The sequence below is a fragment of the Somniosus microcephalus genome, chromosome 16 (genome assembly GCF_052327205.1).
Source record: "Somniosus microcephalus isolate GS21.2 chromosome 16, FLI_Smic_1.0, whole genome shotgun sequence".
Taxonomy (NCBI): Eukaryota; Metazoa; Chordata; class Chondrichthyes; order Squaliformes; family Somniosidae; genus Somniosus; species Somniosus microcephalus.
Window position 1 is genome coordinate 59,748,867 of NC_141002.1, and position 144,179 is coordinate 59,893,045.

Consider the following 144,179-nt stretch of genomic DNA (forward strand, 5'->3'; position numbering starts at 1 on the left):
GCAGAGTATTAGGCGCAGGCAAGTAGCGCAGGGGTTCCCTGTGGCCATCCCCCTCTCAAACAGATATACCACTTATCAGGGGAAGGCAGCAGCAGCCAACTTCCTGGCACCATGGGTGGTTCAGCTGTACAGGACGGGAGGAAAAAGACTGGGAGAGCTATAGTGATAGGGGATTCTATTGTAAGGGGAATAAATAGGTGTTTCTGCGGCCGCAAATGAGACTCCAGGATGGTATGTTGCCTCCCTGGTGCAAGTGTCAAGGATGTTGCGGGGCAGCTGCAGGGCATTCTGGAGGGGGAGGGTGAACAACCAGTTGTCGTGGTGCATATAGGTACCAACAATATAGGTAAAAAATGGGATAAGATCCTAAAAGCTGAATATAGGGAGTTAGGAGGTAAATTAAAAAGTAGGACCTCAAAGGTAGTAATCTCAGGATTGCTACCAGTGCCACGTGCTAGTCAGAGTAGAGATAGAAGGACATTTCAGGTGAATACTTAGCTAGAGGAATGGTGCAAGAGGGAGGGATTCAAATTCCTGGGACATTGGAACTAGTTCGGGGGGAGGTGGGACCAGTACAAACTGGATGGTTTGCATCTGGGCGGGACCGGGACCGATGTCCTAGGGGGAGTGTTTGCTAGTGCTGTTGGGGAGGGTTTAAACTAAAATGAAAGGGGGTTGGGAACCTGCGCAGCGAAACAGAGGAACGGGAAGAAAGGATAGAAACAAAAGACAGGAAGGAGAAAAGCAAAAGTGGAAGGCAGAGAAATCAAGGGTGTAAATCAATGGCCACAGTAAATAATAATTCTAAAAGGTCTAAGAGCGTTAAAAAACAAGCCTGAAGGCTTTGTGTCTTAATGCGAGGAGCATTCGTAATAAGGTGGATGAATTAGCTGCGCAAATAGATGTAAACGGATATGATATAATTGGAACTACGGAAACATGGCTCCAGGGTGACCAAGGCTAGGAATTCAACATCCAGGGGTATTCTATTTCAGAAAGAACAGGCAAAAAGGAAAAGGAGGTGGGGTAGCATTGCTGGTTAAAGAGGAGATTAACACAATAGTAAGGAAGGATATTAGCTCTGATGATGTGGAATCTGTATGGGTAGAGCTGGGGAGTTGTATACAGACCTCCAAACAGTAATACTGAGGTTGGGGATGGCATTAAACTGGAAATTAGAGATGCATGCAATAAGGGCACAGCAGTTATCATGGGTGACTTTAATCTACATATAGATTGGGCTAACCAAATTAGTAACAATACTGTGGAGGAGGAATTCCTAGAGTGTATAATGGATGGTTTCCTGGACCAATATGTCGAGGAACTAACTAGAGATCAGGCCATCTTAGACTGGGTATTATGTAATGAGAAAGGATTAATTAGCAATGTTGTTGTGCAAGGCCCCTTGGGGAAGAGCGATCATAAAATGATAGAATTCTTCATTAAGATGGAGAGTGAAGTAGTTGACTCAGAGACTAGGATCCTGAATTTAAATAAAGGAAACTACAAAGGTATGAGGTGCAAGGTGGCTAGGATGGATTGGGGAACGTTACTTAAAGGGTTGACGGTGGATAGGCAATGGCAAACATTTAAAGATCGCATGGATGAACTACAGAATTTGTTCATCCCAGTTTGGCATAAAAATAAAACAAAAAAGGTGACTCAACCATGGCTAACAAGGGAAATTAGGGATAGCATAAGATCCAAGGAGAGGACATATAAATTGGCCCGAAAAAGCAGCAAACCTGAGGATTGGGAGCAGTTTAGGATTTAGCAAAGGAGGACAAAGGGATTAATTAAGAGGAGGAAAATAGAATATGAGAGTAAGCTTGTGGAGAACATAAAAACTGACTGTAAAAGCTTCTATAGATATGTGAAGAGAAAATGATTGGTGAAGTCAAGTGTAGGTCCCTTGCAGTCAGAATCAGGGGAATTTATAATGGGGAACAAAGAAATGGCAGACCAATTAAATACATACTTTGGTTCTGTCTTCACAAAGGAGGACACAAATAACCTCCCAGAGATGTCGGGGAAAATAGGGTCTAATAAGAGGGAGGAATTGAATGAAATCAGTATTTGTAGGGAAATGGTGTTAGGGAAATTGATGGGATTGAAGGCCGATAAATCCCCAGGGCCTGATAATCTACATCCTAGGGTACTTAAGGAAGTGGCCCTAGAAATAGTAGATGCATTGCTGGTCATCTTCCAAAATTCTATAGACTCTGGAATAGTTCCGATGGATTGGAGGGTAGCTAATGTAACCCCACTATTCAAAAAAGTTGGTATAGAGAAAACGAGGAATTATAGACCGGTAAGCCTGACATCGGTAGTGGGGAAAATGCTAGAGTCCATTATAAAAGATGTAATAGCAGAGCACTTGGAAAACAATGACAGGATCGGACAAAGTCAACATGGATTTACAAAAGGTAAATCATGCTTGACTAATCTACTGGAATTTTTTGAGGATGTAACTGGTAGAATAGATAAGGGAGAACCAGTGGATGTGGTGTATTTGGACTTTCAGAAGGCTTTTGATAAGGTCTCACATAAGAGATTGGCCTACAAAGTTAAAGCACATGGGATTGGGGGTAAGGTACTGACTTGGATAGAGAACTGGTTGGCAGACAGGAAGCAAAGAGTTGGAATAAACGGGTCTTTTTCCGAGTGGCAGGCAGTGACTACTGGGGTACCGCAGGGATCGGTGCTAGGACCCCAGCTATTCACAATATATATTAATGATCGAGACAAGGGAACTAGTTTTAATATCTCCAATTTTGCAGAGGACACAAAGCTGGGTGGGCGTGTGTGCTGTGAGGAGGATGCAGAGAAACTCCAATATGATTTGGACAGGTTGGGTGATTGGGCAGATTCATGGTAGATGCAGTATAATGTGGATAAATGCGAGGTTATCCACTTTGGTGGCAAAAACATGAAGTCAGTTTATCAGAACGGCAATAGATTGGGAGAAGGGGAAGTGCAACGAGACCTGGGTGTCCTTGTGCACCAGTCGCTGAAGGTAAGCATGCAGGTGCAGCAGGCGGTTAAGAAAGCAAATGGTATGTTGGCCTTCGTAGCGAGAGGATTTGAGTACAGGAGCAAGGATGTCTTGCTGCAGTTGTACAGGGCCTTGGTGAGACCACACCTTGAGTATTGTGTGCAGTTTTGGTCGCCTTATCTGAGGAAGGATTTTCTTGCCATGGAGGGAGTGCAGCGAAGATTCACCAGGCTGATACCTGGGATGGCAGGAATGACGTATGAAGAGAGATTGTGTCGATTAGGCTTATATTCGCTAGAGTTTAGAAGAATGAGAGGGGATCTCATTGAAACTTATAAAATTCTAACAGGACTAGACAGACTAGATGCAGGAAGGATGTTCCGAATGGCGGGGGAGTCCAGAACCAGGGGTCACAGTCTAAGGATAAGGGGTAAGCCATTTAGGACTGAGATGAGGAGGATTTTCTTCACCCAGAGAGTTGTGAACCTGTGGAATTCTCTACCACAGAAGGCAGTTGAGGCCAACTTATTAAATATATTCAAAAAGGAGTTAGATATATTTCTTAAGGCTAAAGGGATCAAGGGATATGGGGAGAAAGCAGGATTTGGATGATCAGCCACGATCTCATTAAATGGCGGAACAGGCTCGAGGGGCCACGTGGCCTACTCCTGCTCCTATCTTCTATGTTTCTATGTTTACTGTCAAATATTAATAAATGGCTAGCTGCTGGACCTCCTTACATCAATCAACTGCAGATGGTTGTAACTGCGAGTCATTGCTTCTGGGTCAGCCTACTCTTTCTAACATAATGGCCTCATATTTACCTCGGCGGGTCTGTGATGGGCGGCATCGGTGGTGGGTCCCAACACCACTGCTGTCTCCAACCCGGCCTCTCAAATCAAATCATTCAAATCAAATCAAATCAAATCAACTTTTATTGTCATTGTTAGTGCACAAGTGCAGTACAACGAAATGTAGGCTTACGGCTCCCGAGAGTGTACAATTTGGATTAGGACACTTAAACATTTCAACATACATTTGTACATATATATTAGCATAAATATGACCATAATAAAGTGCATCGGCAGATGTGCAGGCTTTAGTGCTTATTTGTGGAGTTCAGTAGGATGACAGCCCTGGGAAAGAAGCTGTTCCTAAATCTGGTCGTACGGGTGCGAATGCATCTGTAGCGTCTTCCAGATGGTAGGAGGGCGAACAGACTGTGGCTGGGGTGGGTAGGGTCTTTGATGATGGACCGTGCCCTCCGTAGGCAGCGTTTCTGATATATATGTTCTATGGTCGGTAGCCGGGTGCCGGTAATGCGTTGGGCAGTTTTGACTACCCGCTGCAGGGCTTTCCGGTCATGGGAGCTACAGCTGCCGTACCATACCGTGATACAGTTTGTCAGGATGCTCTCTATAGTGCAGCGGTAGAAGTTAGAGAGGATCGGGGGTGACAGATTACATGAATTTCCCCTGATTGGGCTTGTTAAGCCTGCCCAGCGCGTTTCCCGGCCAATTAGACGAAGCGGGTCTGGTGACATCATTTGATGACGCGTCATCAGCCGATTTCCTTAAAGGGACCATGGCCAGATTTATTTTGACATTTGTGCTGTCAGTGTTCTACAGCATTGAGGTGCTGCAAACACTGACAAGCACTGCACAGAGGTGCAGGGCTGCACCCAGGCTCTCCCATGACTCCCTCCATATGTTTATGGAGGGAGTCACAGCGCACAGGGAGGTCCTTTTCCCTTCCGATGGGTGGAAGAGACCTCCCCAAGAGATCAACACAGCCTGGTTGCACATTGCAGAGGAAGGTACAAGCAGGGATGTGGTCAGGAGGACCTGGGTGCAGTGCTGCAAATGTTTCAATGATCTCAATAGATCATGAAATGTTAGTACAAAGCCACACTCAACCTCATCCTGCTGTGCCTCTCATTACATCCCCATCACTCTGCCTTCCCTACCCTACTCCTGCACATCCTTACCTTGCACCTCCACCCATCTCTCTCTATCTACATTATCACATCCCCATCTCACTAGCCACCCCTCACACTCACCCTCATCCTAGTGCAATCATACCAACTAACAACACACAAGGGTAGGCACTTAGGTGTTTTATGCAATGTCCAACATTGAAACCTTTATTTTCAACACTTTGTCTTCTTTGACAGATTTGTGTGCACCTTTTGAAGTGGCTTAGTGAGTTGCAGTGAATGGTGAGACATAACAGTACCTCCCGCAATGCTGATGAGTGTGAAAGGAATGGCTTGAGCATTGCAGGGATGCTTTATGGTGTTGGTGTGGGGTGGTGCCAACCTGGCAGATCATGTGGCAGCCAGGGTGTACAATGTCAAGTGAAGTAAATCTTGCCATGGTGAGGCCATCCCTGGCCTCCCGGGCAGCAATGTGGTCGGGTTCTGATGCCGTGTGTCCTGTGCAGCATCAGTTGATTGTGGAGAAGGTTGGTGTTATTGGTGCTGCTAGTGTTGGGCTGATCATGGTGACATTCTGAGCGCCAAGCTGAGAGAGTATAAAGGGCACCCATGCTGATGGAATAGATGGCAGGTGAAGCAAAGATGACAGAAGCGATCTGTCAATGGTGAGAGAGGTAATGAGGTCAGACTGGATGGAGACTTGTATAAAGACTTGCAGCATTCTGAATCTGTAGTGGAAATGCAGTGAGTAAAAGTTTGTGGCTGAGGGAAGATATCTCTGTAAGGTGGGAGCTTTTATTGTACATTTGAAGCTGTCAGCTCAACAGCTGATTCAATGGCCACTGACCTCCCACCTCAGCTTCACAGACGATGTCTAGGCACAGCGGGAAACCGGTGGGCGACCTGTCAAATCCAAAAAGCTGTGAAAAAACCATGGATAAGTGGCTGTAAACAAGCTACTAATGATTTTAATTGCCTCCCCCACCACTGCCTGTTGGGTCTGCTCAGCTCAGCACTGGCAGATCCGACATCGGGAAAGTCCATTGTGCGCATTTTGACAGCAGGTTCCCAACCCCCTGTCAATCATTTAAAATTTCACAGCTGACCCGCCACCCATCCCATCCGCTGAGCGCCGGCAAAATTCCGGCCAATGTGAGGGCTTTCAGAGTTGACTACAACAACTTGCATTTACATAGCTCCTTTAATGTTGTAAAATGTCTTAAGGAGCTTCACAGAGATGTCATTAAAAAGAAAGAATACTGAGCCATAGAAGGAAATATTAGAAGGGGTGACCAAAGGTTTGGTCAAAGAGGTAGGTTTTAAGGAAGAAATGAAAAGAGGGCATGAGGTGGAAAGTAGAAGGGGCCTAGGAAGAGAAATGCAGAATATGGGGCATAAGCAGCTGAAGGCACAACTGCCAATGTGGGGAGAACAGAGTGGAGGATGCCTGAATCAGAGGAACATAGGGGGAAAATTTTGGTAGGTTAGTGCCTCCCGTTGGCGCCTGCAGAGGGTGGTAGTGCCAGAGCGAGGCAAATCCAGCACCGCACGGCAAATCCGCCCCCCCCCTACATTGCGCCGCCAGTACGAGGTACCACCAGGGATTTCAACACCAGGCAGATTGTGACATCGGTGAGTGTGCAACGCTCACTAGGCATCCGATGTGCAAAATTCATTGTCGACATTTACCTTTGCACCGCGACCAGACAGCGACAGGGAGAGCAGGTGCACAACTAATGGAAGCCGGCTCCAGCAACCTTATTTAAAGGCATCAGCATTAATCACTCGCAACTGTCAGGGCTGGTTAGTTTCAGTGGCTTCTTGTCAGTTTCAGACAGTGGAGTAGTTTGTATGAGTAATTTCAAGCTTCTTTTTTATCAACAGTCTTCTGGCAAGTGCAAAGTGGCTACAATTATCATTCAAAGATTTAAACTGCTACACTTGGCAACATTAATGGGAGCTGTACTGGCATGCCACCTCGCCCTCCAGGATCTACAGCGGAGGGAGTGTAGGCAGCGAGAAATATGTGAACATGTGTGCAGAGGGATGAAGAGGGACATCAGGGCTCTCACCAGGAGGCCTTACCCTCCAAGGGTATTTTGACAGCACTTCTCCTGCCTTCAATTACGCAAGGAGCAGTGTATTAGACAGTTCCGCATTACCAAGGTGGTTGTCACAGAGCTCTGCTGCCTCCTCCAAACAGACCTCCAGCCTCAAAGCAGTATGACTTAAACCCAGATCCCTTTTGCTCACCACATGCCCATCATATCATCCCTGTGTCATGCCATATCACTGCGTCGTCCTGGGCACAAAGGTGAAATGAGAGAGACCATAAAATATTGCAAACTCCATGAATAATTTTATGCATAAACATATCACAATCATTCTAATAACTAATGACCTTTGTGCTTGCCATAGTTGAATAGCTGTCATTGTGTGCAAGGTGTCAGATGTGGATGTGAGTGTAGATAGGTAGAGATTGTTGGTGTGTGAGTGCTGGGGGTTTAGTGCTTTTGGGCAGTGTGTGAGGCTTGTGGTACAGATGGTGGTATGAAGCATTTGTTGAAGCATTCAATCACCCTGACCACCCGAATGAGGTGGATCTTCTGTAAGCACACCTGCTTCAGTCCTCCGGCTCCTTCTCCTCATTGTGCTTCTTCTTGCTGAGGCAGCTGCACAGCTAGCAATGCTGAGAATGAGGTGCTGCAGCATCAATGAACCTCCCCTTTAAGTACTGGGAAAAGCCTGTGGCAATGAGGAGTTGAGATTAGGCTGCACCCAATATTGGTTCACCCTTTGAGTGTAACACCACTGAGCTAGGCCTTTAAGACTTGGTTTAGCGCCCCAATCATTTCTTTGAGCAGTAAGAATGGCTTTTGCAGGCAGTCTAAAGCATTAGCGCCTGGCGCTAATTCTCAAACTTTTCTAAAGATACCGCCCATTCCTGGGCTATAATGAATTTCTAGCCCCTAGAGTTCAAAGGGTGGGTTATGGGGCTCGAGGAGGTTACAGAGAAAGGGTGAGGCAAGTCATGAAAAGATTTAAGCACAGGGATGAGAATTTTACATATTAGCTATTGGGTGACTGGGATCCAATGTAGCTCAGCGATGACAGGGGTGATGGGTGAATGGGACTTGGTATGGGATAGGATACAGGCTGCAGAGTCTTGGATGAGCTTACAAAGGGTGGATGATGGGAGGCGAGCTAGGAGAGCATTGGAATAGTCAAGTCTGGAGATGATGGCAGGCAATGCTACGGAGGTAGAGGTAGATGGTCTTTGTGGCGGAGAGGATACGGGGTCAGAAACTCAGCTCAGGGCTGAATGCGGAGGTGGGGAACAGCTTGGTTCAGCCTGAGTCGTGGAGGGGAACAGTATTGATGGGGAGGCACAGAGTTTTTCACTCTTACCAATGCTTAGCCGGAGTAAATTGCAAACCATTCAAGAATGGGAGTCAGGAAACAGTCTGACAACACAGAGGTAGTGGAGGGGTCAACAGAGGTGGTGGAAAGGTAGAGCTGAGTGTCATCAGCCTAAGTTTGGAAGCTGTCCACACGTTTGCTGATAACGTCACTGTAGTGTATGTGCCTTTAAGGGGAGAACTACTTTTTATAGCTCCTGTATACGGTAGTACCGGCAGTGACCACACCTGTATATAACCCTGAGTAGGGATCTGTACTTTTTAGTTTTAGAGCAACCCTCATCCAGTAAACACCTGTTGATTGTTCCTCTGCAGTCTCTGTCGATTATTTTGAAGGACACACTACCTAAAGATTCACGGATTCAACATTGGCGACGAGGTGATTCCAACCTACCTGCAACTCTGCAGAAGAAGGCCGATTCCATCAGTGCAGGCGTCAACCATCCTGAGAGGACTTGAGCAGGCAGAGGAGGCTGTGGAGAGCTGGGTTTGGTTCTCCAGCCGCGACGATCCAGCGCAGCGGGCTGGCAGCAGGTACAGCGCAGACCCTTCCCGGACAGCGGCGGCGGGAACCGACCGTCGGCACAGAAAAAGGCCGAGCAGCGTCGACGGGTAAGAGAGAGGGTGAAGTGCGCAGGGTGCAGCCGGGGTTGAAGACCAAGCGGCGTCAATGAGAGAAGCGCGCAGGAAAACGCGCAGAGCGTGGCCGGTGTTCAAGGGCTGAGCAGCGTCCGCGGGGGAGAAAAGAAAGCGCGGGAGACGCCATTTGGGCCGCAGCGGAGAAGAAGGGGAAGCGGGGGAGATGCCATTTTGAGCCAGCGGAGAAGAAGGGAGAGCGCGGATGACGCCATTTTTAGCCAGTCTAACCACACCCAGGGATGCAGAAGAGTGGCAGGGTCACAGCGTTCGACAATGAAGTCGAAGATTGGACGACATATGTAGAACGCATAGAAGTGTACTGCAAAGCGAATGAAGTGCCAAATGCCAGGAAAGCACTGGTATTGTTGAATTCCATGGGTGCAAAAACGTACGGCTTACTGCGAAACCTAGTCACCCCAGAGAATCCAGTGGAAAAGGATTTTGAAAGCATAGTGACACTGCTACAGGACCACTTAAATCCCACACTGCTGCTGATAGCAGAAAGATTTAAGTTAACGGAACTGCGCAAGCTATCGAAACACTGCCAGTTTGGAACAGGACCAGCAGATACTTTAAGGGACAAGTTTGTGTGTGGGCTTCAAAGTGAAGGAACCCAGAAACGGCTTCTATCAGAAAAGGATCTTACGCTGGACAAGGCTTTCAACATGGCAGTATCACACAAAGCAGCCGCATGGGGCGCTGCAGAGATACAACGGAGACCGCAAGAATATGGTACAAATGAAATGTCATATGGAGCAGTGAAGTGTTATCGCTGCGGCAGAACAACACACGACCATAAGGATTGTTGGTTCAAGGACAAAGTGTGCAGACAGTGTGGAAAAGTAGGGCATATAATAAGAGTCTGCAGGTCGGGAAAGAAAACCAGCAGCAAGAAACCTCCACAGGGGAAGTACAAAAAGGTACATAAGGTGACGGAGAGTAGTTCAGACGAACAGAAAAGTGATACAGACTCCGGAAGCAAGGAGCTGGGTTGCCTGAAACTACATAATGTAACCAAAATGGAGGATCACCAAACTATCTGGGTCATGCTCAAGATAGACGGAGTCCAAGTGAAAATGGAATTGGACACAGGATCAGCCCTAACAGTCATAAACCAAAGGGACTACAAGCGGCTATTCTCACAAATACCCTTGAAAGATACAGAGATTATCTTGAAGACGTACACGGGGCAAAAAGTCTACCCCAAAGGAAAAATAAGGGTGAACGTGATATACAACAGCAAGGAAACACCAAAGATGGACCTATATGTATTGCCAGATGGAGGCCCACCACTACTAGGATGTGAATGGATCCAGAAGATACAGTTAGATTGGCATGCCATACAAGCACTGACCGTAGATGCCAAAAAGGATGACGATGTCACACCTGGACGACTGTCAAAAATGCTAACAGACGCACAAGAAGTGTTCCAGGAGGGACTCGGAATACTAAAAGGCAGAACAGCGACGATCAAAATAGAGGAAAATGCAAGCCCAAAGTTTTTTTAAGGCCAGACCGGTGCCTTATGCGATCCGCCCAGCCGTCGAAGCAGAGCTGGAAGGTTTTGAATGTTCTGGAGTACTGTCCAAAGTGGACTGGAGCGAGTGGGCTACACCCATCGTTCCTGTAATGAAGAGGTCATTGAGTAATACGCCTGGGAAACCAAAGAAGATTCGCATCTGTGGGGGCATTAAGGTGACAGTGAACCCAGTCCTTCACACGGTACAATATCCGCTTCCAAGGATTGAAGATATTTTCGCTTCGCTATCTGGAGGAAAACGCTTCACTAAGATTGATCTGGCCCCGGCGTACCTGCAAATGGAGGTAGAAGAAGCCTCGAAACAGTACCTCACGATCAACACTCACAAAGGTCTCTACCAATACAATCGGCTGGTGTTCGGGGTAGCATCAGCTCCGGCTATTTGGCAAAGGGCAATGGATCAAGTCCTGCAAGGGATTCCAGGGACCCAGTGTTATTTGGACGACATCCTGGTCATGGGCGAAAATGAGAGTGATCACCTCGCCAACCTGGAGCAGGTGCTCACTAGATTGAAGGAATATGGGCTCCGAGCTAATCGCCACAAATGCGAGTTTTTCCAGAAGCAGATCTCGTATTGTGGCCACGTTATTGATGAAGAGGGGTTACATAAGTCCCCTGAAAAGATTGAGGCAGTAGTCAAGGCTCCAGCACCGGAAAATGTGTCACAACTGAGGTCGTTCCTCGGGCTGGTGAACTACTACCATAAGTTCTTGCCGAATTTGTCTACGTTACTACACCCACTGAACACCCTACTGCAAACGGGGGTACCTTGGAAGTGGAATGACGAATGTAAACGAGCTTTCCAGAAGTGCAAAGAATTGATCACATCAACAGAGGTGTTGGCTCATTTCAACCCAGCACTATCAATTCGGTTGGCGTGTGATGCATCACCCTATGGTATTGGAGCGGTGCTGTCGCACAAATTCCCGGACAGCTTGGAGAGGCCAGTAGCCTTTGCGTCTCGGTCACTAACCTCAGCTGAGCGTAACTACGCCCAGATTGACAGGGAGGCCCTCAGCCTAGTGTGGGGAGTGAAAAGGTTCAACCACTATCTGCACGGGCAGAAGTTCACCTTGCTGACTGACCACCAACCACTTGTCTCCATCTTTAATCCAAAGAAGGGCGTTCCGGTGATGACTGCGTAACGGCTACAAAGATGGTCCCTTTTTCTAGGGGCGAACCAATATGAAATAGAGTATAAGGGCCCGAAACAGCATGGAAACGCTGATGGGCTATCACGCCTGCCACTGCCTACTGCGGAGGAAGCACCAGCAGTGGACCCTGTCGAAATATTTTATTCGACTATAATTGAACGCTTGCCAGTAACTAACGCGGATATAGAGAAGGAGACCCGAAATGACCCGACACTGTCTCGGGTATATGATTTGACGGTGAAGGGATGGCCAACACATGGCGACTCACTGTTGCCAGCATTCTCATCCAGAAGAGAACAGCTGTCAGTATGCCAGGGGACCTTGATGTGTGGATCCCGAGTGGTAATTTCACCCAAGTTAAGGGAGAGAGTGCTCAATGAGCTTCACGAAGGCCATCTGGGAGGGGTGAAAATGAAAAGCCTTGCTAGGGCTTATGTGTGGTGGCCGGGGATCGATCAGCAAATCGAGGACCTGACAAAGAGCTGCTCAGGATGCCAGAAGGTCCAAAATGCACCACCACATGCCCCTCTACACCCATGGGAGTGGCCCTCCTCTCCATGGCAACGGGTGCATATTGATTTTGCTGGTCCATTCATGGACTCAATGTTCTTAATAGCCGTGGATGCGCACTCGAAATGGCCTGAGGTGATCAAAATGTCCTCCACCACCACGGAGAAAACGATTGCAGTCCTACGGACCATATTTGCCAGGAACGGCTTGCCAGAGCAGATTTGCTCTGATAACGGACCACAGTTTGTGTCCGAAGAGTTTCGGAAATTTATGAAAAGGAATGGGGTAAGGCATTACACATCCGCCCCGTATCATCCAGTCACAAATGGATTGGCTGAGAGGTTCGTACAAACCTTTAAAAAGGCAGTAAGGGCCATGTGCGATGACGACATTCCACTGCAGCATAAGGTGGACAATTTCCTGTTAGCCTACAGAAATGTGACACATGCAGTTACCAACCAGACCCCAGCCATGATGTTCTTTAACCGAAGGTTGAGATCTCGTCTGGATTTGCTCAGACCAAATGTACGAAGAAATGTTGAAAATAAGCAATTCCAGCACATCAATGAGAAGCCGACAAGGAGCTTTAATGTAGGGCAACCAGTCTTGGCCCGCGACTACCGAACAGAGAAATGGCAACCAGGAACGATATGCACACTGTTGAGTCTGTGTTTACAAGTGCAGTTATAATGAATAACAGGACACAGACAACAGAAGTAAGTAAACAGGTCTTTAGTGATTGAGGGTCAGGGCGGAACTGAGGTACACTTCGCTCCGCAGGGTTTATATACCGGTGTGGTCACCACCGGTACTACAATATACAGGAGCCGTTAAAAAGTAGTCCATCACCTTAAGGTATCCTCTTAAGGTAGTACAGGTTACATACACTACAATTCCTCCCCTTTTAGCTTAACAGTGGACACCCCCAATTAATACACTACATGGATAACATATATACAATTTACACACAAGAACTGTTCAAAGATTCAGTCTCTGAGGAGGCCTCCTGATCCGGCCCGGATAACGCCTTTCAGGGATCTCTGGTTCCTGTTGCTGGGGTGACTCATCCACTTGATCTCCTATGGATTCAACATCATCCAATACGTTCGAGTCTGAGGTAGATGCTACAGGCTCAATAAGTTCTTCAACTGGTGTCTCTGCCGTAGACATGGGGTCGACCCTTGTTCTCGATTCCACAAGTTGGTCAGCATGACGTCGTATTACGTTCTCTCCAATGTCTACCGTGTACATCAAGGGTCCCTGTCGTGCACAAATTGTCCCAGGTTGCCATTTATCATCCCTATAGTCCCTGGCCAACACTGGTTGTCCTATTTCAAAACTACGAGTGGCCTTTTTATTTACATGCTGGAATTGCTTGTGTTTAACTTCCCGTCGCACACTGGGTTTTAACAAATCCAACCGGGACCGCAACCTTCTGTTTTCGAACATTATGGCAGGGCTTTGATTTGTCACTGCATGCGTGGCATTTCGATACGCCATTAGGAAATTGTCCACCTTGTGTTGTAGTGGAATATGATCTTCACTCATGGCCTTTATCGCCTTTTTGAATGTTTGTACAAATCTCTCGGCCAACCCATTTGTAGCCGGATGATATGGGGCAGATGTATAGTGTTTCACCCCATTCTTTTTCATGAATTTCTGGAATTCTTCTGACACGAACTGTGGTCCGTTGTCTGAACATATTTGCTCCGGCAATCCATTCCTTGCAAATATGGTTCTTAGAACTGCAATCATCTTCTCAGAGGTAGTGGTCGACATCTTAATCACTTCTGGCCATTTAGAATGTGCATCTACTGCTATCAAAAACATGGAATCCATGAATGGACCTGCAAAGTCGATATGCACACGTTGCCATGGGGCTGAAGGCCATTCCCACGGATGCAGCGGTGCAATTGGAGGTGCGTTCTGAACTTTTTGGCACCCTGAGCAGCTTTTAGTCAGATCCTCTATTTGTTTGTCGATACCTGGCCACCACACATAAGCCCAAGCAATGCTTTTCATCTTGACTCCCCCCAGATGGCCTTCGTGCAATTCTTTTAGAACTCTCTCCCTTAATTTAGGAGGAATAATCACCCTTGTTCCATACATCAATGTTCCTTGACATACGGACAGCTGTTCTCGTCTGGCTGAGAATGCTGGTAACAGTGGTTCGCCATGTGCTGGCCATCCCTTCACTGTCAAGTCGTAGACCCGAGACAGTGTCGGGTCATTTCGGGTCTCTCTCTCAATACCTGCATTGGTGACTGGTAAGCATTCGATGATGGTCGAGTGAAATATCTCGACAGGGTCAACTGCCAGTGCCTCTTCCGCTGTAGGTAGTGGCAGGCGCGACAGCCCATCAGCATTACCATGTTGCTTTATACCTTTGAACTCAATATCATATTGATGTGCCCCTAGGAAAAGGGACCATCTCTGAAGCCTCTGCGCCGTCATTACCGAAACACCCTTCTTAGGGTTGAAAATGGAAACCAACGGCTGGTGATCTATCAGCAGCGTAAACATTTGGCCTTGCAGGTAATGGTTAAATTTCTTAACTCCCCACACGAGGCTGAGAGCCTCCCTATCTATCTGAGCATAGTTGCGCTCAGCGGAGGTCAATGATCTGGATGCGAAAGCGACTGGCCTTTCCAAGCCATCTGGAAACTTATGTGAGAGCACTGCCCCGATACCATATGGAGAAGCATCACAAGCTAAGCAAATAGGCAGCGTTGGGTTAAAGTGTGCCAACACTTCCTTAGAGGTGATCAGTGCCTTGCTCTTTTGAAAAGCCCGCTTACAATCATCGCTCCACTTCCATGGTATTCCCGTTTGCAAAAGAGTGTTTAGCGGGTGTAACACCGTGGATAAATTTGGAAGAAACTTGTGGTAATAGTTAACCAACCCGAGGAATGACCTCAACTGGGATACATTTTCCGGTGCTGGAGCTTTGACAACAGCTTCGATCTTGTCAGGTGACTTATGGAGCCCCTCCTGGTCAATGACGTGGCCGCAGTACGAGATTCGCTTTTGAAAGAACTCGCATTTCTGGCGATTAGCTCTTCGCCCATATTTTTTCAATCTGATGAGCACCTGCTCCAAATTCGCGAGGTGATCATTATCATTATCTCCTGTAATCAGGATGTCATCCAGGTAGCGTTGTGTGCCTGGGATTCCCTGCAATACCTGCTCCATGGCCCTTTGCCAAATCGCTGGAGCCGATGCCACTCCAAAAACCAGCCTATTATACCGATATAAGCCCTTATGTGTGTTGATCGTGAGATACTGTCGTGACGCTTCATCAACTTCCATCTGTAGGTACGCCTGCGCCAGGTCTATCTTGGTGAAGTGCTTTCCGCCAGAGAGCGAAGCGAAGATATCTTCAATCCGCGGAAGCGGATATTGCACCGTGTGAAGAACTGGATTAACAGTGATCTTGAAATCGCCACAGATGCGAACCTTCTCAGGTTCCCCCGGCTTGTTGCTCAATGAACGCTTCATGAGAGGAACAATGGGTGTAGCCCATTCGCTCCAGTCCACCTTGGACAGTACCCCTGAACATTCTAGCCCTTCCAGCTCTGCTTCCACAGCAGGTCGTATCGCATAAGGCACCGGTCTGGCTTTGAAAAATTTTGGGTTTGCATGTTCTTCAACCTTGATGGTTGCCGTAATTCCTTTCAGTGTTCCAATTCCCTGTTGGAACACCTCCTTAGCATCATCTAAGATTTTGGACAGTCGTTTAGGTTTGACGTCGTCCTCCTTACAGGCATCCACAGTCAGTGCTTGTATGGAATGCCAGTCCAAATTTATTCTCCGGATCCATTCCCGTCCCAGTAGTGGCGGACCTCCATCAGGTAACACGTATAAGTCCATTTTCTGACTTTCTTTACCATCGTAGACCACATTTAATTTTATCTTTCCTTTGGGGTATACTATTTGCCCCGTGTATGTTTTCAATACAATCTCCGTATCCCTCAGGGGAATGTGCGAGAATAACCTTTTGTAATCTTGCTTATTCATGACCGTTAATGCCGACCCTGTGTCCAATTCCATCTTCACTTGGACTCCTGCTATCCGGAGCATGACCCAGATAGTTTGGTGCTCTGCTGTGTTACCCACATTATGTATTTTCAGACAACCCAGTTCCTTACTGCTGGAGTCTGAATCCGTCTTGTGTTCATCCGAACTGTTCTCTGTCACCTTGTGTACTTTTTTGTACCTCTCCTGCGGTGACATTTTGCTGCTGGTCTTCTTTCCTGACCGGCATACTCTCACTATGTGACCAAGTTTGCCACATTGCCTGCATTCTTTGTCTTTGAACCAGCACTGGTTCTGGTCATGCGTTGTCCTTCCGCAACGATAGCACTTTACTGCGCCCAATGCCATTTCATTGGTGCTGAATTCCAGTGGCCTTTGCTGTATCTCTGCAGCGCCCCGTGCTGCTGCCTCGTGGGATGCTGCAATGCTGAAAGCTTTGTCCAGCATAAGATCCTTTTCCTCTAGCAGTCGCTTCTGGGTTCCTTCCCTTAGGAGCCCACACATAAACTTATCTCTCAGTGCGTCTGCTAGTCCTGTTCCGAACTGGCAGTACTTTGATAACTTGTGCAGTTCTGTTAGGAATTCAGCGTTGCTTTCTTCTTTAAGTTGAATTCTTTTGTAGAATTTAAATCGTTCCGCTATCAGCAGCGGTGTGGGGTTTAAATGCTCTTGCAGGATAGTAACAATATCCGCGAAACTCTTCCCTACCGGTTTGTCTGGGGTTACCAGGTTCCTTAATAACCCGTACGTCTTCGCACCCATCGAGTTTAATAGGGTTAGTGCTTTCTTATCATCCGGTACATCATTCGTTCCACAGTAAACTTCGATGCGTTCCACATAAGTGGCCCAATCTTCCACATCGTTGTCGAAGGCAGTGATGTTACCCGTTTTCGGCATCCTTGCTGAGTTTTTTTTTTGTTTTGTTAAAGATGGTGGCTTTTCCCGCACTTGGCGGCTTTTCCCACGCTTGTCTTCTTCCCCCGCCGACTCAAGATGGCGATTCCCACGCTGTTGCTGTCCATGCCTCCCAGCGGTCCTTCCTGCCTTATTTTCCCATGTATACGCTTCCTTGCGCTGCTGCTCTTGTTGCCCCGCCGCTCCCGCGGTCCTTGTGGCAATAAAGTGCTTTTCTGGCTGCTGCGCGTCTCTGCCCCGATTGCAGTCCGGCCCCTGACACCGGCTGCGGTCGTGTTCTCCACCCTTTTTCTTCGTTTTCCCTCCCCTTCTCCCACTGACAACTCGGCCGACTTCCCCCCGCCGTGCCGCTCGATCGGGCTTACCCGCCGCTGTCATAGAAGGAATGATCACTGCCTGTTGCTGATGTTGGACTTCGTGGCCAGAAAACCAACCCGGGTTCCCGATGGCCTCCCGTGCGATGCAGTGCTCAGCAGGATGTTGAGGGCGGATGCCCTTTTCCGACGCCCGTTTCTGAGGACGAAGCTTCCTTGGAATGGGCCCCAGAATTAGTACTGGGGGAGGTGATGCAAAACTGCCGCTAGGTACGATCAGACTCGTCGCCACTGTTGAGTCTGTGTTTACAAATGAAGTTATAATGAATAACAGGACACAGACAACAGAAGTAAGTAAACAGGTCTTTAATGATTGAGGGTCAGGGCGGAACTGAGGTACACTTTGCTCCGCAGGGTTTATATACCGGTGTGGTCACCACCGGTACTACAATGTACAGGAGCCATTAAAAAGTAGTCCATCACCTTAAGGTATCCTCTTTTAAGGTAGTACAGGTTACATACACTACACACACGGCAGGGGCCACTAATGTACACAGTGAATGTTGGGGAGAACATTGTGAGACGCCATGTCGACCAGATCCTAGCATCACAGGAACGAGTCAACCCCATGTCTCGCGTACCTGTTAATGAACCCGACATACAGGTAGCATCTACCCCAGAAACAGTGGTATCGGAACGGATAAACCAACCGACGACAGGGGGCCAGAATCGCCTCCGCACCAAGAGCAAGACACTCAGGAAAGGCGCTATCCAGAAAGGATCAGGAAGCCGCCCCAAAGACTGAATTTATAAATGAACTATTTTCAGTTAATGTTGCATGTTAAAAGTGTTAATTGTTAAATGAATGTTATGGTACTGTTACACTATAATTCCTCCCCTTTTAGATTATGTGCCTTTAAGGGGAGAACTACCTTTTACAGCTCCTGTATACTGTAGTACCAGCAGTGACCACACCTGTATATAACCCTGAGTAGGGATCTGTACTTTTTAGTTTTAGAGCAACCCTCATCCAATAAACACCTGTTGATTGTTCCTCTGCAGTCTCTGTCGATTATTTGAAGGACACACTACCTAAAGATTCACGGATTCAACAGTCACCAATGGGCAGCATATAGATGAGAAAGAGGAGGCGGCCAAAGACAGAATCTTGGGCGACACCAAAGGTAATGGGGGCAGGAAGAGATGCCATTGCTGGAGATGCTCTGGTTACGATTGGATAGGTAAGAGTGGAACCAATGAAGGGCAGTCCCACTGAGATGGACAACGAAGGAGAGGTGTTGGATGACAATAGTGTCGTTAACTATGTCAAAGGCTGCAGAGAGGTTGAAGAGAATAAGGAGGGATAATGCACCATGGTCACAGTCACAGAGGATGTCATTTGTGACTTTATTTAGGGCTGTTTCGGTGCTGCGGCAGGGGGACACCACTATTTACATCTCTCCAATCTGAAAAACATCCATGAACCACGGTTCTCTGTAAATGAGAGGATAGCTAATATCGTTAGATGTAATCTTCATAATCCATTTGAAGAAGGATGAAAAAATTCACCTATGTCCTGAAATAGCTGCTAGCTTATGTATTGGTATAATTAGTGACAAATTAATTGGCATAAAAGTGGCTACACTTCAACAGTACCTCTCAGTAGCTGTAAACGCTTTGGGACATCCTGAGGTCATGAAAGGTTCTATATAAATGCAAGTCTTTCATTTTTCTTTCCAATACTTAATCTCAAATCAGATTTAGAGATTAAAATTTAAAAGCTATCAAGTTAACATTAGAGAAAGCCACCAAAAAAGCCAAATATTTCTGCACAGGCTAAGGAAGCTGGAGGGATGTTAACACCTAATTCTTGTTGCACATCTCCTGAAAGGTGCCCCTGGCAGCATTGCATGGCATGGAGAGGAGTAAAGATGGGAGAGTGGAATTTTTTTAATCAACACTACATTGGTTTCAGGCAATGATGACTTTGAGGTCACTAAATCAATGTTAAATAAGCAGTTTCATATATCTTGCACTCACAATGTAAAATCTTGATTTAAAATGATTTCTTAATATATCTCCCACCTTCCCCAGATTAATATCCAGTAAAGCTTGTCTTTAAGATAAATAAAACTTAGCCTCTGAATCATTGATCTGCAATAGCTTATTATCTACCTATAATAAATAATTTCTTGAGAACATTTCCAGTCTTAAAGAACAGAAAATCAATAAGATTTGGCATTAAATTTTAATGTGCTTAAACTGTTCAAAATATAGAAAATAATGAAATATCAGTGGCCACATCGCATCTCACGCATATCCAAGCAGCCATTCTGTACTTTGACTTTCTAATGATGATTTTATTCTATAAGAAATACATTTGACACTAGATCTAACACACCGAGAACACTTTAAGCATGTGTTTTGACCAGCAGATTCTGAATAAAACATTGCCTGCACTTGTGTGGTTCTCTTTTAAAGTACACGTGCCTGATTTTTAAAACATTTGCAATTATACAAGGCCACTTGCAGAATTTGTCTTTCCTGCAAACAGGTCTTTGAAGGCTCTTGCAACTTTGTAAACCTTTTTTTTCCAGAACAGTAGGTGATTCCTGATCCAATAGAGCTTTGCAGATTTTTCCAGAGGGCTACGACAAATTGGTTCCAAAATCTAACCTCACACGAAGTGATCAAAAACAGAATCAAATTTGAACTTTACTCAGCATTTTTTGACATGAACCAGATTTTTCAACTTTTCTCCGTGTTTTCAGCAGAATGGCTACCTGGATAAGCATAAGATGTGATGCGTCTACTGATATTTCATTATTTCTTACATTAAAATGTAATGCCAAATCTTACTGATTGGAAACGGTCTCAAGAAATTAGTTTGCATCCTATGAAGTTCCTGTCTATGTGTTTTTGAGGGGAAGGAAGGATTCTGCAATCTGTCCTTGATGCAGTTGTGACACATACATCCCTTGTAACAAACTAAAATCTTCAATGAGGCTACATAGGAACAGGTGTAGGCCATTCAGCACCTCGAGCCTGTTCCACCATTCAATTAGATCATGGCTGACCTGTATCTTAACTTCATCTACCCGCCTTGGTTCTGTATCCCTTAATAACTTGTTGCCTAACAAAAATCTATCAATCTCAGTTTTGAAACTTTCAATTGGCCTAGCCTCAACAGCTTTTTTGTGGAGAGAGTTCCAGATTTCCACTACCCTTTGTGTGAATAATTGCTTTCTGACATCACCCCTGAACAGCCTAGCTCTAATTTTAAGTTTATGCCTCCTTGTTCTGGATTCCCCAACCAGGTTAGATTTAGTGTAAAATGCAGCTCCTGTATATGGCTTTCTGGTCATTTTAGAAAATGGATACTTTACTGAATATCAGTAAAACTCTTTGCTCCGAAACAGGTGCTTGCTGTACACTAAATGCATGGGCTATGATTAGTCTCAGATCTGAGAAAACCATGTAATTTGATTAGATTTTTAAAAATCAGTTATGTGAGAATTGTGCTACTTGCCTTGATTTGTTTTGTGAGGGGATGAAATCTACTGGACCTTTGTCTTAACCGGTCTGAATGACTGATTAAGGAAATGACTGAATTAGGCCCATTTGTCAGCAGCTAAAGATTTCTAGCATTAAATTACATTCTACTGTTTTCTTTCTGAAGTTCCCAAAAAGAAATTGCACCAACTGCACATTGTTACTATAACATAGGCTGATCCCAACAGATGGGCAGCCATCTGTGTAGATGTCTCTGGTGCTACCTGCAGCTTGTTGAACAAATGCCATTTTTTAATTCGAAGACAGAAGTTTTTAGTAAAAAGGTATTGTGCACCAAATTACTCTAAGAGGAACCTGAGGAATTCCTCAGATTGAATTTATACACCCCAGTTTTAGTAATTGGGTAGGTCATCACAATGTTTTATTTATTGATGCATGGTATAACCAAATAATATCATAAAAGATGGAATAGAAATCGATATAGCCCTGGCAATGCATCTTAACTTATCGCAGAGTCCTATGGAGGATAAACATAATGGGCAGGAACTTACTGGAAACTATGCCATTGCAATGGAGTATCTACATCGTAGGGCCACTTGCCAGCGCAAAAGCCCTCCTTCTTCTTAGGCAGTCCCTCGGAACCGAGGATGACATGCTTCCACATTAAAAATGAGTTCTCAGGTGACTGATTAGTCCAATGAGGGACCTACAGTTTCTGTCACAGGTGGGGCAGACGGTGGTTGAAGGGGTGGGTGGGTGGGGTGCTTGGGTTGACGTGCGCTCCTTGCGTTGCCTGCGCTTGGCTTCCGCTTGCTCCCGGCGAAGAGACTCAAGGTGTTCGGCACCTTCCCGGATGCTTCTCCTCCACTTTGTGCGGACTTGGGCCAGGGATTCCCAGGTGTCGGTGGGGATGTTATACTTTTTCAAGGAGGCTTTGAGGGTGTCCTTGAAGCGTTTCCTCTGCCCACCTGGGGCTCTCTTGCCGTGCCTGAGCTCCAAGTAGAGCGCTTGTTTTGGGAGTCTCATATCGGGCATGCAGACAATGTGACCCACCCATCGGAGCTGACCGAGCGTGGTCAAAGCTTCGATGCTGGGGATGTTGGCCTGAGCGAGAACACTGACGTTGGTGCGCCTATCCTGCCAATGGATTTACAGGAACTTGCGGAAGCAGCATTGGTGGTACCTCTCCAGTGCTTTGAGGTGCCTGCTGTACATGGTCCATCTCTCTGAGGTATACAGCAGGGCGGGTATCACTGCTGCTCTGTAGACCATGAGCTTAGTGCCGGGTTTGAGGTCCTGGTCTTCAAGCACTCTCTTCCTCAGGCGACCAAAGGCTGCACTGGCACACTGAAGGCAGTGTTGGACTTCGTTGTCGACGTCTGCCCTTGTTGACAGTAGGCTCCCAAGGTATGGAAAATGGTCCACGTTGTCCAAGGCCTTGTCGTGGGTTTTGATAATCGGGGGGCAGTACTGTGTGGCAGGGGCAGGTTGGTAGAGGACCTTAGTCTTACGGATGTTTAGTGTAAGGCCCATGCTCTCGTACGCTTCGGTGAAGGTGTTGACGATGGTTTGGAGTTCGACATCCGAGTGTGCGCAGATGCAAGGAAATGATGGCATACAATAGCAAAATACTGCGGATGCTGGAAATCCGAAATAACAACAGAAAACTCTGGAAAAACTCAGCAGGCCAGGCAGCATCCATGGAGAGAGAAACAGAGTTAACGTTTCAGGTCGAAGACCTTATGTCAGGACTGGAAAAAAGCAGGAAATGGAAAGGATGGTATAAATGAGATTTGCCAGTTTTCATGCTATGGCACAATTACTGGGTCTTTTGCTCCGCTCTGGCAAAACGCACGTCGAAATCATGAAATGTTCATTAACGTAGCTCCGCCCCCATCAGGCACGCAGCAATCTTCAAGGTACTGCGCAAGCTGCTCACAAGCTTTCAAATACCACGTGTGCGCAGCCGCGCAAACATTTTTAAGGTAGCACGCATTGGAAAAACTGGCCGTGCACAACAACGAAATTTTTAGGGAACATTGCCCCCCATTCAAGACAGTGATGATTGTATAGTTCCTGGATATATGCTTGTTTTCTCAGCGCATACAATCACTCATCCATGGCGCAATTGGGCTCTTGGTCTGACGTGATTTATGGCTCTCACTTGATTCTTAGTCTGGAAGGACCATTAAGGCTTTGCAGCCCCACATCTGCAGTCTGGAATTCATCTTGCAGATTTCTTTCCTGGTCCTCTGTTATTGAGTTCTTCAGTTTTGCTATCCAGTGTCCTCCGAGTGTCTGGTGACAAAAGGGGAAAAATTCGGTTGATTTGTGCCTCCCGTTAGCGCTCCAGGGCACAAAGCAACTAGCGCCTGGGCACGGTGCCACCAACACCTCCCGCGAAATTCAGCGGGAGGTTAGCGGCGGCAGTAACCGTTAGTGCCCTGCAGCGCAGCACCTCCGGCGATGACATCATCACCATGCGCAGCATCCCGCTCATGCCCCAGCTGCGATCTTCGGTAGCGCCCCCTGTCCGACAGGGTCAGGGAGGCCTAACTGCGGCCGGGGTGGCTCAAATTAAAGGGGAGGCGCCGGGCGGCCATTTTTGTTCCTGGCTGCCTGCCAGCCCTGCCCCCATTGCTGTCCCCGGCCTGTGCAGCCCCGCCACTAGGTGTCGGTGACGCTCCGTGAGCCCGGCACCTCTCTTGAGTGCCGGGCTCTTTTGCCAGCACTCCGATCCCTGGTGGCCCAGCTGGGCCCCGGGTCATGCTGCGCTAGGCCCCTCCCCTTTAATAAGGGGAGGAAGGCCTGCAGTACCGCGGCACATAGCGCCGTGATATTCACTCGCAGCGCCCCTAGAGGGAGGCGGGGCACTTCCAGTAGCGCCCCACCTTCCTCTGGGGGCACTACCAGTGAATTTCGGGCACGGGGTTAGTGCCCCGGCAAAGTTAGTGCCCCAAAGGGGGCACGACCCAATTTTTCCCCCAAAGTTTTCAGGACCCTGACCCCTCTCAATGAATTCAAAAAGACAAAGGAGTTGCATTGGCCCTTCCACTGGGTATTCCCTTATTCTGCATTATTATAGACAAAAAGGAGGAGCAGAGACAGAAGGTGAGGCACCATGGCCGAGGACCACACCAAACCCGCTACTACCCCTAGCCCAGAAAGTGTACAGGGAACGACTGTCATACCAGGAGGTGTCGGAGGAGCTGTGCATGTGCAGACTGCACTTCACTGGAGAAGTAATTGGCCACCTTTGTGCAATGCTGCAGGAAGAACCAAAGCCGCATTTTGCGTCCCACAGGGCCTTATCAGTCGAAATGAAGCAAACCACAGCCCTCAATTTCTATGGCTCCGGTTCCTTCCAGTCATCCACAGGAGATCAAGCAAGGAAGCGGATGCATCCTGTGGGCGCTGAAGCTCACAGGATGCAAAGTCATGGAAGGTGTCATCGACAGTGCTATCAAGCAGCACTTACTCACCAATAACCTGCTCACCGATGTTCAGTTTGGGTTCCGCCAAGACCACTCGGCTCCAGACCTCATTACAGCCTTGGTACAAACATGGAAAAAAGAGCTGAGTTCCAGAGGTGAGGTGAGCGTGACTGCTCTTGACATCAAGACAGCATTTGATCGAGTGTGGCATCAAGGAGCCCTAGTAAAACTGAAGTCAATGGGAATCGGGGTGAAAACTCTCCATTGGCTGGAGTCATACCTAGCACAGGTGAAGATGGTTGTAGCTGTTGGAGGACAATCATCTCAGCCCCAGGACATCACTGCAGGAGTTCCTCAGGCAGTGTCCTAGGCCCAGCCATCTTCAGCTGCTTCATCAATGACTTTCCCTCCAACATAAGGTCAGAAATGGGGATGTTCGCTGATGACTGCACAGTGTTCAGTTCCATTCGCAACTCCTCAGATAATGAAGCAGTCCATGCTCGCATGCAGCAAGACCTGGATCACGTTCAGGCTTGGGCTGATAAGTGGCAAGTAACATTCGCGCCACACGAGTGCCAGGCAACGACTAATTCCAACAAGCGAGAGTCCAATCACCGCCCCTTCACATTCAACGGCACTACCATCACCGAATCCCCCACCATCAAGATCCTGGGGGTCACCATTGACCAGAAACTTAACTGGACCAGCCACATAAATACTGTGGCTACAAGAGCAAGTCAGAGGCTGGGTGATTCTGCAGCGAGTGTCTCACCACCTGACTCCCCAAAGACTTTCCACCATTTACAAGGCACAAGTAAGGAGTGTGATGGAATACTCTCCACTTGCCTGGATGAGTGCAGCTCCAATAACACTCAAGAAGCTCAACACCATCCGGGACAAAGCAACCCGCTTGATTGGCACCCCACCCACCACCTTAAACATTCATTCCCTCCACCACCGGCGCACCGTGGCTGCAGTGTGTACCATCTACAAGATGCACTGCAGCAACTCGCCAAGGTTTTTTTGACAGCACCTCCCAAACCCACGACCTCTACCACCCAGAAGGACATGGGCAGCAGGCGAATGGGAACACCATCACCTGCAAGTTCCCCTCCAAGTTACACACCATCCTGACTTGGAAATATTGCCGTTCCTTCATAGTCGCTGGGTCAAAATCCTGGAACTCCCTCCCTAACAGCACTATGGGTGTACCTACACCACATGGACTGCAGCAGCTCAAGAAGGCGGTTCACCACCCCCTTCTCAAGGGCAATTAGTAATGGGCAATAAATGCTGGCCTTGCCAGCGATGACCACATCCCAGGAACGAATAAAAAAAAAAGCCGTGGCTTATGATACGGTTCTACGTCACCAACAAAGCAATTCAATTCAATTCAATTCAATTCAATTCAATTTTTATTTGTCATATATGCAGCAGACGTGTGTACTGCACAATGAAATGTTGATTTTTATGAGTCCTCCCAACATTGGAATAAATATGGCATAACAATGATAAAAATACTAATAGAAATACAGTAATAATAAATAAAACAACAGTAATAAATAATAATAAATTATTCGTTCATGAGTCTTATGGCCTGGGGGTAGAAGCTGTTTTGAAACCTGCTGGTACGAGACCATATGCTTCGGTATCTCTTACCGGACGGGAGCAGGGCGAAGAGGTTGTGGCTGGGGTGGCTTGCGTCTTTAATGATTCTCAGGGCCTTCCCCCAGCACCTCTCGGGGTAGATATCCTGCACAGCAGGTAGTTTAATTCCTATAGTGTGTTGTGCAGCTTTCACCACCATCTGTAGAGCCTTGCGGTCTGTGGCGGTGCAGTTGCCATACCAGGTAGTGATGCAGCCGGACAGGATACTCTCGATGGTGCACCGATGCAGCACAGCAAAGCTAGAACCGTGCACACATGGTGATGCTGCAGATGGGGAGCGGACCACTGGGATGCTGAAAGCTCGCTTCAGTGCGAAACATTGACTTGGCATGCAGAGTGCAGGCGTCAGGGTGCCAGCTTGCTTGGGGGTTCTGCAACTCGATTGCTTTCTGAGGGAACTTTGCAGATATACAAATGTGTCCGTGAGCCTGCTGTGAGCAACAGGAATTGAAACACATTTGCAATTTTGCAACAGCAAGATTGCCGTGCAAACTGGCGTAAATTATGGCGCAAATTGGCGATCGCACTATTCCAAGAAGTCTCCAGCATATGTATAATTTTAAAATAAAAACTTTAGAGCAAGTCATTAAAAAAAAAATTCACTTAAAACTTTAAGTAGAACAGTTACTAGTACAATGTATAGTTACTTTGTTCAACATCTTAGTACCTTGAATGAGGAAGAAAGAAAATAATTTATTTTCTAATATCAAGAACAAACACCCATTACAATCAATCTTGTGATGGGCCTATTGACTCATACTGGTTTTAATAGTGCAGTATATGATTACCTGACAAAAACATATCCTAAAAGAAAATCATGGTCTAATATTTTATGCATTATCAATTTATGATGGGGTAAAATTGATGAATACAGATCACAATAATGGCAGTTTGCATCAAATGTGTAATGAGTTCTCCCATTGTATGATTATCTGCTCTATATCTCTGATAATACGGTGCGGTCTGCACAGAGCGGGATTAAACGGATTGGACTTGAACAGAGTGTTTTATTTGGGAATTTGGAAAGAGTAGGGATTCGGAGAAGAGGGGGAAGGAGTTGCTGCTTTTTGCCTACACTACTTGAGTGCTTTGTGTTATAGGTAAATATTTAATTTCAGTATCCATAACTTAATCTAGATCAAGTAAGTAGTCAAGAAATTACAGTGTAAACTAAGTTACCTAAATACAAATTTAATGAAATAAAACAAGGTCATATTGGGATGGCAGTGCAGGTGGTGTGCCACAACTGCAGCATGTGGGAGTTTGTGGAGAGCACTGTGATCCCGGACAACCACGTTTGCAGTAAGTGCCTGCATCTTGAGGAACTTCAGCTCAGGGTTTTTGAACTGGAGTCTGAGGTGCAGACATTGCGGGGCATCAGGGATGGGGAGAGTTACCTGGACACTTTGATCCAGGAGGCAGTCACACCCCTTAGGTTAGGTAGTGGTACAGGTCTGGTTAGTGGTCAGGGACAGGAGGGTGTTACTGCAACTCAGGCAGGTAAGGGGACCCCAGGTGCAGTGCTGGAGGAGTCTCAGGCTTTGCCCTTGTCCAACAGGTATGAGGTTCGTACTGCCTGTGTGGATGAGGGAAAATCCTGCAGGATGGATGAGCAAGACTGACCATGGCACCATGGTGCAGAAGGCCATTCAAGTGGGGGGGCGGGGGGATGAAAGGGAATGTAGTTGTGGTAGGAGACAGTATAGTCAGGGGGATAGATACTGTTCTCTGCAGCCGCGACCGAGAGTTCCGAAGGTTGTGTTGCCTGCCCAGCGTCAGGGTTAAAGACATCTCCTCGCGGCTGGAGAAGAACTTGGAGTGGGAAGGGGAGGATCCAGTTGTCGTGGTCCACATAGGAACCAACGACATAGGTAGAATGAGGTTCTGCTGAGGGAGTTTGAGGAGCTAGGATCCAAATTAAAAAGCAGAACCTCAACGGTAATAATCTCTGGATTGTTACCTGAGTCACGCGCAAATTGGCAAAGGGACAAACAGATTAGAGGTTTAAATGCAAGGCTCAAAGAGTGGTGTGGGAGGAAGGGGTTTTGGTTCATGGGGCAATGGCACCAGCACTGGGGAAAGATGGAGCTGTTCCGTTGAGACGGGCTATACTTAAACCAGCTGGGACCAGTGTCTTGGCGAACGGAATAACTAGGGCAGTAGACAGGGCTTTAAACTAATTAAGCGGGGGTGGGAGGATTCAGGAAAGAGTAAATTTAAAAGCAGTGAGAGAAATTTCAAGGCTCTAGAGCAGAGTAGAGTTTTGGGTAAAAATAAGCAGAGTGGGTCAGGAAAGGACAGAAAGAGTAACACAGGTAATAAGGCATCAGTGACTAAGGTGACATCAAGGAAAAAAAGAAATAAGTCAGAACTAAAGGCACTATATCTGAATGTGCGAAGGGAATCAAGGGATATGGGGATAGTTCAGGAAACTGGAGATGAGGTAGAAGATCAGCCATGATCTTATTGAATGGCGGAGCAGGCACAAAGGGCCAAATGACCTAATCCTGCTCCTATTTCTTATGTTCTTATGTAATACAGATGTCTGCTTCGCCAGACTGATCTGCAGTATGTGAAGACGGTTAGCAAATGTGCATTAAAGATCATCATGTGCCTGCAAGGGAAGCAGTGGCTAATCTGTCTAAACAGATGTAGTCTCTAACCCATCATTTCTTCACATACTCAAAGGCCTGGAATTTGAAGTTGTAGGGACGGCGACACTGTGAGCGTTCGCCGTCATTACAACTGTGAATCTGACAGTAACTTCTGCAGTGCACACATGCACGGTTAAACGTGGAAATCCAGAGGTTGCTGTCAGTCATTCCCTGCTCCTCCACAGGGCGCACTGTTGAACTCCCCACAGCTGGACATCAATGAAATCACTGAACTGACGAGAACTTAAGCTTTTACGCTGGAATATCGCTTGTAAAAACCCCATAAAAAGTTAAGCCTTGTTGAATGAGGTGTAACAGGGTTTTAGATGGTATACTGAGTCATAATTACTGCTGACTAACTGTTCTGGCCTTGAAAAACGAATTTTATATTTGTGGAATGTCAAATTTTTCCATTATGATAAAAACGCCATGGTATAATTTTATAATTTTTTTTTAAAGTTTGTTTCTGATATTTCAGCTTCTACCTTAATCCCATGTGTATGACCCAATGTTTATTTCACTTGCTGTAAAATGATTAAAAAGTGACGGATAAAACCTGCTTTTTACTTCCTGGTTTGCTGTCTGTGAGAGTTCTTCAATGTGGTTGGCTGCTTAGTCAGCTTGATGACATCACTGTTGCTGGATGCTGGAGCTTCCGTAGACTTGGCATCAGATTCAAATTAGCGTCGGGAGAGGTGAAATTGACACCACAGAGAACTTTGTGGGAAACTTTCTTCGAGGTCAGCGGCGAGCGCCATTACCTCGCTGCTGATGGCACAATCTGGGCCAATGCACTGTTTCAAGGTTAAAGCATCATCAATTTCAGGTATTTTGAATCCCTTATAATCTGAGTAGGATTTCTCAATTCAGATGGTTAATTTCAAATCATCAATCTTAGAATCAGTTTAAGAAAGACTTGAGTTTTTTTTTAAAGAGTTGAGCACTTTTATTTAATCCATGCCTGTAGTGCCTCTGGTTTGGTACACTATTCTTAGTAACAATTTCAGGGATCTTCCAAGAATGGTATGGATATATATAATTTATTCATTTATATAAATTAATTATATGAATTAACTTATTTATAGATCAGATTGTGGAAGCACCATTTGGAGAATCATTATATCTAATAATACATGCACTATCAGCTATCCACAGTGTTATCTTTAGTTGCGACACTAGTATATTAACTCAAGTACATTGCTTCCTAATTTTCAAATGCCTCTGGAAACATATGAGGAATGATTCCACTATCCTGTGCTCCCAGCAGGTTGTTGCACTCACAGGGAGTGAATGTTGATTATCCAACTCACACTTCAAAGGCAACTCCATATGGTGAGTGTGGTATCATGGATTCTTCCTATAATATGTTGCATTTTCAGCTTGAATCTTTGATATGTGAAAGGCTTCTTTCTTGTCATAAAAACAGGACAGAACCTACCAACATATATTTTGCAGAGGTCTAATCTGCTCAAATTTCATTAGGTGCATGAACTACAGCCTTTTATTTGGTAGCTGGGTCAGAAACCAGATTGCAGTGGACACAGAAATCCATCTCTTTATAATATTATGGACCCAGAAGACAACACTATGGCCAAAGCAAAATATAGAATAGGTAGAAGAATGACTCTTTCCATTGGGATGGTGGTAAATTACCAGTTTTCATCTCCCTTTGCACTTCTTCATAATCTCGAGAGTTAAGGGCATCAACTCCAGTGACAGTGAAACGAGGTTACAGAGCATGTAAATGCCAGTAGCTTAACACTCAGGACATGGCTGCAATTATGGAAAAAGTTCAATGACCTCATTAGAGTTGTCAAGGTAACAATACTGCTCTCTTACTCTCTGCTCACACCTCCACTACCTGCAGCCTTACTCCACACAATACTCCCTCCCCTTCACTGCCCTTCACTTCCCCACACCTTACCTCTGACACACTGCATACCAGCTATTCCACCATGACAGACACATTCTCTAAATACCTCATAAGACACACTAACACACTCCTTTCTTTCTGAAGAAGGTGACTTTCAACCTGTGCTAGGGAGTCGCCAGCAGAGGAAGAATAGCCCATCTGTACACCCTCCCCCCATGAACATTACATGCTGGCTATCACGGGCAGGGGGATAATCACGACCGTGACTGGCTACACTAGGCGATGTTGCCAAGGTCCATTATTGTCCATCCTTAGTTACCTAGAGAAAGTGCTGCTGGTCCTTTTCTTTGGACCACTATGATCCTTTAGTTGATGGGTGCTCCCACGGTGATGTTAGATAGAAATTCCAAGATTTTGACACAGTGATGATGAAGCAAGCGCGATATATGTCCAAGTAAGGATGGCATGTAACTTGGAGGTGATAGTGTTTCCCTAATCCTTCTGGGTGGTAGAGGTCATAGGGCTCAGAGGTGTTGTCAAAGTAATTTTTGTGAGTTGCTGCAGTGCATTCTGTAGATAATACATACTGCAGCCTCAGTGCGCTGATGGTGGTGGTGGGGATGGATATTGAGCCCAGTGGCAGGGGCACTGATCAAATGGATAGTTTTAGCCCTGTGTGTTTAGTATATGGGATATACTCTGCTCCAGAGTATTACAATCCCCATTTTATTGTAAACTTGCTACTGGAATAGTACTCATGCCACAGATAATATCAGCCACATCAGGCATTTTCAGAATGTGGTAATATTTTTAACCTTATTTTAAACTAAAAGACAGAGAAAATTCCATTTTTGTCACAGTGATAGTTGATATTTAGGTTTAATTTCATAGTCACCAGCAGCCTATAGGAACTTACCCAAGCAGCCATCTGTGAGCTTATACAGTCAGTGTCAGAAGGCCATTTGATCATAGTGCAGCATTACTGCCAAGCCCAATCTCATCCACACCTGGTTTATTTGGCTCAACGTATCCTTGGTGAGAGAATCACATTTTATTTTCTTATTGCAAATATCATTGACTGTTACTTAAAATGGTTCAGGCCTTGCAGAACCCTTCAAGTTCTGGACTGACTTACGTACCAGCCAGATACATACATTTCCCAGCAGAATTACTGGACAGTGATCAGAAGAGGGATTTCTGGCAGATTTCCCTCTTGCCATCTCTATCCTAGGCCAGTTATAGAGGCCTCACCACTGGTTGACTGAGATCAACTCAGCACAGAACAGAGATTGGCACTGGGACCTTCCTGGTCTGTGTGGTTCAGTGCCGCATAACAGTGATTTGGTCCACTGAACCATTGCTAAGTTTTATTTAAAATCTATTACTAATAAGAGGTTGAAAATTCATTTTTTGCCACCCTTCTTTCTAATCCTCTGAAGGACAACTACCACAGAGTCCATGCAACAACACAGCTGTTGTAAAACTTGTTCATTTCTGGGTTGTTAAAGAGAAACATTAGCATCAAAAAGTAAAATTACTTTCTGCCCCAGGATTGACACGAGAAGTTGCACCAATGCCAAGAAAAGCCCATTAGCTTTCCCCTTTACTGTATTAACTTAATTGGCAGTTATTGTAGCAATAGTCATTAAGTTAATGATGGAACAAACACCAGGCAAAACCTAAAAGGATTAACAGGATTGCTAACAGAGTTCTGCAAGACTTTGAGTGACTAAAGTAACAGCCTTTCTGGTGCATTACACTCGCACTCAGGATAAATCACACCAAATAAACTAAAAGGTGAATACAGTCGTTGATCAGCTTCAGTAAAATAAATTGACAAAACTCACTACGGAGATGCCCATAAACAGACATACGGAGATGCCCATAAACAGACATACATTCTATTAATATGCAGATATTAGTACAAAGAAAGGAGTCCAATAGAGTAGTTTTGAATAAAATGGCCATCAAATGTTGGAACTTACTTTATCATTCAGATTAAAATTATAATCATAACCATTATAATGTAATAAAATATTGCAATATGTATTTTATGGTGCTTTTCAGTGAATATTACTAAATACAGTTCTAAAATGCAGTTTCTGAATCATTATAAGTTCTGATACTTCTTCTCGCAACTTTATTTACTTCTATTACAGTAATATATGGGTTGGTTCAAAAACCAATCTAATTACATAAAAATAATAAACCTGTTTAATTTGGAATTTGGCAAATTGGTGAGTCAAACTGAGTAAAAGCATGTGACTGCAAGCTGAGCTTTAACTCCACACGAATAAAATCCATACGAGAATTTAATGGATGGAGAGGAGTTCATAAAATTCAGAATATGCCATGGCAATTCATGAATGTAATGTCTACTGTAAGATTCGCAAAATTCCCACATTCCCCCAAGGTTAGTAATAAAAGGGACCCTGCATGGACAATTTAAAAAGGGTACCCAAAAGATGGCGTCCGCACCTCGTGACCAAAAAGCCTGTAAAATTTTAAAAGCTTGGAATCTGCAGCACAGAGCAAGCAGTTTTGGGAAATCGAAACTTAAAATGGCATTTCTGTGAAAAGGACTTTGTGTTTGAAAAAAAACCCAGACAGTTAAGTAAACACTGAATATGCATTTTGTCAGATTGGAACAGATCAACCCAGTTAGGCCTAAGCGCAAGGCCATTAGTTTGTCCGCATAAATAATCGGAAACAGCTTAAGGAAGCCACCAAGGCTGGACAGGCTGATTAAAATGCATTAATGAGAATACAACTCGGACATCAGGCCATCAGGTGCGACAAACGGCCATCTAATACCATGATGTGGAGATGCCGGTGTTGGACTGGGGTGGACAAATGTAAGAAGTCACACAACACCAGGTTATAGTCCAACAGCTTTATTTGAAATCACAAGCTTTCGGAGCGCTGCTCCTTCATCAGGTGAAGTGAAGAGTTGCATATAAGCACAGCATATATAGTCAGAGAGTACTGCCAGATGATTACAGGTAATTTTTCTAACTGCCCTTTATCACACCTCGCAGAGAGATAATCACAGCAATCACAGGTGTGAATGGTGTCCAAACAGGTCAGTCAGGAAAACATTACATCAAAGAACAATGAGGTGGGGTCACAAGGGGTCAAATGTTGCAGATGCTGGGGTCTGTATGAAAAACAAAAAACAAACAAGAAACTATTTTTTTGCTGGAAATCACAGCAGGTCCGGCCACATCTGTGTAGAGAGAACAAGCCAACGACGACTCGAGTCTGGATGACTCTACGTCAGGTGGGGTTACATGTAGCGTGACATGAACCCAAGATCCCGGTTGAGGCCGTCCTCATGAGTGCGGAACTTGGCTATCAGTTTCTGCTCGACGATTTTGCGTTGTCGTGTGTCTCGAAGGCTGCTTTGGAGAATGCTTACCCGAAGATCAGAGGCTGAATGTCCTTGACTGCTGAAGTGCTCCCCAACTGGGAGGGAACACTCCTGCCTGGCGATTGTTGTGCGGTGTCCGTTCATCCGTTGTCGCAGTGTCTGCATGGTTTTGCCAATGTACCATGCTCCGGGGCATCCTTTCCTGCAACGTATGAGGTAGACAACGTTGGCCGAGTCACATGAGTATGTACCATGTACCTGGTGGGTGACGTCCTCATGTGTGATGATGGTATCTGTGTTGATGATCTGGCATGTCTTGCAGAGGTTGCCGTGGCAGGGTTGTGTGGTGTTGTGGTCGCTGTTCTCCTGAAAGCTGGGTAATTTGCTGCGAATGATGGTCTGTTTGAGGTTAGGCGGCTGTTTGAAGGTGAGTAGTGGGGGCATGGGGCTGATGTAATGTTCTTTGATGTAATGTTTTCCTGACTGACCTGTTTGGACACCATTCACACCTGTGATTGCTGTGATTATCTCTCTGCCGAGGTGTGATAAAGGGCAGTTAGAAAGATTACCTGTAATCATCTGGCAGTACTCTCTGACTATATATGCTGTGCTTATATGCAACTCTTCACTTCACCTGACGAAGGAGCAGCGCTCCGAAAGCTTGTGATTTCAAATAAAGCTGTTGGACTATAACCTGGTGGTGTGTGACTTCTTACATTCATCTAATACCAGTTAGTTTAGATTGGTATAATCATTTAAAACAGCCCACCAAAAGTGAAACAATGGACTGACCTGATTTGGCACGCAGATAAGGGCTATCCGAAGGAGTATAATTGTAGGCCCATCAGTACCAATCGCTCTCTTGACTCTGACCTCTCGTCTGGTCTTGGGCTGCCACCGCTCGTACTCATGCCCTGGCCTCATGGTGGGTTCTCTTCTCGCTCCTCGCATTGGGTTTTCAACAGTCAAGGACATCCATACCAATCGCAGGAGAGGGGAATGAGACCCGAGTCCAAAGTCACCCAGGACACCCAGGCCACAAGAGAGGGCAGAGGAAATGAGGCGAAACGAACCAAGACGAAGAATAAGGTAGCCCCGACAAAGAGCAGAGAATGGCAGCAAAAGACACACTAATAAAACCCGAGCGCCTAGTTATAAGCTGGCGCTTGGAGGAAGAAAATATATGGACAGTGAGAATAAGTTGGCCATTGACCACTGCGAATTAAGCAGGCGTTAAACGCAGGTGTCCACGCCATAACGAATATGCTAGCGTTCGAAGAATGGGTAGAAAAATCTAAGCAGTAAAGACTGCCAACGCAACGTTACCGCCGACGACCGCCTTAGGGAGAAGAAGAAGAGAACCCATTGCGACAAGACGATGACGGTAGCTGAGGAGAAGAAAGGTGTGCCACAGCAACAGCTCCAGCACCGTGCCCTGAGACCACGTGGCGACGGAGTACCCCAAAGGACAGGAGACCAGACCTCAAAACTCGCGATTGCTAAAACAACGGGCTTTGCTTTGGATTGGTGAGCATGAATTCCTGGCCCCTCATAGCTTAATCTAGTTAGGTGTAGGGGTGGGATAAGGATAAGGGGATTGTTAAAGTAGTTGTTTTTCCCTCGGTGCACTGTGTGTTCCCAATTCCCTGCATAAGTATAGTTATTTGTTTATGTCTTTAATCATTTACCAGTAATTTCTCATAAGACTGTGTTGTTATTTCTGTTTTAATAAAATCTTGGTTTTCTTACACCGAACTACTTGTCTACTCGATTTTCTTCTGTATCGTCGCCTGCACCTAAGTCCGGTGTCTAGAACCCAGGGGCGTGGGAGTGATTCGAACCGCTCACCAACAGTCAGGGGCATAACTGACTGGGCGCACGCGCCAACCCGACGCCACCCCCTACACTACTAAGCTGATGTGGCATCTACACTGTAGCTACAGGTCTCAAGTTGCAGGTTCAGTACTTTTTCCAGCCATGTGGTACCTCATTTACACTGGCAGGCTGGAGCTCCAATTCTTCTCCTGAGGAGAGAACTCCACATGTGGTTATAGATCTGCACAGAGTTCCTCTTCCAGCAGTTAAATTTCAAGTGATTAAACAATGCCAGTAGGAAAAATGGCATTATTAAAAATTGACAACCTGGGCACTATTCAAACCTGGTTGAACTGTACACTGGAGTTACACACCATGCACTGTTAAACTGAAGTGTGTCAGAGTAGAAATAGAAGGATACTTCAGATGAATACGTGGCTAGAGGAATGGTGCCAGGGGAAGGATTCAAGTTCCTGGGACATTGGAAGCGGTTCTGGGGGAGGTGGGACCAGTTCAAACTGGACGGTCTGCACCTGGGCAGGGCTGGAACCAATGCCCTAGGGGGAGTGTTTGCTAGTGCTGTGGGGGAGGGTTTAAACTAAAATGGAAGGGGGTTGGGAACCTGAGCAGGGAGACAGAGGAAAGGGAAACAAGGATAAAAGCAAAAGATAGGAAGGAGAAAAACAAAAGTGGCAGTCAGAGAAATCAATGGTTTAAATCAAACGTGGCCACAGTAAATAATAATTCTAATAGGTCTGAGAGCATTAAAAAAACAAGCCTGAAGGCTTTGTATCTTAATGCGAGGAGCATTTGTAATAAGGTGGATGAATTGGCTGCGCAAATAGAGGTAAACAAATATGATTTGGTTGGGATTACGGAAACGTGGCTCAAGGATGGCCAAGACTGGGAACTCAACATCCAGGGGTATTCGATATTCAGGAAAGATAGGCAAAAAGGAAAGGGAGGTGGGGTAACATTACTGGTTAAAGAAGGGATTAACACAATTGTAATGAAGGATATTAGCTCTGATGATGTGGAATCTGTATGGGTAGAATTGAGAAATACTAAGGGGACAAAAACATTAGTGGGAGTGGTATATAGACCTCCAAACAGTAAGGCGGAGGTTGGGGATGGCATTAAAAGGGAAATTAAAGAAGCGTGCAATAAGGGCACAGCAGTCATCATGGGTGACTTTAATCTACATATAGATTGGGCTAACCAAATTAGTAACAATACTGTGGAGGAGGAATTCCTGGAGTGTTTACGGGATGGTTTCCTGGACCAATATGTCAAGGAACCAACCAGAGATCAGGCCATCTTAGACTGGGTAGTATGTAACGAGAAAGGATTAATTAGCAATCTTGTTGTACGAGGCCCCTTGGGTTGGAGCGATCATAATATGATCGAATTCTTCATTAAGATGGAGAATGAAGTAGTTGACTCAGAAACTAGGGTCCTCAATTTAAATAAAGGAAACTACAATGGTCTGAGGAGCGAGTTGGGTAGGATTGATTGGGGAATGGCACTCAAAGGGTTGACGGTGGATAGGCAATGGCAAACATTCAAAGACCGAATGGATGAACTACAGAAGTTGTTCATCCCAGTTTGGCATAAAAATAAAACAAAAATGGTGACTCAACTGTGGCTAACAAGGGAAATTAGGGATAGCATAAGATCCAAGGAGAGGACATACAAATTGGCCAGAAAAAGCAATAATCCTGAGGATTGGGAGCAGTTCAGGATTCAACAAAGGAGGACAAAGGGATTAATTAAGAAAGGGAAAATAGAATATGAGAGTAAGCTTGCAGGGAACATAAAACTGACTGTAAAAGTTTTTATAGATATGTAAAGAGAAAAAGATTGGTGAAGTCAAGCGTAGGTCCCTTGCCGTCAGATCGGGGGAATTTATAATGGGGAACAAAGAAATGGCAGACCAACTAAATACATATTTTGGTTCTGTCTTCACAAAGGAGGACACAAATAACCTCCCAGAGATGTCGGGGAACATAGGGTCTGATGAAAGGGAGGAACTGAAAGAAATCAGTATTTGTAGGGAAATGGTGTTCGGGAAATTGATGGGATTGAAGGCCGATAAATCCCCAGGGCCTGATAATATACATCCTCGGGTACTTAAGGAAGTGGCCCTAGAAATAGTAGATGCATTGCTGGTCATCTTCCAGAACTCAATAGACTCTGGAACAGTACCCATGGATTGGAGGGTAGCTAATGTTACCCCACTATTCAAAAAAGGTGGCAGAGAAAAAGCGGGGAATTATAGACCGGTAAGCCTGACATCGGTAGTGGGGAAAATGCTAGAGTCCATTATAAAAGATGTAATAGCAGAGCACTTGGAAAGCAGTGACAGGATCAGACAAAGTCAACATGGATTTACAAAAGGTAAATCATGCTTGACTAATCTACTGGAATTTTTTGAGGATGTAACTGGTAAAAATGTAACTGGTAAAATAGATAAGGGAGAACCAGTGGATGTGGTGTATTTGGACTTTCAGAAGGCTTTCGATAAGGTCCCGCATAAGACATTAGCGTGCAAAATTAAGGCACATGGGATTGGGGGCAAGGTATTGACTTGGATAGAGAACTGGTTGGCGGACAGAAAGCAAAGAGTTGGAATAAACGGGTCGTTTTCCGAGTGGCAGGCAGTGACTAGTGGGGTACCGCAAGGATCGGTCCTAGGACCCCAGCTGTTCACAATATATATTAATGATCTGGACGAGGGAATTGGATGTAATATCTCCAAATTTGCAGACGACACAAAGCTGGGTGGGAGGGTATGCTGTGAGGAGGATGTCGTGAAACTCCAGTACGATTTGGACAGGTTGGGTGATTGGGCAGAAACGTGGCAAATGCACTATAATGTGGATAAATGTGAGGTTATCCACTTTGGTGGCAAAAACAGGAAGGCAGATTATTATTTGAATGGCAATAGATTGGGAGAAGGGGAAGTGCAAAGAGACCTGGGTGTTCTTGTGCACCAGTCGCTGAAGGTAAGCATGCAGGTGCAGCAGGTGGTTAAGAAGGCAAATGGTGTGTTGGCCTTCGTAGCAAGAGGGTTCGAGTACAAGAACAAGGATGTCTTGCTGCAGTTGTACAGGGCCTTGGTGAGACCGCACCTTGAGTATTGTGTGCAGTTTTGGTCACCTTACCTGAGGAAGGACGCTCTTGCCATGGAGGGAGTGCAGCGAAGATTCACCAGGCTGATACCTGGGATGGCAGGAATGACGTACAAGGAGAGATTGTGTCAATTGGGCTTATACTCACTGGAGTTTAGAAGATTGAGAGGGGATCTCATCGAAACCTATAAAATTCTGTCAGGTCTGGACAGACTAGATGCAGAAAGGATGTTTCTGATGGTCGGGGAGTCCAGAACCAGGGGTCATAGTCTAAGGATAAGGGGTAAGCCATTTAGGACTGAAATGAGGAGGAATTTCTTCACCCAGAGAGTGGTGAACCTGTGGAATTCTCTGCCACAGAGGGCAGTGGAGGCCAGTTCATTAAATATATTGAAGAAAGAGTTGGATATATTTCTTGAGGCTAAAGGGATCAAGGGATATGGGGAGAAGGCAGGGACAGGGTACTGAATTTGGATGATCAGCCATGATCTCATTGAATGGCGGAGCAGGCTCGAAGGGCCGAATGGCCTACTCCTGCTCCTATCTTCTATGTATGTTTCTATGTATGTTTCTATGAGACTCCCCTCACCAGGAACTTTCACAATGGCAGCAATTTTCCCCTGAAGGAAAACGGGTGGATTTGGAGCGTGGGGGCAGTTCAATTGTTAGAAATGAGATTCCCGACCTGATCCCACCTCCAACCCGCCCAATTCCGGTTTTGCCAGAGGTGGGACGGCGGGGGCGGGCGGGGGGGGGCGACCAACCCGCTGCCAGGGGGAGGAACATCAATTCAAATATTGCAATGAGGCTGGAAGCCATTTTTTCACCTCCATTCTGAATTTAACAGCCTGTGGACGGATTTCACACAATTCGTCAAACCCGGCAGTTAAACCCAGGTGGGGATTGCTGCATCCAGGAGGTAGGTGGCTTTATACCTACCTCCTGGATCCAGGATCCCGACCATACCCACCCCCACAATCGGAAACTCCCTCAGGAGACCTGCAATCACCTTCCCAGGCTGACCCCCCCACCCCACCAGGCCTTCCCCCTCCCCCCAATGATGATAATGGTAAGGAAGGATATTAGCTCTGATGATGTGGAATCTGTATGGGTAGAATTGAGAAATACCAAGGGGCAGAAAACATTAGCGGGAGCTGTATACAGACCTCCAAACAGTAATGTTGAGGTTGGGGATGGCATTAAATGGGAAATTAGAGACACGTGCAATAAGGGCACAGCAGTTATCATGGGTGACTTTAATCTGCATATAGATTGGGCTAACCAAATTAGTAACAATACTGTGGAGGAGGAATTCCTAGAGTGTATACGGGATGGTTTTCTGGACCAATATGCCAAGGAACCAACTAGAGATCAGGCCATCTTAGACTGGGTATTATGTAATGAGAAAGGATTAATTAGCAATCGTGTTGTGTGAGGCCCCTTGGGGAGGAGTGATCATAATATGATAGAATTCTTCATTAAGATGGAGAGTGAAGTAGTTGACTCAGAGACTAGGGTCCTGAATTTAAATAAAGGAAACTATGATGGTATGAGGCACGAGTTAGCTAGGATGGATTGGGGAATGTTACTTAAAGGGTTGACGGTAGATAGGCAATGGCAAACATTTAAAGATCGCATGGATGAACTACAGAATTTCTTCATCCCTGTTTGGCATAAAAATAAAACAAAAAAGGTGACTCAACTGTGGCTAACAAGTGAAATTAGGGATAGCATAAGATCCAAGGAGAGGACATATAAATTGGCCAGAAAAAGCAGCAAACCTGAGGATTGGGAGTAGGACAAAGGGATAAATTAAGAGGGGGGAAATAGAGTATGAGACTAAGATTGCAGGAAACATAAAAACTGACTGTAAAAGCACCTATAGATATGTGAAGAGAAAAAGATTGGTGAAGTCAAGCATAGGTCCCTTGCAGTCAGAATCAGGGGAATTTATAATGGGGAACAAAGAAATGGCCGACCAATTAAATACATAATTTGGTTCTGTCTTCACAAAGGAGGACACAAATAACCTCCCAGAGATGTCGGGAAACATAGGATCTAATGAGAGGGAGGAATTGCATGAAATCAGCATTTGTAGGGAAATGGTGTTAGGGAAATTGACAGGATTGAAGGCCGATAAATCCCCAGGGCCTGATAATCTACATAATAATAATTCAACTTTATTGTCATTGTACAATGCACAAGTACATGAACAACGAAATGTGATCTTGCAAGCTCCCATGAGTCCAGTACAAATAACATTAACATTAACGTAAATAGCACCATCCTGGGAGAAGCAAAGCCGCTGCGTCTGTGCGCGCCGCCATTCCATTTCCACCATTCCTCCTGTCCGACAATCTTCAGCCCAACGCCCGGGCCTGCTCACCAGCCGCCTCTCCCGGGGCTCCTTCCGTGACCTTCTCACCAACCGCCCCTCCTCAGGGCTCCTTCCGTGACCTTCTGCACCTGGTCTTCCCTGATGGTCACCCCTCCAGGTACTAACCAGGCCTGGCTCTGCTTAGCTTCCAAGCCTTGCCAGTGACCCTGTCCCTAGTCCCCGGAACAGGGCAAAATTGGAGATATTACATCTAGTTCCCTTGTCTAGATCGTTAATATATATTGTGAATAGCTGGGATCCGAGGACAGCATCCTAGGGTACTTAAGGAAGTGCCCCTAGAAATAGTAGATGCATTGCTGGTCATCTTCCCAAATTCTATAAACTCTGGAACAGTTCCTATGGATTGGAGGATAACTAATGTAACTCCACTATTTTAAAAGGTGGTAGAGAGAAAATGGGGAATTATAGACCGGTAAGCCTGACATCGGTAGTGGGGAAAATGCTAGAGTCCATTATAAAAGATGTAATAGCAGAGCACTTGGAAAAGAGTGACAGGATCGGACAAAGTCAACATGGATTTACAAAAGGTAAATCGTGCTTGACTAATCTACTGGAATTTTTTGAGGATGTAACTGATAGAATAGATAAGAGAGAACCAGTGGATGTGGTGTATTTGGACTTTTAGAAGGCTTTCGATAAGGTCCTCCATAAGAGATTAGCGTGCAAAGTTAAAACACATGGGATTGGGTGTAAGGTACTGACTTGGATAGAGAATTGGTTGGCAGACAGGAAGCAAAGAGTTAGAATAAACCAGTCTTTTTCAGAGTGGCAGGCAGTGATTAGAGGGGTACTGCAGGGATCGGTCCTCTGACCCCAGCTATTCACAATATATATTAACGATCTAGACAAGGGAACTAGATGTAATATCTCCAATTTTGCAGATGACACAAAGCTGGGTGGGCATGTGTGCTGTGAGGAGGATGCAGAGAAACTCCAGTATGATTTGGACAGGTTGGGTGATTGGGCAGGTGCATGGCAGATGCAGTATAATGTGGATAAATGCGATGTTATCCACTTCGGTGGCAAAAACAGGAAGACAGTTTATTATCTGAATGGCAATAGATTGGAAAAAGGGGAAGTGCAACGAGACCTGGGTGTCCTTGTGCACCAGTCGCTGAAGGTAAGCGTGCAGGTGCAGCAGGCGGTTAAGAAAGCAAATGGTATGTTGGCCTTCATAGCGAGAGGATTCGAGTATAGGAGCAAAGGTGTCATGCTGCAGTTGTACAGGGCCTTGGTGAGACCACACCTTGAGTATTGTGTGCAGTTTTGGTCGCCTTATCTGAGGAAGGATGTTCTTGCCGTGGAGGGAGTGCAGCGAAGATTCACCAGACTGGTACCTGGAATGGCAGGAGTGACGTATGAAGAGCGATTGGGTCGATTAGGCTTATATTCGCTAGAGTTTAGAAGAATGAGAGGGGATCTCATTGAAACTTATAAAATTCTAACAGGACTAGACAGACTAGATGCAGGAAGGATGTTCCCAATGGTGGGGGAGTCCAGAACCAGGGGTCACAGTCTAACGATAAGGGGTAAGCCATTTAGGACTGAGATGAAGAGGAATTTCTTCACCCAGAGAGTGGTGAACCTGTGGAATTCTCTACCACAGCAGGCAGTTGAGGCCAATTCATCAAATATATCCAAGGAGGAGGTGGATATATTTCTTAAGGGATCAAGGGATGTGGGGAGAAACCAGGGACAGGGTACTGAATTTGGATGATCATCCATGATCTCATTAAATGGTGGAGCAGGCTCGAGGGGCCGAATGGCCTACTCCTGCTCCTATCTTCTATGTTTCTATGATGATGAGGCTGGCCACGATCCTCCGGTGACCAGCCCCGATCCTCTCTCCTCACTGCCAATCCCCGGCACACACCCACTCCCCCGATCCCTGGCTGAACCCTGACCCCTGCCAATGCTCTCTCCCCCCTCCCGAACCCCGACCCTTGCCAATGCTCTCTCCCCCCTCTCGATCCCCGACCCCTGCCAATTCTCCTCCTGTGATCCCTCCCCTGGACCGGCCCCTCGCTTCTGAGGCCTATCCGCCCACAGCCAGCCAGCCTCTCAGCTGGCTGGCTGCAGGCTGGAATCCGAGGCCTCACATGCAAATCAGGCCCTGCCGTTAAAGTCGGCAGGGCCTGCGGGAAACATGGCCTCCCGGGTTTCCCACCCAACTCAGAGGCCCCCCCGCCTACCTGGGGAAAATTGCAGCCTATGATTCTAAAGCAGAGAGTGGGACCAATTGGACAGCTCTTTCAAAGAGCCGGCATAGGCATGATGGGCCGAATGGCCTCCTTCTGTGCTGTATCATTCTATCCCATCTCGTGACTCAGGTAGCCCTTCATGTATTCTAGATTGTTCCAGGCCGTTACTGTCCTGTTGGTCATTTTAAGATACTTAGAGTGTGCTCATGCTTTAGTGTGTTTTTCTCTGGTCAGAGCAGGTCCTGCCCATTTCCTCCTTTTTTTACCTGTTACCAAACATCACTGGAGTACTGCTTTTGCAAAAAGTAGGTCAAACCTAACTGAACTAATAGAATTCTTTGACAAATGATTCAAGTGCTGGGTAGTGGAGAATCAATGTGCATCACACACACGTAGTTTTGTAAGCCATTTGAGAAGACACTGCACAAGAGATTGTGATCTACAACTGAGTTGTCATAGCTACCAAAATGGTAGAGCATGTCATCTTCTTAGGCAGGCAGTCCCTCGGAACCGAGGATGACTTGCTTCCACACTAAAAATGAGTTCGCAGGTGACTGATGAGTCCAATGCGGGACCTCCAGTCTCTGTCACTGTTGGGGTTGTCCATGAGGGTCCTGATGTTCCAGGTCCCGAACTTCATTTTAAAGGGTGGAAGATGCCTGTGCGTGAATTCTTTTAACGTGGGGTGGCCGTTGCACACCAGCTACCTCACGGGCTTGACAGAGCAATGTCTTGGTCCAATGGCAAGGGGATCCAAGATGATTGGAGACCAGGCTCTGCTACATCGGCCTAGCACACACACACACACACACACATACATACACACACATACTCCTACTGTCACCAAAGATCAAAAACCAAAACCAAAAGGCACCAGCGATGCAGTACATACCTACCCCATCCCCTGCCTCCACACATTGACTTGCCTCTCTATCATTATGGTTTGTCCTCATCTAATTCTACCATTTTCTGGTTGACGTCTCTGATTTTTGCTTTTTGTTAGTCCCAAATGTCATATATGGGCTAAATGACCCATGTCTGTTCCAATGACTGAGTAAAACAGTTGCCGAGGGGAGGAGAGAGGTTTCAAAGGGCAACATTTCTCAACCCTTTATAAGTGCTACATAAATTGGCAACTTACAAAAATTTTAAAATTATGTTGATTTCCTTAAAACAGAGACTCTCCCACTAATAACAAGGAGAAAGTTGTGAACATACATGTCTAACATTGACAAATTATTAATTATCGAAAATTATGTTAAATTGAACATTCTCCTAATGCAACAGTTTCAGTATCTAAAATATGGTCAGTCACACACTATTGTGAAATCTATCGTATCAATTCATGTGATTTCCCTACAAATCATGCACTCTACAAACCAATCTTCTTCCATTACTATCAGTGAGGCATCTCCTGGAAACTGAAACAGTGTAAGAGACAAGGTTTAGACAGGAAAGCAATCTGTTCGAAGGTGTAGCACTTAAGCTATTGATCTTTAGATGTTGATATAATGCAGTTTAATGCAGTACACTCAGCATTGGTAAAATCAATGAGCTGCTGCAGCACTTTTAGAAGGTCTTTACGTTGTATATAAACTTCTCTCAAGGACACTGAGCTACATTTGTCATTTAGCGCTCTCCTGTCATAAGGTGAGAAGACACCTGGTGGTCTTCCATCTAAGAAGAAAAAAAGCCATTTTTGTTCTGATGACACAACCACTATTGACTACAGGCATGTTAGAGGGAACAGTAGAATCTTTTTCTAGTGGTATTTTGCTCATCATGACATTTTGCTTTATGATGATAGATTCAGAACAGATTTAGCATCTGATTTAGCAGATTCAAAACTGAGCTAACCATGAGGCGTTGTGGGCCATCAGCAGCAGCAGAACTGTATTCCACCACAATCTGTAACCTCATGGCCCGGCATATCCCTCACTCTACCATTACCACCAGGCCAGGGAACCAACCCTGGTTCAATGAGGAGTGTACAAGAGCATGCCGGGGCAGCACCGGGCATACCGAAAAATGAGGTGCCAACCTGGGGAAGCTGCAACACAGGACTACATGCATGCTAAAAAGTGAAAGCAGCATGCTATAGACAGAGCTAAGCGATCCCACAACCAACGGATCAGACCAAAGCTCTGCAGTCCTGCCACATCCAGTCGTGAATGGCAGTGGACAATTAAATAACTAACGGGAGGAGGAGGCTCCATGAACATCCCCATCCTCAATGATGGCTTGGGCCAGCACATGAGTGCAAAAGACAAGACTGAAGCATTTGCAACCATCTTCAGTCAGAAGCGCCAAGTGGGTGATTCATCTCAGCCTCCTCCTGAGGTCCCCACCATCACAGAAGCCAGTCTTCAGGCAATTCGATTCACTCCACGTGATATCAGGAGACGGCTAAGTGCACTGGATACAGCAAAGGCTATGGGCCCCGACAACACCCCGGCTATCGTGCTGAAGACTTGTGCTCCAGAACTAGCCGCACCTCTAGCCAAGCTGTTCCAGTACAGCTACAACACTGGCATCTACCCGACAAAGTGGAACATTGCCCAGGTATGTCCTGTCCACAAAAAGCAGGTTAAATCCAATCTGGCCAATTACCATCCTGCAGGTACTGACTTGGATAGAGAACTGGTTGGCAGACAGAAAGCAAAGTGTTGCAATAAACGGGTCTTTTTCCGAGTGGCATGCAGTGACTAGTGGGGTACCACAGGGATTGGTCCTTGGGCCCCAGCTATTCACAATATATATTAATGATCTAGACAAGGGAACTAGATGTAATATCTCCAAATTTGCAGACGACACAAAGCTGGGTGGGCGTGTGTGCTGTGAGGAGGATGCCGAGAAACTTCAGGATGATTTGGACAGGTTGGGTGATTGGGCAAAAGCATGGCAGATGAAATATAACATGGATAAATGTGAGGTTATCCACTTTGGTGGCAAAAACAGGAAGGCAGATTATTATCTGAATGGCAATAGATTGGGAGAAGGGGAAGTGCAACGAGACCTAGGTGTCCTTGTGCACCAGTCGCTGAAGGTAAGCATGCAGGTGGAGCAGGCGGTTAAGAAGGCAAATGGCATGTTGGCCTTCGTAGCGAGAGGGTTTGAGTACAGGAACAAGGATGTCTTGCTGCAGTTGTACAGGGCCTTGGTGAGACCACACCTTGAGTATTGTGTGCAGTTTTGGTCGCCTTATCTGAGGAAGGATGTTCTTGCCATGGAAGGAGTTCAGCGAAGAGTCACCAGGCTGATACCTGGGATGGCAGGAATGACGTATGAGGACAGATTGGGTCGATTGGGCTTGTACTCACTGGAGTTTAGAAGAATGAGAGGGGATCGCATTGAAACTTATAAAATTCTGACAGGGCTGGACAGACTAGATGCAGGAAGGATGTTCCCGATGGTCGGGGAGTCCAGAACCAGGGGTCACAGTCTAAGGATAAGGGGTAGGCCATTTAGGACAGAAATGAGGAGGAATTTCTTCACCCAGAGAGTGGTGAACCTGTGGAATTCTCTACCACAGAAGGCAGTAGAGGCCAATACATTAAATATATTCAAGAAGGAGTTGGATATATTTCTTAAGGCTAAAGGGATCAAGGGGTATGGGGAGAAAGCAGGGACCGGGTACTGAATTTGGATGATCAGCCATGATCGCATTGAATGGCACAGCAGGCTCGAGGGGCTGAATGGCCTACTCCTGCTCCTATCTTCTATGTTTCTATCAGTCTACTCTCAATCATGAGCAAAGTGATGAAAGGAGTCATCAACAGTGCTATCAAGCAGCACTTACTCACCAATACCCTGCTCACTGATGCTCAGTTTGGGTTCCGCCAGGACCACTCGGTTCAACCCTCATTACAGCCTTTGTCCAAACATGGACAAAGGAGCTGAATTCCAGAGGTGAGGTGAGAGTGACTGCCCTTGACATCAAGGCTGCATTTGACAGAGTGTGGCACCAAGGCGTTCTAGTAAAATGAAGACAGTCGGAATCAGGGGAAAAACTCTCCACTGGCTGGAGCCAAACCTAGCACAAAGGAAGATGGTTGTGGTTGTTGAAGGCCAATCATCTCAGCCCCAGGACATCGCTGCAGGAGTTTCTCAGGGCAGTGTAATAGGGCCAACCATTTTTAGCTGCTTCATAAGAACATAAGAAGTAGGAGCAGGAGTAGGCCATACGACCCCTCGGGCCTGCTCCGCCATTCAATAGGATCATGGCTAATCCGAACCTAGACTCATGTCCACTTCCCTGCCCACTCCCCATAACCCCTAATTCCATTATCAGCTTATCAATGGCGTTCCCTCCATCATAAGGTCAGAAGTGGGGATGTTCGCAGATGATTACAGTGTTCAGTTCCATTCGCAAATCCTCAGATAATGAAGCAGTCCATACCCGCATGCAGCAAGACCTGGCTTGGGCTGATAAGTGGCAAGTAACATTCGCGCCACACAAATACCAGGCAATGACCATTTCCAACAAGAGAGAGTCTAACCACCTCCTCTTGACATTCAATGGCATACCATCGCCGAATCCCCCACCATCAACATCCTGGGGGTTACCATTGATCAGAAACTTAACTGGGCCAGCCACATAAATACTGTGGCTCCAAGAGCAGGTCAGAGGCTGGGTATTCTGCGGTATGTGCCTCACTTCCTGACTCCCCAAGCCTTTCCACCTTCTACAAGGCACAAGTAAGGAGTGTGATGGAATACTCTCCACTTGCCTGGATGAGTGCAGCTCCAGCAACACTCAAGAAGCTCCACACCATCCAGGACAAAGCAGCCCGCTTGATTGGCACCCCATCCACCACCGTAAACATTCACTCCCTCCACCACCGGCACGCTATGTCTGCAGTGTGTACCACCTACAAGATGCACTACAGCAACTCACCAAGGCTTCTTCGACAGCACCTCCAAAACCTGTGACCTCTACCACCTAGAAGGACAAGGGCAGCACACACATGGGAACACCACCACCTCCAAGTTTCCTTCCAAGTCACTCACCATGCTGACTTGGAAATATATCGCCGTTTCTTCATTGTCGCTTGGTCAAAATCTTGGCACTTCCTATATAACAGCTCTGTGGGAGTATCTTCACCACACAGACTGCAGCGGTTCAAGAAGGCAGCTCACCACCACCTTCTCAAGGGCAACTAGGGATGGGCAATAACTGCTGGCCTTGCCAGCGACACCCACATCCCGTGAATGAAAAAAAACAATTGACTGAACATTACAAACTAGAGTTTGATGAAATCAAGAACATAAGTTTCAGTTTAGTTAGTTAAGGGTGGATTTTGCTCGATCTTGTTGCTTTTTAACACTGATACCTGGATTGGTTTAAGGATTCTGTAATACAGAGATCATGCCACCTTCTCTGTCCTGTTCAGCCTGACATGAAACTGACTGAGTACTTCATGGAGCTCATAGGTTTTCAAATTAGGGACCTTAGTCCCTAGGGATAATTGCAAGATCACCCACTTTGGATCAGAGAAGCTCCTTGAGAGGCTACTCCTGTTCCTATGATAGCATTAGGAAAAGAATTCCAGGTTATTGACCCAGTGACCATGATGGAACGGCGATATTTGCCCAAGCCAGGATTATATCTGGCTTGGAAGGATATTGGAGGTGATGGCGACATTGCAACACTATTGCTCGTACCCTTCTCGGTGGTAGAGGCCACAGGGCAAGGAGGTGCTGCTGAAGTAAACTGGGTGAGCTGCTGCAGTATGTCCTGTAGATAGTACATACTATAGCCACAGTATACTGGTGGTGAGGGGGTGGATATTGAGTCCAGTGCCAGGGGTACCAATCAAGTGAACTACTCTATCCTGGGTGGCATTGAGCTCCTTGAACAGCAACAGCTATTTACATTTATATAGCACCTTGGGATGTTTTGCTACGTTAAATGTGCTATATAATTATAAGTTGTTGTTGAATGATGTTGTGGCTGCACCTATCCAGGCAAATGGTGAGTATCCCATCACACTTTTAAATTGAGCCTTGCAATATGGTGGAGAGGCTTTGCGGGGCCATGAAATGATTCACTTGTCACTGAGTATCCAGCCTCTGCCCTGCGATGTTTCCCCTAAGGTGCGCGGGCGCGCAGCCACGCATCAATCAGGAGGTTCTGCGCTGGCCGCTCACAAGCTGGAAGATACCGCGCAGAAAATTTAAAGCGACTGCGCACGGAAACAATGAGAGGGAACATTGCTGCCCTGCCCTGCCCTGCTTTTGTAGCTATAACATTGATATGACTGATCCAGTTAAGCTTCTGGTCAGTCGTGACCCCCAAGTTGTTGATTGTGGGGCTCCTGGTGTTGGTGGTGCCGTTAAACGTCAGAGGGAGATGGTCATAACTTAGCAGTTTCGTGATGCGAACGTTACCTCCCACTTGACAGCCCAGGCCTGGATGTTACCCAAGTCCTGAGGTATGTTTAATCAGTATTCTGCAGAGCTGCCCTGGCTGTATACATTAGAATCCTAAATCTAGATAACAGCATCAAATATAGCGTTAATTACATTTTAAGATGCAATGGCTGCTTGGGTAACTAAAATGTCTGGGAAAACCCAATGGCTGGTACAATATATATGAAGGCAGAAAACGGAGTTCGTGGCCAAGTGATACGGAGTAACGATTTGACCCCCTGTTTGATTGCTGGCAATCTGAACATGGTGCAGAATGAGGTGATAGTGAGGAGCATGACCTTGCTTACCACTCTATGGTACTTTACCCATAGGACAGTATTACAGCATGTCTGGAAGGAGGCAGTGGAAGGGGAGTTGTGGGTACAGTTGGCAGTGCCAGCCATATGGTGCATGTTAATTGAAGGTGTCCTTGCTACAGATGGAACAGCTCTGGCTGTCTGCTGGCTCTGAACTTGTGTAGTTAGTTCTGCACGATTGTTGCCAGGAAAGTGCACCTTCACCTGTAAATGTTGGTGGGAGGGCACTGGCAGGTGGGCTCAGCCTGACCTGCCTGGCATCTCTCCCTGGTTTCTATAAAAACACACAAATAAAGGGGATTGCCATTAAAAGACTCATTATTTCAATAAATGGCAGTGCCAGGACACTCATCAACTAAGTAGAAACAAGAAATAAAGGAAAACACACAAAAAATTCAGAAAGAGTCTCAAAATACTGATACAAATGTTGCTATAAGGCTCTTTAATTGTAGTTCTGCAAGTGGGGTAAGTGACTGAATGCTGTATCACAGTAAACACTGGGAAATTGTGTGGGTGTCTAAATTACATCATCAGAGACTTGATTTGAATATAATTAACTGCAAACTGTCAGGTCTTTTTAGCAACAGTTCCAAACCTAAGTGGAAAATTAGAAGGGACATTATGGAAATTTAGCACAATGGATCTCAGTCCATTTTGCAGAAGAGTTACCCTGTGAGTGTGTATATGCGCCTGCAGATGCATGTTAAAAAAATCAGTTAAGGCGGCTTTGCAAAAGAAGGCATGATTTAAAAATTCTCATCCATGTTTTCAAATCCCCCCTGGCCTTGCCCCTCCTTATCTTTGTAACCTCCTCCAGCCCTACAACCCCCTGAGATCTCTGCGCTCCTCCAATTCTGGCCTCTTGCGCATCCCCAATTTTCATCGTTCCACCATTGGCGGCCGTGCCTTCAGCTGCTTCACCCCCAATCTCTGGAATTCCCTCCCTAAACCTCTCCGCCTCTCTACCTCTCTCTCCTCCTTTAAGGCGCTCCTTAAAGCCTATGGGGGAGAAATTTGGTATTGCCCCATTGGGGGCGTAATTATCGGCCGGGCGCAAAGTTTAGCACCTGCCACTAATTATCGCCTCCAACTGCAAACTTGGCTTCTATCGACCCTGGAGGTGATTTGAGCGCTAAATCAGGCGCTACACACCTCGCTTAAGGCGCTAACGCCGAGGAGCGAGGCGTTACATCAGAGCGCTGGCGAAGCTCATGTGATGTCAATTAGCAATAGAACACAGACACACTGCCGCCGGCCAGTTCTTAAAGGGAAGGGTCGATCTTGCTCTTGTAAGATTCGCAAAATTTCTACATTTCCCCAAAGGTTATTAATAAGAAAAGGGACCCTGCATGGACATTTTAATGAAAAGGGTACCCAAAGATGGCGTCCGCACCTCGTGGCCAAAAGCCTGCAAGATTTTAAAAGGTTGGACTCTGTGGTACAGGCAGCTTGTTGGAAAATCGAAACCCAGGCTGCAGTTTCTGTGAACAGAGACTTTTGTATTTTGAAAGCAGACAGGACTTTGAATTATGCATTAAGTCAAATCGGATACAGATCAAAACCAGTGAGGCCTATACTTAAGGCCATCAAGCAGTTTGCATAAATAATCAGAAACAGCTTAGGGAAGCCATCGAGGCTGGACAGGCCTATTAAGATGTATTAATAACAAAACAACTCGATAATCAGGCCAGTAGATGTGATTACCGGCCATCTAAAAACAGTTAGTTTAGATTGCTACCATTGATTAAACTAGCCCGCCAAGATTGGAACAATGAACTAACCAGATTTGGCATGCAGATAAGGGGCTATCGAAAGGAGTATAACTGCAGGCCCTGGGTAGCAATCGCTCTCTTGTCTCTTGATTCTTGCTCTTGCCCTCAACTCTGCTCTCGTGGCTCTGGCCTCTTGGGCTACCGCTCGTACTCGTGCCCTGGCCTCGTGGCGGGTTCTCTCCCCGGAGCAGATTTTCAGTAGCTAAGGACACCATACCAACTGCTAGGAAGGGGAGCGAGACCCAAGTCCATAGCCATCTAGGACACCCAAGCCACAGAAAGGGGCGAGACGAAGTTGAGCAGGTAGCCCAGGACTTGTATGGTAGTCCGACGAGACGAGACGAGTGGAGACGAAGAAGACAATAATAACTCAATAAGGACAGAGCGGGGCAGTGAAAAGTGTATCGATAAGTAAACCAAGCGCCTAGTTATAAGCTGACGCTTGGGGAAGAAAGTCCTTGTGGACGGTGAAGACAAACACCTTGTTAAACACTGCGAGAATGCAGGGGTCTACGCTGCAACAAATATACAGGCGTTTGATGCATGGCTAGTAAAATCTAAATGGTAATGACTGATGACTGTTTAATGAATATAACGTTACCGCCGGCGACCACTCGAGGGAGAAGAAGAAGAGAACGCATCGAGACGAGACGATGACGGTAGCGGAGGGGAGAAGGTGTGTCACAGTTGCAGACCCAGCACCACGCCCTTGAAGACCACGTGGCAACGGGGTACCTAGAAGGACCAGAGACCAGAATTCAATACTTGCACTCGTTAACAGTTGGCTTTTACTTTGGATTGGTGAGCATAAATTCTGGCCCCTCATAGCTTAATCTAGTTAGGTATAGGGGGTGGGATAAGGATAAGGGGATTGTTAAGATAGTTTGTTTTCCCTCGATGTGCCGTGTGTTCCCCATTCCCTGTATAAGTAGAGTTATTTTGTATTTGCCTGTAATTTTATACTAGTAACTTCTCATAAGATTGTGTTATTTTTCTGTTTAATAAAATCCAAACCACCTGTCCACTCGAGTCTTTTCTGTATCGCCGCCTGTACCTAAGTCCGGTGTCTAGAACCCAGGGGCGTGGGAGCGATTCGAACCGCTCACAAACAGTCAGAGGCATAACTGACTGGGTGCACGCGCCACCCCACACCACCACCTCCTACACTCTCCAGCCACACCCTGCTCATTGCAGCCTTGAATCTCGGCCTGGAGAGACCTGTACATCAATTCTACTGGAAAGAACAATAGAGAGGCACAGGAAAAGAGCTCAGAGTGCAGCCCCCATAGTCTCTTCTAAATTGATGCAAGGAAGGTCAAATCAAAGTGAACCTGCAAAGTGCTGCTCAGTACCCAAAACTCCTGCCCACAGCGTTGAATCTCTCCAGAAGTCTCTCTCTCTTTCTCTCTCTCAGAATGCGTGGTGCAAAAATGTCGCCGACATAAAAGGCAGGAAGCGACCGCCTTTAAATGGCGCTCCTTCAGACCCTTCCTGTAGTGTATGTACTTTGCAGAAGGAACTATATTCTGCAGCCCCTGTATACTGCAGTACCAGTAGTGACCACCCCTGTATATAAGCCTGTGTAGTAACATTTGCATAGTAGTTCCAGGTTGCCTCCATTCAGTAAAGACCTGTTATAACCAACTCCTGCAGTCCGTGTCTCAATTATACACGGACATAATACTGGCGACGAGCAGATACGAACTTACCTACAGTCTGCACCACCTCATGGGGCTCCATCCCTGAAGCGAAGTTATCAGAGGTCGAGGCCAGAAGGAAGAAAGAAACAGAAGAAACGGACGTCGACCGTGGGCATCCGCCTCTGAGTCAGCGGAGTTGAAGATTTGCAGGAGAGGCTGTCAAGAGCGGGGCTTGGTTATCCTGTCGATGGTGCTTCAGCTAATCGGGCTGGTGGCAGGTAGTACACTGATCCTTCCTGGGCTGCGGCGGTCGAGAGCTCGAGCGGGTGGCTTTGCAACGGGGCAGAGCAGTGTTGTCGGGAAGAGGAGAGAGAGAGAGAGGGTGGAGCACACAGGGCGCGGCCGGTGCTACGAAGCCGGGCAGCGGACAGACCCGAGAAGAGGGAGGCAAGAGTCCCGCAGGGTTGTTCCGACGACGGGGAAATAATCAAAATTAAACCCGCAGAAAGCCGTGAGGAGCTGCAGTTTGCCACGGGAACCGCGGAGAGCAGCGTTAGCAGCAGCGCGGGGGGGAAGTGCGCGAAGACCATAGGGCATCGCCATCAAGGCATAAAGTGCTAGCAACAGCGGAGAAGACAGAAAGCGCGGGAGGCGCCATCTTAATCCAGCAGGGAAGAAGGCAAAGCGCGGGAGGCGCCATCTTAGATTTCCAAGATGCCGAAGACTGGCAATATCACTGCCTTCGATAATGCAATAGAAGACTGGACCACGTATGTGGAAAGAGTCGAGGTATATTGCAAGGCAAACGAAGTAGACGATGAGAAAAAGGCATCGGTACTGCTAAACTTAATGGGCGCAAGAACGTACGGCCTATTGCGGGACCTGATTACTCCAGCCAAACTGATGGCGAAGAGTTTTAGCGAAATTATTGATATCCTACAGGAACACCTAAATCCTACACCGCTGCTGATAGCAGAAAGATTTAAATTCCACAGGAGAAATCAGCATAAAGATGAGAGCAATGCTGATTACCTTACGGAACTACGCAAGCTATCAAAGCACTGCCAGTTCGGAGCAGGACTGGCAGATACCGTACGGGACAAATTTGTCTGTGGACTCCTGAGTGAAGGAACCCAGAAGAGGTTACTCTCAGAGAAAGAGCTGACGCTAGATAAGGCTTTCAGCGTGGCAGTATCGTACGAAGCAGCAGCAAGGGGAGCTGCGGAAATACAGCAAAAGCCACAGGAATACAGCACCCACAAAATGACACGGGGATTTACAAAATGTTATCGCTGCGGCAGAACAACCCATGACCAGAAGGACTGCTGGTCCAAGGACCAAATATGCAGGCAATGTAGAAAGATGGGACACATTGCACGAGTTTGCAGGTCTGAGAAGAAGACCAACGACAATAAAAAGGCTACTAAGGAACCGTACAGGAAAGTACAAAAGATGACGGACAGTAGTTCCGAAGACCAGATGAGCGATAGTGAATCCGGGAACAAGAGACTAAGCTGTCTCAAACTTCACAACGTAATCACAAAAGAAGATCACCGAACCATTTGGGTCACCCTCACAATAGCAGGGTCCCAAGTCAAAATGGAATTGGATACAGGATCAGCTCTAACCGTCATGAATCGACGAGACTACGAGCGGCTATTCTCACACATACCCTTGAAAGAGACATCCATTGTCTTGAAGACGTATACGGGGCAAAAAGTATACCCCAGAGGAAAAATAAGGGCGCCTGTCGAATACAACGGCAAGGAAAGACAGAAATTGTATCTGTACATACTGCAAGATGGTGGACCACCGTTATTGGGACGTGAATGGATCAGAAAGATAAGTTTAGACTGGAACTCCATTCAGGCACTGACGGTGGCTGGTAAAAAGGATGACGATGTCACTCCTGGACGATTGTCAACAATCTTAGCTAACGCCAAAGAGGTATTTCAACAAGAACTGGGAACTCTTAAAGGCGTAACCGCCTCGATAAAAATAGAAGAGAATGCAATTCCCAAGTTTTTCAAAGCAAGACCGGTACCATATGCAATTCGCCCAGCCGTCGAGGCAGAGCTGGAGAAGCTGGAGAATGCAGGCGTGTTATCTAAGGTAGACTGGAGCGAGTGGGCGACACCCATCATTCCTGTCATGAAGAAAACGTTAAACAATAAGTCTGAGGAGCCAAGGAAGGTTCGCATCTGTGGGGACTTCAAGGTGACGGTGAACCCAGTCCTTCACACAGTACAATATCCTCTTCCAAGGATAGAAGATATCTTCGCCTCACTATCTGGAGGGAAGCGTTTTACAAAAATTGACCTAGCACAAGCATATTTGCAGATGGAGGTTGAAGAATCCTCTAGGAAGTATCTCACGATAAACACTCACAAAGGTCTTCACCAGTATAATTGACTGGTATTCAGAGTAGCATCAGCTCCGGCGATATGGCAAAGAGTGATGGAACAAGTCCTGCAAGGAATTCCAGGGACTCAGTGTTACTTGGACGACATCCTAGTGACAGGTTAAGATGACAGTGAACACCTTGCCAACCTAGAGCAGATGCTCACTAGACTACGTGAACTTAGGCTACGGGCCACTCGCCCCAAGTGCGAGTTTTTTAAGAAACAGATATCGTATTGTGGCCACGTGATTGATGAAGAGGGGTTGCATAAGTCCCCTGACAAAATTGAAGCGGTAGTTAAGGCTCCAGCACCTGAAAATGTGTCGCAACTGAGGTCATTCCTCGGATTGGTGAATTACTACCATAAGTTTTTGCCGAATTTGTCCACAATTCTGCACCCACTGAACGCCCTACTACAAACGGGAGTAGCATGGAAATGGAGCGATGAATGTAAGCGGGCCTTTCAGAAGAGTAAGGACCTAATCACTTCAAGAGAAGTATTGGCTCACTACAACCCATCACTACCGATAAGACTGGCGTGTGGTGCGTCTCCCTACGGCATTGGGGCGGTACTGTCACATAAATTCCTTGATGGTTCAGAGAGGCCGATAGCTTTTGCGTCACGCTCGTTAACTTCAGCTGAGCGTAACTACGCCCAGATTGACAGAGAGGCCCTCAGCCTGGTGTGGGGGGTGAAGAAGTTCAATCATTACCTGCACGGTCAGAAATTTACCCTACTTACTGATCATCAACCTCTTGTCTCCATTTTCAACCCTCAGAAGGGCGTACCGATAATGACAGCACAACGGCTACAGAGGTGGTCCCTTTTCCTTGGGGCACACCAATATGACTTCGAGTACAAAGGAACTAAACAGCATGGGAATGCTGATGGATTGTCGCGTCTACCGTTGCCAATGGTGGAAGAAGAACTTGCAGTGGATCCAGTGGAGATATTCCACTCGACCATAGTCGAATGTCTCCCTGTGACGAATGCAAACATAGAAAAGGAAACAGGAAATGACCCGACACTCTCCTGGGTCTATGATTTAACGGTGAAGGGATGGCCAGCACATGGCGAACAACTGCTGCCAGCATTCTCACCGAGAAGAGAACAGCTGTCAGTGTGCAGAGGAACCTTGATGTGTGGATCCAGAGTAGTAATTCCACCCAAATTGAAGGATAGAGTGCTCAATGAGCTTCATGAGCATCATCTGGGAGGGGTAAAAATGAAGAACTTAGCCAGAGCGTTTGCGTGGTGGCCAGGAATCGATAGAGAAATCGAAGAGATGACCAAGAGCTGTCTAGGATGCCAGAAGGTCCAAAATGCCCCACCACAAGCCCCTCTACATCCATGGGAGTGGCCCGCATCTCCATGGCAAAGGGTGCACATTGATTTTGCTGGTCCATTTATGGACTCGATGTTTTTAATTGCGGTGGATGCACATTCAAAGTGGCCAGAGGTAATAAAAATGTCCTCAACCACCACAGAAAAAACTATCACAGTCTTACGAACCATATTCGCCAGAAATGGACTGCTTGAACAGATTTGCTCCGACAATGGACCACAGTTTGTGTCTGAAGAGTTCCGGAGGTTCTTAAAGAACAATGGTGTTAAGCATTACACATCCGCCCCATATCATCCAGCCACTAATGGATTGGCCGAGAGGTTCGTTCAAACATTCAAGAAGGCTATCAAGGCAATGTGTAATGAAGATATACCCCTACAGCACAAGGTGGATAACTTCTTCTTTGCCTACCGGAATGCGACACATGCGGTTACCAACCAAACTCCAGCCATGATGTTCTTCAATTGAAGACTACGATGCCGCTTGGATTTGGTTAAGCCAAACATCAGAAGAGATGTGGAGAACAGGCAGTTTCAGAATATGAATGAAAGGCCGACCAGGAGTTTTAAGATAGGTCAACCAGTTTTGGCCCGGGACTACCGCACAGAGAAATGGCAGCCAGGAACGATCTGTACATGGCAAGGACCTCTCATGTATACCGTGGACGTTGGAGAGAGCATTGTAAGACGCCATGCTGACCAGATTCTAGAGTCACTGGGAAACGTCAATTCCACACCACGATCTGATACACCTGGCGATGAAACCGAAGTACCAATTGCATCTACCTCAGAATCGGTGATATTGGAAGCAGACGAACCAAACAACGACATTGATCCCGACTCAACGTTGCCAGAAGAACTTGATACCCCAAAGAGGCATTATCCAGACAGAATCAGGAAGCCTCCTCAAAGACTGAACTTATAATTGCTTAACTTCAACTAATGTATCTAGCAACTGTAATTGTAAATATGTTATTTCATTGTTAATCGAATGTTATGTACTGTTTAGCTAAAAGGGGAGGAATTGTAGTGTATGTACTTTGCAGAAGGAACTATATTCTGCAGCCCCTGTATACTGCAGTACCAGTAGTGACCACCCCTGTATATAAGCCTGTGTAGTAACATTTGCATAGTAGTTCCAGGTTGCCTCCATTCAGCAAAGACCTGTTATAACCAACTCCTGCAGTCCGTGTCTGAATTATACACGGACATAATACTTCCCAACTGCAAAACGTTCCCCTGTACCTGTCGTTGCTAGCAGCAGGTGGAATGGCAGGGGCGCCACTCAACATCCGGTCCGGGGCGCTACCGGGGCGTTGCACGCTCGACTGACGTCACGATCTGCAGGTGCAGGAGATTGTGGCGGTAGTGTTTAGCGCCGCCGCAAAATGTCTGGTCAATTTTGTGAGCGGCGCAAACATTGCCGTGCCCAGGCGCTATTTGCTTTGCGCCCCGTTAGCGCCCCCTATCTCTTTGACCAAGTGTCCTAATAGCTCCTTATGTGGCTCAGTGTCAAATTTTGTTTGATAGCACCTTGAGACGTTTTACTATGTTAAAGACGCTTATATAAATGCAAGATGTTATTGTAATGAAAGAAAAGGGGCAAGTGCGGGGAAAGAAAGTGGTGGAAAATGTCGAAACTGCATATGTGGTGATGAGAGTAGGAAGTGGGAACTCATATCGGTTTTTTACATTACTGTAGGAGAGCAGTGGCAGAGCACCACAAATGCATACTGTATAAAGTACAACGTATTGCATTCCTGTACTACTAGTAAATCTGCTGATTACAGAACTGATGGGGTAGTCAGTTCTTTTTTTTAAATTAGAAGCAGCACGAGCCTCCTGTGCCACATTTTTCTAAAAGATTAATTAAAGGTAGCCTTTTAACTAAATCTGAGCTCACTCTTCGTGAATACTGCTGAAGGTATCACTTTCTCAGGAAGCAACCTTACTTCTTGTTTCACAAGACGTTCAAAATCAGCTTTTAAATTATGATTTAGTCCAGAACTGTCTGCAAAATGCTACTTGACAGAAAATCTGTATAAAATTAAGTATGTCGCAATAATTTGGTCCCACTTGGAAAGACCGAATGTGCAGGTCTCCGATTCTTCTTACAAATCTCTGGGGATAATAATTTGACCCTTAAATTTGAAACTCTCTCTCTCTATAGCCACTTGCCTGCAAAGCTGACTGCTCTGGCAGAAGATTAAAATAAATGTTTATTATAGGCCCATCTTCTGGAAGGCTGCTGATTGTCCTCTTCTGAATGTCCCAACTCGTGAATCTGCCCTGGAATGCTCTTATGCTCCCACTTCCGACAACAGCAGGTACTGTATGACTGGATCTTACCGTTGTTCAGCGTATTGGAGCACTGGCGGCGGGACTAGCAGAAATTCCTTTGGATGATGCCATGCCGCTGGTCCTGCCTTCTTTTACTATGCCAAGCTGCAAGGGAGTGGCACAACTATAACCTGCCTTTGCCCCCACAGGAAATCCCAGCATCAAATGCTTCAGTATGGGTCCCACCCCATTTGCCCTCGCCCACCCCAATCAGCTGTCCAATCCCGATCACTGAAGAAAATTCAAGGCCCTTATTGGGTTTTAGAATCCAGATCCTGGTTTAAATGTTGAATAGTGCCCTGCAGCTTACCAAAAAAACAATAGCTAGCTGAGTGGATAATAGTATCTAAAACAAAAACAGTCCTACCTATTGCTTTTCATGATGGGCTGGATATTACTGGGAAGCTTTCCCTCACTGCAGTCAATCCCTCATCTGGTCTGTTTGAGTTTCTAGTGGGTTTTGGCAAGTCATTCTACTATTGCTATTGTCCTCATCTGGTGGTGGTCCACACAACTGGATTTTGGTCCATGTAGAAACCCAGACAATTATGTACACTGCACACTTCTAATCCCCTTGGGGAAAGAAATCAGCTGTTGCAGTAATCTCACGTTGTAACAGGTGATTATCCACCGAAGAGTTCTGGATGGGAGATTGCTGCTGTTGCTTCACTCCAGAAGCGGACCCTCTGATGCACATTGCAAGTGGCAACACCTCCCAAACCCATGACCTCTGCCACTTAGAAGGACAAAGGCAGCAGGCACATGGGAACACCATCATCTACAATTTCCCCTCCAAATCACACACCATCCTGACTTGGAAATATATCGCCGCTCCTTCATCGTCGCTGCGTCAAAATCCTGGAACTCCCTGTGGGAGTAGCTTCAACTCATGGACTGCAGCTCACCACCACCATCTCAAGGGCAATTCGGGATGGGCAATAAATGCTGGCATTGCCAGCGATGCCCACATCCCATGAATGAATTTTTAAAAAGCTGCTGGTCTCACGATAGTTTTTGCCAGATGATGAATTCCTACACAAAGCACCGTGTCTGCTTCCAGAGTGAAACGACAGCATAAGTAGGAGCTGCAGCCAGGACAAGTAGAGTTAATGGTCCAGAAATTCGTGTCCCCACGCGTGAGTACACACGGGGTATTCACGCGTTGGCCCAACGAAAGTGCCGGTTTCGTGCATGCACTGCGCATGCGCGGGAAACCGGCACTTCCGTTCCCCTGAAAGAAGGGGTTGACAGGTGGAACGCGTGTGCCGGAGAGGCAGTGCGTGCGCATCGAACTTACGTTTTTTTTCCAGGTTTTTCCAGGAGGGTAAGTCTCCAGAAGTTACACTTTTAAAAAGCAGGCGCAAGGCCTGCTTTTAACAAGGTAAGTGGTGAATTAATTAAAATTAAAACATTTTTTCCATAGGTTTATTATTTTTAAATACTTTAAAGAAAGGTAAGTTTATTTTTAGCCCCGTTAGAAAATGTAATTAATTTTTTCAAAAATTTAAATTATTGTTTAAAATAGTTATTTCATGTAATTTATAGCTATTTTAAAAATGTGATGTCTTTTTTTTAATTTATTTGAAATTTTAGTGATGTTTTGGGGCTTACAGTATTTATAGGTTTGACAGCTCTTCCTGTCAAACTTATGAATGAAGCATTCCCTGCTACCATTGGCTCTCCATGGCCCACGTGATCCCAGGGGACGCATCGAACTAACTGCGCCCCTGGGATACACAAGCACTGCGTGCCGGCAGTTGGAGGAGGCCCAGGATCGGAATCCCACGCGGGCCCACAGCTCAACGGCCGGCGCGCTAGGTAAGTGCAGGTCGGGGGCTTGCACCCGTGGGAAGCCCCCGACCCGAATTTCTGGGCCAATATTTTTTCCTCTAAGGCTTTCTGGTTGTTATCAAAGCTTTATACCAGTAGACTTATATTTCAAATTTAAGACTTGCATAGGTCAATAACAATGAAAATTCATTCTATAGCACCTCCATTATCAAGCATTAAAATGGATTCTGACATTCTTACAATTGTGTCCTCTACAATACTCTACTTTTCTTTAAGTGCATTATCAAGTACCTGATTGCTCTTCTGCTTTACCTTTTCTGCTCCAGTGAGCTTTATCCTTGCCCGTCCTATCCCCTGCCCTTGCTTCTGCGCACTAGTGCTGGGTGCATCTCCACCTGTAGAACACTCTAGCCTGCCCTCTGAACTTACCTGGGGTGTCAGCAAGTGTAAGGTCGAGCGATGCTTTCTGTTCTGCAGTGCTGCCCTCTTCTTCTTCTGCTGCTCCTGGAGGGCTGTATGGAGCTTCTGGGGCCTGATATGGAAGAAAAGTATCACAGTTCAATGGCATGGTAAATAGAGACAGGTGAGTGGCTTCTGAAAGCAGCAGCAATTTTCATGCATGCTGTGTAAGGATGAACATACGAACATACGAATTAGGAGCAGGAGGAGGCCACTCGGCCCCTCGAGCCTGCTCCGCCATTCAATAAGATCATGGCTGATCCGAATACTCCACATTCCCGCCTACCCCAATAGCTTTTCACCCCCTTGCTTACCAAGAATCTATCTACCGCTGCCTTAAAAATATTCAAAGACTCTGCTTCCACCGCCCTCTGAGGAAGAGAGTTCCAAAGACTCATGGCCCTCTGTGAGAAAAAATTTCACCTCATCTCTGTCTTAAATGGGCGACCCTTATTTTTAAACAGTGACCCCTAGTTCTAGATTTAAGTGAGAAGGGAACAAAGGGAAGATGGGATAAAATCCTGTGGGACTACTCCTCCAGCCTCGCCAGGCACCACGATCCTGACACGCCCCTACCCATGATGTCCATCACTTGTTCTTTCAGTGGAGACAGCACATGGATAGGCGGTGTCCCTTCTCCTGTGGCTGCCTGCTCCCTGTCATTGTGTGCGAGGTTGTCCTGCAATAAAGAAGGCAATGTGCCAGTGTTAGGGTAGTTATATGGTCTTGAGGATGTGTATGTCAAGGTAAAATATTGTTGCTGGTGTGTGAAAGGTGTCAGAGGTTTGAGAAGGTTAAGGAAGTAATAATGAGGAGAGTAGCAGGTGCAGAATGCTGCAGTAGGAACAGAAGGAGGTGGAGTGAAGTGTGCTGTAGTGATTGGAGGGGAGTGCTGGAAATTGGGGGAGTGAAAGGTTGGGGCAACAGGTAGTGAAAGGCTAAGCAGAGATTAATGAAAGAGATAAGTTAGGAGGCTTATCTTAGTTAGCCATGTGAGGCCATGTCCTGGGCATTATACGTCTGGCACTGACCTGCTCGGCCACCTCTGTCCACTTGTATCGGGCAGCTTATCTGGATATCTTCTTGCCGCTTGGTTGATAAAAGATGTCCCTCCTCCTGCCAACCTCCTCCACCCAACCTCCTCCACCAATACCTCCAACGCAGTGTCAGAAAAATGGGGGGCATTTGCAGATTCTCCTATGCCTTCCATTGCCCACAATCTTCAGTTACAGTTGCCTGCAGCCAAAGTGCACCTCCCCTTTAAGAGGTGCCGCTACCTTTAAATGTGTCAACAATGCGTGATATTGATGGCCCCCCATTAGGTGAGTTGCCAATGAACAGAGCATGTAGCACTAGCAAACTGCCTTTTTATTTTAATTAATCAGGGGAACCTTTTTGGGGCCTTAGTTGCGTCCATGTGATTAGACGCACTCTCTCTCCGAATGTGGCACCCATTTTGTGCCAGAAAATGGGCTTAAACCACTTTCTAGCCCTAATTAACAAATGTCGAATTAAAAATAGTACAGCTCAGTATCAAAATTTGTTATCTATGCACTTATATTCAGAAAAGATACGGGGACTTTTAGTGGAGGATCTTATCATTTGCACTCTTTTTTAAAAATCAGCACTGGAACCTCTTACTGCAACCCACATATACAGATCCACAATTAAAACCCAGAAAGCACTGAAATGTAGAAGAATGCTGCTGTCATTGACTGACCTCAATATCACTGCTCTGGAATACTCTTTCTTCCTGATTTTGTATTTCATTCCGTCTCTCAGTCATTTTTTCCTTTGCCAACTTCACCACATGAGGATAAGTAAAATAGAGGTAAGAGTAACAAAGAAAGGTCGACAACAGCAATAGGAGTCAAAAAAGCATTTTAAAGCAGTTTGCAAAGTAGGCTGAGCACTCTAGGCCGAGCTGTCATACTAGAGATGAGTTCTGATGAAGAGTAACATTTGAAATGTTTAACTATTTTTCTTGTCTAGCCACTAAATGACCAGCTTTTCCTTGAGGGACATGCTGGGCAGACATAATGGGCTCGATTTTGCCAGGCCCGAGGAGACGAGATTGGAGGCGTGTGAGGTGCTAAAATCGCAAAAAAAATGGTGGGCAGCTCCGATCCCGCCTCCGAGCAATTTTCCTACATTCGGGGTTTCAGACCCCGTTTCCATCCCGCCTCAAAAAGGCGGGATAGGCAGTTAAGGCCCTTAACAACCACTTAATTGCCTCTATAATCCCATTTTGAGAGGCCTTTCTGATTTTAACACATTCCCCCCCAACCTACGCGCCTCCTCTGGAACATGCCAGGTAATCCTGGCGGCCTCACAATTGGACTGCTTACTAGCAGCTGCAGCTCCACCATTAAAAAGGAGTTTTCACCCATGATCATTTGCAGGTGGCAGAACTTTGTTGTCTCAGATCTGAGGGAACTTTTAGCAGGCATACCCATTGTTGTGGAAGTTTGGAGCCTGACATCCATCTCCAGTGTGACCTGCTGGGAAACCCCTCTCCCCACCTTGACTGAGCGCTTCCTCAACTGAGGCATATACCAGAAGCATGGGAACCATTTATTTCCTTTCCTCCTGGACATCAGATTCAGACGAAGACAGCTGTGGCAGCAGGAGAACCAAGAACAACTGCAGCACCAACAGCAGCAGCAACAACAGGAGCACCAAGCTGCTGCTCACCCACCTGAAGCTGCACAGGCCAGAAGGCGCCAGCGCGCAACCACATTGCTGCCCGGGATGCAAGGGACGCACTCATGTTGGCCAGATTTGTTTAGACTGCACAATCAAACACTTTTGCCTCGCACCTTCTTACCAGAGCATCGACAATGGACAAGAACCTGCGGATTCCTATCACTCTGCCCACCATACTGACAATTGCAAGTCGCTCTAAGCCCTCAATGTGGAAGTCCCATTTGCGAAATGACACAGGCCACAACTTCAACAGTTTGCCATTGATGCGCCATCAATTACTCAAAAGACTGAGGTTAAGCGAGTAACAACCAGGCTTTTATTAACTAAAGAATGAAGGTCTTGTCTCGAGTGGTCGACCCGTCCAGAATACTAAGGGACTAGGAGGTAGTCACTTATATACCTGGAATAGTGGGAGGAGTCAGCCGAGGCATGTCCAGACCTGTACCTAGTGGAATACACATACAGACACAGACAGGTTATAACAGTGGTTTACCACATTCACCCCTTGTTTAAAAATGAGTCCGGCGGGGTGAAGTGTATTTAAAAGTTCATGTATTGGAGTCTCTCCGGAGGTCTTGTCTGCCGCTGTGATCGACGTGGCGACGGCAGGGGTGGTGGAGCTTCCGGCATCGCGTCCTGTGTAGGCTGGGGCCCTGGAGTGTAGTCCTCGTGGGTGACGGTCCAAGGCGAGCCGGCTGCTGGGGTTGGATATCGGGTCGTGGGGGGGGGTGGTAATGGGTAGTGGGTTACAGCGGTCCCCGAGGGTGCGAGGTCTCGTATGGAGACTGTGTCCTCCCGCCCGTCCGGGTACGCAATGTAAGCGTACTGGGGGTTGGCGTGGAGGAGGTCAACCCTCTCGACCAGGGGGTCCGTTTTATTGGCCCTCACGTGTCTTCTCAGTAGTACCGGCCCTGGGGACATCAGCCATGGCGGTAACGATGTCCCTGATGTGGACTTCCTTGGGAAGACAAACATTTTCTCGTGAGGGGTGGCATTGGTGGCAGTGCAGAGCAGTGACCGAATCGAGTGGAGCGCATCGGGGAGCACCTCCTGCCAACGGGAGGTCGGAAGGCCCCTAGACTTTAAGGCTAGTAGGGCGGCCTTCCAAACTGTTGCATTCTCTCTTTCCACCTGTCCGTTCCCCCGGGGGTTGTAACTGGTGGTCCTGCTTGTGGCTATACCCCTAGTGAGCAGGTACTGGCGGAGTTCGTCGCTCATAAACGATGAGCCCCGGTCGCTATGGATATAGCTGGGGAAACCGAACAGGGTGAAGAGGCTGTTCAGAGATTTAATGACCGTGGCACTGGTCATGTCCGGGCAGGGGATAGCGAACGGGAACCGGGAGTACTCGTCAATGATGTTGAGGAGGTACACATTGCAGTCGGAGGAGGGGAGAGGCCCTTTGAAATCGACGCTCAGGCGTTCGAAAGGGCGAGTGGCTTTTATCAGGTGGGCTCTGTCTGGTCTATAAAAGTGCGGTTTGCACTCAGCGCAGACTTGGCAGTTCTTGGTCATGGTCCTGACCTCCTCGATGGAGTAAGGCAGGTTGCGGGCCTTGATGAAGTGGAAGAACCTGGTGACTCCCGGGTGGCAGAGGTCATTGTGGAGGGCCCTCAGCCTATCGATCTGCGCGCTGGCACAGGTGCCACGCGATAGGGCATCTGGGGGTTCATTGAGCTTCCCAGGCCGGTACAAGATCTCGTAATTGTAGGTGGAAAGTTCGATTCTCCACCTCAAGATCTTGTCATTTTTGATTTTGCCCCTCTGCTTGTTGTTGAACATAAAAGCAACTGAACGCTGGTCAGTGAGCAGGGTAAATCGTTTTCCGGCCAGGTAGTGCCTCCAATGACGCACAGCCTCCACGATAGCCTGGGCCTCCTTCTCGACCGCGGAGTGTCTGGTCTCCGGGCCCTGGAGGGTTCGTGAGAAGAATGCCACAGGTCTCCCCGCCTGATTAAGGGTGGCGGCCAGAGCGAAGTCGGACGCATCGCTTTCCACCTGGAAGGGGATGGATTCGTCCACTGCATGCATGGTGGCTTTGGCAATGTCTTCCTTGATACGGTGGAAGGCTAAGCGGGCCTCTGCCGTCACGGGAAAAGAGGTGGATTTGATCAGCGGACGGGCTTTGTCTGCATAGTAGGGGACCCACTGAGCGTAGTAGGAAAAAAACCCTAGGCACCTCTTCAGAGCTTTTAGGCAGTGGGGCAGTGGGAGTTCCATAAGGGGACGCATCCGGTCCGGGTCGGGACCGATGACCCCGTGTTCCACAACACAGCCAAGGATGGCGAGGCGGTCTGTGCGGAATATGCACTTCTCCTTGTTATATGTCAGGTTCAGGAGTTGGGCAGTGCGGAGGAATTTCTCGAGGTTTGCGTCATGGTCCTGCAAGTCATGGCCGCAGATGGTCACATTATCTAGGTAAGGGAAAGTGGCCTGCAGCTCGTTTTGATCGACCATCCGGTCCATCTCCCTTTGGAAGACGGAGACCCCGTTAGTAACGCCGAAGGGAACCCTAAGGAAGTGATAGAGGCGGCCGTTTGCCTCAAAAGCAGTATACTGGCGGTCTTCAGGGCTGATGGGGAGCTGGTGGTACGCTGATTTCAGGTCAATTGTCGAAAAGACGCGGTACTGCGCGATCTGGTTGACCATGTCAGCTATGCGGGGGAGTGGGTAGGCGTCCAGCAGGGTGTAGCGGTTTATTGTTTGGCTGTAGTCGATGACCAGGCGTTGTTTCTCGCCGGTCTTAACGACTACAACCTGGGCTCGCCAGGGGCTGGAGCTGCCCTCAATAATCCCCTCCTTCAGGAGCCGTTCCACTTCGGTTTTGATGAAAACCCTGTCCCCGGCACTGTATCGCCTGCTCTTTGTGGCGATGGGCTTACAGTCGGGGGTGAGGTTAGCAAACAGTGGGGGGGGTGGGACTCTGAGTGTGGAGAGGTTGCATCTGGTGCGCGGCGGGCAATTTGGAGGCTGCTGGCTGCGGACTGTGAGTGGGGGGAGGGGGCCACCGTATGCCATCGTAACGCTTTTGAGGTGGCACTGGAAATCCAACCCCAGTAGAACGGCAGCACAGAGGTCGGGCAGGACCAGGAGTTTAAAATTATTGAACACAGTCCCGTCTACTACTAGTGTCACCACGCAGTAGCCGCCAATGTCCGCTGACTGGGACTCGGAGGCCATAGAAATCCGCTGGTGCGCAGGCAGGACTGGGAGAGAGCAACGCCGCACCGTGTCGGGGTGGATGAAGCTCTCTGTGCTCCCGGAGTCAAAAAGGCAGTTTATTGCATGGCCGTTTACCTTAACGTCCATTTTGGACCGAGCTAGCTGGTGCGGTCTCGTTTGGTCCAGCGTCACAGAGGCCAGCGTAGGGGTCGGTGTGTCGCTGCGAGTATCAGATGGGGGGGGGGTTGGCGATCTGCTGCGTCCCGGCTGGTGTCCAAGATGGCGGCGTCCATGATTCCCATGTGGCTGGAGTCGTCCAAGATGGCTGCTGCTGCGGTGGTTCGCACATGGCTGGGGAGGCCCAAGATGGCGGCCCACACGCGGCGCTGTTGGGGGCCCAAGATGGCGGCTCGCATGGCCCACACGCGGCGCTGCTGGCGTTCGGGGTGGCTTTGGCCTTGCAGATGCTGGCGTAGTGTCCCTTTTTCCCGCAGCCCGAGCAGGTCGCATTCTTCGCCGGGCAGCGCGCTCTGGGGTGTTTGGCCTGGGCACAGAAGTAGCATTTCTGGCCTTGGGATACTGCTGTCTGGCTTTGGGACACTGCTGCGGTAGTTGGGCCGTTGTTGGGCTGTGGCTGGGGTGGCACGGTGCTATGGGGCTGTCCTACCATGTCCCAGGTTGTCGTTCCCCGCGGCGTCCACGGTGCAGAGGAGTAGGCAGCCATGCCCCGGAAGGCTGCGTCCAGCGTTAGTGCGATGTCGGAGGCTTTGTCGAGGGTGAGGTCACCCTGCTCCAGCAGTCGCTGTCGGGTGTAGTTGGACCTGTGGCCCGCTACGAAGGCATCCCGGATCAGTTCCTCCGTGTACTTAGTGGGCGTTACCGCCTTACACCCACAGGCCCGGCCAAGCACGGACAGTGCTTGGAGGTATTCCTCAGTTGATTCCCCAGGTTGTTGCTTGCGACTCCCCAGAAGGTGCCTAGCGTATACTTCGTTCACAGGGCGCGTGTATTGGGTCTTGAGGAGCTGGAGGGCAGCTGTGTACGAGGTCGCGTCCCGGATGACTGAGTACACTCGGTGGTTCACCTTGGAGAACAGGACAGACAGTTTGTCCGCATCCGTTTCGACTGCAGTGGAGGCAGTCAGGAATGTCTTGAAGCACGTGAGCCAGTGAGCAAACTTGGTGGAAGCGTCCGCTTCCCGACTGTCCAGGTCCAGGCATGCTGGTGTGAGGATCTTCTCCATTATAAAAAATTTAGTTAATAAAATTGATGCGCCATCAATTACTCAAAAGACTGAAGTTAAGCGAGTAACAACCAGGCTTTTATTAACTAAAGAATGAAGGTCTTGTCTCGAGTGGTCGACCCGTCCAGAATACTAAGGGACTGGGAGGTAGTCACTTATATACCTGGAATAGTGGGAGGAGTCAGCCGAGGCATGTCCAGACCTGTACCTAGTGGAATACACAGACAGACACAGACAGGTTATAACTGGTTTACCACAGCCATCAGAAGTTTTTATCACAACAAGCAACTGATGACATTTCAAAAATAAACACAACATAACACCCAAGTGACTACTTGTGCATTATCTTCCTCTTACACGTGCTCCTATATGGTGCTTCCCCTGTGGCTTCAGCAGATGTGGAGGCCCCTTGCTCACTTTCTTGCTGCTCATGTCTCGACACCTTTGGCGGCCGTCCTCTGGGGTTGCGAACCTGTGAGGGCTCGGCAACAGTCTGCTGCTCCTGCGGCTGTGCAGGGGCTGAGACACCCATCTCAGTTGGGTGAGGACTCTGGTGGGGCTCTGATTGAGGGCTTTGCAGTGGCATGGTCGTGTGAGCGCTTGGAGAGAAACATAGAAACATAGAAGATAGGAGCAGGAGTAAGCCATTCGGCCCTTCGAGCCTGCTCCGCCATTCAACGAGATCATGGTTGATCATCCAAACCCTAGCACCCGGTCCCTACACCGACAGCCATGCCACCCAAGCCCTATCCCCGTAACCCCACATATTTAATCCCCCCTAACACTAAGGGCCAATTTTTATCATGGCCAATCAACCTAACCCGCACATCTTTCGCACCCGGAGGAAATCCACGCAAACACGCAAACACGGGGAGAATGTGCAAACTCCACACAGACAGTCACCCGAGGCCGGATTTGAACCCGGGTCCCTGGCGCTGTGGGGCAACAGTGCTAACCACTATGCCACTAACCACGAAGCCCCCACTTCCTTGTTGTCTGCCACCAACATCCCTCTCATGGGTCAGCCCTACTTCAGAGCTAGCAAGTGGCTTGACAGCACCTTGCTGCACTTCAGGGGGGCCATGAGGACCCGTTTCTGCACTGGAAGTCCTACTCCAGAGAAGTTCCATGAACGTCTGGTTTCTATGCTCAATAGCTGACCATCGCTCCTCAAGAGATGTCAGTCTATTCTGAACAATGACCATATTTTCAACACTCTGGCGACTTAGCTCCTCCATGGCCGTAGCTATCCTCTCCTCTACCATAGCCATCCTTTCCAGGGAGGTTGCCATCCTTTCTGTAGTGATGCATTCATGTGCCAATGCCTCCACAAAGGCTCTGCTCATGTTCGTGATGGACGCCTCCATTCGCTCCACACTCACAGCGACCCTGGATACAAAACCTGCCAGAGACTCCTGCACCTGTTCCTGGAGTTCCAGCATCGCTTTCTTTCTGGATGGAACCGGAGGCACAGGGTTGACACGCAGCTGAGCCAAGTTGGCAGAGTCCTTCGCCCTCCAACGAGGACTCTCCACTGCTGTCCCTGTCTCCACAATCTGCTGATGCTCACTTGTGAGCTGTGATACACCAGGTGACAACACTACTCTATCTCGCGAAGGTCCCACCGAGGTATGAGTGTCTGCGCTGGTGCTGGGTGCGCTGAATTCTGCTGACGCTGTGCCCTCAGAGGTTGTAGTTTCCTCTGAGGAGTCTTGAGGCTCAGGCTGTTCCTCCTGGACAGTGGGGATGGGGGCTGTCGATGGTCCTGTGGGTGAGTAAAGGAAAGAGTTAGAGATGTGAGGTCAAGGTTACATGCACATTGAATTGTGCAGATGATCATAAGTTAATCTGTTAGAGCATCAGAATCATTATCAATGACTCATGCAATGTCAGTGGGAGAGATGCCAAACTATTCTGTCACCAGTTTGCTCTAATGCGCCTGTCTGTCCGTCCCCCACTTGGGAATCGTCCTCGATCCTGGCCATTTCCAGGGCTGCCTCCTCCCAGGTGGTGAGCTGGGCTACTGAGTGTGGTCCTCCTCCTGTCCTCGCTCTTTCCCTTTTATTGTGGGCTCTCTTTTCCTGCAATGAGGGACACAAGTGGAGTTTGAGTGAGAATGAAGGAGTTAGTGTAGAGAATCCATAGCATAGATGCTTAGAAGGAGACAAATGGCCCTCCCTGTGTGTTGTAAGTTGTTGTCGTTGCATCACAGTGATAGGGAGTGTGAGGGCTGCATGGTCGAATAGTTAAGTGAGTGTGACCATAGAGAGAGAGGGAATGGGTACGGTTGCAGGGATGTAAGTGTCAAGTGGGATGTGGAGGAAGCGATTGGCAAAGTAGAGTGCTGGTGAGGAGAGGTGATGGGGATCAGATTGAGGGTGATGGGAAAGTCATACTCACTTTTCCTGTGCGGAGAAGGTCATGAAACCTCTTCCTGCACTGCAGCCAGGTTCTGAGGCTCATAGAGATGGAGTTGACCTCCTGGGCCACTTGCAGCCACACAGCTTTAGTCTGCTGGGGTGGCTTTTTTCTCCCTGAGGAAGGGAAGAGCACCTCCTTATTGGATTTTGCTCCCTCCACCAGAGCTTGGAGGGAGGCCTCATCAAAGCATGGAGCACACTTTGGCCCACTGGTGGACATAGTGGATGAATGAAGGGCTTACAACAATGGTCATAAAGTTTCCAGTCTCCAGAAGAAGCAAGGCTGCTTGCAGGCCTTAAATACAGCAGCATTGATGATGTCATCGGAGGCGACTTTCTGTATGAAAAGACTCATTGGGCCAGGGGTTTCCACACGCTGGAAATCAATTGCCCAATTAGGGGAAAAATCGCACTTTTTTCCCACTTCACATCGGAGTCGGGGTCCTGGCCCGACGACCACCTGACACGCCCCCAGCCCGACCCCAATAGCAAAATCCAGCCCAATATCTTCACATTAAAGTAGATGGACAGCAACTAGCTGCTTGTCCCTATAGCTTGCTGAGATTTATTTATGCAACTGTGACACTTATATATCCATCTACCTGCAGTGGGCCAGAAAAGCTGATTTATTTATTTTTCAGCAACCAATCAAAAAGCACTACCTATGGGAAGATCTGTAAACTTCTTTCCAGATACTTTCACTGGAGATGTACACGTCCCCCAAATGTTAGAATCTTCCTGCTCCCACAATATTGTAAACTCTGACTCATCATCCGTAATGGTAAAGGTGTATGTGTGTGTCCATGTGTGATATAGTTAAAAGGCCTAGAATTTCCTCAAACTTTCACCGAAACAATGGCATAATGCCGATTTTCTGCGTGAAAGATTGAGGAAATTGGCGCATTAGTGAATTACACTGTGCCCGAGTTTCCTCAATCTTTTACATCAATTCAGCAAAACCTCTGACAAAACCCTCTGCAGCTCATTAACACAGCTCCGCACCCCTCTGAGGCAAAAGACCAGATAACACGAGTTCCCTGCATTTATGCCAGTTCTGAACGTGCTGTAAATTTAAACCCAACATTTTAGGAGCAGCAAGACCCAAAGTCATACTTCTGGTGTTTTATGTTGATTTCTTTTTAAGCATTTTTTTTTAATTTCTCCTCATTGAGACCTGCACTGTGACTTCTGTATCTTTGAATGTATTTTTATGGTATCATAAGAACCTAAGAAAAAAGAGGAGTAGGCCACACGGCCCCTCGAGCCTTCCCCGCCATTTAATATGATCATGGCTGATCTTCTACCTCATCTCCACTTTCCTGCGCTATCCCCATATCCCTTGATTCCCTTCATTTCCAAAAATCTATCGATCTCCATATTGAATATACTCAACATCAGAATGAATCAGATTAAAAGTAATAAAGCCTCCACGATTAAACTTTCTTGAACAGGTTGGGGGAAAATTCAGTTGGTTTGCACCTCCCGTTAGCGCCTTAAGAGGGCGCAAAGCAACTAGCGTCCGGGCGCGGCGATATTTGCGGCGCTCGCTAAATTAACTAGACATTTTGCGGCGGCGCTAAACACTACCTAAACATGATCTCCTGCGCCGGCAGATCGTGAAGTCAGTCAAGTGCGCAACGCCCCGGTAGCACTCCGGACCGGATATGGAGTGGTGCCCCCTGCCTTACCGCCTGCCGCTAACAACGACAGGTTGAGGGGAGCGTTTTGCAGTCAGAAAGGGACTGGGGGAGCGCTATTTAAAGGCAACCGCTTCCTGCCTTTTTTTGTTGGTGACATTTTTGCACCACGCATTCTGAGAGAGAGCGAGAGAGAGAGAGAGAGACATCTGGAGAGATTCAATGCTGTGTGAAGGACTTTTGGGTACTGAGCAGCACTTTGCAGGTTCATTTTGATTTGCCCATCCTTGTATCGATTTAGAAGAGACTGTGGGGGCTGCATTCTGAGCTCTTTCCCTGGGTCTCTCCATTGTTCTTTCCAGCAGATTTGATGTACAGGTCTCTCCAGGCCGAGATTCAAGGCTGCAATGAGCAGGATGTGGATGGAGAGCAAAATCAACCCTCCCCTTTAAGATAAAAACAGAAAATGCTGGAGAAACTCAGCAGGTCAAGCAGCATCTGTGAAGAGAGAAACAGAGTTAACGTTTCAGGTCGATGACCTTTCATCAGAACTCCCCTTTAAGAACCGGCCGGCGCCCGTGTGTCTGTGTTCCATTGCTGCCTAACATCACATGAGCTTCGCCAGCGCTCTGAGGTAGCACCTTGCTCCTCGGCCTTTGTGCCTTAAGACAAGTGTGAAGTGCCTGATTTAGCACTCCAATCACCTCCAGGGGCAATAAAAGCCAAGTTTGCCGTCCGAGGCGATAATTAGCGCCAGGTGCTAAACTTTGCACACGGCCGATAATGGTGCCCCAAACAGGGCAATACCGAATTTTTCCCCCGTTGTGCCTAATGTGCATAAATGATGGTTTTATGGCTTTAAATTTTAATTTTCATACATAAAGAGGGACATAAAGAAGGAATATGGTGCGTTTATGTCGGACCCCATTGCTTTATGCTTTTTTTTACATTCCGGCATATGCTAGTGAGATGTGTAGGCAACTATGGGACAAGTACCGGTCAGTAAAATCGGCGTAGAAACCAGCGTAAATTTTGGCGTGACTTGCCGCTTATGACTTTTTGGGAAATTCTAGACCATATCTTGTGAATGAAAATAAAAACCCAAAGCACTGGGAGGGGATGCCTGAAGCAATTGGACACCAAGGGCTGGATTTTATCAATGGGGGCGCATTGGGGGCGGGATTGCTGGTTGTCGGGTTTTAGTCCCGCCCCCAATGATATCTGGCCAACCCACACTATTTTCCCTTGCTTGACCTTGTTAAGCCCGTCCTGCGGGCTTAGCAGGCCAATTAAGGGAAAGCCAGTGACAGAGGACCTCAGCGTTTGACAGCTTAGAGAAGCTTAGAGAAGCTGTCAAACACTGACAATCTCTGTTCTATGATGAGCCCTTACTGAAGGCTTACCAAAACATATTTCCTCCGCAGAAATCAGATGGCTGCTGCATCTGAGAATGCAGCAGCCATTCTGTCATCTCTGCCATGGAGATGAGGCACCTCCAGATCCCCAAGGGTTGAAGCCTGCAGAAAGAAGCAAAGGTAAGTAAACTTTTTCCAACACTTTACACTCACCTCTCATCACTTGCACCCATCACTCACCTCCACAGCAGACTTTTTGACCCCTCTCACCACTGCTCGCTTCGCTGACCCTGGCGGGGTTTCCCGATGTCGGGAAGCCCGGACTAGAAGGGGTAAAATGGGGAGAAGCCTCTTAACTGCCTGTTAACTACCTGTTAACAGGCAGTTAATTGGCTGTAATCCCCTTCCCGCCTCGAGAAGACGGGTCCCTGCGCGACTCGAGGACCCGCCTCCCAGGAAGATGGCACAGAGGCGGGTTGGGAGCGGGTTCGGTACCCGCTCCCAGTTTCTGCCATTTTCCCAGCAGTCCTGCCTCCATAGGGCTGGCAAAATCCGTCCCCCCACCTCCAAGTGTAGCTATCGATCAATATTGTATAGAATGGCAACAAAACCATTCCAATTGCATAATGAAGATACTAATGCAAGCCTAATAGGTTGAAATTTTCACTTTATTACCTTCACAGAGCTCAGGGATAAATTTTTGTTAAGAGGTTTCCTTTCGTGGAATTTATCTCTTCTGGTTCCTTTCCCTCAGGAGAATCCATCAAGGTGCAAATTGTGCATTACTTCTTGAAACAAGTAGAGTCAATAGGCCAAATAGGCTTTTATATTTTTAAACTATGAATATATTATTTGCACAGGCCAGTTCAAGGGTTAAAATAAAATCCTCATAATCCTTTCCTGCAATATTGCAGGAACTGCTCAATAGATGAAAAAGGTTGTAGTAATAACGTTTATATTGAAACATTTGTAAATAGTTTAATTTGCTTTAGCTTTATTGGCTTGGATTTGGCCTACATTAACCTGTCAGCCTACTGCTGTTCGCTGTCAGTCAACATCATAAAATGTGCCCTGATAAACAAAATTTGCCACTGCTCTTTCAAGAGATGATTCTGCCATTCAGAGCTGTCAGTCCAAATGCAAATAGAAAGGAAGCATTTTGACTGTCTGGTGATTTATTGCCCATATCAAGCATAATAAAAGGACAGGGCGAGCATTTTATGTACAGGGTTTCATCAAGCGCTGTCAAATGCTAGGTCCTGACTTAATCCTTATTTAAAAACCGCCACATTTTCCATTCAACAGAAATTTGTGTTTTGTCAGGAAAGCATAAACCAGTTTACATTTCATTTGCCCATCAACTCTCTGAGGCTTGCTGCCATTGTAGTGCTGGAATACATGTGAGAAAAATTACCTTTACTCAAGGTAATTATTTCTGAAAGTAAAAATAGAGCTCCTTAAAGCACAGAAGGTGCAAACAATTTCCATTACATTAAAACGGTTAAATAGGTCAAAATATTTTTAAACGAAATGAATAAGGCTCAGAGTTCGTAACAAATTTTAAATGTAACAATGATCTAATCGAATCATAAAACCACAGCAAACCTCAGTTATAGTTTTCACAATATTGAACCCACATTAAGTGTTTAAATAATAACCAAAGAGGGTAATTCCAACCTAACCACCCGGTGGGAAACTAATGGGATTGGATCTGCAGTTCGGTTTACACCCCCACCCGATTTTACTTTCCACTGAAGTCTGGGCCAGAAAAAGGTTCATGAATATTTAACTGCATCAATCCACTATTTTCTGCAGAACTCTTAGCTTAATCTTCTTGATGTAACATAGAGTTGCGATAGCCTGTAATTTTTCTTTTGCTTTGATGTGGGCGCGGACAATTATGCTCAAAGCTCGAAACCCTACAGGGAGTTCAAAATATGTGTTCTTTAAAAAATGACAAATATACACATTAATCAATTCATAACAATGGACAAGGATCATTAAATCCAATTTTTATCAGTTTCCATAATAAATTCTCGTATTTTTTTGTGTTGGTGGATTGGTAAAAGTAATTCTATCCCAACTTTTGACCTCCTTCCTGAATTCTCCCAGATCTTCATGCTGAAAATCATGTCCCAAGATGTGGGTACATCGTGTTTATGCACGGCATGTGATGACATCACAATCGTAATGTATGCACGTCTCGGGATCTGATTTTCAGCACCAAATTCTTTCAGTGGAAAACTTGGAGATCTGTCTTGAAGTGAATTCAGACTTCAGAGTTGTCTATCTTCGATTTTAACAATGTCCACTGGTTTATAAAAAAAAATTTAGAATTGAAAAATTCAAAATCTATTAATTTGTCTTGTCCTGAATCTGTTGTGCTACCAAGTCCTAACTATGCTTTACCTCAGACTTTATGCTTGTGGTACTGTTGTGGTTTACCTGTGTTATGTGTCACTACTGGAACTGTTTTGGATTACTGCAACACAGCTTTCAACTCCATTTAGATAAGTAAATATTTCAATCGCACCTCATCAAGGATATATAAAAGGCTTACGACGCTTGCGTCTGCGCTCACTCGGAGGTCGAACTCCAAACCATTGTCAACACCTTCACCGAAGCATACGAGAGCATGGGCCTTACACTAAACATCCGTAAGACAAAGGTCCTCTACCAACTTGCCCCCGCCACACAGTATTGCCCCCCGATTATCAAAATCCACGACAAGGCCTTGGACAACGTGAACCACTTTCCATACCTTGGGAGCCTACTGTCAACAAGGGCAGACGTCAACGACGAAGTCCAACACCGCCTTCAGTGTGCCAGTGCAGTCATCGGTCGCCTAAGGAAGAGAATGTTTGAAGACCAGGACCTCAAACCCGGCACAAAGCTCATGGTCTACAGAGCAGCAGTGATACCTGCCCTGCTGTATGCCTCCGAGACATGGACCATGTACAGCAGGCACCTCAAAGCACTGGAGAGGTGACGTAATAAAACTCACTACGCACTTGGTTTGAGTATAAAGCAAGGCTTTAATCAACTTCTTTCAGAACATGGAGGTCTAGTTGTACTTCACTAGCTCCTGTCTTACAAAATGTCCCTGGGCAAGCTGGGCCCACGCCCGAGTATTTATACTCCTTGGACGGTGCCACCAGCTGGCCGTCCAGCATTATTTCATGAGTAGTTTCTTGATGATGATGAGATTTATAACAAGAGGTACCACCAACGCTGCCTGCGCAAGATCCTGCAAATCCATTGGCAGGATAAGCGCACCAACGTCAGTGTTCTTGCTCAGGCCAACATCCCCAGCATCAAAGCTTTGACAATGCTCGATCAGCTCCGATGGACGGGTCACATTGTCCGCATGCCCGATACGAGACTCCCAAAACAAGCACTCTACTCGGAGCTCCGGCATGGCAATAGAGCCCCAGGTGGGGAGAGGAAATGCTTCAAAGACACCCTCAAAGCCTCCTTGAAAAAGTGTAACATCCCCACCGACACCTGGGAATCCCTGGCCCAAGACCGCACAAAGTGGAAAAGAAGCATCCGGGAAGGCGCCGAACACCTTGAGTCTCTTCGCCGGGAGCAAGCGGAAGCCAAGCGCAGGCAGCACAAGGAGCGCACGTCAACCCAAGCACCCCACCCACCCGCCCCTTCAACCACCATCTGCCCCACCTGTGACAGAGACTGTAGGTCCCGCATTGGACTCATCAGTCACCTGAGAACTCATTTTTAATGTGGAAGCAAGTCATCCTTGGTTCCGAGGGACTGCCTAAGAAGAAGATAAAAGGCTTAAATTATACCATCTGCAGCATAGTATCTCATGAGGGACTGCCTAAGTAAGTAGTATCTCATGTAAGCAGTTTCACCCAAAATTCTAAGGAGCCAAGCTTCTACCTCGCTTTAAGAGGAGCTTCAAAAAGTGTGTTTATTTTTTGAGGATTTAAATCACGCAACTCTGACTAATAATCCTCAGAGATTCCTTACTTGATGACAGATTCGACTGCAATTGCATTGTTGCTTCTGATGTCCAAGAGTGAAGGAATTTGAAGTGTGGAGTTGCATTGCGAAAATAATTTTGCAGTTTTTCCAGACTACCATGAGCATTGAGGCCTATATAAGTGGTCTGTGAACTGTGTAAATAATTGCGGGTCGTCACTTAACTTAACTGTTTTTTATCAGTCCCTTGCATGTTTTCTTGGCCTGGAATTTGCAATGGTTGTAATGATGGCGAAACTGTCAGCGTTCGCCGTCATTACTCTGTAAAACTGAAATCAACTTCTGGAGTCTGCACATGCACAGTTAAATGCGGAAATCTGGAAGTTGCTCTCAGTGACGCCCTGCTCTGCCACAGCATACGCAGATGCAATCAGCACAGAATCAGTTATTTGACATGAACTTCAGCTTTATGCGCTCTATTCTCACTGTAAAAACTACGGAAAAAGTTAAGCCTTGTTTAATGAGGTGTAACTGATTTTTTAATGGTGTACTAATTCACAATTACTGAACAACCTCTCTGGCCCTGAAAAACAAATTTTATATCTGGAGTCTCATTTCCTACATCACATGATAAAAATTCCATGATTTTTAAAATAATAAAAATTCTTTTTTTTTAAAGTTTGTTTATGATATTTCAGCGTCTACCATAATCCCATGCGTATGTCCCAATCTTTATTTTGGTTTCTGTGAAAGTATTAAAAAGTGAATGATAAAACCTACTTTTTACTTCCTGTCTGTGAAAATTCTTCAATGTGATTGGCTGCTTAGCCTGCTTGATGACATCACTGTTGCTGGATGTTGGAAATCCCCTTTGGTGACGCCAGAATGAAATTAACGTCAAGAAAGGTGAAATCCACGCCACAGAGATAGCTAGATCTTTGTGGGCAGCTTTCTTCGAGGTCAGCGATGAGCGACGAGCGCCGTCACTTCGCTGGTGACCGCAAAATCTGAGCCCTTGAATTCCAGCCAATGCTCTAAATCAAACAGATTTTACCCACGTTCTCTGAATGTATCTGGGTTTCTGGGCTCCAATCTTTTCTGTGAGTTTCTCCTTGTTATTGATACTTAAAAATTCAACTTAAAAAAGCACAGGTTTTAAAATCAGCAATAAAAACCACCGTTGCTCATGAGAGTATTATGCTCTGGTTGATTTTTCTCCTCCCTAGTACGCATGGGCTAAGGCCAACTGTAATACTTCCTACTGCTGACCCAACTGAGATCAATTAACTCAGCACAGATCCGGTATCAACCCCGGCACCTCCCTGGCCTGAATGGTTTAGGAAGACACTAGGCTGTGGATTTCCCCGGTGCAGAACATTTCTTTTCTGGCAAAGCTTACTGCAGCCATGGGAGAGCTGCTGCAGAAGATTAGTGGGCCAGGTAGTGGATTAAGACAGTGATCTACACAACGTCTTTTACCTCCCGAGACTACTGTTCAATTCTGTTCTGCAGACAGATAGCGAGACAATGTAAATAATGAGTCATCCTTCGAGTACAGGAAAAGCTTTCCAGCTTTCAAAATGTATATAATAACTGGAAGAATTAATTTTTGAAAAAGGATGTTGAAGAGTAAAGAAATGAGCCATCCTATTTTCTTTTAACTGGGAAGCGCGACACACAAATGCATAGATGCTCCAAAATACTATGCCATAGATAGAGCAATTATTCACATGGCATGCTCCTGATTTCTGGTATACCAGCGCAGGCTATTCAATTCCAACAGGGAAGGACAGATCAGCAACGGCAGAGTCATTCTGGGCCACTCTCACAAACCTGCTGGCAACTGACTCAAGAGCAGTTGTAGCAGAAGCCTGGAAGCAAGTATCTTTATCTGTCTCATCAAGATCATCAGATAGTTATGATGAGGAAGGTCACTTAGCACACCCTAGGTCATCTGTCCAGAAAGAAACTACCATTCCCCCCATCACAGGATCCAACTGTTTCTTCTAGGGTTTTAGCTTCCAGTTCCATATCCTGAAGTCCATTCCATGTATTGATCATTCTTCAATTGAAGAACCTAATGACATCAGTCTAATTTTGCCTTTCACCACTTTAGTCTGTCTCTCCTTGTACCTCATAAAAAACCTAACCAAACAAGAATTTTGCTTCCTCTTTGCCTCCATGTCTTACCCAATAGATTTCTGTCAGTAATATCCATGAACTGTAGAGCAAACATTGCAGGACTACAAACTTCATGATCTCCATTTCTTAAAATTACTTGGCTTAATCTATGAGACTCCACAATTATTTCTCTCCCCTCAATCAGCTTATGGCCCTGATTTTAAAGGAGGAGGGGGTGCGGGAACAGTGCGCGACGCACCCGATCTTAACAGCCCGGCCACATTTGCATGAACTCTTCCAGAGTACCACCCGAATCCAGCCAGCTGACGGGTGGGAGCAAGAATTCGACAGGAGGCCGCAGCCGGAGACCTGTAGGAATAGTCCCTGGTAGTCATATGAGGATGGGGGGGGCGGCTCGGGAGGCGATCTGGTGGGAGAGTTGCTGGCTATGATCTGGGGGAGGGTGGGGGAAGGGGGGAAGAGCTTGGGGCAAGGGAGTCCCAAGGCCTCCTCTTGAGGCTCGGCAGAGCACTCCTGCTCCTACTGGCCTAAACTTAAAACTAAATTTAAATCTTACCTCTATGGTCCTCTTCTGGCCCACAATCTCCCTCCCGACTGATTTGGCTGACGGGGAATCTGTAATTGCTACCCCACGCAGGCCTCCAACTAAAAGTCCAGATCAGGTCCCGATGACATCATCAGATTCGATCTGCCTATTTAAAGAAGGACCCCACTTTCTTCCTGCGGGGTGTCCCACTCGCCTACTCAAAAGTGTAGGTTTAGATCTGGACACAGTGGGAAGGCAGCAGGATCAGAGGAACATAGGAACAGGGGTAGGCCATTCAGCCCCTTGAGCCTGTTCCGCCATTCAATGAGATCATGGCTGATCTGTATCTTAACTCCATTTACCAGCCTTGGTACCATATCCCATAATACCCTTGCCGAACAAAATCTATCAATCTCAGTTTTGAAATGTTCAATTGATCTAACCTCAACAGCTTTTTAGGGGAGAGGGTTCCCAGATTTCCACTACCCTTTGTGTGAAGAAGTGCCGCCTGACATCACCCCTGAGCTTTAAGCTTGAATTTTATGTTTATGACATATATTTCTGGGCACCCCCACCAGAAGAAATAGTTTCTCTCTATCTTAAAAACCTCAATTAGATCACCTCTTAATCGTCTATACCTGAAGAAATACAAGCCTAGTCTATGCAACCTGTCCTCATAATTGAACTCTTTTAGTGCTGGTATTATTCTGGTGAATCTGCGCTGCACCCCCTCCAAGGCCAATATATCCTTCCTGAGGTGCGGTGCCCAGAACTGAATTCAGTGCTCCAGATGCGGTCTAACCAGAGCTCTGTACAACTGTAGCATAACTTCTACCCCTTTGTATTTGAAAGTTAGTGTTAACTATGCAAGGGAAAACAAAAATATCATTGCAGAAAACATTTTCTTTTACTGCGTTGATGACCGCTTTCAGCTCATCAGCAATGTATGTGCCTGTGTGTCTGTTGTCCTTCGTGTCTGTGCTCTTGAAGAACACTGGGAGAGGAGTGGAGACGATGTAGTTTATGATGCCCTCCCTTCGTACATTTGACCACCCATCTGAGATAACTGCAACACAGTCTGCCATCTCTATTGTTTCTTTGAGCTTTCCTTGGACTCTGTTATACTCAGCCTCCAGCAAATAAGTAGACAAAGCATGTCTGGTGGGAGGACAGTATGCAGGGCAAATAACATTGAAAAATCTCTTCCAGTACACATTGGTTGTGAGCATGAGGGGTGAGCCTGTTGCATATACAGCTCGAGAAAGGCACTCATCTGCATTCTTCTGGCTATGGTTATCCATTGTATCAAAGAACCTTCCATGTGGGCCAGGAGTTGCTGGTAAGGAGCCTGATGCTGAATGTGAACCATCATCTTCTTGAATGGAAGCAGAGGAACTCTGGGCTGACTGCTGTGAGCTTTGAGTGAAGTTGTTGCATTTGGATAAATGCTGCTGCATCTTTTGTGGCATTCTTTACATATGGCTTTGTACAGTGTTTGCACATGTACACAGTCTTTCCATCTTTAATGCCTGAGGTAAAATGCTTCCACACATCCGACAGTAAATGTGGCATTGTTCTATGCAGAGAAATAAAGGGCATTCGTCTCTGTGTCGAACTGCGGTCGATCAGCACGATTGCAACAGGGTGAGTAAATTTTTCCTGATGCCCAATGTGATGGGAGCATAACCTGTGCACGCACGACGCTACATCACCAATAGAGGGAGCTAATCACTCATTCACTCATCCAACCAATCAGGACACATTTGTTCACAGTCACACACAAAACTTGTAATTATTAAAACAAGCCAAGTAAGAAGATAAACATATATTGATTAAGAAATTCCTTAATAATTAAGATTCCATCTCTGTTAGTAATTTTAAGAGAGGACCTGTGGAAAAAAATGAAAGAAATACAAAAAAAAACAATATTATGCTAGCATGTGCTTTTTTAGGCAAAATTCCCAAAATTGCCAAGCTAAACTTCCCGTGGAAAATTTCTGGGAAATTTACCGGAAACTTTCCACCCATTCGCAACCCTACCCCCTACCCCCCACCCCTGCTGGCTTTGACATCATTCCTGCCTACCTTGTGTGGGAGACCAGTATCCAACATTAAAATAAGGTCTGGCAGTTAAAATTGGCTAGGCCGAGCTCCGGGTTTGCTGTCTACTTTGGGCTCCCCTACACAGATCCTGGCCCGAGTTAAAATAAACCCCCACGTGTTAATAAGACAACAAGTACAACAAATACAAAATAATGCAGAAATCTGATGAGATGGACAGAAATCTAATGATCTCGTACTCCCAGTATTCCCTCATGGGCCCCAGTTTTAAAAAACAGATTATCTGGTCATTATCACATTGCTGTTTGTGGGAGTTTGCTGTGTGCAAGTTGGCTACCACGTTTCCTACATTACAACAGTGACTACATTTCAAAAAGTACTTCATTGGCTGTAAAGTGCTTTAGGACGTCCTGAGAGGTGCTATATAAATGCAAGTCTTTCTTTATAGTCCTAGATTTAGTAATTTCTCCAAGGTAGTTCCCCCAATGACATAACTAACAAGCAATGTTTAAGCAAAATTGAAACAAATAGAAAAAATCCTCGTTAAAATGTACTGCTGTTAATAGCTGTCTACTTTTTCATCAGACTGTAGAGTAGGACTTGCAATTTTATTTGTAGGAACCTAGCAACAGCCCTGTGTTATGCATACACAATATAGTTTGACCCTACCTGGCAACTGTACTTGTTTGGTTTGTTAAAGCATTATTTAGTAGTATGATAAGTGACTGAATCAATAAAGCTAATAGGGGTAGTGATCTTTCTGTTGGGAAATGCAGAATCAAGAGTCGCCTGAGAGAATTCAGCAGGAGTATGCAAAGAAAATATACAAAGCTAAGATGCTCCCTTTGCACACTCTGGCTCATATCTCTGAGGCTATTCTATTTTGCATGTAAAGGCTTATGAAGCTGTGTTGCTAGCAGCAATGGTAATGTGGTAGATGCCTCTTCCTTAGAGGGAGAGGTTAATGGGATAGAGGTACAATTTGTAGTGGGCTGTTTGAAGCTGTGGCTAAATTGTTTTAAGTTTGCTAGCTGACCCAGTCAGCACTGACTCAATGACAGCAGGATTTTTTCAGATCCTTTCATTTTCAATTGTTTTGAATTCTTTGAGAGAAGTGAAAAGAAAGGGCTAGTAACAGAGCTAAACAAAGTTGAGAAAACTAACAGCAAAGTGGCCCTTCTCAGACAATATATTCTATCAACTGCTTAAATCACTCTAGGGGAGGGGACAGCTCTGGTAAGTGTGGACTATACATTGTAAAAATGAAACAAAATTGAACAACTTGAGATATTTCTCTTGGATGAAGTAAACCAAGATATTAACAGATGGGATCTAGTGGGGATGAACTGCCCCATTAATACTTCATTCACATGAATCAGCTGCAAACTTAAAAAAATTATTAGTTACGGAAGAAGAGGAATAAATATCAACAAGTCGATTCGAAACTGATTCAAAAAATGTATGAACTTAGCCATAGGGAGAGAAACTATAGGTGACAGGAAGGCACAAATAGAGAATGGACTTGATACTGAGCAGTGAGAAGCGAAAGAACTTGGGTGGGATTAGAAAAAACAAAAGGGGCAGGCAACAGACTAGGTTTTTAAGAAGCTTTTGAAGGAATGAAGAGAAAGAGAGCTGAAAAGTGGTTTTTAAAGACAATTCCACGAAAAAGGGTATGGTGACAGAAAAGTTGGCCCCGAACAGTCAAGTTGAGGAAATGGAGGGAAAGCTGTGATCTAGAGTCAGAGGAATGGAGCACATAGAGGTGGAAATTTTCCGGCTAGGGTGAAATGATGCTATAGAGGAATTTGACAGCAAGGATTTTGAAATCAAGTCACTAGCACTTGGGGGGGGGAGGGGACAACAGAAATTGGTGAGGATCGAGGTGATGGTTGTGGAAGATTTTGTGAAGGACAAGACATGGGCTGCAGAATTCTGGATTAGCTGACCTTTGCGAATGGTGGAGGTGGGGAGGCCAATGAGGAGAGCATTTGAGAAATTGATCTTTGAGGTGATGAAGGTGCAGATGTTGAGGCTTTCAGCAACAGTTTGGGTGATGTACCGTTGTAAGCACACAGTGTTCTGCAGGTAGAAAAAGGTAGTCCTGGCAATGGACTGATGTAAGGTTTCAAGCATAGCTCAGTACTGAATGGATCATGAGGTCTCACATCAATTGGTTCAGCCTGAGAAAGGTGCATTAGAGTTGTAGCCAGACATAGATAGTGCTGGTGCAACCCAAAAACCCAGCTTTAAGCTGCTTTTATGCAGTGCAAACCCCACGCTAGTGGCACGAGCCACAATGGCTAGAACTTGCCTACCCTTGGTGAATACTGGCAAGTTTATTTTCAGTTTGCTGCAGGCTGCACGAGACTGTTGATATTGTGCGTTAGAAAACTTCAGTTCATCCAGGACTTGATGTTGGACCAGTAATCAAGTAGTATAGCAATAACCCCAAAGTCAAGGTGATAACACAGAATCCAAGCTAATTAAACTAATAGAAAGTCAAAGCAAATAAATAGTAAAGAATAAAATACAAAGCAATGCATTGAAAATATTCTAAACTTTCCCTTCTCCTCACCACCACCCACCACCCCACCCCCCCCCCCCCACCACCCCCCCAAAAAATAGCTTAGGTAGAAGTAATAATGAACAGTAAGATCAGCAGCTTTGGTTGACTAAACTCCAATAATCATACCATCTCTATTTCACACAATCAGGTTAATACATACTACAGGAAACTTTTTTTTATCCGGCACGGACGGGACCGACGTGGTGCCGGTTCATCAAAAATTCTGGATAACCGAAAGCTATAGTAAAAGATATGGAGCTGAGAGCTCCGTATAAAGCAACAAACCCTGTTGCTTAGCAACAGCTTCAGAACAATGGCCACAAGTTGCAAGCGTCTCTGTAGCTTAGCAACAGCTGCAGCCACACCCTTGCACAGCAACAAATGGAGGAAGGCAAGTAATAAAAGTTACCTGAACCTACTCCTGAATTTTGCCGGTTAACCGAGATTTCCGGTTATTTAGGTGCCGGTAAATCGAAAGTTTCCTGTCATGTATTTTTGTAATCTAAAGCCTGTACTGCAAAGTTTCAAAACAAAAATTGTCATCAGTCTACAAGAGACAGATACAGACTAATACATTTTGTATTTCATTATCTGAAGTCTGTACTTCACCAGAGTCTAGTTAGTACATATAAATCTCAAAATTCAAAATATGTGTAAGTGTAGCACACTTTGGGTACGATACTATTTTTGCAGCTATGTGCAAATTTGTGTTTTTATAACAAACCAATTCTGTACTTGACCCATCCATTGCAATTATGTAATAACAGGTGTACGGTAATGTAACAGTTATGTTATTGGACGAGCAACCCAAAGGTCCTGATTTGAAATCCCACCATGGAAAGCTGTGAAATTGAAGCCACTAACTATGGCAATTTGTTTGTCCAGTACCACATAAAAATCCAACTGGTGTACTAATATCCTTCCAGGAGGAGAAGCAGGGCTGGCCCAAAAGTGACTCCAGTCCACACCATGTGCTTTTGAAGTGCGCTAGCAACCATCGCTATTTTTAGAATGCCCACCATCACCTTCGGACAGCAACTTGGGATGGGTATTGCCACTGTTGCTCACATCTGAAGAACAAATATTAAATGTTTTAAAAATTGGCCAAGCTGATGGTTGATTGTATCATTTATTATAGTAAGAATAAGAGACGCTGCTCTAGAAGTTGGAGGGTTTAGCGCCAGCCGCTACCGCCATGAAATGGCGAAAAGATGGCGGCCGGCGCTCTTCCGCCAGCTGGTGGCAGATCCATCAGCGCGGGCTATTTTGGAGCTGCTGCTAAACACTAGTGCCACTCGCCTCTAAAGTTTGCGTAATGCCAGTTCCTGAGCTGGTGTCTGCGAGTGAGAGACATAGTGTCGTGGTGTCTTCTTCCTCCTCCTCTTCTCCCCCCTCGCTCTCAGCAGTGCCCTCAAGGACAGGCTGCTTGGCTGTTTGTTGATTATCTGAAAGCACAAAGACACAAGAGTCGGGTTATGGTGAGGGTGGGGTGGGGGAAGCCAGAAAGGCATGCATACAGCATGAGTAGCTTGAAAGTGAGAAAAGATTGTGGGCTGAGGGGGAAGTGGGATGTGAGAAGAAGGATTAGGAATGACCATACCATTGTTATATCCAAAGGGTTGAACCTCGCTGGAGGCCACGGCCTCTACCACGTGGCACCCAATGATCTCAAGCACTCACTCCTCAAGCTGACTTAGGTGTTGAAGGTCTGCCTGGCCCCCTCCTGTCCGCTCCTGCTCCTGATGGTTATGTGCGAACCTTGGCCTGGAAGAGAAAGAGGAGTGTTGAGTGAGTTTAGTGCAATGTTGGGTGATGTGCTTGCCACAGTTGAATAGTTGTTGTTGTGTACAAGGTGTGAGTGTTGATAGGTGGCGTTTGTTGCTTTGTGAGTGCCGGAGGTGTGGTGCAAGGAGCAGTGTGTGAAGCTTGGGGTGGAGGTGGTGCTATGTGGTATTTGCTGAAGCCTTCACTCACCTTGACCACCCGAATGAGGTCGTTATACTTCTTCTGGCATTGGGTGTGGGTCCTGGGGACAACAGTGCTGGCCGTGACGTGGTCCGCTATCTCACGCCATATGGTCCTGGATGCGTGTGGCGAGGGCTGCCCGCCAGTTTGCGGGTATAGCACTGCTCGCCTCCTCTCCACCGCGAGACCAATGCCACAAGAGCTTCCTCGGAGAACCTACGGGCTCTCTCCCTCCGTCTATGTTTTGCCATCACTACTTGAAAGTGTTGCTTCTCCATCTGCCTCTTCACTATGCTGTTGGGGCAGCTGAACAGCCTAGCAGCATAACAATGAGCTGCTGCAGCATTAAAGTACCTTCCCTTTAAGTAGTGGAAAAACCTGTGGCAATCATGACTGTGAATTAGACCTTCCCCGATATTGGTCCGCCTGTTCAGTGTAACACGAAGGAGCAGCAGTTTTAGCGCTGAAATCATGACTGAAATCATGTTAATGAAGAGTGAGAACGAATCTTGCATCTTAACTGGACTATTTTCAGGTGGTGCAGCTTCTGTAGCACCCCAATTGGGACGCTAACTTTTGAAAAGTAGAAAAAGCAGTTCCAGGCGCTAATGATTCTCTCCTGCCGGGAAATTTAGTGCTCCAAGAGGGAAGTGGAGCGCTAAATCAAACGCTAACCACTTCTCTTAGGGCGCTAAAGTGCGAGAGCGGGGCGGTAGCAGCAGAGCGTGGAACAATTTGGAGCGCATCGCTAACGGCTCAGAGGCTGCTTCCCTCACTTAAAGGGAAGGGCCAATGATGGTGCACAACCTAGTTGTTGGCAGTTCTGCATTGCAAGGCAACCTGTGCGACTGCCATTACAGCCCCAAACACTCTCACAAAGTGACGGGCTTGGACATCTTGCAGCAATGAAACATCAAAAACTTTAAGCAGGCACCAGACTGGAGCAAATAATAAAGTTTGGCCTACCTGAAAACCATTCCCTTTAATTGGCGCTCCCCAAGCAGCCAGCCGAGATGACAACGCCTCCTCTTCCTGCCGTTGTTCAAGCCCGGCGATACAGCAGGGAGCGAGAGGCAATTTCACATCCAGGGCGATAGCGGGGCGCTGCGCACTTTATGATGTCACGATCTGCGAGGCGCTAGAGGCCTAGGCGGTAAGAGTTAAACCAGCACTGAAGTTCGCGGGCGTCGCTGCATTCGCCGCACCCAGTCGCTAACCCCTTAGCGCCCCCCCCCGCTACCCCCAGGCGCTAACCAACTGAATTTCTCCCCCATTTAGTCTTAACGCTGCAACTTTCTTGGCGATATCCAATTTTTAGCCCACTGGCCCTGAAATTCTGACTGAACGGCACAGTCTTTGAACTAAGAATTCCTTTAGTGCAGGACGTTTAACAACCTCACCAAAGCACAGTAAGCTCTCCTTGAACCTTTCTTGCCATCTCTTCATATGTGTAGCACTCCTTCATTCATTACCCTCACAGTGTCAGTGGAGTCAGAAGCGAAAGTGGGATCTGACAGTGAGGAGTAGAGGCTCTTGTACAGAACCTTGGTTAGACCACACTTGAAGTAATGTACACAGTTTTGGTCTCCATAGTATAAATATAGGATATAGAGGCACTGGAGAAGGTGCAAAAAAGATATACACAGATGATACCTGTGGTGAAATAAGTCATAAGTATATACCTTATTCTACCTGTGTATAGTTTCCTATTGTAATCTATTGTAACCCTGCTGTTTTCTTGGTTGGCCAGGAATGCTGATGTACTGTATACCACTCTGCTGTGCCATTGATTGTCCTGATCTGTTACTTCGCCCCTGGCTCCGCCTCCTAGTTCACTTCTGAGAAGCTGGTCAGAAGGCTAACATGTGTGTTCTGTTCTGTCCAGTTCTAAGCTATTAAAAGCCAACTGTTTGAGTTATAACTACCAGACTCTGTAGCTATTTAAGGTATATCAATACCAAAACTGAGAGGTTATACCTATCAGGAAATATTGAACAGGCAGGAGCTGTTTTCTCTAGAAAAGAGAAGGTTGAGGGGTGACCTGATAGAGGTCCTTAAGATTAAGAAAGCTTTTGATAGGGTTGACGTAGAGAAGATGTTTCCACTTGTGGGGGAGACGAAAACACAAGGGCCATGAATATAAGATAGTCACTAATAAATCCAATAGGAAATTCAGGAGAAATTTCTTTACCCAGAGAGTGGTAAGAATGTGGAACTCACTACCACAAGGAACAGGGACCAGATGAGGCAAATAGCATAGATGCATTTAAGGGGAAGCTAGATAAACATATGAGGGAGAAGGGATTAAAAGGATATGTTGATAGGGTTAGATGAAGTCGGGCGGGAGGTGTATCATTGTAAGGGGTTTTCCTCGAGAGATGTCCCTGAGATTTCTCTCTCTAGAGGCCTCTCTCTCTTGCACAGTAAAACCTTGAGTGGTTCGACCCACTCGCCCCTTAGATTCTATACTCTGGACTTTGGGGCAGGAACTACAATGTAGAGAAAATTCTTGTAGACCAAGTTTGATGAAACAAAATGAAATGTTATTGCATAAGGAAAAATATCAAATCAAATGCAAGCAGATAAGAGAGTACATGGGAGGGAAAAACACATAAACAAATCATAACGACACAGTACTAACTAAGGCAAATACAGGCATCTTATACTCTACAAAGATCGTCATGAAATAAGGAAACACACGGAACATCGAGGGACAACAACTCATGTTAATTGTACCCTTAAATCCACCCCCTTATTAAACCTATCTAGATCTGATTGTGAAGGGCCAGAAACATGCTCACCAATCCCACTAGGAAGTGCAAGGTTTTGAAATCAAGTCTGTGTTTTGATCCCTTCAGGCGCTCCGTCTCCTTGTGGATCGTGGAACCCCTGCGAGCTGCGCCACACCTCTCTCCTGAGGTGGGGGTCGGGGCGGCTGGACACCGGCGGGCCTGGATGTCGGCGGGGTCGAGGATCGCCGGCTCGACCCTGGTCAGAGGAGCCTTGGGCTGGCTCCCATCGCTTCTTCAGTTTGTTTTTATCTCTTCTCCCCAGCGGGGTGGCTGGAAGGTTTCTTCTCTTGGGGTTTTATTTTTTTGTTTCTTCTCCCAAGTTGGGTCGATGGCCTCTCGTTCCGGCAATGGCCCGGGGATGGTCGATGATCTCCCGATGTGTTTCCCCGGGGCAGGACGCCGGCTTCGAAACGGCCTTCTTGATGTTGGCTTAGTTCTTCTTCCTCCTCCGATGGTGGAGAGGAGTTTGCTGATCTTCTCCCGAAGTGACTCCTCTTCACCCACCAGTTCTCTCTCCGAAGCTGTGTCTGTGTTCAAGCTTGCCCCAACTGCCGAAAAGTCTTCCAGATATACCTTTCTTCCAGAAGCTTCCGTCTCCCACCCAAAATCAGGTTAGTCTTTGTTTAACTTTTGGTGGGCTGGGAGCACAGCGGGGTAGTTATTATATTTTAAAATGTTTTCGATGGCCGGTAAAGGCCCATCTCTGGTCTGGAATGACCTTCATTGTTTTTAATGTCCTGCAGATCTCGTTTTCCAGTCCTGGGTGCTGTTCTCATGAATATGAAATTGTCCCCTTTTGTCTGGGTCAACATTTAGATGGCCTCTGTCTCCAGGCCGATCTTGACTGGATCTGCATCTAATCCATATGCATACGTGTGGGTCTGGTTTCGTTCTCTTAGAAACGGCTTCCAGAACTTACTGTGGGTTGAATCCACAAAGCTGTCTGAGGTTGCGCAGGAACCATTTTAAAGTGTCCCAATAAGCTGGTCACATGGTATGGCAGCCATTTTGTATGCCCCTTTTTCTGGGCTTCTTTTAAAACAGTCTTTAAAATCATGGCCTCTTCTGCCATTTGACCCTTATCAATACAAAGTCCAATTTTGCGAATCCTACATCATGTGGAGCATAAACACTGGCATAGACTGGTTGGGCCGAATGGCCTGTTTCTGTGCTGTGCATTCTATGTATTCCTATGAAAGAAGTCAGCCCCTGGCTGCTGAGCTTGCAGACTTTGATCGCCAGAGTTCTGCTCTTAAAAAGGATTCTAATACATACAGTAACTTTGTAACATAAAGACTAAACTCACATGGACGCATTAAGTACCATCTTGGAGGACCCAAGAGAGGGGACAGGGGTAATAACATAAGAACTTAAGAAATAGGAGCTGGAGTCGGCCATTTGGCTTTTCGAGCCTGCTCCGCCATTCAACAAGATGATGACTGATCTTCTACCTCAACTCCGCCTTCCCGCATTATCCCCATATCACTTAATTTTTATATATTTCAATTAGATCACCTCTCATTCTTCTAAACTCTAAGGAATATAAGCCTAGTCTACTCAATCTCTCCTCAAAGGGCAATCCCCTCATCCCAGGAACCAGTCTGGTGAACCTTTGTTGCACTCCCTCTAAGGCACGTATGTCTTTCCTTAGGTAAGGAGACCAGAACTGTACAAATGCTACATTTCAATTATTCTCATACTATCACATCAGTTATTTACCCCACTTCATTTCCAAGAACTAAATCAAGTAATGCTTCTGGACCAGAAATGAACTGATCGAGGAATCTGTCCTGGGTGCATTTTAAAATGCATTGCCATCTTTGACTACATACATTACCTTTATTCCAGTTTATTCTTGGATAGTTAAAAACATCAAATATTATTGCCCTGTTGTTCTTACATATCTCTCAGAACTGTCTGCAGACATAAGAACATAAGACATAGGAGCAGGAGTAGGTCATTTGGCCCCTCGAGCCTGCTCAGCCATTCAATAAGATCATGGCTGATCTGATCTTGGCCTCAACTCCATTTCCCGGCCCTTCCCCATAACCCTTCATTCCCTTACCTTTCAAAAAATCTGTCCGTCTCCACCTTAAATATATTCAATGATTCCGCCTCCACAGCTCTCTGGGGCAGAGAATTCCACAGATTCACGACCCTCTGAGAGAAGAAATTCCTCCTCATCTCAGTTCTAAAAGGGCAACCCCTTATTCTGAAACTATACCCCCTAGTTCTAGATTCCTCCACGAGGGGAAACATCCTCTCAGCATTGACCCTCTCAAGCCCCTTCAGAATCTTATATGTTTCAATAAGATCCCCTCTCATTCTTCTAAACTCCAATGAGTATAGGCCCAATCTGCTCAACCTTTCTTCATAGGACAACCCTTTCATCTCCGGAATCAACCTCGTGAACCTTCTCTGAACTGCCTCCAATGCAAGTATATCCCTCCTTAACTAAGGAGACCAAAACTGTACACAGTACTCCAGCTGTGGTCTCACTAACGCCCTGTATAGTTGTAACAGGACTTCCCTACTTTTATACTCCATTCCCTTTGCAATAAAGGCCAACATTACATTTGCCTTCCTAATTACTTGCTGTACCTGCATGCTAACTTTTTGTGATTCATGTACAAGGTCCCCCAGATCCCTCTGTACCTCAGCATTTTGTAATCTCTCCCCAGTTAAATAATAATTTGCTTTTTTATTTTTCCTACCAAAGTGGATAACCTCGCATTTTCCCACATTATACTCCATCTACCAGATTTTTGCCCACTCACTTAGCCTATCTATATCCCTTTGGAGATTCTTTGCACCCTCCACACAATTTGCTTTCCCACCTATCTTTGTATCATCAGCAAAATTGGCTACATTAAACTCAGTCCCTTCATCCAAGTCATTAATATAGATTGTAAATAGTTGCAGCCCCAGCACTGATCCCTGCGGCACCCCACTAGTTACAGTTTGCCAACCGGAAAATGACCCATTTATCCCGACTCTCTGTTTGCCGTTAGTTAGCCAATCCTCTATCCATGTTAATATATTACCCCCAACCCCGTGGGCTCTTATCTTGTGTAGTAACCTTTTATGTGACACCTTATCGAATGCCTTCTGGAAATCCAAATACACATCTATTGGTTCCCCTTAATCCACCCTGCTCATTACATCCTCAAAGAACTCCAGCAAATTTGTCAAACATGATTTCCCTTTCATAAAACCATGCTGACTCTGCTTGATTATATTATGATTTTCTAAATGTCCTGCTATCACTTCCTTTATGATGGACTCCAGCATTTTCTGAATGACAGATGTTAGGCTAATTGGTCGATAGTTGGCTGCTTTCTGTCTCCCTCGTTTCTTAAATAGGGGCGTTACATTTGCGGTTTTCCAGTCCGCTGGGACCTCTCCAGAATCCAGGGAATTTTGGTAGATTACAACCAATGCATCCACTATCTTTGCAGCCACCTCTTTTAAGACTCTAGGATGCAGGCCATTGGGTCCAGGGGACTGGTCCACCTTTAGTCCCATTAGTTTGCCTAGTACTTTTTCTCTAGTGATAGCGATTGTTTTAAGTTCCCCGCCCCTCCACCCCAATAGCCCCTTGATTATCCATTATTGGGATGCTTTTAGTGTCATCTACCGTGAAAACCGATACAAAATATTTGTTCAAAGTCTCCGCCATTTCCGTGTTTCCCATTATTAATTCCCCAGACTCATCCTCTAGGGGACCAATGTTTACTTTAGCTACTCTCTTCCTTTTTATATACCTGTAGAAACTCTTACTGTCTGTTTTTATATTTCTTGCTAGCTTACTCTCATAAGCTATCTTCTCTCTTGATCATTTTTTTAGTCGTTCTTTGCTGGTTTAAAAATTTTTCCCAATCCTCTGGCCTTCCACTATTCTTCGCAACATTGTATGCCTTTGTTTTCAATTTGCTACCATCCTTTACTTCCTTAGTTAGCCAAGGATGGTTCATCCTTCTCTTAAGAGTCTTTCTTTCTCACTGGAATATATCTTTGCTGAGAGTTATGAAATATCTCCTTAAATGTTTGCCACTACTTTTCTACAGTCTTACCCTGTAATATATTTTCCCAGTCCACTTCTACCTAAGTCTGCCTTCATACCTTTGTGATTACCTTTATTTAAGTTCTGGACACTAGTTTGAGACCTAGCTTTCTCACCCTCAAACTGAATTTGAAATTCTACCATGCTATGATCACTCTTCCCAAGAGGATCCTTCACTTCGAGATCATTAATTAATCCAGCCTCGTTACACATTACCAGATCTAAAATAGTCTGCTCCCTGGTTGGTTCCACAATGTATTGTTCCAAGAAACCATCCCGCATATACTCTAAGAACTCTTCCTCAAGTCTACCTTTACCAATTTGCTTTGTCCAATCAATATGAAGACTAAGATCTCACATGATTATAACCGTACCTTTCTTACAAGCCTCTATTATTTCTTGAGTTATACTCTGTCCTACAGTGTGGCTACTGTTTGGGGGCCTGTAGACCACTCCCACCAGTGACTTCTTACTCTTATTATTTCTTATCTCCACCCAAACTGATTCTACGTGTTGATCTTCTAGGCCAATATCATTTCTCACTACTGCACTGATCTCATCCCTTATTAACAGAGCTACACCACCTCCTTTTCCTTTCTGCCTATCCTTACAAAATGGCAAATACCCCTGAATATTCAGTTCCCAGCCTTGGTCACCTTGCAACCATGTCTCTATAATGGCTATCAGATCATACCCATTTATTTCTATTTGTGCTGTCACCTCATCTATCTTGTTATGAATGCTGCGTGCATTCAGATGTAGAGCTTTTAATTTTGTCTTTTTACCATTTTTCCCTACTCTGACTCCTCTTTCTGATGCACTCTTATGTGTATACGCTCTGTCCCTTCCTGTCACACTCTGGTTATCATTACCCCTATCGCTACCCCGCACTTTTGCCTTCTCATTTTTCTTTGACTTTTTTAATTTCCGCTCAGCGTATCCCTCCCCCTCCCCGCCCCCCCCCCCCAGCACTGTTTAGTTTAAAGCCCTATCTACAGCCCTAGTTATTCGATTTGCTAGGACACTGGTCCCAGCCTGGTTCGAATGAAGCCCGTCCCAACGGAGCAGCTCCCTCTTACTCCAGTACTGGTGCCAGTGCCCCAAGAATCGAAACCCATTTCTCCCACACCAATCTTTGAGCCACTCGTTCATCTCTCTGATCTTATTCACCCTATACCAATTTGCACGTGACACAGGCAATAATCCAGAGATTATTACCTTTGTGGTTCTGCTTTTTAATTTAGCCCTTAGCTGCTCATATTCCCTCAGCAGAACCTCTTTCTTTGTCCTACCTATGTCATTGGTACCTACATGGACCACGACAACTGGATCGTTCTCCTCTCACTCTAAGTTCCTCTCCAGCCCAGAGGAGATGTCCTTTACCCTGGCACCACAACACAGCCTTCAGGACTCCCGCTCTTGGCTGCAGAGAACAATGTCTAACCCCCTAACTATACTGTCCCCTACCACTACCACATTTCTTTTTGCTCCCCCCACTTGAATGGCTCCCTATACCACGGATCCTCCGCCACTACCTCCTGGGTCCCCATACCTGCCTCGCTCGTAGTCACATCCCTTCTATCTCATCTCATCTTATCTCCACTGTTTGGTGGCCTATAATGCACATCAAGAATTGTACTACTTCCCCTCCTATTTCTTAACTTTACCCATATGGATTCTGTCTTAATGCAACTGCCCAGGACAATCTTACATTCTGGTATTGTGATAAAATCCTTCATTAACCCTGCCAGCACCGCACCCACCTATTGCTCCCCTTCCCCCTCCCCTCTTCCTCCACCCCACCGCCCCCCACCCCCCCACACACACCACCTCGCCTTTTTCTCTTCTTATGTCTCCTGAAAATGTTATAACCCTAAAGCACTTTTATATCATAATTGGATTCATTGTTTCAAGTTAAAATCTAACCTTGTATGTAAGTGAATCCCTTTACAAACACATCGGGTTGCCCACAAATTACATTTTAATTAAACTTCGGAATGGATGCATTATGTAGGTCTAATTGAATTGCATTTTAATATTATAGAACATTTACTTTAGTTTTAAATACCACAAGAGGTATACTGATTAACTGCACATTAAAAAAAAATCAGCTAGTTTGGATGCAAATTTAGAAAAACAATATCACAAAAATCAAACCTGTTATAGTCTTTACAGTTTCACCCATCTATTTTGAATATTTTCACATTGATTTCAGCAATATAAATGGCACAATTAATTTTTAAGCTCAGTCTTACTCCTTGGCGGAAGAACACAGGCAAATCAATAATGAAGCGAGAAATGTAGCAGGAAACTAATCACGTAACTTTTCCATTTCTACCAGGTTGGTCTTTAGCATTATAGGGGGACATTTATTACTGTAATACAAACCCAGGGTGACAGACTTTGCAGTGTAATGGACAACATTTTGTGTCGCAAACTCCATATTTTTCAACAATGGATGGTTCTATATTTAGCCTTACTGCAGGCCAGAGTGCGCTGTAGTTAACGTTGTTAAGTTTGGAATGTGTAAAATAAATTCTGGTTTTACAGAAATAGAATTGTTTTTCATTTTAGACTTACAGCCCCCACTGAATCTATCTGTAGCCCTGAGGTTCTACTGCATGTTTTAGAGTTGAATACAGACCATGTACTACACATCTTACCAGATGAGAATATTTCTGAATTTTCTAAGGGTAACTAATGATGAAGTACATTCTTTGGGAGTGGCCTACTCGATATTGTGGTCCTTTCAAATCAGAATCTCAATTTGATCTTGACACAAATCAAACACTGATTGGAAAACTGCATAACAGGATTTTTATTCCATAAGTTAAATGAAGAAGTCTTCCTCAAAAGTGAAATATGAACCATAATTGAGCAGTTTGAAAAGAAAAATATACATAACCTGTATTTTTACTGCATTATTTCAAGTACTTTGAACAAAATGGAGCACTTTCCAACATTTATTTCAGACAATATCTATGACCCGACACAAAAGTCTCATCAGTTTAATAGTCGGCGCTCTGCAGAAAGGTTTGGGTATGTTTTCTGGTATATGGGTCTGAGTTACTTACAGAAGGTCTACTACGGACCCAGAGGGAGGGGTTCTCCAATCGTGCTGAGAGAAGTAACCACCATCATCAGTCGGGAGGTCAAGGTCATTTGTACTGCAGCTGTAGGGGTTTTTTTTAGGCTGAAGGTGCCTGACTTGATTGCAAAGTTTTATCAGATTTTAGGCTTCTTTATGAGCTGTGGATAATTGTACATGCAGTAAATTGTCAGATTTGAGCAAAATCATTAGTTTTCATGGTCACAATTGTAATGATTATAATTGAGATTATTAAATTGCAATAAAACCTATTTAGCAATACTATTAGTAGTTAGTTTAGGCTAAATCACTTTTATATCTAAATGTTTTTTAAAAGGTTCATTTTGATGTGATGATCCTTAATGGTAATTAGAGACCACTAGATAGCCAATTAGGTTTCTACATTTCATTCAACCACAGACTAATGAGTAGTGGAAATTTTATAGCATATCTAATCCCTAAGAAGAGTAACCTTTTTCAAATTCAGTTGAGAATGTGCAGAAATCTAGTATAAGTACAAATATAGGCTATTTATCAGGACAGGATTTATGTCTAACTGAAAATTCACCATCCACCTGCGAAAAAAATTAAACAACATTTCCAATAAACCTGAGGGAAATGGATCATTCAGTAAATGTTAAATAACTTGGCTAAATTGAAAAGAAATATGGGATACTGCAAATGATTAAAGTCATATTTCTTAATGCCAACAGCTAATATGTTAGATTTTCTGCTCAAAGCTTGGCTTGATTAAAAATATTACGTCCCACAAATCTTTTTTTATTGCCGTGTTCTGTATCCAAGGCTCTGTTAGACTAGGAAGAAAATGATCTGCTTCCTACAGAGATATGAAGCAATTTTCCTCACACCAGGACACGCTGAATCAGTTGCTACACATTTTATCACAAAGCAGCTAAACATTTTGTTTTACAAATAAAGTGATCATCCTCTATTGCTTTGATGTCTTGCATGCACATTCTAATTAAGGTTACCTAATATATAAAACTGCAGGAGGGCAACAGCTTTGAACCTATTGAACAATTACTTGGGCCTAGAAATTCATTAGGGCGCTGCCAGCTTTGCGCCCAGTTAACGCCTAAAGGGTGATTTTGCGCCAAAAATGAGTTTGCGCAGATATTCAGCGCAGCGGTATTGGCGGCGGTAGCCGTTAGCGCTGCGCCGGCACCGATGACGTCATCGGTGTGCGCAGTGCCCCGGTTCTGCCCCGAAACCGCGCCGATCCCCATATTTAGTTGCGGCTGCCTCCTCCGAAGCGGCCGCAAACAGCGACCAGAAAACGGGGCCGTCCTGCTGCCTTAGTGGGGCGCTTTAAAGCGGAAGGTGCGGCCGGCCGCTTTTGCGGCGGCCGCCTGCCCGCACCTCCTTCCCCGGCCTCCTCCACACCCCCCCCCGCGGCATTGCCGGCTGCTTTCCGCGAGCCCGGCACTTCTCCGTGGTGCCGGGCTCATTTGCCGGCACTCTCCAGCGGCGATCTCCCCGTTGCAGGCAGCTCCCCCTTAAGAGAAGGAGGAGGCCTGCAGTACCGCAGCCTGCCGCTGCGCAGCGCCTGGCACAGCGGCGCCAAGAGCGCTGATATTCAGTGTCAGCGCACCAAGCGGAGGCGGGCACACCCTGGTATAGCGCCCGCTTCCGAATTGGGGCGCTAACAATGAATATCTGACGATCGCTATAGGCTTCCCGCCCAGCGCTAACTTTTGGGCGCTAGCCAGCTGACGGGGCCATAGTGAATTTCTCGGCCTTGTATTCCTATTCGCATTATCTTGAGTATATGAAGTAGTCTGCTCTATGCCCGTGTCTAGTTCAATTCTTCCAAATTCTCGATTGTTCCTTATTGGAGTGGATTCAGTAAATTGAAACCAGGGTGCCGGGCAGGACAGATGTGGGTTATAGGTTCATCGTGATCATATAGGCCTGTATTCATGTGCGGTCCAGCCATCTTCCCCAGCAAATGTTTAACGCTGCTCACAATAAAATTCAAGCTGGAAATAGGCTGAACAATTTTTTTTTAAATAAAAGGGGAAACTTCATATCAGACCAGTGTGAATATCAATCTAAATTTAGTCAGGCTTATTAAGGCCTAGTATGAGCGAAAGCTTTTTACTTTGGAAACTATAATGCAATTGCAACTGGAACATCCCACCATTCAGTCAGGACACTTGTATTACTGCTCGCACAACAACATATATCTTTGAAGCTGCACAGAGCACTACAAAATGTGGGTCAAACAAGTTAGCAAACATGAAGGTGACACTCCAATACAGCAGCATTTTGCAAAAAGCAAAATTACAGAACAGAGAAAGTGAAATCACCACCCACTGAAATGGAAATCTCTGCCACATAAGAACATAAGAAGTAGGAGCAGGAGTAGGCCATACGGCCCCTCGGGCCTGCTCCACCATTCAATAGGATCATGGCTGATCCGAACCTAGACTCACGTCCACTTCCCTGCCTGCTCCCTGTAACCCCTAATTCCCTTATCAGCTAGGAAACTGTCTATCTCCGTTTTAAATTTATTTAATGTTGCAGCTTCCACAGCTCTCTGAGGTAGCAAATTCCATAGATTTACTACCCTCTGAGTGAAGAAGTTTCTCCTCATCTCAGTTTTGAAACGGCAGCCCCTTATTCTAAGATTATGCCCCCTAGTTCTAGTCTCACCCATCAGTGGAAACATCCTCACCGCATCCACCCGATCAAGCCCCCTCACAATTTATATGTTTCGATAAGATCGCCTCTCATTCTTCTGAATTCCAATGAGTAGAGGCCTAACCTACTCAACCTTTCCTCATAAGTCAACCCCCTCATCTCCGGAATCAACCGAGTGAACCTTCTCTGAACTGCCTCGAGAGCAACTATGTCTTTTCTTAAATATGGAAACCAAAACTGTACGCAATATTCCAGGTGTGGCCTCAACAGTACCCTGTATAACTGAAGCAAGACTTCCCTGCTTTTATACTCCATCCCTCTTGCAATAAAAGCCAAGATTCCATTGGCCTTCCTGATCACCTGCTGTACCTGCATACTAACCTTCTGTGTTTCATGCACCAGGACCCCCGATCCCTTTGTACTGTAGCACTTTGCAGTTTCTCTCCATTTAGATAATAACTTGCTCTTGATTTTTTCTGCCAAAGTGCATAACCTCACACTTTCTAACATTATATTCCATCTGCCAAATCTCTGCCCACTCACTTAGCCTGTCTATGTCCTTTTGCAGGTTTTTTATGTCCTCCTCACTCACTGCTTTCCCTCCCATCTTTGTATCGTCGGCAAACTTGGGCACTGACCATTAACAACTTATTTGGCTCCACAAGTCCTACCCCCTTCCATGCTTGCAAGATCTTTCAAAAATTCAAGCCTCTTGCAATGTATTACTTTTTAAAAATTGTTAGACAGGAATGTTTTGACATTTTTTCTTCCCTTATCTTGCCTCTGCCATTTTTCTCAACCGCACCAAATGCCAATTACTTCACTTAAGTCAGTAGAAGAGAAATAGCTGTGGAATATTGATTCTACCTCAATTGCCTATAAGTGTAAATAGTCTGGAAATTTACACGCGCAGTCACTCACACGTAAAATCTTACCCCACCATTTTTTCATAAATATTCAATTATAATACAGCCCTGTGTATAATATTCCCAGCCAAACTTTCAAACTGTTATTTAACCATGTGACCTTGCAAGCACTGCAGTGCGGCAGAGAAACCTTAGAGAGTTGATATACTGAAGTGTATTGCAATAGAGCCGACAGGGACAAGTGTGAGGGGCTGAAGCGAACATGCAACTTTGGGGAGGTTAAAAAAAAATGAAAAGCATTCTGCAAAATAAAAGGCTGAGCACAGAAGGTCAGCAACTTTTTGTAAGGAGTTCCTGGCACCTGCTGTCTACCCAGGAAGGGCATGTCCATTGTGTAATGACTAACTGGTGACCAACCACCTTGGGACGTAAGTGGAGTCTTTTTGGGATCATGGCAGCTTCATGATAGCTGATCTGGCAATGGGAGATTGGAAGAGCGTCAAACCTCTATGACATACATAATAATCCGATATTTAAACCAGGGCTCTCCGAAGTTCGCTAGGGCACCGTTGATCACTGACCAGCCAGAATGACTTATTAATTAAACCTGAAAGGATAGGCCTGTCATTGGGGGCTGGGATTCTTCCAACTTAGCTCTAAGTAACCCTACAAGTGAATGCCCAAACAGGTACAGTCATTCTAGCTGGACAAGCAGTAGGAAGCTAACTAAAGCTCAATATTATTAAGCTATATTTTTTGAGTTGATTAACCTCCAGCATAACCCTGTACACAAGAGCCTTGACTCCTACAACCTGTGATTAAAAAAATAAAAAATACCTTTTCTGGAGTTGAAATGGTTTTTATTTTAGTATCCACATAAAAAACCTTCCTCACGCACACATATTTTTGACTATTTTTGGGAGAAGAACAGGTGGGTGTTTTACATGGACATTTATAGTGATTTAAATCAACAGAACACAAGTATGTGTGGAACATTGATTCTAACTTTACTACACAAGTGTTGAGACACTTTGGGTGTTATACATCAGGACTCAAATTCTTATCCTGGTGTTTTTGCAGGATTTTAGGAAAATGCATTCACACCACTAGAGGCAGGACTGGTGTTAGGATTATTGGAAACCTCTAAGAATTGTACATTTACAATTCTCTATAAATCTAATGTTTGTCCTTCAGTAGAAGACACTGAGACATGTGAAGTTCTGCAGCTTTGTTACAATTATATTTATTTCAGTCTTAACTTTAAGGCCTGGCTCCATTTTAAGCCACATTTATCTACGTGCGATGCAAATTGCATTGGCTCACAGGCCCCCAGATACAGTGGGCTGGATTTTGATACTGGGGCGGGCTGGGGTTGTGTAATCCACATTTCGTGTTAGCCACCCGATTCTAAATCGATGTGGGAAAATGATGCCATTTTAACTTAATTGGCCAATTGAGTTCCAACGTGTGGGAACCCATGGCCAATGAGTTTTTCCAGTCTGAAAGTCGTCTCCGATGACGTCATTATTGCTGCTGCATTTAAGGTCTGCAACAAGCCTTGCTTCTTCTGCAGACTGCCAAGCTTTTGCCCTTGCATGTTAGAGGCACCTGCAGGAAGAATGGCCAGCCAGAGACCTAGGTCTGCACCCCGCTTTGATGACGTTGCCCTGCAGGCTTTAGTAGAGGGAGCAAGAGCAAATAAAGAGGTGCTCTTCCCTTCTTCAGGGAAGAAGAAGCCTCCCCAGCAAACCAAGGCTGTGTGGATCCAGGTGGCAGAGGAGGTCAACTCTTTGTCAGTAACCCGCAGAACCTGGCTTCAGTGCAGGAAGAGGTTTCATGACCTTCTGCGCACTGGAAAAGTGAGTATGAATTTCCCATCACCCTCAATCTGATCCCCATTGCCTCTCCTCACCAGCACTCAGCTTTAGCAATCTCTTCCTCCACATCTCACTTGACACTGACATCCATGCACCCTTACCCATTCCCTCGCTCTCTATGGTCACATTCACCTACCTATTCGACTATGCAGCCCTCACACTCCCTATCACTGTGATGCAATTACAACATACAACACACAGGGAGGGCTCTTGGTCTTGCCACCTCACTCCACCTTTGTCTCCTTCTAAGCATCTATGCTATGAATTCTCTACACTCACTCCTTCATTCTCACTCAAACTCCACTTGTCTCTCTCATTGCAGGAAAAGAGAGCTCACAATAAGAGGGAAAGAGCGAGGAAAGGAGGAGGGCCACCCTCAGTAGCCCAGCTCACCACCTGGGAGGAGGCAGTCCTGGAGATCGTGGGAGTGGAGGATGATTCCCAAGTGGGGGACAGACAGACAGGCGCATCACAGCAAGCTGGTGACAGAATGGTTTTCCATCTCTCTCAATGACATTGCATGAGTCGCTGATAATGATTCTGAAGCTCTAACAGATGGACTTATGATCATCTGCAATATGCAATGTGTATGTAACCTTGGCCTCACATCTCTGATTCTTTCCTTTAATCCCCGACAGGACCATCTCAAGCACCCGTCTCCACTATCCAGGAGGAAGAGCATGAGCCTCAAGACTCCTCAAAGGAAGCTGCAACCTCCGAGAGCGCAGCGTCAGCAGAATTCACCACACCCAGCACCAGCGCAGACACTCACACCTCGGAGGGAACATCGCAAGATATAGTGCTGTCACCTGGTGTATCACAGCTCACAAGTGAGCATCAGCAGATTGTGGAGACAGGGACAGCAGTGGAGAGTCCTAGTCGGAGGGCGCAGGACTCTCCCAGCTCGGTTCAGCTGCATGTCGACTCTCTGCCTCTGGGTCCATCCATAAGATCAGCGGTGCTGGAACTCCAGGAACAGGTGCAGGAGTCTCTGGCAGGTTTTGTCTCCAAGGTCACTGCGAGTGTGGAGCGAATGGAGGAGTCCATTGCGAACATGAGCAGAGCATTTGTGGAGTCATTGGCGCATGAACGCATCAAAACGGAAAGGATGGCAACCTCCGTGCAAATGATGGCAACCTCCGTTGAAAGGATGGCTACAGTAGAGGAGAGGATGGCTGTGACCATGGAGGAGATAAGTCGCCAGAGTGCAGAAAACATGGTGAGTGTTCAGAATAGAATGACATCTCTGGAGGATGGTCATCTATTGAACACAGAAACCAGACCTTCATGGAAGTCCTTCTGAGTAGGACTTCCAGTGCAGATACGGGTCCCCATGGCCCCCCTGATGTGCAGCAAGGTGCTCTCAATCCACTTGCAAGCGCTGAGGTGGACCTGACCCATGAGAGGGATGTTGTTTGCAGAGAACAAGGAAGTGGGGGCTCCTCTCCAAGCGCTCACACTTCCATGCCACTGACAAGTCCTTGGTCAGAGCCTCACCAGAGTCCGCACCCAACTGAGATCGGCGTCTCAACTCCTGCACAGCCGCAGGAGCAGCAGACTGTTGGCGAGCCCTCACAGGTTCGCAACCCCAGAGGATGCCCGCCAAAGATGTCGAGACAGGAGCAGCAAGAAAGTGAGCAAGGGGCCTCCACATCTGCTGAAGCCACAGAGGAAGCACCACATAGGAGCACGTGTAAGAGAAAGATAGTGCACAAATAGTCACAAGGGTAGTCACTTGGGTGAAATTTGATGTTTTATGTTAAAAAGCCATCAAATGATTACTGTAAATAAAAAATCTGATGGCTACTGCTGTAGTTGTGGCGTGTGTCATTTTGTGAATGGGACTTCCACATTGAAGGCTTAGGATTACTTGCAATTGTCAGTATGGTGGTCAAATTGCTAGGAATCCGCTGGTTCTTGGCCATTGTCGATGCTCAGGTAAGAAGCTGCGAGGCAAAAATGCTTGAATGGCTAGGCTAAGCAAATCTGGCCAAGATGAGAGCGTTCCTTGCATCCCGGGCAGCAATGTTCTCGCGTACTGCTGCCGCTGGTTGATGGGCCTCTGCAAAATGTTCATTTTCGCTCTCTTCCTCCTCCTCCTCCTCCTTATCTGAGGAGGATATGTGACGAGCCACTTGGTCCTCAGGAATCTGCAAGCCACGACGCTGTGCCATGTTGTGAAGTGCACAGCAAACCACGATGATTCTGGAGACCCTGGCTGCTGAGTACTGCAGGGCTCCACCTGATCTATCCAGGCATCTGAAGCGCATCTTCAGCAAACCAATGGTTTGCTCGATTATGGCTCTGGTGGACATGTGGCTGGAGTTGTAGCTCTCCTCAGCTTCATTGGATGGTCTCCTCAATGGTGTCTTCAGGTGATAGCCCTTGTCTCCAAGTAGCCATCTGTTAAGTTGGTCTGGCGGACTGAATAGTGGAGGCACTCTAGACTGGCGCAGTATGAAGGAGTCATGGCAACTGCCAGGGTACTTGGCACAAACATGCAAAATTTCCTTCTTGTGGTCACACACCAGCTGAACGTTAAGGGAGTGGAAGTCCCTGCGGTTGACAAAAATACCTGGATTGCGATGGGGTGCCTTAAGGGCCACATGTGTGCAGTCAACGACGCCCTGCACCCTTGGAAAGCCTGCCAGATTAGCTAATCCAACTGCACGCGCCATGACACTTGCTTGATCCTTGAAGGAATGGATGTGATTGTGCGCGATGGCAAAGAGGGCATGGGTTACCTGCATGATGCAAGTGTGTGTGGCCGCCTGGGAGATGCCGCTGATGTCTGCTGCTGATCCCTGGAATGAGCTGAGGCAAAAAAGTTGAGTGCGGTGGTGACTTTGACAGCCACTGGTAAGTGTTGTCCACCTGGTCCTCTGGGCTTCAGGTCTTGTTGCAGCATTGCACAGATGTCACCCAGTACCTCTCAGGAAAGTCAGAGCCGCCTTTGGCACTGCTGCTCAGATATGTTGAGGTAGCTGACCCTGTGTCTGTAGACCCTGTTCGGGGGGTATCTCCTGCGCCGACGGGCTTCCATGCGCTGGCCTCTTCTGGCCTGAGCAGCTTCAGGTGGGTGAGCAGCAGCTTGGCGCGCCTGTTGGTGCTGCTGCTGTTGGTGCTGCTGTTGTTCCTGTTTCTGCTGGTGCCACGGCTGGTCTTCGTCCTCATCTGATGTCCAGAAGGGAAGGAAATAAATGGCTCCCATGCTTCTGGTATATGCCTCAGTTGAGGAAGCACTCAGTCAAGGTGGCGAGAGGGGTTTCCCAGGAGGTCACACTGGAGATGGGTGTCAGGCTCCAAACTTCCACAGCTGTGGTTATGCCTTCTAAAAGTTCCCCCAGACCTGAGACAACACAGTCCTGCCACCTGCAAATGATGGCTGATCAAATCTCCTCTTTAATGGTTGAGCTGCAGCTGATAGTCAGCAATCCAATTGTGCTCCCACCAGGTTTCACCGTCGTGTTTCAGAACAGGCGTGCTTCACGTGGGAAAAGGGTTAAAGTCACAAAGGCCTATAAAAATGGCATTATACAGGCAATTTAGTACTTGTTAAGGGCCTTAACGGCCTATCCCGCCTCTTGGATGCGGGACGGAGACGGGACCAGTAGACACGATTTAATGAAAATTGCTTGGAGGCGGGATGGGGGCGGGGTTGGGCCCGCCTGCCAGTTTTTGCAATTTTAACCCCCCACACGCCTCCAATTCCGCCTCAACGGCCTGATGAAATTCAAGCCCAGTACCTCTAAATGGATCCTGTGACAAAGATGAAACATTTTGGTCTATAATGTATCATGGTCTTTACCTCTCTGTTTTGTCACAGTACATGTGAGTTAAAAACTAGACACATTCACAGATAATGGCTAGCTTGTTTTGATGCATAACACTATAGATGTTTTTAACTGGCCAAATGTCTGAGGAGCTAAACTTATATTTAATGGCCCCTAGCTTTGGTCTCACCCACAAGTGGAAATGTTTTCTCCGTGTCTACCCCATCAAATAACTTTATTATCATAAAGACCTCTATCAGGTCACCCCTCAGACTTCGCTTTTCTGGAAAAAAGAGCCCCAGCCTGTTCAATCTTTCCTGATACTTATAACTTGTCAGCTGTGGCTCAGTGGGTAGCACTCTCTAGGTGGGAGGGGCTAGGAGTGAGCCAGGTGTTACTGGTTGCCTGATTGCAGCTGGGAGTTGGAGGGAGTTTTGTAAAAAGTTGGTGGTGGGTTTTGTTTTCAGGTTTTAGGGCCTTTTTGGCCCACAAAAACAGCCAGATGGCTGCTGAGGGGTCCAGAGTGCCGGGCCCCTCAGAGGACAGTGTTCCCGAGAGGAATTTAATTAGGGAAGAAACTGTGGTGGGAACGGGAAAAAAAAGGCCCAAAGATTTGGGCCGGGACCCCAGGAGGTTTGGTAAAGAAAACACGGTGGTGGTGCAGTGTGAGGATAAGAAGATTCGAGCTTGGGATATTATCCAGGCGGTTCATGAGGACTGTGGCGAGGGAAGCTGCTTTGCCTGCCGACCAAAACCGAATGTGGGCTTCGAGGTGACGGTCAGTGGCCGTGAGGAGGTGGAAAGACTGATACTCAGTCTGAAAGTTGGTGAGAAATTCTTGGAGGTGACTCTGCTATATTCAGAGGAGGTGGTGGTTTCATTTTTAAACTTGCCAGTTTACATCGCGGACGAAGTGCTAAGGAAAAAATTGGAGTCGTGGGACATTAAAATCTGTTCTGCAATAAAGAAGAGGTACTATCCGGGAACACGGGTAGCAGATGGAACCCGGTATGTAAAGGTGTGGTTCCCAGAGTGGGTGAGGTCATTACCGTACAGTATGAAGTTCGAGACATTGGAAGGAGTGCAGTACTTTCGTGTGCTGCATGATAACCAAGTAAAGGTGTGCTATTATTGTCTTGGACATGACCATCTCGTAAGAAACTGCCCAGACCTGTATTGTTACAATTGCGGTGAGTCAGGACACGTCGCGCGGAGCTGCAAGGCGGAGAGCTGTGGGGTGTGTCACGAAGGCCCCACCCGCTGTGAGTGTGTGGCAGAAGGGAGCGATATGAGCGATGAGGAGATGGGAGAAGGAGCAGGAGATGAGAGTGGTACGGTCGAAGGAGCAGTGCAGTCGGAGGACACAGCCGGTAAAATGAAGGAGAAAGGAGCACAGGAAGAGGCAGAGGATGGCGGAGCGGAGAACGGGATAGAGATGGCGGAAAACATGCCGAGTGCTGTGGAGGGGAACAAAGACAGCAGCAGGCAGCGAGAGTCGAGTGCAGACTCGAGCCTTAGTGTGGTTCGGCTCCCCCTGGGGAGTCTGGTGTCTGCGGGGGGGAGAGGAGGCAGGAGCGGGGTGTGTGGTGGATGTGGGTGCTCCGGGGAGAGGCGGGTGTCAGATATCTTGGTGAGCGGGAGGGGGCAGACAGGGAGAGGGTGCAAGAGGCAGGAGACTTAAAGGGACAGCAGGATGGGATCGGCGAGATAGAAACGTCAAAAGGGAACAATTTAGGTGCGCCATTGTCCCATGGATAGAGGGAACAGGGTGCAAGGGTCAGAGGTGGAGATGTGGTCGAAGGGAGCGGCACAGTGGGAGAAACTGCGATAGCAGGAAGACTCTCTATGGGAGATGAAGTATCTGACGGGGTGCAGGATTATGTATCTGACGGGGAGCAGGCACAGGGGGTTGCAGAAGAGCTTGAGTGTGAGGAATTAGAGGGGGACAGAGACATGGAAGTCGGGGGTGGGGTGGCATCATGTGGAAAGGGAAAGGTCAGTGAGGGGCAGAAGGAGGGAGGAAGGGCAGCTCCTGGGCCCAAACTTAATGCAAGGAAGAGGCTGAAACAGCAGGGAAAGTTTAAACAGGAGGTGAAAAAGAGCCGGAGGCTGCAGGAAAAAGAAACAGCTGCCCGAAAAGCTGAGAAGGAGCATGAGAGGAGGGAAGAGCCAGAGATTAAATGATGGGGAGATTATCAGGCATACTTCCCTTCTTTGGAGCCATGATTACATTGGTCTCGATTAATGTGAACGGACTGAGGGGTGAGAAGAAATTGCAGCAGTTGTTGCAGGGTTTTAAAGGTTCAGACTTGCTGTGTCTGCATGAAACCTTTTGGGATGAGGGTATCCTAGAAAAAGTTCAGAAGGTTTGGAAGGGAGAGGTGTTTGCAAGTTGTGAAAACAATAACCGTAGAGAGGTGGCTGTATTGGTGAATCCGTCCATAAAAGAGAATGTTGCCTTGGTGGACAAGGACACTGAGGGGAGATTTTTACGGCTAAGGGTAAAAATGGCGGGATTTAATTACGATCTCTTTAATATCTATGCACCGAACGACCATTGCAAGCGTCGCAAGTTTTTTCGGGGGTTATTCACTGAAGCGGCAGAGGTGGAAAATCCTTGTATAGTGGGGGATTTTAATGTATTTTTATCTCGGATGGACATTTCAGCCCAGATGACCTTTAAGGATGATAACTCCAGAGGGATGATTGTAAAAATTATGGCAAATTTAAATTTGAGAGACTTATGGAGGGACCGGAACCCCATAAAAAGGGAGTTCTCCAGAGCAGGTTGGGTGGGTGATGTTTTAAAACAGAGCCGAATAGATTTTGTGTTAATGCGGGAAGGGTTAAGTTCTGAGGTGATGGAGATTTATTATAAAAAAGTATTTTTTAGTGATCACTCGGCTTTGGTTCTTAGAATTAGGAACAGCAGAGTTAAGATCGGTTCAGGGGTGTGGATTGTAAACAATCAATACCTGAAAGAAATTGCTTATAAAGAAGGGATTATAAATAATAATAAAGAATGCTCGGAAGGAACCTTTGTTCTTGAAAGAAAGAAGAGTTTGGTGGGATAATTTCAAATATGAGGTAAAAGTTTTTTCGGTACGTTATGGGAAAAAGAGGGCGGCAGCTAACCGGCATCGAGAAGAGAATATAAACAAAAGGTTTACGGATGTCTGTAAAGCAGTTGACGGAGGGGATAAGGGAGCTGAGACTAAGTTCCGGGTGCTAAAGTAAGAGTGGGAATTATTGCAAGCTGAAAAATGCAAGGGGGCCATTCTCCGTGCAAAGGCTAGAGATGCATTGGAGGGTGAAAGATGCACTAGATATTTTCTAGAGCAAGAGAAGCTGTGACAGAGATTATCGTTAATTGAAGAGTTGAAGGTTGGGGAGAAGATCATTCATGAAAGTGGGGAGATTTTAGAGGCAGCTAGCGGCTTTTATCAAGAGTTATATACAAAAGAAGATATTTCCAATTTGGCGATGGAGAAGGTTACTGCTTTTATTGAAGAGGGTTTAAAGGAGGATGAGAGAAGCATGTGTGACAAAGAAGTAGGATTAGCGGAAATAAAAGTAGCAATAAGTGGAATGAAGGGGGGGGAAAGCCCAGGGTCCGATGGACTAAGTGCAGAATTTTATAAAGAATTTTTTGAGATTTTAAGTCCATTGCTCTTAGAAGTTTTTAAGGAAATTAAAATTGAGGGAAGCCTGGCCCCATCTATGAGGAGAGGTATCATAAGCTTAGCTTATATAAAAATAAAGGGGATAGACGGGATCTGAAGAATTGGAGGCCCATCACATTATTAAATGTGGATTATAAAATCTTGGCGAGGGTTATGGCAAATCGTTTGAAGGAGGTGTTACCGGAGATAGTTTGGCCCTCTCAGTCCTATGGAGTCATAGGCCGGGACATCGTAGACTCTGTGGTCTCAATCCGAGATGCGATAGAGCTCATGGAAGAGAGTGGGAGGGAGGCTTATGTATTAAAGATAGATCAAGAGAAAGCCTTTGATAGGGCCTCTCATGAGTTTTTATTGAAGGTTTTGGAAGCATTTGGTTTCAAGGAAAATTTCATTCAGTGGATAAGGATTTTTTATTCAAACCTATTTAGCTGCGTTAAATGTAATGGTTTTTTATCCAAGTATTTTTCGATACAGAGATCTGTGAGACAGGGTTGTCCCCTGTCCCCATTGTTGTACACATTGGTAGCAGAACCATTAGGTTACATGATGCAAAAGAAACAAAGTGTAGTTGGGATTGTGATCCCCAGTTCTGGGCTGGTGTCGGTGATACACCAATATGCAGATGACACTACCTTAACATTGAGAAATGGGGAGTCAGTGAGGAAAGCTATGGATGTAGTGGAGGAATATTGTAGAGCTTCAGGAGCCAGAGTGAATTATAGTAAGTCCCAATGCCTGGTTGCAGGGAGGGGTAGGGGGGAATGGTTGGGGGAATGTCCCTTTAAGGTGGTGGAGGTTTTGGAAGTTCTGGGGGTGCATATGGGGTGCAAGAAAGACAGGGATGAAGTGGATCGATTAAATTGGGAACCGAAGGTTATGAAAATTAAAAAGATTTTGGGAAGATGGGAAAGAAGGTGGTTGAAAGTGCAAGGAAGAGCGACAGTGGTGTCTGCTCTCCTGCTATCTAAGCTATGGTACTTATTGACGGTGGAGGATATTCCTGAGTGGGCGGAAAAGTCCATCCGAGAGATTTTTATGGGAAGGGAAACCAGCCTTGGTGGCTTACAATACCATCATGGGACGGAGAAATCAGGGAGGACTCAATTTCCCAGATATTGATTTGAAGAAGAAATCCTTTAGAATCAAATGGGTGAAGAGATTTCTTCAGAAGTCAAATACAAGTTTTTGGAAGAGTTGTTTTGAGCATTTATAAAAATGAAGTGGGATAGGAGGGCAGGGGATATTGTATATGGAATACAATAATATGTTTTTGAAATCGATAAAACTTCTCCCTAGGTTTTATAAGGGGGTTGTAGAGGTTTGGGCCCAATTTTTAAAAAGTGTGCAGTTTATGCCCAAGGGGGCTGAGGAATTTTTAGAACAGCCCTTATTTTTGAACAGGTGGGTCAACATCGAAGGAGAGGTTTTAATTAATCAAGCTTTTATAAAAGCTGGGATTATATCTGTGAAAGATGTATTATACGAGGTAATTCCAGGTTGGTTGCCGGAAGCGATAGTGAGGGACATGGTTTGGGAGGAGGATCAGGAGGTAGAGGGAAAAGCAATAGGAATCATGTATGATAAGATTGTGAGGGCAATGCCACAGGATTGGATGGAAGAAATAAATGCGGAAATCTCCAAAGGAAGTAAAATGCGTCCTGCTTTTCCAAGCTTTGTACTGGAGAAAAGGGGAGAGTTGTTCCAATTTGATAACTGTAATACTCGAGATTTCTATGAGGTATTCAGAGAATGGAGATTCAAGACACCTGCTGGTCAGGAGTTTTGGCAGAGTATATACCCACAGCTGGACTTCAACAGGATTTGGAAGGGAGTGTGGGCAAATTTTAAATGCCCAGAATGGATTGAACTGGATTTCAAATTGGCTCATAACCGGATTTTTACCATGACGGTCTTGTGCAAGATTGGACAAGTGGAGGCGGCAACTTGCCCAATGTGTGGGACACGGGATGAGACTCTGTCCCATTTACTGGTGTTAGTATGTCCGCAGTTAAATGACTTTAAGTACTATGTTCGACAGTTGTGTGAAGCTTTTTTGCTGGGTGGGGACCGAAGAGCGAGAATGGGAATCCCGTGGGACTCAATTTTGGAATGGGGATTGCAGGAGAGTCTGCCCGAGTCTAGCGGAGCGGCAATTAATTTAATGTTCAGTTTGGCTAGATTCAGGATTGTGCAAAGAAGGAATGCTCTGTTTTTTAAGGGGAGGAGAATCAATCTAAAAGAGTATTTTAAATATAAGCTAAAAGATCATTATAAGGCTCTGTGGATGTTTTATTCAGAAAGGAATTTAAGGACAGTATTTTACAACCAATTTTTAAAGTACAATCGATTAATATATGTTACAGGAGACAAATTAAACTTCAGGTTTTGACGTTAAAATGTGGTGGCGGAATGGCTGTGCAGGGCGGTGGAATTGATTTGTATCATACAATGAAATGATCATGGTGTTGTAAGTGTTCTTAATGTTAACTAAAGTATATTAATTTTAAAAAAAGTGGGTAGCACACTCGCCTCTGAGCCAGAAGGTTGTGGGTTCAAGTCCCATTCCACATAATTCTAGGCTGACACTCCAGTGCAGTGCTGAGGGAGTGCTGCACTCAGAGGTGCCGTCTTTTGGATGAGACGTTAAACCGAGGCCCCGTCTGCTCTCTCAGGTGGATGTAAGATCCCATGGCACTATTTCGAAGAAGATCAGGGGAGTTATCCCTGGTGTCCTGGCCAATATTTAACCCTCAATCAACATAACAAAAACAGATTATCTGGTCATTATCACATTGCTGTTTGTGGGAGCTTGCTGTGCGCAAATTGGCTGCTGCGTTTCCCACATTACAACAGTGACTCAATGACTACACTCCAAAAGTACTTAATTGGCTGTAAAGCGCTTTGAGATGTCCAGTTAAATAATGTAGGATTCTCAAAATTAACAGTTCCCCCAAAATGAAGGAAAACCCTATTAAAAAAATTGACTTTGGACATGTTCGGGCTTGTACAGAAAAAGGCTGTTATGGAATTTGGGATCTACCTATGCAGTAGCCAGTTTGAATATTCGAGGTAGTCAAACTGTCTGGGGGAACTATAAATGTCACTTGGCCCCTATCAAGAAATTTACATGCTAACAATAGACCCTCACAGGACCCATCCAAAAACATGCATAAAACTAATCGCTTCGCCAACCTACAAAGAATCTCAGGCCCCACAGGAAACTCAAAGCTTGAGGACAATTTCACTACAATTAAATAAGAGCTCAACAGCTCAAGAAACCATCCCGAAACTACTTCTCCATTTTTAAACGACTTCAACAACTCAGGAAACTATCCCGAAACCGCTTAAACAATTTACACAACTCAATGTTAACGAGCCCGCCAAAATCTAACAATAAACCTAAACTGATTTGGCACGCAGATTAGCAGGCTTCGATTAGTATAATTGGAGGCCTGTTCAACTGTTCAACACACAGTTCAACCACAAGGAGGGCAACAGTTCCAAGTTCAAGAAGAGCCATCATCGAGTAACATCAAGATCAAGCATCTCGAAGCAGTTCTCTCTCTCTCTCGAAGAAGTAGTAATACACCATCGAACACCTCGCGGCCCCATGAAACAACCAGCCGAATATTACCCTCAGCCAACCAGATAATATTGGGCTACCGCGACCGACAGAAAACCAACTCGGAAGAAACCGAAGATTCGCAAGTTTTTTTCCACTCTACAAACTATTCCTGACTTACCCCTGGGTAAGATTTTATTCAAAAGACTCTAAGCCCTATTTCTAACCAAAGAAAATAGTGTCTCACCTGATAGATCCAATACGCACCCTACCGCATCAGCGGACTCATGAAGAATGACTAGATGCGCAGGTGAAGTCCTCTACCACGTCCGGGGTACGGTAGGCTCCAACCGACACATCTAGTGAACCCCGAAATCACGAACCAGCTCAACTGTCCAGGAGTCGTTTGCTGAGCATTATCCCTGGTCCTGTAGAGCCTAACTTAACTAGTAAGGTGGGATTGGGAGGGGTGAGAGATTTGTCTACTGTAATTTTCCCTCGTGTATGTCAAAGTGTTTCCCCATTTTATTAGAGTGTTATTATTGTGTTGTATTTTCTTTTCTCAAATAAAATTCAAAGTTCTTGCACCAAAATCAGTTGTCTGCTGCACTTTTATCACAACCCCCAAATAAGTCCAAGGTCTAGAACCAAGGGAGTGGGAGCAATTTGAACCACTCATAAGTCAGAGGTAAAGCTGACCCCAAACACCACCCCCTACAATAAGTGTCATTCAGCTTTAAGATAAATATTGTACCATGATGTGTTACATCAAGGTTAGTCACTGTAATAACACTGGAACATTAGAAGTGCATTTCTCAGTCTCTGAACTTCTATCATTTTATCTAATGGACTTGGGTTCAATGGAAATAAATTTAATTCACTGAAATGAAACAAAACCACTGATATGTGACTGGTTTGTTCAGTTCTATCTATTTTATGCTTATACATCACATACTTCTCATTAATTTATCAATGGAGCAGTATAAGGCTTCCTTTCATAGTCACAGCATCAGTTGTGACATTTTCAGTCAGTTTCCGTATTTTTCATCCAAATTTGTAACACTGGGAAGAGATATTTTGCCTTTGGAGTGAAATTGGTCTTGGCAGGTAGCAGAAAACAGGCGATAGTAAATCGGCAGCTCATTTTACATTGAAGTCAATGGAATAGAAAACCAGGTAAGGCTGTATAATAGGCCACCCATTCATTATTGCCCATTTTCCACAATATTCAAGACAAATTTCACCTGTTTCCTAAATCATAGAATCATACAGTACAGAAGGAGGCCATTCAGCCCGTCATGCCTGTGCCAGCTGTTTGAAAGAGCTGTCCAATGTCATTTCACACCCCAGCTTTTCCCCATAACCCTTCAAATTAGTCCTCTTCAAGTACTTGTCCAATTGCCTTTTGAAAGTTCCCATGGAATCTACTTCCACCACCAGATCAACCCACTGTGTAAAAACATTTCTCAATACATCTCTCTACTTCTTTTGCCACTTATTTTAAATCAATGACCTCTGGTTACCGACTCACTTGCCAGAGGAAACAGTTTCTCCCTACTTACTCTATCAAAGCCCTTCATAATTTTCAATACCTCTATTAGGTCTCCCCTTAACCTTCTCTGCTCTAAGGAGAACAATTCCAGCTTCTTCAATTTCTCCACATTACCGAAGTCCCCCATCCCTGGTATCATCCTGGTAAACCTCTTCTGTACCCTCTCAAGGCCTTGACATCCTGCCTAAAGTGGCGCCCAAAATTGTACACAATATTCCAGCTGAGACTTAACCAGTGATTTATAAAGATTTAGCATGACTTCCTTGTTTTTGTATTAAATGCCCCAATTTACAAAGCCAAGTATCCCATACATTTTCTTAACTGCCTTATCATCTTGCCCTGCCGCCTTCAAAGATTTGTGAATATGGATCCCCAGGCCCCTCTGCTCTTGCACCCCTCACACCACCCGCCCCATTAACGATTCTTCAATCTGATTGGTTAAGGAGATACACCATTGCTTGCCCTGGTCACACAGGTTGCAGATGCCCTTTTTGGCTGACAGGAACTTGCAGTGCCAAAGCCCATAGAAAGTATATGGGCAAGTGCAAGTCTAACAGCAAAATCCAGCCCAATGCCTTATTTTAACTCCAGTTCCAATGTAAACTAATTAATTATGTAAGTAGTTCAAGATATGTATAAAGTAAAAAACAACGGACAAATTTCACCACAGTCTGTTATCGTGGTGACATGACACCCTTAAAGCAAAACAAATTGAATTGTTTATTAGGAGTTGCTGCCATGTAAGGTGCAATGTCTCACACCCATATACAAATACAATATACTCTCATAAAAGGTAGCTCCTGTGCCCTGAACCCTGCCCCTCATTCTCCCCACTGCTCGCCCAACCCCTCCTATCACTTTCTTTCAAGTCGCCCAACCCCTCATCAGGATGGCCATGTTCAATCTTCCACAGGGAATGGGGAAAAGATCAACTCTTCAGGAAGGTAATGCACTAAGGCAGAGTTAAGATCGAGATTGCAAGGACACACGTGTCTGCCAGGGAACCAGCATTCAGCTCTTGATGCCCCTTCCCCTTAGTCTCTCTCAAAGAAATCACCAAATATTAGGTAAAGCAAAAAGTATATAAGGAAGCTAGGTTAGCTGCAAAATTCCTATCAAAATGGGAAGCAGGCCAGATGAGAGAGATGGAATGCTCTATTCCATTTTTATGGACCTATTTAGGACAGATTGGGTGAGCTAAAAACTTTGAGAATCAAGAGATGCTCAGGAAACTCCTTTATTGAAAGAACAGCTATAAGGCAAATGTGTGGGATTTAATATATAATAACCAGAAAAGCTTTGAACCAAGTTAATTATAGCCAAATTAGAACTTACATAGGAACAGAAGTAGGCCATTCAGCCCCTCAAGCCTGTTCCACCATACAATTAGATTATGGTTGATCTGAATCTTAACTCCATCTACCTGCCTTGGTTCTGTAATGCTTAATACCCTTGCCTAACAAAAATCTATCAATCTCAGTCTTGAAATTTTCAATTGACCCCCCCAGCCTCAACAGCTTTTTGGGGAAGAGAGTTCCAGATTTCCACTACCCTTTGTGTGAAGAACTGCTTCCTGACGTCACCACTGAATGGCCTGGCTCTAATTTTAAGGTTATGCCCCCTTGTTCTGGACTCCCTCACCAGAGGAAATGGTTTCTCGCTATCTACCCTATCAACTCCTTTAATCATCTTAAACACCTCAATTAGACTAGCTCTTAATCTGCTATACTCAAGGGAATCCAAGCCTCGGCTATGCAACCTGTCCTCATAATTTAACCCTTTTAGCCCCCAAATCATTTTGGTGAATCTGCGCTGCATCCCTCCAAGGCCAATATATTCTTCCAGAGATGTGGTGCCCAGAACTGAATGTAGTACTCTAACTGTGATCTAACCAGGGCTTTATATAATTGTAATGGCTTCTCTTTTTGCTCCTGCACCATTACTTCTGGAGTCCCCCAAGGATCTATCCTTGGCCCCCTCCTATTTCTCCTCTACATGCTGCCCCTCGGCGCCATCATCCAAAAATACAATGTCAGGTTCCATATGTACATTGAGAACACCCAGCATTACCTCACCATCACCTCTCTCGACCCCTCCACTGCCTCAGATTTGTAAAGCTGCTTGTCCGACATCCAGTACCGGATGAGCAGAAAATTCCTCCAACTAAATATTGGGAAGACCGAAGCTATTGGCTTCGGTCCCTGCTACAACTCCATCCCTCTCCCTGGCCACTGTCTGAGACTGAACCAGACCCGTTCGCAACCGTGGCATCCTAGTTGACCCTGAGATGAGCTTCCGATTTCATATCCGCTCCATCATCAAGACTTCCTACTTCCGCCTCCGTAACATTGCCCATCTCCACTCCTGCCTCAGCTCATCTGCTGCTGAACCCCTTATCCATGCCTTTGTTACCTCTATTCCAAAGCTCTCCTGGCCAGTCTTACACCTAGCACCCTCCGTAATGTTGAGCTCATCCAAAATTCTGCTACCCGTATCCTAACTCGCTCCAAGTCCCATTCACCCATCACCCCTGTGCTCACTGACCTACATTGGCTCCCAGTCCGGGAATGCCTTGATTTTAAAATGCTCATCCTTGTTTTCAAATCCCTCCATGGCCTGCCCTTCCTTATCTCTGTAACCTCCTCCAGTCCTCCAATCCTCCGAGGTCTCTGCGCTTCTCCAATTCTGGCCTCTTGCACATCCTCAAATTTCATTGCTCCATCATTGGCGGCTATTCCTTCAGCTGGCTAGGCCCACAGCTCTGGAGTTCCCACCCTAAACCCCTCCATCTCTCTAGCTCTCTCCACTCCTTTAAGATGCTCCTTAAAACCTACCTACCATCGATCTGAAATGTTAACTCTGTTTGTCTCTCCACAGATGCTACCTGACCTGCTGAGTATTTTCAGCATTTTCTGTTTTTATTCCTTAAAATCTACCTCTTTGCCCAAACTTTTGGTCGCCTGTCCTAATATTTCCTTATGTAGCTCAGTGTCAAATTTTGTTTGCTTATGCTCCGGTGAAGCACCTAGGGATGTATTACTATGTTAAAGCCTTTATAGAAATGCAAGTTGTTGTTGTAACATAGCTTCCACCCATTGTATCCCAGCCCTTTTGAGATAAAGGCCAACATTCCGTTAGCCTTGTTAATGATCTTTTAGCGATTTCTGTATTTGGACCCCTAAATCTCTCTCCTCTAGCTTCTCACCATTTAGCTCTCTTTCATAGGTCCAACGTGGATGACCTCACATTTCTCCACATTGAACTCCATCTGCCACAGTTTTGTCCACTCGTTTAGTCTATCAATGTCTCTTTGCAACTTTCTGCTTCCATCTACACTATTTTCTGTGCCACCTAACTTGGTGTTGTCAGTTAACTTGGATATATGGCTCTATTCCTTCATCTAAATATAGTGAAAAGCTGAGGCCCCAGCACAGATCCCTGGGGGGACACCACAAGTCAGATTCTACCAATTAAAGTACATACCCATTATCCCTACTCTCTGTCTCCTACCTCCTAACCAATTCCCTACCCATTTCAATAGGTTGCTTCCTAATCCATGTGTCCTCATTTTTGTTAGCAATCTCTTATGTGGAAACTTGTTGAATGCCTTCTGGAAGTCCATATAAATAACATCTGTAGTCACTGCCTTATCTACCACGTTAGTTACCTCCTCCTCAAAAAATTCAACTAGGGTTGGTTAGACGTGACTTACCCTTTACAAATCCATGCTGGCTGTCTCTGATCAGTTCATGTTTGTCCAAGTGTCAGTCACTCTGTCCCTATTTGCCACTGCATTGCAGGAAAGAATTGGTATGTGGCAACATACTATTGAAAACTATGCACTGAGATAAAACACAAAAATAATTACAAAAGTACTTTTATAAATGTTGATAAGCCTTACTTTTAAATCAAGCTTTTAAATCAAAATATAGTTGGACATCTTTGTTGTTGGTACCAACAAAGAACTCAATTTGTTTGAATATTCTGCTTAAAGGTGTACCATAGTTCTTCCACGAAAAGTCAGTAGCGTTGGACCAGTTTTTTCCTAACTAATTGGTTATTTAATAGATCAAAATAAATTGACATTCTTTTCTGTCCAACATGAAAATTGGGCAATTAATTATTCACAAATGTTAATTAATCATTAGAAAATTAGGCGGCATCAATAGATTAAGCAGCTGTTGTGATTAAATGTCAAGAGTTTAAGTTTTTTTAAATTGAAATTGGTCAGTCATTGACAGGACTTAATTTCACTAATTAACTGATATTTATGGCAACCGTCACTGGGTTTGACACCAAAAATTAACTTGTTTAATGAATGTTTCTAAAGTTACTGCAGTGTTCTTAGGATGTTAAAATACCACGACTGTAGGCTCCATTTGAATTTTAACAGGTATATTCTTTTAATTTAATTAGTACTGCTTAATGTTGACAAGAAAAATTAGTTGGGGGTCTTCTCGACTATGAAAAGACTAGCCTGCTTCCATTTAAGGTAAAGGTTTCACCCTTGGTTACTATAAAATGGAGCTCTGCTGACATCTTAGATCATGGTAGAAGTTCTTCTCATTGATAATTCATTCCAGTTATTATGGTTAACTTAAAAAGGGTATTATTTGGTAGTTCCATTGCGTTATAATTCAAAAAACATTCAGAAAGAGAAAATACTTCACCTGGGACTGTGACAATTATCACCCATTGATTATGATTGGACAAATTAAGTTAATTATTAACATTTCAGAACTATGGTTACAAAGGTTCCAAATGTAGCAGCAAGATTTAATACAAAACTTTAAACACATCAGAGGAGCTGCACTTTAGTCCCGTCTGAATCACTGCCAAGTAAAGGAGTGCAGAATGACATTGTTCGAATCTGTACAAGGGCCGTGTAGCTGTAATTTCTGACAGTAGCACCATTGTTCATTTGGCCGTGAATGACAACTAATTATAACAGGTTGATTTTTAAATTTTGACATGCAGACATTCCCTATACAATTACAGTGTAGACAACTCTAGAGCCAGTATTACCACTATTGTTCCTGCTTTGTACACGTGAAGCTAGACGTTGTCATAGACATATTGCAACAAAATGTGTATGAAACACTTAGCCACTGCTACTGGGGAAGCTGGGGTTGTTCTTCTTAGAGCAGAGAAGATTGAGAGGAGATTTGATAGAGGTGTTCGAAATCATGAGGGGTCTAGACAGAGTAGATAGAAAGAAACTGTTCCCATTGGCGGAATGGTCGAGAACCAGAGGGCACAGATTTAAGGTGATTGGCAAAAGAACCAAAGACGACATGAGGAAAAAAAATTTTACTCTCAGTGAATGGTTAGGATCTGGAATGCAATGTCTGCAAGGGTGGTCAATCACGGCTTTCAAAAAGGAGTTGGATAAGTACCTGAAGGAAAAAAATTTGCAGGGCTACAGGGAAAGGGCGGGGGATGGAACTAGCTGAAGTGTTCTTGCAGAGAGCCGGCACAGGCTCGATGGGCTGAATGGCCTCCTTCTGTGCTGCAACCATTCTATGATTCTATACCATCCGCCAGGTACCCACCAGCTTCTTTATACATTACGATTCCTTCACGCTGGCAAGTCTGTGATTACTTGATAGCTTTTCTTTTTTTTAAATCAAAAAATCACAAACTGGCAGCATCTAATTTTATTCACAAGAATGAAGGATACAGATAGACAGTTGTACTTATCCAGAACTAATGTTAATAGTCACTGTAGAACATAACAGATAAACTTTGAAATGCAGAAAAAAATTACGCTATAAATTTATTTGTTTCTTCAAATTGGAGGAGATGGCACTAGATAAGAAGCTTTGAATCTAACTGTAGGCATGCAACACTTGAAATCACATGGCAGCTGTCGATCATTCTGCCAGTCACATTTACACTTCATCTAGAGTCATCTTTTGTTTCTTAACTTGTCCCATTACCATCTCCTTTTGCCTTGCACCATCATCCCTTTTGTCTCTTAATCTCTCCTGCCTTCCATTCTATCACAGACCTTCCCTTTTGTTCTTTCCTCCCCTCCCCCCTCTCCCTACCCCTACACTTGATTAAAAACCTATTACAGGAAATTCTCTTTTTACCGGCACCCAAATAACCGGAAATCTCTCTTAACCGGCAAAATTCAGGAGTAGGTTCAGGTAAGTTTTACTTCATATTAGTGGCCGTGTAACCGGGGTTCCTGGATCTGTGGCCGTGTAACCGGGGTTCTTGCACCTGTTGCCATGCAACAGGGACGCCTGGATCTGTGGCCGTGTAACCGGGGTTCCTGCACCTGTTGCCGTGCAACAGGGACGCCTGGATCTGTGGTTGTGTACGGGGCTCTCGTACCTTAGTAAGTATACCTCTCCGTAATCCGGACTTTTTGGTGCCGGATAAAAAAGAGTTTCCTGTACATCTCCAACTTTTTCCAGTTCTGACGAAGGGTCATCGACCTGGAACGTTAACTCTGTTTCTCTCTCTACAGATGCTGCCTGACCTGCTGAGTATTTCCAGCATTTTCTGCTCTTACTTGAAATCATCAGTTCATTTGTAATCTATCAGCTGTAAAGCATTTTAGGATATGATAAATCATTACGTAAATGCAAGTTCTTTCCTTTATTTAAACATACAAAAATTGGTACAATGGCTACTTATTGATCATTTCAATTTGAAATTAACTTGAGCACAAAGAGATAATTTGTTGGCTGATTTTGAATTTGTGAAATCTACCTGAAATTGAGAACTATCTGTGCAGAGGCATATTAGCTCATTAGAATTATCCGCCTGCACAGGTTTGCAGCTGGCACCTGAGATTCAGCACAATAGTCGCCATGTAAATGGTAACAATGGCGACTGATATAATACCAATGCCACTGAAAGAGAGAGGGCTGGAGAGTTGATTGAGATGCTTCCTATTTAAGCACAATTGGTCTAAATGTGCACAGTTTGAAATGCATTAGAAATTTCTTATTGTGCTAATTATAAAGATAATAGCTAGTATCCTGTGGGAGCAAGAAGCCACTACACTCACCATTAGCTGAAGGCCAACAAAGAAAAGGCAACTAATAGAGCTACTGTACTAAAATATGCACACCAATTTCCAATAAGACTTCACCAGAATTAACAGTGTGATTGATGATTGATAGTGGCAGCAAGGTCTCTGGCTAACTTTCTCCAGCTCAACAATGGCAAGACCATCAGTTCGGGAAAGTTTTAAGTGTATTAATTGTACAATTTGCAAATCGGATGCTTTATGAATCGCAAATGTAACTACTTGAAAAAAAATCAATGTATCACCTATCTGAATTCTAAATTTGTCATTATTTGTGGAAATGTAATTATACCTATGCAGAGTACACCGTTCCTGTCACAAGGAAGCAATAGTACTATCAGAGCAGAAAATAAAATCCTCCACAGCAATAATGGACTTCAGAGGACTCCTTTAAATTAACTTGCCTAGTTAAGGTTGTTGTCCACTCTTTCTTAAATGGAATTACTGATTTATTGTCTGTGGCCACCTTGAAATAATCATTTAAAAATCTGCATAGAATATACTTTGCTTCAGTAACCAGCTCTGTATTGAGTAATTGTGTTAGATCCATCTTATGCCTATTTTAAAACCAGCAGTATTCACGTAACTTGTGAATTATCGTTCTGTTACATGCCAAAGGCAGTGATGTATAGAGAAGAATGGATAGGCTCTGATACCATCAAACTGTGAGACCAAAGCTTGATAAGTTTATCTGTCATTTCAAACCCCAAATTGCATTATAGACTTTAACGCCCTTGAAGCCATTATCAAACTTGTATAATAAATTTGTATGAAAATTGAACTGACATAGCTACCTTGCATTCTCATACTGTACTGCCCACAAGCTTTAGTGATGAAAGTAAATCAATGATGCATCACATGTGATCCATTAAAGATAGTTATATTGTTCAATGTATCTGTTCGTTAAAAATGCAAGGGAACTGGTTTAAAATCGTAGAATAATACAGCACAGAAGGAGGCCATTCGCCCCATCGAGTCTGCGCTGTTTCTTTCGAAGAGCTATACGGTTAGTCCCACTCTTCTCCCCATATCCTTGCAATTTTTTCTCCTTCAAGTATTTATCAAATTCCCTTTTGAAGGTGACTATTGAATCTGTATCCACAACTCTATCAGGCAGCGCGTTCCAAATCCTAACCACTCGTTGTGTTAAAAATGTTTTCCCTCATGTTGCCTCTGGTTCTTTTGCCAATCACCTTAAATCTGTGCCCTCTGGTTATCGACCCTTCAGCTATTGGAAACAGTTTCTCTTTATTTACCCTTCATGATTTTAAACACACCACCTGCAAGTTCTCCTCCAAGTCACACACCATCCTGACTTGGAAATATATCACCGTTCCTTCATCGTCACTGGGTCAAAAATCCTGGAACTCCCTGCTGAACAGCACTGTGGGAGCACCTTCACCTCACGGGCTGCAGGGGTTCAAGAAAGCGGCTCACCACCACCTTCTCAAGGGCAGTAAGGGATGGGCAATAAATCCTGGCCTTGCCAGCGATGCCCACATCCCAGGAATGAATTAAAAAAAACACCTCTATCAAATCTCCTCTTAGCCCAGGATCCCATATGCTTTATTAACTGCTTTGTGAACCTGTCCTGACACCTTCAAAGATTTGTGCACAAACACCCCAGGTCTCTCTCTTCTTGCACCCCCTTTAAAATTGTACCATTTAACATGTATTGTATCTCCTCATTCTTCCTACCAAAATTTATCACCTCACACTTTCCTGCATTGAATCTCATCTGTCATGTGTCTGCCCATTCCACCAGCCTGTCTATGTCCTCTTGAAGTCTATTACTATCTTCCTCACTGTTTACTACACTTCCAAGTTTCGTGTCATCTGCAAATTTCAAAATTGTGCCCTGTACCCCCAAGTCCAAGTCATTAATGTACATCAGAAACAACAGTGGTCAGAGTACTGAACCTTGGGGAACTCTACTGTATACCTCCCTCCAATCCAAAAACCATTCCCCACAATTCTTTGTTTTCTATTCCTTAGCCAATTTTGTATCCATGTTGCTACTGCCCCATTTATCCCATGGGGTTCAATTTTGCTAACAAGCGTAATGTGTGGTACTTTATCAAGCGCCTTTTGAAAGTCCATATAAACATCAACTGCACTGCCCTCAGCCACCCTCTCTTTTACCTCATCAAAAAACTCAATCAAGTTAGTCAAACATGATTTACCCTTAACAAATCCTTGCCGGCTCTCAGTTATTAGTCCATGCTTGCCAAAGTGGCTGTTAATTTTCTGCCGGATCATTGGCCAGAATTTTACCTGTGAGCGAGTCGGGTGTGGGGGCGGGTGGGGAGCTGCGTAGCGGGTCAGCCTCATGCAGCACTTGGCAGCGTGCTGTCCACTTTGTCTTTAACTCAGTTAGATCAATTGAGTTAGGCCTGTGGGTTTCCCAGCCAATTTAATGAAGCGAGTCTGATGACGTCATCGATGACTCTCCTTGAGCTCAGATATTTAAAGGGGCCTTCCACACATCACACTTGAAGGTTGTTGGAGGAGGATCACATGTCTTTGGGAGAGGTGTGGTTGTTGTGAAACTAAAGATTTTCAATCTGAGGCTTGAGGGAAGCATGCAGTCCTAAGGACAGAAGGCAGCACCCAGATTCACCAACTTCTCCCTAGAACCTGCTCCAGGGAGTTTGAGCGCGCAGGGACATCCTGTTCCCTGGGGATGGGCGTAAGAGATCTTCCAGTGAGACCAAGAGGGCATTATTGGAGATAGCAGAGGAGGTCAGCAGCAAGGGTCCTGGATCCAGTGCCACAAAAGATTTAATGATCTCATGAGGTCAGAAAAGGTGAGTGCAATGCCACATTCAACTACATCCTGATGTGCGTGTCACCCTAACCCCATCACTCTGCCTTCCCAAGCCTACTCCTGTACATCACTCCTCACACCAACCTCCCTTGCAAGGTGCACCCATCCCTCACTCTCTGTGCACCTACTCACAACCCCATCTGACTAACCACCACTGACACTCACCTTCATCCTAATGCAATCATAAGAAGTAATGCCACATAAGGAGGCCATTTGGCAATGTCATGCTACTCCCTTATAGTCACCCTCTATAGATGTAGCCCATCCATTCCTTACACTCATTCCATCACTCTCACGCAAAGTTCTCTTCTTTCCTTCCTTGCAGGAGAAGAGAGCGCAGAACATCCGGGAGAGGCAAAGAACTGGAGGTGGCCTCCAATTTACAGCACATTGACTCCAGCAGAGGAGGAGTTGCTTCAAATCAGTAGAGTTACAGAGCTGCTGACGGTGCGAGACGGAGAGAGAGGAACCTCCCAGAAACCTGGTGACAGAATTAAATATCATACAGCCACATGGCATACAACAGTCACTCATGGTACTTGATGTCAGCAACCAGTGAAATGTCATCATGCGCATAATGGTAGCGTTGCACATTCTTATCATTACATATCTAATTCATGTCTTTACTCTCCCACAGATTCATCAAGTAAACCCCCCCCCGCCAGCGCAGATACACGCACCTCAGTGGGTCCAGCGAGACATAGAGTAGTGTTGTCACCTGGTGTCTCACACATCACAAGTGAGCAAGAGCAGATGGTGGAGACAGGGACAGCAGTGGAGAGTCCTCGCCGGAGGGTGCAGGACGCTCCCGGCTCTGCTCAGCTGGATGCAGATGCTGAGCCTTGGGGGCCATCGACAAAGAGGTTGCTCTTGGAGGAGTTGCAACAAATGCACGAGGCTCTGGCAGCTTTTCCAGCCGCGATGTGTGTGATTGTAGCGAGAATAGAGGAGTCCATCTCCAACATGAGCAGCACCATATCGCAGGCGATGGTGACAATGTGCTCTTCCCTGGAAAGGATGGCCACCTGCATGGAGCAGCTAATGTGCCAGTCGAACAAAAACATGCTTGCTGTGAACAACAGATTGCAGAATCTCATTGACCTCATCTCGAGGAGGGATACCAACATAGACTTGGGCGTTCATCGCCCCACTGATGTACAGCAAGGTGTTCGCTAGCTCCTTGCTAGCAGGGAAGTGTGGGTGGCCCATGAGAGGGAGAATGGTGACAGGGGACATGGAAGTAGGAGCTCTTCTCAAAGCGCTCCCATTTCTCCCCTATTGTCACCCTCTCAGTCAGAGTCCCACATGCTGCCTCGGATCCTGATGGCTGAGTCTGGCCCTGCACAGTTGTAGGAGGAGTAGTCTTTGGCGGGGCCCTCACGAGCCTTAAAACCCAGAGGATCCGCCAAAAGTGTCAAAGTAGTCGCCAGTCAAAGCGGGGAAGTGAGCAGCTGGCCTCAACTCTGCTGAAGCCACAGGGGTTGCACCGCGTAGAAGCATGCAGAAAAGAAAAAAGACACAATCCTAGATGCACAAGGGTATGCTCATGGGTGTTTGCCAAAATGTTCGTGTTAAGTTTCAGTTCATTTTTAAACGGCACATAAATTTATTTCTTTGCATCACTTGTCCATTTTTGCTTGCTGCCTGGGAAGTGGTCTTGGCACTTGGAGTGGAAGACGAGACATTACTTAACCTCGAGCAATGGGGATTTGGCTGATAGGAATGGTTTGGTCATTTTTGGACTGCTTTGTGGTGTTGTTGGGGGGGGGAATTTGGTACAGCATCTGGGAGCCATATGGGTGCACTGGTGCAAGTTAAGTAAATCGGGCCATTATGAGGCCATCCCAAGCAGCAATGTGTGCCGCTGCTGGTGCCATCACCACCTCAGGTTCGTTGTCCTCCGCCTCCTCCGAAGAGGCTATGTGCCCCATGCCTTGCTCCTCCTGCAGCTCCAATCCTCGCTGCTGCGTTATGTTGTGCAGCGCGCAGCATACGACGATGATTCTGGAGACCCTGGCTGGTGCATACTGAAGGGCTCCTCCAGATCAGTCCAGGCATCTGAAGCACATCTTCAGCACGCCGATTGCTCGCCCTATGACACATCTGGTGGACCTGTGGCTGTCATTATAGTGCTCCTCAGCCTCATTGCTTGGCCTCCTCAATGGTGCCATCAGCCACTTCTTCAGTGGATAGCCCTTGTCGCCAAGCAGCCAGTCAGTAAGTCTGTTCAGAGGTGCAAAGAGCAGAGGGAGACTGGACTGGCACAGCATGAAAGAGTCATGACAGCTGCCAGGGAATTTGGCGCACACATGCATGATGATCTTTTTATAATTGCAGACAAGCTGCACATGGAGGGAGTGGAAGCCCTTATGGTTCACAAACTCTCCTAGGTGATCTTGGGCTGCCTTGATGGCCACATGTGAGCTGTCGATGACGCCCTGCACCTGTGGGAAGCCAGACACAGCCTCAAAGCCAAGCGCCCGCTCAGTAACACTGGTTTCATCAGTGGTAAAGTATATATAATTGGCTGACTTGTGAAACACGGCATCGTTCACCTGGGTGATGCATCTGTGGGCGGCCGACTGCAAGATCCTGCAAATGTCTGCTGCAGATCCCTGGAAGGAGCCTGAGGCAAAGAAGTTGAGGGCGGTGGTGACTTTGACAGCCACTGGTAAGGCGTGTCCACCAGGTCCTCTGGGCAGCAGGTCTTCTTCCAGCAAGCTTCAAATGTCGGCAACGACCTGGCGCGATAGCCTGAGCCTCCTGAAGCACTGCTGCTTAGTCATGTTGAGGAAGCTCATCCTGTATACCCTGTGTTGGAGATCCTAGACTGAAGGAGAGAGCCTGGAGGTTTTTGGGAAAATATCTATGGGCATTGGTATTTGTGGTGGCGAGGAGGTGGGTGCTCCTAGACCTGCAAACTGGCAGGAGGGCCTTGCCACACATCCCGAGCCATGTGGTGTGAGATTGCAGACCATGTCATAGCCAGCACTGTTGTCCCCAGAATCCATACCTAGTGCAGGAAGAAGGTTGATGACCTTATGATGCGCCTCAATAACTTCAAGGCTCAAAGTTAACTGGATAAAACAAGGCTTTTATTAGCAAAGAAAGATGCCTGTGTCTTCACCTAGCATTCTGCTGTTCTGCTGCAAGACAAGCCTGGGCTTGTCTTAAGTAGGGCCAGGTATGGGCAGAGCCGACACACCCAATGGGGAGAAAGGGGGCGGTGCACTATATACAATACAAGGTAAAAACACAGGAGCAGGCAATACAAACACAGGAGCAGGCAATACAATATATGTAGTTAAATACAGAGTCTGATGAATGACATATTTCATCACATTCACCCCTTCTACAGATTTAGTCTGTCCGGGGGTGTGATAGTCCTCTGTGACTGACGTAACAGTTGCAGTGCCGCGGGTGCCGGCTGGGTGTCCCAGGTGACCTCCTGGGTCTCTGCCGGGGGCGCCACCGGGGTTGTTGAAGGAGTAGGTGGTGGGGGTACCGTTGGCTGGTGTTCTTCCGGGGGTGATGAAAGAATAGTGGGTGGAGTGGGTGGGTCATAGTTGTTGTGGTTGTTGTCGTTGTTGCTGTTGTTGTTGTAGTCGTTGTCGTTGTTGCTGTTGTTACCGGCTGGGGCGAGGTCTTTTATGGACACAGTGTCCTCCCGTCCGTCGGCGTGCCGGACATACGCATATTGTGGGTTGGCGTGGAGCAGGTGCACTGGCTCCACGAGAGGGTCCGTCTTGTGGCCCCTCACATGCTTCCGCAAAAGTACCGGACCTGGGGTGGAGAGCCATGACGGTATCGATACGCCTGAGGTGGATTTCTGGGGAAACACAAACATTAGCTCATGAGGCGTGGCATTAGTGGCGGTACACAATAGTGACCGTATTGAGTGGAGCACATCTGGGAGGACTTCCTGCCAGCGGGAGATAGGGAGGCCCTTGGTCCTTAGAGTTAGAGTGACTGCCCTCCATACTGTCCCGTTCTCTCGCTCCACCTGACCGTTACCCCGGGGGTTGTAGCTGGTGGTACGGCTCGTGGCAATCCCCTTGGACAGCATGTACTGGCGTAGCTCTTCACTCATGAAGGACGCCCCCCTATCCGTGTGGATATAGCTTGGCATACCGAACAGGCAGAACAGGCTGTTGAGGCATTTAATGACCGTGGCGCTGGTCATATCTGGGCAGGGGAAGGCGAATGGGAAACGGGAGTATTCGTCCACAATGTTCAGGAAGTAAACATTGCGGTCGACGGACGGGAGGGGGCCCTTGAAATCTAAGCTAAGCCGCTCAAAGGGCCGTGTAGCTTTGATTAGGTGGGCTCTATCAGGGCGGTAGAACTGAGGCTTGCACTCAGCGCAAGTGCGGCAGTTCCTGGTCAGAGACCGAACTTCCTCAATCGAGTAGGGTAAGTTGCGGGAGTTTATGAAGTGGAACAGCCGTGTGACCCCTGGGTGGCAGAGGTCGTTGTGGAGGGTCTGTAGCCGATCCCCGGTGGCGTTGGCACACATCCCTCGTGAGAGGGCGTCGGGGGATTCGTTAAGGGCCCCCGGCCGGTATATGATGTCGTACTCGAAGGTGGAGAGCTCGATCCGCCACCTAAGAATCTTATCATTTTTAATCTTCCCCCTCTGTTTATTATTGAACATAAACGCTACCGACCGCTGGTCGGTAAGTAGGGTGAAGCGTTTGCCGGCTAGGTAGTGCCGCCAGTGGCGCACTGCCTCCACGATGGCTTGGGCCTCCTTTTCCATGGAGGAGTGTCTGATCTCAGGCCCCTGGAGGGTCCTCGAGAAGAAAGCTACGGGCCGCCCCGCCTGGTTGAGGGTGGCCGCCAAGGCAAAGTCAGACGCATCACTTTCCACTTGAAAGGGAGTGTTCTCGTCCACTGCCTGTAGTGTGGCCCGCTCAATATCCTGCTTAATGCTTTTGAAGGCAGCATGGGCCTCAGCAGAGAGCAGGAAAGAGGATGCTTTCAAGAGGGGGCGAGCTTTATCGGAGTAGTTAGGGACCCATTGGGCATAATACGAGAATAACCCCAGGCACCTTTTCAGGGCTTTGGGAGTGTTGGGCAGGGGCAGCTCCCATAGGGGGCGCAATCGGTCGGGGTCTGGTCTGATTTCCCCATTCTCCACCACGCTGCCTAGTATGCAGAGGCGCGTGGTGTTGAAAACGCACTTGTCCTCGTTGTAAGTGAGGTTGAGTTTTTGTGCGGTTTTCAGGAACCTCGCGAGGTTTGAGTTGTGGTCCTGTTGGTTGTGGCCGCAGATGGTGACGTTGTCGAGATAGGGGAAGGTTGCCTGCAAGTGGTGGTCATCGACCATGCGGTCCATCTCCCTCTGAAAGACCGAGACCCCATTCGTCACCCCAAAGGGGACTCTGAGGAACTGGTAGAGGCGTCCGTTTGCCTCGAAGGCGGTGTACGAACGGTCCTCTGGTCTGATAGGGAGCTGGTGGTACGCTGACTTGAGGTTGATAGTGGAGAACACCCGGTATTGGGCAATTTGGTTCACCATGTCGGATATGCGGGGTAGCGGGTAGGCGTCTAGTTGGGTATAGATGTTGACTGTTTGACTATAGTCAATCACCATCCGCTTCTTCTCGCTACCCCTCACCACCACCACTTGGGCGCGCCACGGGCTGTTGCTGCGTTCAATAATGCGCTCCCTCAGGAGCCTGTCTACCTCGGTCGCGATAAACCGCCTGTCCTCCCAGCTGTACCTCCTGCTTTTGGTCGCTATTGGCCGGCAGTTAGGGGTAAGGTTCACGAATAGCGAAGGCGGCTTTACCTTCAGGGTAGCCAGACCGCACACTGTGAGGGGCGGCTGGGACCCACCGAAATTGAGCGTGATGCTTTGGTGGTGGCACTGAAAATCCAGGCCCAAGATCACGCTCACACATAAATCCTTCATAATTAACAGTTTAAAATGATTATATACAGTGCCTTTAACGGACAATCGTACCGCGCAGTAACCCGCAATAGTCGATATCTGGGTTTTGTCGGCCATAGAGATCGTGCCCTGAGTAGGGACTATAGTTAGAGAGAGTCGTTGTACCAGACCAGGGTGAATGAAGCTCTCCGTGCTCCCGCTGTCAATTAAACATTTAACCTTGCACCCGTTTACCTCGATGTCCACCATCGATTTGGATAGTGCGTGCGGTCTGGACTGGTCCACTGTGATCGACACCACTGTAGGGCCCTGATCGGGACGAGGCCGGGTAAGATGGCGTCCACGATGTCTGCTCGCGAGATGGCGGACCCCACGAGGTCGGACAAGATGGCGTCCAAGATGGCCGCTCCCACGGCGCGCACGCGGCGGTGGCGGGTTTGCCTGCGGGGTTCCCTCTGCACACCTTCCCAAAGTGCCCCTTCTTACCGCACTTACAGCAGATGGTGCCTTTCGCCGGGCACAGGTTCCTGGTGTGCTTCGGCTGCCCGCAGAAGTAGCATTTGGGGCCCCGATGCGTTGCGGCGGTCGTAGGGCTTCTGGGGGGAGAGCAGGGCCCCGACGGTGTTGGGCTACCGGGCGGGGAAGATGTCTTCCAACATGGCGGCGCCCTTGGTGCGTACGAGGCGGCGTGGGCCGCGCGGCCTGAAGAGTAGGAGTCAGAGTTCTTCTGAGCCACATCCAGCGATCGCGCTGTGTCCACAGTCTGTGTCAAATCTAGGCCCGTTTTCTCTAGCAGTCTCTGCCGGATGTAATTAGAGCTAAGGCCTGCGATAAAGGCATCCCGAATAAGCTCGTCTGTGTATACCGTGGCTTTCACGTCTTTGCATTTGCAGTCTTTGCCAAGCACTTTTAGGGTGACTAGAAAGTCCTCTAGCGACTCTCCGGGTCGCTGTGTGCAGGTAGCAAGCAGATGCCTGGCGTACACCTCGTTGGTAGGCCGCTGATAGTGGGCCTTTAGAATGTTGCAGGCATCCAGGTAGGTGGCGGCGTCTTGGATGAGTGGAAAAACCCGGTGGCTTACCCGATTCTGCAGGATCCCGAATTTCCCATCCCCGGTGGCTCTAGAGGCTGTGACGGCTTCGGAGTTGGCCATAAAAAATTCCAAGCACTGGAACCAGTGTCCAAACCATGCCGATGCATCCGAAGCATGCGGGTCCAAATCCAAGCGTTCCGGTTTCAAAAGTTGATCCATCGTTGAAAGTTTGCTAATAAAAGTGATGCGCCTCAATAACTTCAAGGCTCAAAGTTAACTGGATAAAACAAGGCTTTTATTAGCAAAGAAAGATGCCTGTGTCTTCACCTAGCATTCTGCTGTTCTGCTGCAAGACAAGCCTGGGCTTGTCTTAAGTAGGGCCAGGTATGGGCAGAGCCGACACACCCAATGGGGAGAAAGGGGGCGGTGCACTATATACAATACAAGGTAAAAACACAGGAGCAGGCAATACAAACACAGGAGCAGGCAATACAATATATGTAGTTAAATACAGAGTCTGATGAATGACATATTTCATCACACCTTACACGGTGGTCAAGGTGAGTGAAGGCTTCAGCAAATGGCACATACCACCATCTGTACCATAAGCTTCACTCGCAGCTCAATGTACCACACACCCAGCGCTCACAATCAGCAACAATCCCTACCTATCACCACTCACCCCTCACAATCACAGCTTCACTTCACCCTCACAGCCTTATCACTGCTGCAACACTCACACCCACATCTCACAACTTGCACACAGACAGCTATTCAACTATGGCAAGCACATCACCCAAACACATTGCACTAAACTCCCCCAACACTTGTCTTTCTCTTGCAGGCCAAAGTCGCATGTAATCACCGTGAGCAGGAGCAGATAGGTGGGAGCCAGGCGGACATTCAACAACTAAGCCAGCTCAAGGAGTGAGTACTGCAGATCACTGGGTGCCATGTTGTTGACGCTGTGGCAACCGGCGATATTGAACCCCTTAGGGACAACAATAGTATGTTCATTCCTAATCCTCCTCCTCACATCCCACTACCCCCTCAGCCAACAATCTTTTTTCACATTCAAGCTACTCATGCTTTATGCATGCTTTTCTAGGATTTTCCCACCAGCCCACCCACCGTAACCCGACTCTTGTGCCTTTCTGCTTTCAGATAATCAACAAGATCCCTGAGGGCGGAAGGGAGGGGCGAGGAGGAAGACACGCATCACTGTATCTCTCACTCACCGACACCAGCTCAGAAACTGCTGGAAGAGTGCCGACCACTGTTTTTTCAACATTTCATTGTGTTAACCGGTGGTGCAAATCACCCTAATTTTTATCCTGTTGTGGTTTGCAGCTATACATGAAGCCTGGCATCATCCCTTCAATTAATGTCTGGTACAACCACAGAGAGGCAGAAAGGAAGAATAAATGGATAGAAGACTTGTGATGAATTAATTGGGTCAAAAATTAAAAGATGGAATGAAAAGTGGTCTTCATTATATTTACGTTTGTTATATCCTTATTCAGACGTTTCCCTGTTTTCTTTACTTTTCTTTACACAGCCTGTCAATAGCTTTATGGTCAGTTATATTGCATCTACCAATCTGACACCATCAGCAATATCAGAGTGGGTAGCAATAACATCCACTGTACTGCTGAGGTAAAGCAATACTCTGCACCGGTGTATTTAGGCATGTGCACATCATTCTACTCACTGGTCCTTCACTGTGGGAGAAATGAGCTAATGGGAGTGAATGTTTTGAGGGTAATTAGTTGGTCTCTCATTGATTGCAATTCAACTACTGTAGTACAAAACCAAAGTGGCATGTTTATGGGTAGTTCACATTGTTTCAGTATGACACCAGACAGTATAAATCCAGGGCAGTGTCAAATCCGGTTTGCCAGATTCTTAGGGGTTCATGGATGATTATAGAATTCTGGCATATTAGCTTCTCTTAAACTCATGTAACCTCAGTTCAAATGTTTAGAGAACAGGGATTCTCTCCTCCCCACTTTTGAAACATTTACACTTCAATTGTTGATGAGCACTCTGCCGGTATTAAGGCTTCTGCACAGCTCCCTTTCTCAAAACCACTGAAGTTCCAGTCGGGCAGGAGCCAGGCAACGTGCTTGTTGGCTTGATGCTGGACTGCAGCTACGGTCTGAGGCTGGTAGCTGTAGTGTAAATGTTCTCTTCGACATGCTCCTCTTAAGTGGTTTCAAATTCCGCTTCAAAGACAGTGTTACATTAACAGAATAATTATATTTTCAAGAATTCTGGAGATTTATTTCATTAGCTCAATTTTTACCAATAATATACTGCAAATGCCATTAGATGTAATGTTAATATCTAACAGGTGGAAGAGAGGCTGCTACTTACTGAGTAAAAGGCAAGTCTAAAAAAACTCTTGTGCCTGTTTTCCGTTCACAAAAATGACTCTCAAATTCTCTTTGAGTATTATAAAAGTACAATAAGAAAATTCAGGTCTGCCAGCATATGAAAAGAAAGACAACAGTCGCTAGCTAAAATGCTAACTTGTCTTTACTCTTGTCGGGTGTTGATTGAGCTGCTGTGTGTTTCCAGCATTTTCTTGGGAAAAATATGTAATTGTCTGGGAATCTTTTTATTGGAAGTTCTGCACTAGAAGCTTGGAACTGTGCCTCTGAAATTAGTGCCTACATCTAGTTTTCAAGCTGGTCTCTTGTATTAATATTGATGTCCGGATTGTTAATGCTGTTAAGTTGTTTATCTGAGATCCCTGCGTCCTGGTATGATTTTTATCACCACTGTTCATCTCCAAATTGTAGTACAACAGGTGCAAGGAACTTATGCCGTTCATTACACCTGCTTATTCCAGTTCATAGAACAATCTGTATTCTAAAATCGTGAGCTGTACTCCGATCCCACGGGAATTCTAAATTAAGAGCAGTCTGTTATGGAACAAACCACAGGCAGAGTCATTATTATTGAAATGTTGAAGGATTGTATTCAGGAGGTGTGCAACAGAAGAGGCAACTCTGCACTGCACAGTTAAAATAAACAGAATAACTATTATATAACTACCAGGTCAAATCCAAAGTGATTTTGATCTCTAGACTCGCAGCCACTCTAAGTGCTAGTCTACCTCCCTCCCCCCCACAGCTGAGCTAAGTTTGACAAGGACACTGGTGCAGGTTTTCCAGCACAAACATGGGACTGGAGGCTTTGCTGGCAGACATTCGCCAGTATTTAGTCACATAAATATTCTGAATAAGGAAACCATTAACTATAGCCTGAAAGTATAAAGCCAATAACTAAACACGCAGTTTTATAACACCTATTAAGAGATTACTAATATTCTTCCCCAGTTACAGTAAACAGTGATACATTAATAGGATAATATTTTAAAGAATGCTGGAGATCTATTTCTAGCTCACCTTTTACCAGTAGTATGCTGTACAGGCCATTAGATATACAGTAATCATGTTTACCTGTGAAACTTACAGGCTTGTTAACTGAGTTAGCCTTAATGAGGCTGAATGTATTTTTTAAGAATAGACCCCATTCCCACAGAGATCATTCTTTGGTAGTGGGTTGGGGTGCAAATCCCAACTACCATGATCAGAGGAGTGAGCTTTCTTCAGCTCAACCAGACTACTTCTATCCATCATATTTTACTTTCATCTAATTATTTATTCCATGGGTATTGCTATTTTCATTGCTTCAAATAGGATTTATTTAATATGAATCATGCTTGTCTGTACATGCACCATATTTAGAGTAGTTTTGTCAATTTAATCAGCACAATGAAAGATAAAGTAACAATAAAACACTTGGTAGAGGAGGAGGCTGTGATATTCAAAAATAATCAAGCTGATTTCATCAGGTAAATATAATGCATGAGTCTAGAGAATAAGTGGGTTAAATAACTACTGACCTAACATGTTAAATTATTTTAAATGTTTCAGACTGCTCGTGAGTAAAGAAAGAAAGTTTGCTTCAACAGCACAACCTTCCCCTGCCTTCTACCACTGAAGTACAAGAGCAGCAATGTCATGGGAACACGGTCACCTCCAAGCTCCTCTTCAAATCGTACACCATCATGACTTGGACATCTATAAATGTTCCTTCATGGTCATTGCGCTAATATCCTGCAATTCCCTACCTACCACCAATGTGGGAGCACCATCGCCACAATAGTTCAAGGAGAAGACTCATCACCACCCTCTCTGGCTAACTTGAGATGGACAATAAATGCAGCCTTGCCAGCATTTCTCACTTTACGAGCACAAAAATAAATTGCATTTGCATCCTCAGGATGTCCCCAAGCACTTTACAGCCGATTAATTACTTGAAGTCCAGTCACTGTTATGCACTGTCTGCAAATGTAGCAGCTGATCTGTACACAGCAAGGTTCAACAAACAACAATGAGACAAATGACAAGTTAATCTATTTGATGGTGATTGGTGAGAAATAAACATTTGTGCTTCCCTTCAAATAGTGCTAGAACATCTTTTATGTCCATTTGAACTAGCAGATGGGGCAACTCACTGAAAATCAGCATTTCTGACAATACAGAACATTACTCAGTGTTGCACTGACATCCTGGATTATATGTTTAAATTCTGAAGTAGGCTTTACATTATATATTAGCAATATACAAGAATTAAAATAATCTTAAATCAATGAAAATTTTGGTGACTGATAATCTTGTAATGTCATCGCTAGTTTCAGTGACTCAGGTTACATCACTAGGGGAAATGCATATATGGAATAATATGTAATATCACACTATTGACACCACAATGTCATTTTCCTTTTCCTGCTAAGAAGTAATTTTTTTTCATTTTTGAATTTGTGTTCTTTAGACTTCTGAATAGCCCTGGGGCTTGATAGTATGACCTTAGGGTTGGGAGCAAAGCGCTAAAGTTAGTGGACCCTGTAATGAGAAGTCACCTTCATAACTCACATACAGCCAATAGTGCTTGTGATTGTACTGTTTTATTGCATTCCTGTAAAGAAAATCGTGCTTTGGTCCCAGTGACAAAGTGGTTTAAATTACCTCAGACACCTCTATTATGGCATTTCAGGTGCAGGTGCAAAAGCTTTAAAAAAAAGTACGATTTAAGGAACTGAATATTTCAAAATAGTAAAGAAATTTCCAAATTTACTTTTTGAGAAAAGGGAAGTAAGGCATTCCAAAATGGATTTCTAATGGCTGAATTAACAGGTGTTTATAAAAAGCAACACATAGATATATCTAAATAAATTCTGTTCCACTCCTGAGTCATCTTTCTCCTCCATTGCTATGATTTAGGAAGAAGTTATAATGGGGGGAGGAGCCATAATTGGAGGCCTGATGCAGTTTAACTGTCTGTAGTATTTAGACTAGAGGTTCTTTTTCTTGTTTAGTTTCTCTCCCTTTCTCCAGCTGTTAGTAGGTGTCAGTATAATGTGAGGTAAAAGGTAGATTTTCAAAGCAGAAGATGTAGAGCATTACCACACTGAGTGTTTTGTAGGTGCTGTAAAAGTATTCTATCAGTAAGTTACAATGTCATTGCATGCGCAACTAAAGTAATTAATTGAAGTTGTCTTGCTGAGCTGTAAGCAGAGTGGGGCTTGCGGCAACTTCATGTGTACTGTTGAGATTAGTTCCAGATTGTACAAATTCTGGCTGTACTGATTGATAAGCCCGGAGAAGATCTTAATTACATAAAGATCTTCTATGGAGCATTTTTGTGTCAATGGCATTGTGCCACTGAGTCGCATTGGCAGGAGAATGTTAATCTTACCATACATTAACACCTCTACCTTTTATAGGTCCCAGTGTTTGTGGGTCTTGCAGCTATACAAGTCTGGACAGCAGAAGCTGGGAAAAGTAATATGGCTACTGCTGGGAATTACAGCAGCCACAAACTGGCATCATCACTATACAACATCAGGCCTGTAACCTACAAAGATAAGTAATAATATTCTGAGTGGTGTGGGCTGCTAGCCACAACAGATTTATTCAAAGTAAAGAATCCATGGCAGAGCTGATTCAAAGAAAGAAAGAAAAAGACTTGCATTTATATAGCGCCTTTCACGACCACCAGACATCTCAAAGTGCTTTAACAACCAATGAAGTACTTTTTGAAGTGGAGTCAGTGTTGTAATGTGGGAAACACGGCAGCCAACAGATAATCTGTTTTTGTTATGTTGGTTGAGAGATAAATATTGGCCAGGACACCGGGGATAACTCCTCTGCTCCTCTTCAAAAAAGTGCCGTGGGATCTTTTACATCCACCTGGGAGAGCAGACGGGGCCTCGGTTTAATGTCTCATCTGAAAGACAACATCTCCGACAGTGCAGCACTCCCTCAGCACTGCACTGGAGTGCCAGCCTAGATTTATGTGCTCAAGTCCCTGGAGCGGGACTTGCACCCACAACCTTCTGACTCAGAGGCGAGTGTGCTACCCACTGAGCCACAGCTGACACGAAAAGTTGACAAAAGCAAAAGTCACATGGAGAAAGTGAACCTAACCTTAGATTCCTTAGTAACAGTGACTCAGCGATGGCATTAGTGGGCAGTCAAATAAGACGTGCAGAAAGAAATAAAAGAATTTGTATTTATACAATGCTTTTTATATCCACAGGACATTGCAAAGCACTGCACAGGCAGTGGATTTTTTTTGAAGCGTAGTCACTGTTGTTATGTAGGCAATTGTAGCCAAATTGCACACAGAAAGGTCCGACAAACCGCAAATGAATGAATGAGCGGATATTGTGTTTGATTGTGTTGATTGAGGAAGGAATTTTGATCAGGACACCAGGAGAATCCCCAACTCTTCTTTGAATAGTACCATGAGATCTTTTACATGGACCTGAGAAAACAGACAGGACTCCAGTTAATATGTCAACTAAAAGATGATACCTCCGACAATGTAACATTCCTCAGTACTGCACTGAATTGTCAGTCTAGATTAAATCCTCAAAATCTTGGAGTATGACTGAACCCACAATCTTCTGACTCCCAAGGTGAAAATACTACCAATTGAGCAGAGTTGTGCATGGATGTCTATGTAATATAACCTGAGCAAGACAGATGAGCTTCAATTTAATGTATCATCTGAAAGATGGCACCTCCTCAGTACTGCAAACTCAAATGTGAGTTTAGACTAAATCGTGAAATCTTGGAATGGGGCTTAAATCCAATACTTTCTGATGCAGAGGTGAGAATGTTACCAACTGAGCCAAGTTGACACTTTGAGTTGCAAAATGGAAGAAACCAGACAAAGGCCAGGGACAGTGTTCTTATGAAACAGTACAAATGTATTAAAGTTTTAAGCAAATCTATTCGATATATTGGCCTGGAGTTTCTGGTAGGCGCAATCGGTAAAATGCACCCAGAATGTGCTGAACATTGCACTGAACATTGTAACTGGAGTTACACCCAGGTTTCCGTGCAAACTCATTAACATAAGCCCGAACGTAAAATCTCCCATGAATCAGCGCAATCAAGTCGCGTTATCGATCATAATCGATTATTGACTGGAACATGGCCAACGGGGTCTCAAGATGACTGAATTTAAACAATTTTAACTGAAAATTTATTCAAGTAATTGCTGCAGCTGAAAAAACAGGTCAATCAGTGGTTTCAATTGACTGCTGGTCACAGGTCTTATGTACCAAGGGCAGATCAATTGACTGAATTTGAACTAATTGAAACTGAATTTAAAGTAATTGTAGCATCAGTATGAGAAACAGACCTGGGTGAGGCTTCAATTGACTGCTGGTCACTGCAGCTGCAGGTCATTAATGATGGTTTAATGTGACCACGGGTGCCTGTGGGCCCAATATCCTGGGCTCAATGGTATGAACACTCCCAAATGGCTGTAATTGATGGAAACTCTCCCTTCTAACCTGGGAGCCTGGCCAGTTTTGTGACAAAGGGACATTTGAAAGTGTAAAAAGATCGTGGAAACTCCAGCATAAAGTGGTTATGGGCACCACTCACTTATGCTTAAAATTCGGTGATCTTTTGCGCTATTTCATTTCATTCCGATCAGATTCCACTGAAATCACATGGAAACTCCAGGCCAAAATGTCCACGCTATGTCAATTTTTTTCTTCTGAGGATATTTAGTCCCCAATGAAGAACAGACCCTCTCAATTTCCTATGTCCCGCTAAGGACTCAAGGGGGTGGACAGCCACATGCTTTCCCTCAATCCCCTTTTTGATCCAAAGCCAAGTGGTACATGACAGTGACCCAATAATGATACTGCCATTCTTTTTAAATAAGAACATAAGAAATAGGAGCTGGAGTAGGCCTTTTTGCCCTTTGAGCCTGCTCCGCCATTCAACAAGATCACGGCTGATCTCCTACCTCAACTCCACCTTCCCGCGCTATCCCCATATCCCTTAATTTCCTTTGTTTCCAAAATTACCTCTGTCTTGAATATACTCAATGACTGAGCATCCACAGCTCTCTGGGGTAGAGAATTCCAAAGATTCACAACCCTTTGACTGAAGAAATGTCTCCTCATCTCAGTCCTAAATGGCCTACCCCTTATTCTGTGACTGTAACCCCCTGTTCCAGGTTCCCCAGCCAGGGGAAACATTTCCTCAGCATTAATCCTGTCAAGCCCCTTAAGAATTTTATATGTTTCAATTAGATCACCTCTCATTCTTCTAAACTCTAAGGAATATAGGCCTAGTCGACTCAATCTTTCCCCATAGGGCAATCTCCTCGTCCCAGGAACCAGTCTAGTGAACCTTCGCTGCACTCCCTCTAAGGCATGTATGTCTTTCCTGAGGTAAGGAGACCAGAATTATACACAGTACTCCAGGTGTGGCCTCACCAATGCCCTGTATAATTGTAGTAAGACTTCTTTACTCTTATACTGTAATCCCTTTGTAACAAAAGCTACATACCATTTGCTTTCTTAATTGCTTGCTGTACCTGCATGTTAACTTTCTGTGATTGATGTACAAGAACATCCAGGTCCCTCTGAGTGCAAACATTTCCCAGTCTCTCACCATTCAAAAAATATTCTGCTTTTTTGTTTTTCCTACCAAAGTGGATAACTTCACACTTCCCCATATTGTATTTCATTTGCCATGTTCTTGCCCACTCAGTCAACCTGTCTATATCTCTCTGCAGCCTCTTTGCGTCCTCCTCACAGCTTACTTTCCCACCTAACTTTGTATCATCAGCAAACTTGGATACGTTACACTCAGTCCCTTCATCTAAGTCATTAATATAGATTGTAAATAGTGGCGGCCCAAGCATTGATCCTTGCGGTACCTCGCTAGTTACAGCCTGCCAACCCGAAAAAGTACCGTTTATTCCTACGCTCTGTTTTCTGTTCATTAACCAATCCTCAATCCATGCTAATATATTGCCCCCAATCCCATGAGTCCTAATTTTGTGTAAGAACCTCTTGTGTGGCACCTTATCGAATGCCTTCTGAAAATCGAAATACACTACATCCACTGGTTCCCCCTTCTCCACCCTACTAGTTACATCTTCAAAAAACTCAACAGATTTGTCAAACATGATTTCCCTTTCATAAAACCATGTTGACTCTGCCTAATCATATTATGATTTTCTAAGTGCCCTGTTACCATGTCCCTAATAATAGATTCTAGCATTTTGCCTACTGCTAATGTCAGGCTAACTGGACTATAGATCCCCATTTTTTCTCTTCCTCCTTTCTTAAACAGCGAGGTTATGTTTGCTACCTTCCAATCCTTGGGGACTGTTCTAGAATCTAGGGAATTCTGGCAGATTAATACCAGTGCATCCACCATCTCTGCAATTACCTCGGATGCAGGTCGTCAGGTCCAGGGGATTTGTCAACACTTAGTCCCATTAATTTCTCCAGTACTATGTCTTTAGTTATACTGATTTCTTTTTGCCTTCCTTAAAGCAGGGAAACATTATTTCGTACAATGGGCACCTCCTGTCTCTACCCAAATAAAGCTGTGATTGGAAACTGACTAAGCAGGGAAAACCAAATCTGTATCCTCCCATTTTACAACTCTGCACTAGTACTCCCATTGCTTTCTTCAATATGTTTTCACACAAAATTATAATTTAACATGTCGTGCGAGCACTTCACAATGACATTTCTTAGTGATACTTAGCCTGGCTGACTTGGAGTATGTATTTTATGGACAATTAAATGTAGCAATAACTTTGAATCTGTGGAGTAAGTGGTAATTTTATGACTTTGCATGGGCCACTTCTTTCAACTGACATATGCATGCCGTCTAAGTGGTTCCGATACAGGGTAAACACTAAAATTGTCTGGTGCATGTAAACATACTAACAGTTACAAGCCAATGGGTCAGGCTAGGCTCAATAACCATGTAGGATATAAAAACAGAAGAAGCAAAGAAAATGCTATTTCACACAAGCTGTGAAAACTGCCCATATGCTTCCAACAATGACAGCATTTTAAAGAGCCACTAAACTTCAGTATATGTCACTCACTCTTATTTTTCGAAGCAGTACTAGTATCACATCTTTTTTAAACTGCTCCTTTTGTTAATAATGCGCCATCATGATAGAAATAAATTTATGATAGAATGATAAAAAACAGTTTCATGAATTTTCAGGAGGATATCTCCACTCCTTTTAGTCTGTAAAACATGAATGCGCAATGGCCTGGAGTTGTTTCAGTTGCTCAGCTATCAATAGTGCTAAACACACAGTCGATAGGAAAAACGTGTACTAAATTGGTTATGTTCTGCTCTGCCCGGAGTTACCCCTGGTGTCCTGGCCAATATTTATCCCTCAATTAATATAACAAAAACAGACTATCTGGCCATTATCACATTGCTGTTTGTGGGAGCTTGCTGTGTGCAATTTGGTTGCCGCGTTTCCCACATTACAACAGTGACTACACTCCAAAAGTAGTTCATTGGCTGTAAAGCGCTTTGAGACGTCCAGTGGTCGTGAAGGGCGCTATATAAATGTAAGTCTTTCTTTTCTTTTTCTCCCCACTGAAAAGTAAACAATCACTTCCCATTTACACAAGCTGACATATCAGCTTGATCTGAGCTAAGAATTTTTTGCTTCCTAATGCATTTATTATGGTTAGAATTTATTCGCAATCGGCATCCTTAACCTTGGAAACATTTTATTGCTTAGGTCAGAAGTAAAGCCGGCCCTTTAATGCACCATCAAAGCATCTGTGATGTCAAGCTACACAGCAAGCCAGGCTTAATTTCCTTTGAGATGAGCATAACCACATAACCTAGGAGCCTAATGACACAAAATAAAAGAATGACCAGGAGGACAAGCACTTAATGCAGTACACGATCCAGTTTCCTTCAGTATTATTAATTTACTGTCACATGGGCAAATAACCCTCAGCATGCATGCCCTGCAGCTAAACCATAAAGTTCCATAGGAAGGATAAAAAGCCTTATTAAGTATGAGGGAACCAACCTAAGGCTAAGGGGGCCTTAATACCCCCAAAACATTGGATAGGAACTATATATTTGATATTTGTCTGGTAAATATAAGTGTCTATTCAAATGCCGTGAGATACGAGACAAATGAGTATCAGTTGCTCTGTTGCCTGCACAGTATGCCCTGCTGTCATACATCTGCTCCTCTGTTACTGTGACCAAACAGCTTACCCAGTTTACACCATAGCTGTGCAGGAGTGGAAAATAACACATACACATGCCATAGATTATCAGATGGGAATGAGTTAATAGCTTTTATCCATTGCAATATTGTATCTATTGCTCTAATGAGATTCTTCCTC